Below are 144179 nucleotides of genomic sequence, written 5' to 3'. Positions count from 1 at the left end.
AGAAAAACAAATAATGTATATTAACACATATATATGAAATCTAGAAAGATGGTACTGATGAACCTATTTGCAGGGCAGCAATGGAGACACAGACCTAGAGAAGAGACTTATGGACAAGGGCAGGGGAGAGGAAGGACAGGGTGAGATGAGTAGCATGGAAGCATATACACTACCGTATGTAAAACAGACAGCCAATGGAAATTTGCTCTATGACTCAGGGAACTCAAACCGGGCTCTGTAACAACCTAGAGGGGTGGGAAAGGTGGGAGGTGGGAGGGAGTTCACGAGGGAGGGGACATATGTACACCTATGGCTGATTCATGTTGATGTATGGCAGAAACCAAACCAATATTGTAAATCAATCATCAACCAAATAACACATATATTTGGAATTTAGAAAGATGGTAATGATAACCCTATATGCAAAACAGAAAAAGAGACACAGATGTACAGAACAGACTTTTGGACTCTGTGGGAGAAGGCGAGGGTGGGAGGTTTAGAGAGAACAGCATCGAAACATGTATATTATCAAGGGTGAAACAGATCACCAGCCCAGGTTGGGTGCATGAGACAAGTGCTCAGGACTGGTGCACTGGGAAGACCCAGAGGGATTGGGTGGAGTGGAAGGTGGGAGGGGGGATCGGGATGGGGAATACATGTAAATCCATGGCTGATTCATGTCAATGTATGGCAAAAACCACTACAATATTCTAAAGTAATTAGCCTCCAACTAATAAAAATAAATGGAAAAAAAAGAAAAAATAATAAAAATAAATAAATATTAAAAAAATAGTGACTTTATTTAATGACCATTCTTACTCTGAACTTGGTGTCAGATGAGGTAGAAGGCAGAAAACAAAAAATAAATTAATATGCAAGTACTGCTTTCCCTATTACTCTGGAATCCTAAGGCCACATGGCTGTGATTTTCAGATATTCAGTCCACAAAGAATGTTTAATAATTGAACAATGTTATGTTCCAGGCATGAAGGACGCAGAAGTATCTAAGACATTGTTTCTGCCTCAAAGGGTTCATGTCCAGTGGAGAGAAAGACAAATAAACAGGATTCTCATAGAGGGTGGTAAATGTAGGCACAGAGAGTGTGCAACTGTCTTCCAACCTCTGTGACAACTTGTCCACTGGGGAACACTGGGGCCTGCCTCTCAGCCTGAGATGGGATGTTGGTGGTGACAGTAGGGGAGCAATATAAGTGCCACAACAGAAGGAGCTACCAGGTTGGTACACAGTATAGAGAAGGGACTAATTAATTCTAGGTTGGATGGCTTAAGAAGGCTTTCTTGTTTTACAAAAGTGGAAGCTGAAGTTTAGAAGGGTTAAGCAAACAAATGGACAGAGGGAGGCAGAGGAGCATTTGGGAACAGCAGGGAAAAGAGGACAGAGTCACGCTCCTGTCACCAGCCCATTCCTCAGACCTCAGCATCCCCACTCCTCCCTGCCAAGAAGGAGCAGATGAACCATACTCAGAGGAGCACAGGGCTCATGACCAGAGATCTCTGCCCAAATCTTTGTTTCATCATGTCCTGGCCCTGAGACCTTGAACAAATGACTTTCTCTCTTGGATTCTGTTTTATTATTTATTAAATACAGATAATAAAAGGCTTGCCTCATTACATTGTCATATAGATTAAATGATTTGAGACATGGAAAGTGCTTAAAACAGGGTCTCTGGTGCACAGTAAGTGCTCAATAAATGTTAATTATTATTATTATTATGTTGTTACCTGGTTGGTGTGGCCAACATAAGATCTCACTCTGGAAACCTAAAACCTAACTCATTTTCCCCTCTTAGAACTAAAATGTAGCTTTTTTTTACGATTGTAAAATGATATACTGTATCATTGTAAAATATTTTTAATGAAAAAAAAGTAAAGATTATCCATTACCTAACCCAAGAGATAACTGTTTTTATATTTTGGTGGACATAATTCTCTATAGCTCTCTGGACACATCTATATGAATACAACTTTAATAAGTAGCATTATCTGAGGATACTATCCAGTGAATGGCTATTGTTACTCATCAAAGATATTGTGGGTATCTTTCCATGTCAATAATTATAGATCCCATACTTATTTGTAAAGACTGATAAGTATTTCATTATATGACTGCGACATAATTAATTTATGCCATTCCCTAGTTCTGGTTAGTTAGGTTAATTCCAATGTTGATATTACAAGACAGTTGGCACCACTGATTGAACCCACACAGTCAGCCATGGGCATTTATCTGATTATTTCTTGGGGCAACTTGCTGTAAGTGGAATCTCTGAATCAAAAGGGTATTAACCTAAAGACACATGTCCCAGTGAAATAACTCATATTGCAAGGAAACAGACTGGCCGGTCAGCTGACGTGACAGATATTTACGTGAATGTGGGTTCTGCAGTGACTAGTTGTGGGAGGACAACTAGGCCAGTGGTCAGTTTGTGAGAGGGTAAAAATGGGGAGGCAGTCCCTGCTGTCAGGTTCCCAACATGTTCCTATGTGAGCAGGTAATTTTTCAAACCTGTGAAGGAACTCTGTGGAGAATTTACTGACCTCTTTGTTAGAGCGCCAGTACCCTATAATTTCTCTGAATATCTGGCTTTTCTAGGAAACCCATTAGGGAAGTTCAACTGGCTGAAAAATGTCACTTAACTTTTAAGGAACCTTCTAACGGTATAATGTCCAAGGGTATTTTGTACCAATCAGACGTGGGAAAGATTCTTCTTAGCCCCAAATTCTCCTCATCACTTGCCCAGTGATCCTGAGCATTTTCTTTAGCAAATGAAGCCAGAATGTGGAATGGGAGTGGTAGCCTTGAGACTCAGCCCCTTCTACTGACAAGGGAGTAATGAAAAGAAGAGAAGATGGAAAGGAAATGAATACACACTGAAATGCATCAAGGGTTGGCTGGATCAGACTTTCACAGGTAGAGGAAGGTGAGGAAAATGTTTGACCCACCACTGTAACCAGAGGTCTGCCATTGCAGCCTCCCTGACCACTCAGACACTGTCTTAGGATGGATATTCTGACACACAGGCTTGGTGTGGGTGAGGACTGAACAGTAGGAGTTAGGGGAATGTGCAGTCTGCTACTACTTTTAGTAATTCTTACCGAAGTGGAATGCAGTAACAGGCTAACATTCATAGAGGCCTAAACATTGCCAGGGAATTTCCAATAACTTTATGTAATATTAACCCATTTAACTCTCACAGCAAACCTAGGAAGTAGGTACTCTCATGGATCCCATTTTATAAATAGGGAAACTGAGGCCCAGAGAAGGCAGACAATTTGCTGAAGGTCACATAGCAGGTAAATGGGAGAACTGAGGTTTAACCGTTATGTCTAATTCTGGGGTTCCTTTATTTACTATCACTTTTCTTTACTGTGGTAAGAATGGGTGTCTCTGATTCCATCTTCAACCAGACACTCTGGAAATAATCAGAAATATATATATATATATATATATATATATATATATATATATATACACATATATACATATGTACATACATACCAGGGGTAACCTTAGAGAAGCTAATGGGAGTTCTTGAGCCTGTTGGTCAAAGTGAAACCTCTTAAGATTGATCAAAAGTAAATAAATAAAAGAAGATTGAATGGAGCCCCTCCAGGTCTGGAATTAGGAAAGAAAACACCATCTTTAAGGGCAGAACCCAGGGGATTCTAGCTGGAGGATGTGTGATATTATCTGACAGCTACATGTTTTGCATTAAAAGCCAGAGATAAGTGGGCATCTTTGCTTTCTCTCTTTGTCAACTTTAGTTTCTTTACTTTTCCTTCCTTGTTCCTTTTGTCCCTTCCTCATAGGCTGCAGCTGCTTTGTACCTAACAGACATACACACTATTCATTTCTCATTCAGGCACACAAATTTACAGGTGTATATATTTATGCATCTTTGTATCCATTTCCATCTATACATATATATATATATACATATATATTTCATACATACACATTTGTCTCCACGAATTGTTTATTTTCTAAAAATGTTATTTTAAGTCATCAGGTTTAGGAAATGTTTTACTCCATGTACTGTATTTACAAGGTCATGAAATTATGACTTCACTGCTCAAGAAAACAGGACAAGAGTTGGGTCAAATGAGGTACCTAAGATGCTTAGACACCCAGTCAGAGGCCAGAGCCACGATATGATACTGAGAATGAAGAGACAGAGATGCTGGGAGAAATGACCAAAGAGCAGACATGGTCAGCAAGTCATTGAGCAGTGGATGGGAAGGAAGGACACTGAGTTGGCTGAGAGGTATGGTCTAAAGAGGCGGAGTACTGTACTTCTATTATGGGTATAGCAGCCCAGATTTTTACTCCCTTTCGACAGCCATACTGGGCAATCAACACCTCTCTCCCCTGGTAGGTGATTTTAAGTATAATCATGCTAGTTTAACTTGCCACAGGCTTACCTGTTATGTCTTCTTTTCGACAGATGTGCATGTGTGAGTACACGTGCATGTGTATGCAACTATCAATTTCCAGTAACCTCTTAAAGTTCAGACCAGAGCCTTCTCATAACCCTCCTGACTTTGAGGAACTAGTCTCCTGTCTTACTTCACCCTTTCTACCTTCACCACTATTTCCCCAGTTGTAACTATTCTCTTCATAGCTATCAAACTTGAGGTTTCCCTGGCTGTCCGCAGAATTTCCAAGTGTTGTCCTTTCAAAAAAGCCTAGAAAAATATCAGAAAAGCTTTATTCCAAGGTTTATGACCGACCTTCATAAATTGTTCTTAGTAGCAATTTAGGTTTTTTGGATCCCCTTTCTCTAAAAGTCCCAAATATCTTCACAGTTTGGACTAAATCAATCTACCCAGAAATGCCAACCCTCTTGAGAAACAATAAGAAGCAGTATTTCTTCTTCTTGAGAAATATAATGAAATAATTTTGGATCAGAGAGAGATCTATATCATAGGATTTGAGGAGTATTTGGGATATCCAGGAAGGATTTAAGGCTGTTTACAAGGGTCTATAACATACAACCAAACAGCAAAAACAAAAAGTGGGGTAAGGAAGGGGAGGGAAATAAGAATAGACCCTAAGCCACACAGTCTCCTCTTCTCCCTAAGCACATGACAGAAACACATGCTCCCTGTCACGCTGAGCAGGCTTGCCATGGCTGAGCTACCATCAGCTTATGACACCTGTCACCTAACTGTTCTCTTTGTCTCCAGGCCCCTTTAATACTTCCTCCATACTGCAACAAAAGTGATCTCATAACACAAGCTGGATCAATCATTCCCCTGCTTAAAACTTTCAGCAACTTCCCGCTACATTTAGAAGGGAATCTAAACTCTTCACTATGGCCCTCAGGGTTCCAGCTCAGCTTTTACCATGTCTCCCCTGATTTCTCTACTCTCCAGCTATTTATTTCACAACATTGTTTCACCCCTTAGTCTCCCTCACCTCTTTCTCTCCTCTGCTGCCTCTCTGGCAACCACCTCTTTGTCTTCTATGACTCTTTTGTCAATAAAAGTTTATTGGAACATAGTCACATGCACTTATTTACCTATTAAGTATGGCCACTTTTGACTATAATGGGAGAGTTGAGTAGTTGCAATCACATGGCCCACAAAACCTGAAATAATTATTTTATGGCCCTTTATAGAAAAAAATTTGTCCATCCCTATTATAAGGAACTAGAGAGAAGGAAGAATAAAGTCAGAGGATTTTAGAACACGCTCTCACACCATACACAAAAATAAAATGGCTTGAAGACTTAAATATGAGACACGACACCATAAAATGCCTAGAAGAGAACATAAGCAAGACATTCTCTGATAATCACACCAGTATTTTCTTAGATTGGTCTTCCAAGGCAATAGAAATAAAAGGAAAAATAAACAAATAGGACCTAATCAAGTTTATAAGCTTTTTCAAAACAAAGGAAACCATAAACAAAAGACAACTTACAGACCGGGAGAAAATATTTGCAAATGATATGACCTACAAGGGCTCAATTTCTAAAATATTCAAACTGCTCATATAATTCAATAATGAAAAAATAAACAACATAATCAGAAAATGGGCAGAAGATCTAAACAGACATTTTTCCAAAGACATACAGATGGCCAAAAGGCACATGAAAAGATGCTCTACATTTCTAATTAGAGAAATGCAAATCAAAATGACAATGAGGCACCACCTCAAACCAGTCAGAATGGCTATCATTAAAAAGTCTACAAATAATAATGTTGGAGAGTGTATAGAGAAAGGGGAACCCTCTTATACTGTTGGTAGGGATGTAAATTGGGGCAGCCGCTATGGAGAATAGTATGGAGGTTTCTCAAAAAACTAAAGATATGGTTGCCATATGATCCAGCAACCACACTCCTGGGCATATATCTGGACAAAACTATAATTCAAAAAGATACATGCACCCCAATGTTCATAGCAGCACTATTTATGGCCAAGGAGACAACCTAAACATTCATTGACAGATGAATGGATAAGGAAAATGTGGTGTGTGTATGTGTGTTTGTGTGTGTATACACACATACATACATACAATGGACTATTACTCAGCCACAAAAAGAATGAAATATTGCCATTTGCAGCAACATGGATAGACCTAGACATTATCATACTAAGTGAAGTAAGTCAGACAAAGGCAAATACCATATCACTCATACATGGAATCTAAAATACAACCCAAATGAACATATTTACAAAACAGAAACAGACTCACAGACACAAAAAATAGGCTGGTGGTGGCCAAAGGGAAGAGGGTGGGGGAGAGACATATTGGGAGTTTGGGATTAACTGATGCAAAGCATTATATATAGGATGGATAAATTATAAGGTCCTATTGTATAACACTGGGAAATATATTCAACATCCTGTGATAAACACCATAATGGGAAAAAAATACATATGTATATGTCTATATAACAGAATCACTATGCTGTATAGCAGAAAGTAACACAGCATTGTAAATCAACTATACTTCAGTAAAATTTGGGGGGAAGAAAAGAAGACAAAAACAGGCATAGGGTAGAGGCTGATTATGGAGATCTTGAATGGAGAGGCCAAGGTGTTTGGACTTTATCCTTCAGTTAGAAGGGAGACACCTAGGCCCCCAACCAAGAGTGTCTGCCTATGATGAGAGAATTATGTTTAAAGAGGACTGCACTGGCTTCTCAACATTATAAATGTTGAGAGAATGGGGGCTAAAAACAAAAGGCAGGGAGCACAGTTAGGAGGCAGCTGCAATTATTTAAAGTGAGGCAGACACTGTTGGTTATCATTCAGCATTCAAATGCTATCTTCCATGGTACAAGACCCTGATTTTGTTCAGGTATCTTACCTCATGTGACCCAGAAGATGATCTCATCCCTGGCTACTGGGTAAATCCTTGCCAACAACTGGTTTGAGGGCAGATATGCAGCCTGGAATGCTGATGAGACATGAGGTATGATTGGCTGGGTATGGAACCTAGAACTGCCTCAAACTTGGGTACAGAGTCAGGTCACCAGTTTGGTGGGGCCAAGAAAATTGCAGAGAAATAAAGACAGTGTCATTCTCTCTGTGTATTTCTTGTTACATGGATGATAAACTTCCTTTCCATTTAAGCCAATATGAACATCCCGATATAAAGGCTAAGAGAAGACAGTAACAGTGAATTCACAAAAGAAGTAACTGGAACAAGAGATTCTGTGGGAGGGAATTAGGACAATATTGAAGCTGAGACATGAGGAAGAGGGAGGAGTAAACTGATGGTAGTGAGGTTTAGTTCTGGAAACTTGATAAACCATAAGCAGAAATGGGGAACTGCTAGACAGGGCCCACAGTCTCTGTTTTAGTCAAGTCTTCACCCTGCAAATGAGCCAGTGAGGCCAACAGACACCAACAGGGGATCTGCTTCGCATGTTACTAACATGAATCTACTCTAAATCAAGGAATATGAGATAAAGTTTATTTGATCCTACAATATTATAGCTGTGAGCAAACATTTTAGGAAGCCACAGTTATCACAATATTCATTATTTATTAAAGATTTTAAACTTATAATAGAAAGGACATATTTTGTAATGGTTGTTAGATTAGAACAAAATCATTTCTTTGTAGAATTCAGATAACCATCTTGTTTTAGGGTGAGTGGAAAATATTTTTCTAAAATTAAAAAAAAGCATTGAATTTATAGTAGAAAACATTTATTTATAGTAGAAAACACTTTATTGAAGCCTATATAGATAAGTGTAATGTGATATCTGTTTCATTTTAAATATATATTTAAGTCCCTTATTTGTCTACTTCTGAAATAAAGCACAAGGAAGAGAAGACATTCAATAAGTAAAATAAATGATGAGAGTATGATTTTATCCTTATGGAGAGACAAACACATTCAGAGAGAAAGATAAGAGACTGAATACAGACCTAGGGTGAATGTGGAACAGATAAACAGTGGGAAAAAAAGATTGGGATGTCTTTTGCACAGCATTATCCCCAGGATGGAAGTCTCAGGTGAGACTTTTCACTGCAGGTGAAAAATCACAAGTTCAAGTACTGTCCTAACCACAAGAGGAAAAATTAAAACTCAAAATCTTCTAGATATAAAAACAAATGAGGGGATCAATATAATAGAAAAGAATTCAGAGACAGGGAGAGAGATATAGAGATACTAGTGAGACAGAGATACAGATACAGTTACCTGGATTCTGCTAAAGGTGAGACAGCGGTATAGGGAGGGAAAGTATGGTCTTTTCAATAAATAACATAGGGACAATTAGATATTCATATAAAATATGTACTTTGACCCCTCTCTCACATGATATGCAAAAAAAATTAATTCCAGAAGGATTGCAGATCTAACATGAAAGACAAAACAAAGACATTTTGGAAGAAAACGTGGAGGGAGTCTTCGTGACCTGGGAGTAAGCAGTTTGCTTAAATGGGACACAGAAGGGACTTCCTTAGTGGAGCAGTGAATTAAGAATCTGCCTGCCAATGCAGGAGACAGGTTCCTTCCCTGTTCCAGGAAGATTTCACATGCCATGGAGCAACTAAGCCTGTGTGCCACAACTACTGAAGCCCACACACTCTAGGGCAGTGAGCCACAACTACTGGGCCTGTGTGCCACAACTACTGAAGCCCACGTATCCTAGAGCTCACATGCTAGAGCTCACATGCGTGCTATAATTACTAAAGCCCGCGTGCCTATAGCCCGTGCACCACAAGAGAAACCACTGCAAGAAGAAGCCCAGACACAGCTACGAAGAGAAGTTCTCCCCCACCCCAGTCCCACCTAGTTGCTTGCTGCAACCAGGGAAAGCCCATGCAAAGCAGCCATGACTCAGCACAGACATAAATAAATAAAATTTAACAAATGTGACAGAGAAGTAGAAAAATAGAGAACAGAATAAAGAATACAGAATTTAGCCTATCATTCACTATTAAAACACACAGATATAAAAGATTATAAAGAATGCTAACAATGGATAATAAATATAAAAAGATTCTTTAATTCTATAACATTCCAGGAGCATGACAAGATGAGAAGACAGACACAGCTAAAGACTGACTGCTTAAAACAAAAAGAAATTTGGCTGTTCTAGAGAATGATATAAAAAAATACAATCAACCCTGAGGCTCTAAAACCAAGATGTTGAAGTATCAGTCCATTTCTTGTCATGGCATCAAAACTTGGAATTTGAATCAAAGTATAGTACTCTTGCCTGGAGAATCCCATGGAGGGAAGAGCCTGGTAGGCTACAGTCCATGGGGTCGCAAAGAGTCGGACACGACTGAGCGACTTCACTTCTTATAGTGCCGATATGTTATATCAGAAGAATAGAGCAAAGATGTTAGCCATGCCAGAATAGGAAGAGTCTATACCCTATTCCACGGCAAGCCTCAAAAATTCAGTTTGAAGATAGGAATGAATAGCAAAATTTCCTGGGAATTGTCACGTAGGATAATAGAGAAATAAACCCATGGTTAACTCCCAAAGGACAAAACAGAAGCTTTTAGCATCTGAGGACAATAAAAGCCCTAGCCCTAGGCAGTAAAAAGAGTATTTGGTGACACAGGAAGGCACGCGATCTTACAAGGAGTTACAACGACACTTTTCAAAAGTGGCTGTTTTCCATGCTGTTATAGTTCCTTGAAAAGTCAAATGGACCCCTAATCAAAATTTGGTTCACATTGAGACACATGAAAATGGTATGAAAAAGTTTATTACTTACATAATTGAGGCCTCTGAGGAGTACAGGAACAGTCAGTCTCTCATGCAGGTCTGAAAGGGCTTGAAAAGGCAAAAAAAGGAGATGGGTCTTTTCTTTTTTAAATCATCTTTACAGGCTAGAGCTGGAGTGGGGGTTCATGTGCAAGAAGAGGCTTTGGCACCTGTGCCAAAGGAGGGCAACCCAGGTCTCCTTATTAGCTTGACTAAATGTGGGGCACCAGAGGAAAAGGGAGAAGTGTAGCTTAAATCTGTCAACAGTCAGACATAAAAAAAAAATGGAGTCAGACTTCTCATCACACATACCAGCCCACCCCATACCATTAACACCATTTAAACTACGCATTGATCAAAACTGAAAACACATATAAAGAATGCATGCATACTGAGTCACTTCAGTTGTGTTCGACTCTTTGCGACCCTATGGGCTGTAGCCTGCCAGGCTCCTCTGTCCCTGAGATTCTTCAGGCAAGAATACTGGAGTGGGTTGCTGTGCCTTCCTCCAGGGAATCTTTCCGACCCAGGGATCAAACCCTCATCTCTTTAATTTCCTGCATTGTTAAGTGGGTTCTTTACCACCAGCACCACCTAGGAAGCAAGAAACTATGTAATAATCCTATCCCACAAAGACATTCATAGCTAACAACTTAGCAGATAGTTCTGCATCCATAATTCTCAAACCTGGGTTCATACTGGAATCACCTTAGAAGCATAAAAATATCGATACTTTTATCTCACCTCCAGAAAGTCTGACTGAATTGAGTATTGGTAATTGAATTTTTATAATCTAAAAAATAGTACTAAATGTAAAGCCAAAAAATTGATGATTTGCATTATGTAAAATTAAGAATGTTTGTTCATCCAAAGGACCCACTAAGAGAGGGAATAGAAAACCCACAGAATGGAAGAAGGTATATTTAATTCATTTGTCTGACATATCTAGAATGTGTTAAGATTTCCTACAATATCAGTAAGATAGACAACCTAATAGAAAAGTAGACAAAAACACTGGAAAAGATACTTCATAGAAGTTTACTGCCAGGTGGCCAACAGACATATGAAAAGGAGGTCAACTCTATCAGTCAACAAAGCAATGTGAATTAAAACCATAAAGTAATACCTCTACGAATCCATTTCTTTTAAGAATGAAAGAAACAGAAAATATCAAATGTTGCTGAGAATGTGGAGCAACTGGAATTCCCATACACTGATGTTTAGGAATGCAAATTGGTACACTTCCCAGTAATTTCTACACTATGCCCCAGAAATTCTACTCTTAGGTATATATCAATGATTCAGCAGTTGTACGATTGTACAATCATATCTGAACAGATATGAATTTAAAGATTCACTGAAAGACCTATACTAGAATATCTATAGTAGTGCTATTCAGATTATCCCCCATTGCCTGGTAAAACAAAAATACATGGGCTAACAAACCTCAGGCTGCTTCTGGAATTGTTCAACCCAGCAGGTATCACTATACTGTACTGCTCCAACAGTATTAAACTCTGAAACCTCAATTAACATGACTCAGTCACTTATTTGGGTGTAATATAGTGCAGAGTTTAAGAGCACAGGCTCTGAAGGCAAACTGTTTACATTCTAGCAGCATGACTTTGGCTAAATTACCTAAACTTTCTGTTCCTCAATCTCTTCATCTGTAAAGAGAAGATAATAGTACTTTCCTCACAGGGTTTTTAGAAAGATTAAATGAATTAACACACAAAAAGCACTCACAACATTGCCCAGTGTGTAGTAAATACTAAAAAACAAAACAACAACAAAACATCTCCCAAACAAAAAACCTTAATACCAGGGATTAACTCTCCTCCATGTGTTTTCTAGTACTGTGATAATGTACTAGAACACATGGAACTATCAACACAAAAATACCGTATCTGGATTACAGCCACTGAGGTACCAAAATATATGAATTAACTAACAGTAGTTTGATAAAATATAACTCAGGTGGTAGAGGGTATAAAGGTTGAGTTCAAAGCACTTTAATTATTTTCTGGTGATTCAATGGTTTGTGTTTTTATTTCTAACAAACTCTTACTTGTGTCTTTTGGTTTGTTTTGTTTTTGAAAGAAGAGGAGCTATGCCCATAACTAATGATGGTATGTTTCAATCTTCATGTTCTTAAGGCAGCTTGGATATCTGGGTCATAGCTGTATTCTCCATAATGTCTAGAGGATACAGTAGGTACACAGCCAATGTTCAATAAAGAGGAAACATTGTTTACGGTGTATTCATTTCTGTGCAGTTAGAAACAAGCTGGGTCATTGTTTTGCTATGTTTTCAGTTTGACTGAAAAATAGACAAATATTTAACCTGAGGTGTAAAAAGAGGAATTGCTTTCCACTGTAAAGCTGTTTGTTCTGAAACTAGCAAAGAATGAAGCATCCTTCTTTAAAAACAAACAAAACATGGTTTATTAAAATAAACATTTACTAAATTTCCCCTAAATAATTTTAAGTTATCCTATGTAACTAACTTCTGCTTTATAGGAGCTCATCATTTATCAACATGAAGGGCCTAGATGAATCAAAAAACAATGTCAGAATTTTGAATGTGCAAACTAAAAAAGAACAGGAATTCTAGTTAATTTTGATCTTATGAAAGATTCAAAAATGATAGGCTATCTACTTAGTCCTTTAACTTGACACAATTTAATTCAGTTGTTTTGACTTTTAAGATAGAAAAATTAAACACTTCAGTTTTCAATTTTTTATTTTTAAAAATAAATACAATTTTAATAGTAAACTCTTTTAATTTTTTAAAAAATAGTTTAAGTCATCCATAACAATAACAGTTTGACTAGATTCTTAGCTCTTGAACCTGAAAATAATAAACCATTTCTTGACATCAATAATATAAACACACAAACTGTAGACTTTCTAAGCACCAGGCACAGTACTAAGTACTTTAGGTATGCTGCCTCATTTAGTCCTTGCCCCATTTTAGTCAAAAGAAAATAGGTTCAGTGAAGTTAAAAAACATTGCCATGGTCATAGAGTTAAAAAGACTAGAACTTGGGTCTGGATGACTCCCGGTGTTTAAAAGCATTCTCTCACTCTTCCCAAATACATTTTCATCTCTCAATACAGCTTTTTTTTTTTTCTTTCATAGTCACTTAGAGTGAAGCAACTTCAATAGAGCTTGTGGTAAGTATAAACATTTGTTTGTTGCTTTTGTCTTTTGCAGGTTTTTGTATTTTTTTCTCCTAGATACCCAAATCATTTTAATCAAGTTTTTAAGTCTCCAAACACCTTCATGTCCTAGGAAGGGACCATTCTATTGTTGCTAAATCATCTGTGTCCAGAAAGGAAGAGAGATGATTGACAGATGAAGGCTGCTCTCGGTCATTTGCTGAGACTAGTATTAGTTTTTCTATTACTCGGTCCTGACACAGCATTTTCTTTAGTTCTCACAACAAAAAAGTTCTTCTAATCAGTTTCAGTTATGTAAATTTTGTTGTCTATTGAGGAACTTCTCCATGAGCTCTCTTTTGATTTTTCACTACTGCAGAGCATTTAGGCGAAAACAGCTTTTTTGTGCCTTGTCAAAGTCAGGATGCTTGATGTCAGGTTAGACAGCCACAGTTTCTCATGCAGAAGTCAAGATGCTGAAAGGGGAAGCCTAGGTCTGGGAATTTTGATAGTCACCAATAGCCCCAAAAATGCTGATCAAAGCTACACTTTGCAGTTTGCAAAAACTTGACTAGTGCTAAACTCAGTTTTCCAACTGGATAAATGTAAGTTGGGGTCATTCTTGCAAGCTTTCCCAAAGTACAAATATTTTAGTTAGTTCATACCGATGGAAGCATATTACTTGTCTATGGCTCTATAAACAATGGGTTGATTTGGCCTACTCATTCTTTATAAAGTGTCCTTTATTACCTTGAGGATCCAGATCCACAGCTACTTAATGAGAGCCCATAAATAAACTGATCAGTCTTCCACATACTAGAGGCTGTGCTGGCAGTGAGGCCAGGTAAAAACAGGGAAAATTACATGAAAGAAAGTAATTCAGTCAATTGGGCTCGAGTATGGATTGAAATCCAGTGGTGGTTGAATTCAGTTGTTCAAACTCCCTTACCTCTGATGCTTATATTTAGCCTTATACATTAATGAGAGTTATCATTTCTTAAAAGTACATGAAAGTCCCTGAAAGGCAAATAATCGAGCTCAGACTTTTAAAATTATAATTATTTGGAATAAGTTATCATTTAATTCAAAAGGTTATGTCATAAAATTCTCTCCACTATAAACCCAATATGTCCCTTCAAAGGCAACCAGTTTTGGATGCATCCTTTCAGATATGCATTTTTGCATATACAAGGAAATATGTATCTATATTTTTTCCTTTCAAAAATGCAAAAATTTTATCTGAAAGGATGCATAGTGTACATAATATACAAATTAAGTGTACATAGTATACATAGGGTACTAAGTACTTATTGTGAAAAGTGCTCATAGTATACATGCTGTATACATAATTTGTATAATGTACAAAGTGGAGCATATCATACTCTTTTATACCTTTTTTACTTAATAAATGTATCTTGGAGATTTGTTTCATGCCAGTGCAGGAAGAACTTCCTTATTTGTTGATATGGCTGTCTAATATAGTATTCTGTTGTTTGGATGTGCCACCACACTTATTTAACAAGTTCCCTATTGATGGACATTTGGGTTGTTTCCAGTGTTTTGCTATTAGAAAGAAAGCTGCAATAAATAGCCTTATGCATATGTCATTTTGCACATATGAGCATATAACTGTAGGGTAAATTTCTGCAAGCAGAATTTCTGGGTCACTTATAATTTGATAGATATTGCCAAATTATGTTTTTCAGGGGTTGTGTCATGTAAGGGATTGCAGATTTTCTTTGTTAGATCTCTCCTGTATGAAAAGAAACTGCTTTCCACATGGTTACTCTCTGAAAGTTTGTGGTCCCCACCATTGATACATGTTAAAATTCTAATCCTGAAAGATGATAATATTAGGATGATGGGGCCATTGGGAGGTGCTTAGGTTATGAGGATAGAGCTCTCATGAATGGGATTTGGTGTTTTTACAAAAGAGATCTCACAGAGATTGCTTGCCCCTTCCATCATGTGAAGACACAGCGAGAAAGTGCCATCTATGAACTAGGAAGAGGGTCTTGGGCAGAACACAACCAGGCTGGTACCTTAATCTTGGACTTCCCAGTTTCCAAATGATGAGAAATAAACTCTGTTTATAAGCCACCAAATCTGTGGTATTTTGTTATAGCAGTTCAAGTGTACTAAGACACACATCATCAGAACTAGGCATCTGGGGGGTTCGGGGGGGCTGGATTATGTATACTTATGGCCGATTCACGTTGTTGTATGGCAGAAACCAACACAATATTGCCAAGTAATTATCCTCCAATTAAAACAAATAAAGAAGTGGGCATCTTCTCTATTCTCTAGGGTACAAGTTGAATCTGGCTTACTTGGTGAAGGTTTTCTAGCCCTTACTATTTCTTCCCTCCTTTACTTCACAGCATTTGCTGTCCTCTCTTCTGTCTTGAGACATTTTTTAAAGTCTCATCTTCTCTTATTGTTTAATTCTTCCTAAATTTATATACTGTCTCCTCAGACTGTAAGCTTCATGAGAGCACAAGTCACGTTAAATATCTTTGATTCCCCCATAATACCATGTAAACACTTGGCATGTAGAAGAAGTCTGAAGAGTTAGTCACCCACTGAGAAGCTTGTAGTAGAGCTGTGGGAAATGGGAGTGGAATTTATGTATCAAAGTGGTACTTTCTAGGTCTCAGCTTTGGCATGGGATTGGGAAGGAAAACTGACCCTCATATGCCCAAGAGGGAGGCAGGAAATACACAGAGAAAAATAAGATTAATATGTTGAGATATAACACAATCCTGCCAGAACTTATTCTGGTAAACCATTTATTTCTTATGTTGAGAATTTTCCTGTCCCAAAATGTAGGCATTGGAACGCTGTCCTAATTCAGTTCTGTCACCATTGGAGTCATCCTCAGGGTTCTCAAAGTGTTGAATGTAGCAGTGTGTGATTCTTTGACTAGTCTCCGGCCAAGAGACGCTGCAAGTGTAGAAACTGGATGCGTCTTCACCTCCTTTTACCTCCCCTTCAACCAGGATGATGATGATGTTCGGGCCCCAGCCTTGCAGTGGGTGTCTCTTCTTACCATTTTTGACCTCCTTTCCCTCTCTGGATCATTCCGTGGTTTCCCATCTGGACTGAAAAGCTCTGATGAGGAACTGAATCCTGGGGTTGTGGGTGAGATTTCACTCTACACTCTAGGCTGCTGCCCATCTCCCCAGCCTGTCTCCCTTCTTGGTGAGATAGGATAAGCCACTCTTATATCCTAGAGTGGGCACATCGACTGGGAAGTGGAGATCGGTGATCTGTTTACTGATAATATTTACTTGAGTGCAAATAGATATTCAGAACTTCCTGTCCATCCAACTGCATTGTTATACTATAGAATCATCACTCCGATCACAAATTGATGGAAAACAGTCAAAATACGATAGTTTCACAACAGTAAGAAACTGAGAAGTATATATCTTAGCTAATGTTCCACAACTTACTCTCCATTAAAAATTAATGTTACAGTTTTATATATATATAACATTTGAATGACCATTGTATTTTTCTATCGAGGAAAAATAATTAAGTAAATAATCAGCAAGAATTATAATACAAACTTTAAAAAAAAAACCTTCCCATAATATCACTGCAATTGTGTATTTTTATTATGTATTTTTGCCTTAAAAAGTTATTTTTGGCTGCGCTGGATCTTCATTGCTGCATGTGGATTTTCTCCAGTTGCAGCAAGCTGCGGCTACTCTTCGTTGAGGTGCTCAGGCTTCTTACTGCAGTGACCTCTCTCGTCGAGGAGCACGGGCTCTAGATGCATGGGCTTCAGGAGTTGCAGCACGCAATCTCAGCAGGTGGAGCACACCGGCTTAGTTACTCCACAGCACATGGAATCTTCCTGGAGCAGCGATCAAACTCATGTCCCCTGCATTGGCAGGCAGATTCTTATCCACTGTACCACCAGGGAATTCCAATTTTGCCTTATGAACACTCCAGTTTTTCTTAACTTTCCTGATTTGGGAGCTTTCCAGGTAAATGTGGTGCACTTTTGTGGCACACCTCATCACCAGGCCATGACATTAAATGAGATAATATGTGTAATTCTAGTGCCTGACACAGAATACATGCTCAATAAATAGTAATTATCATAATTACTTTATTTTCTTGGGCTCCAAAAACACTGTGGATGGGGACTGCAACCATGATATTGAAAGACACCTGCTCCTTGTGAGAAAAGCTATGACAAATGTAGACAGTGTATCAAAAAGCAGAGTTATCACTTTGCTGAGAAAGGTCCATATAGTCAAAGCTACTGTTTTTCCAGTAGTCATGTACAGATGTGAGAGTTGGACCATAAAGAAGGCTGAGCGCCGAAGAATTGGTACTTTTGAACTGTGGTGTTGGAGAAGACTCTTAAGAGTTCCTTGGACTGCAAGGAGATCCAACCAGTGACTCCTAAAGGAAATCAGTCCTGAATATTCATTGGAAGGACTGATGCTAAAGCTGAAACTCCACTACTTTGGCCACCTGATGCGAACAGCCAACTCATTGTAAAAGACACTGATGCTGGTAGAGATGGAGGGTAGGAGGAGAAGGGAGCAACAAAGGATGAGATGGTTGGATGGCATCATCGACTCAACGGACATGAGTCTGAGAAAACTCTGGGAGACAGTGAAGGACAGGGAGGCCCAGCGTGCTGCAGTCCATGGGGTCGCAAAGAATCGGACACGACTGAGCAACTGAACGAGAACTGCTTCAATCTGGTTAAAATTTAACCTCTTAAAAATATTTATTTATTTATTTATTTATCTGGTTGCACCAAGTCTTAGTTGCGGCATGTAGGATCTCCCATCTTTGTTGCAGCATGCAGGATATTTGGTGGCAGCATGCAAACCCTTAATTGTAGCATATGGGATCTAGCTCTCTGATCAGGGATTGAACCCAGGCCCCCTACATTGAGAGCACAGAGTCTCAGCCAGTAGATCACCAGGTAAGGCCCTAATCTGTTTTAAAATACAGATAATTCTGAAAATATTTAAATTACAATAGGAAAAATTTGGTTTGTAATAGTAATTTCCTTGAAACTTAGGGGTGGGGCTGGAATATGGAAAAATTATAAAAATGAAATGTAGCTATCTTCACAAATTTGGTTAGGTATATGTATAGTGGAAAAGTTAATTCTGAATTCTAAGTTTTAAAATAGTAGTAATCTATCTGTTTCTAAAATATTTAGATAAAAATATATTTGGTCCACTTGTGGTGGACAGTCACATGCTTATAAACGGGATTGGAGTAAAAGCTTAATGAAAGCTCATGATCCATTTTCAGGCTAACTTCCAATGTCACAAAATTTCATCCAGAACCATGACCACCAAAGCCAGCCAGAAAGTCTGGTCAGAAAGGTGAAATATTCTGATGTCAGCTAAAGATTTTTATTGTTTTCATTGCCCAGCAGTAGCATAAACATTATATCATCATTCTACAAAGATACTGATGCTTGTTCTTTAGAATCATCTATAATCTGTCATATATTCTTAGAAATAGTCATCATTATCTTTTAAGAATATCTGATTTAGATAAATGATTAAAAGTCTCTTTAAGATTGATGACTACGTAAGTTAGTTGACACATTAAATCAACAGGCCTTAATCCTCAACTTTGTTCTAGGTTTCTCACTTCCTTTTCAGAACCTGATGACTGAATAAATCCAGCTTCACATGCATGGGGTTGCATATCCATGTCTACTGATCTGAGAAGAGTACTCTTGTAAAGGAAAGTCCCTTCATTTCCCAATAGTTCTCTTGAAGATCACTTTTCTCTCATCCCCCTTCCTTCAGATCTTCACAATAGTAATTTGAACACTTTTCAAAGTGAACAGAGTGATTTGACTCTTTTCTTCGTACTATTCTAAAGGAAGCTATCGAGTGAGAGAGGATGAAAATTTTCAATACATTCTTTAGAACACGCTTTTGATATTTTTCATCATATGGGTTGCAAAAGTATACTGTGTAAACATAGAAGCTATGTTTACATAGCTATGAAAAACAGAACTAAGAACGTAACTGAAGATATTCCAAGTAACTGTCTCCATTGCAATGTTAAACTGAGAATATTTTTATAAAACATGTAGGAAACAAGAAAATTGATACACGGATGAACTGAGTAACAAAATAAATAAGAATATTTTATTAAATTAATGCACATGTAAACAATGACAAATGCAGAATTAGATATCATCTCTACCTATATCATTTACAATGAAACACAAGACAAAGGAATAAAGTGCCTTAGAAATCCAACACCACAAAAAGGCATTAAGATTTAGGAATGGAGAGAACAGACTTCACATCTTGCTGAACCACAATTCTTGCTTGTACTTCACACAAAAGATACTGTCACCCAAACAAGGGATATTGTGCAAATGAACATGTAAAAAAAGATAACAGAAAAATTTCTATTGGAGATTCTGTTTCTTCAGCTTTGATATATGGCAAAGCAAAGAATATTTTCCCTGTCACTGATGCAGGTAAGTGAGGAACGAAGAAATACTCTGGGATCTCCTAGAGGGCATCTGAACATTTGGAAAGCAATATCTTAGGAGGCCTGTGTAGTGGTAAGAACTGGTTGGACTCAAGGGTCCAGACAGCTCACAGGCCTCACAAGCCTTTTCTGGCACAAATGAGGATCTAGAGTCAAGGTTCTTGACTGGAATTTCCAAAAAGAATACAATTTTGCAAGTGCAAAATCAAAGTCAAGTATATACTCAAGATAAAACAGAAAAAACAAAACAAAACAAAACAAAACCAAGTTCCAGACATGAATCTGTCATACAGACTTAGCAATAAAGTCATCCTTTAAGGCCAGGTTGACATGGTGCATTCTGGAAAACCCATTGTGAGAAACACATTCTCTCTTTGAGAAACAAAAAATAAACCAAATCCAAACACAGTCATAGAGCAAGGACTCGACAAAGGCTGGTTGTCTAAATGTAGTAACTATTTGGTATATACTACCGTGGGGCCGTAGCCTGCCAGGCTTCTCTGTCCATGGAATTCTCCAGGGAAGAATACTGAAATGGGTTGCCCTACCCTCTTCCAGGTGCTCTTCCCAACCTAGGGATCGAAACCACTTCTTTTCTCCCGTAAGATCAAACATGGGTTTGATTCTTGGGATGGGGAGACCCCCTGGAGAACAGCAGGGCAACTCACTCCAGTATTCTCGCCTGGAGCATTCCATGGACAGAGAAGCCTGGCAGGCTACAGTCCATAGGGTCACACAGGGACACAACTGGTGACTTAGCATGCACATACATCTTCTAGGAGGCTATGGAAAAGATGACCTAGAACAAATAAGACAGTGCCCAGCCTCTGGGAACTTCACATTTGTTCTATTTACTACATAAAAAACAGTACATTAAATAAAAACAGCAAAGTGCACAGCAGATGCATAATGCATTACCGTTTATGTGGAAAAGAGCAAAAATCAAAAATATATACACATTTTACAAGTATTTTCACATATATCCACAGAATATCTTTAGAAGACAAATGAACAAAAGATAAGAGTGGTTGCTTCTGGAAAGGGAAACTAGATGAGTAGGAGGATGGAATGGAGACTTCTTAATGTCTCCTACTGGACTTTTTGAATTTCAAATTATGAAAAAGTATAAATTCAAAATTCAGTTGCATTTAAATAAAAAAGAAAACTGCTATTAACAATACCAGGCCCTATATAAATAAGCATCAAATTTCATGGCAAAGCAAACCAATCAGGGGTAAATACAGTGATAGAAAAGGATTTCAAGAGCCATTTTCCATGGTTTTAAAGAATACTGGCATCTCATAAACTGAAATCGCTTTGATTTTTAAAATATTTATGCTTTTCAATTGTCCAGGAACACACTGGCTGGCTACCCAGAGAATCCCCTCCTTTGGAAGCTTTCTAAATTTTCCTCCTCACAACATTTTTCTCCTCTTATACCTTGTGCTATAATGGACCATATTGTAGTGATATATTATCTTATTGATGTCCTTATTATACTATGAGCTCCTAGAGGGAAGTTTCCTTATCTTGCTCACATCTGTAGACTCTGCCTGGCACAGTGATTGACATTCTAGGGCACTACCTAAATATCTGCTGAATGAACATGTCTTAAAGCATAGCTGTAAATTATATTCTAAAGAACAGAAGGTAAAAACGTTACTTTATTAATTTTTTAATAATTAAAAAAGAGCATATATATATGTATAACTGAGTTATTTTGCTTAACAGCAGAGATTGGCACGACACTATAAATTGACTATACCTCAATTTAAATAAATAAATAAAAGGACAGAGGGTGACAGTTTTGGAAATCTGAGGTCTGCTATGTATTGCCTTGATCAAGTTTCTTTACCTCTGCTCCCTCAGTTGTGAAACGGGTAGAATAATAGTGCTTACCACTAGTGCTTACCACTATTGCTACAGGAATAAAATGAGATTATGTGCACACATAGTTGTAAAGCTGATATTTAAGTGTAACAGATATTTTGGTAACATATCTTATTTTGAGGTCTGAGAATAAGATTATCCAAGTCAATTGAAGTATCAGTGGGTTAAATAAGGTATTAAAAATATCTTATACAAACTAATGGTTTGTTCTCTATGATTCCTAAGTACTAACAGTTATAGAGGATAACAAGTACTTTACAAATACTACATTTTACTTGACACACACAAGTCATTGAGCAGTAAATTTGGTCTTGTGAAAAAATGTTAATTTCTACTACAGCATATCTTCAAAAGAAATCACTGACAACCACACTCACAGGACAAGACCCCACAGACTCAAAATAAATGAAAACAAATTATACTCAAACACTGTGGCAACACTGGGATGCTCAATCAACCAGAAGACAAATCAAAGCACTGAGTAAAGGCAAAGGGCACTTCTGGAGGAACTGACCATTAAATCAGGGAATCTCAACCTGTTTTCCTAAGATGAGTGATGGATAATGTACATGGAGGTTCATCATTGAAGTGTCCTTTCTCCTTTTCACATGCATTGATGAGTCTTCCATCATTCAGAAGTACCAATGTTTCCTTCCACGGTACCTTTATTCCTTCTTCCTTTGTTCTCCTCTTCTTTCTCAGCTTCTGTCTTCAGAGCTTGGGCTTTTTAAGTTCTACATCATCTGTAGCCTCCTGGCCCACTGCATACCTCTGGTCTGATAAACCCAAACCACAGGCTGAGAATCCCTGTTTTAAGATCAGAAGTTTTAACACTGGATTACGTCTCCTCAAACTGTGTAGCTGGAAAGTGAAAATGAGAAACATAAGAAGTATTTGCTAGATGATATAATAAGCTTTCAACAAGACAAAGAAACATTATATTTATGCCCAATTCCCTTTACATGACAGACTGTAACCACCTACCATGGTTTGCCAGGACTGTCCTGGTTATGAAACTGAAAGACTCATGCTCTGAGAAAACCCTTACTTCTTGGCAAACTGGGATGGTCTGTCACCCTAAGAAGCTTCAAACAACACTCACTAATGAGCTTTACAACATAAATGAGTGCTATGGACTCCATAATGAAACACGCCTGAGCTTGTCCAGGGTGATTAGACTAACTTTAAACTTGGGCTTATTGTGAAGTTTGGTTTCAAATTACATAAGAAGAACCAGAAGCCTTAATATAGTTTTCTTCTTAGTTCAGTGATCTTGACTGGGTGCGGTCTTTCTGGACTTCTACAAATGTAGACATTTATGGTGAAATAGATTTAAGTGAATAGGTTAAGAGTTAGGTTCCATGGTCAGGTTAGCAGGCTCCAAAGCCTGATACTTGTCAAGACTTGTGTTCTTGAGCAATTCATATTATCTTCTTGACTCTTTGCTTTCTCCACTATAAAACAGGAATAATCTAGTATTATCCCAGGATAATAAAAACGTAAATCTTCTTTGATATTATGGAGAGAGAAGATTGAGGTACTGTACATGAAGCAGTACACACAGTGCCTTATATAAAGTTTTATCTATCTACCCATCCATTCATCTATCACCCATTCACATAAATCAGCTTGGTCCCCTAATGCAGGGAGATGTTAGGATGCAAAGCAAAGGACCTAGCAGAGAGAAGCTGCCTCCTTCTCCCACCTCCCCAAGGGGCCATCCCTCTACTCCTCTCTGCTATCCCTAAATCTCAGACTGTGGGAACCATTCTCATATCAGAGTCGTGAGACAAACAGGAGGTGGTAGTTCCAACACTCAGCATTCAGTAAAATAAGGGGAGATTATAATGAAAGCTTTCCCCTTGTTCTTTAACTTTTTGTTTCCTTTCTTCAGCTTCCAATCCCTGCTAAAATTCTTACCATTTTGTTGCTTTGAATTCATATCTTGGGTGCCGCATTTTTCTACATCCATCATTCTCACTTGAAGAAAAAAGTTATTTTTATTTTCATGTAATACAACTATACATCCCACAGAGTGACTCAAGTTTAAATCCTAGGTTCCTATGAAATATTTCTAATCCCTTAGGAAATCTGGTAGAATTCCATTTTCCAGGGGTCCCAACAGTTTAGGACACATGCTTTTGTTCCTAAATTTTCTTCAGAGGTATACACTTTTATTTTTTATTTTCCCCCACAGATGTACCATATCCTGAGACACTTTATTATACTTTAGTTTTCCAGCCCTTTCTAATGCCAGTTAATGATTTTTCACATGGAAATGCAAGTTGTGGTCACAGCCACTTCCTTGAACAAATCAACACCACCTCAGGATCTTCCTATCACTGAAATTTAATCCATATAGTCTGGCTGTCTCAGTTCTCTGTTCATTAAAAGAAGCTGACCTCCACTCCCTCAATTACACCACTTTCCCAGATCCACCCACCTCTTAAGGGGTTGTAGGGAATTTCTCAACAACTATTGGAATTCCCTTCCATTTTCCACTTCCCTATTTGCCATCAGATAACTCTATATACAGATCATCATCAGATCCTTTGGTATGCTTCTCAAAGTATTGGGGAAATGTTTACTCTGAATCATTTTAAAGTGAAAGGAAATTATTTGAATAGACACATTTTCCTGAATTTTAATTGTCCCCTTGGGTAAACAGAGAAATATACATATTAAAATTGTTTTGAAAACTATATAATACCTTCAGCAAACTGCTCTGTGGCAAAAGTACCACTGTTCTACATAAGGAACTATTTTTATTATTTAAAGCTCCCAGAAGCCAGCTCAATATAACAGTGTAACTAACTCAAGACAAACTCAACTGAAACCAACAGGCATTTTAACTTTTTCTTTCCTGTAAGTCTGTGGTTATTCCCATGATAGAAAGAAACTGTTTAACACTTGGTCTTCTTCAGCCTCCATGCACACCCTTTTTCTCAGGATCTTCACCCTGCAATCCTGCCCAGCTTCGCTCTAACTCCTGTGAAACAGTGGAGTGTCTTTGTGCTACCTTGCAGAGGCAAGTCAGGTTTGCCTGCAGCCATGATCCAACTCTCACCCCCTTAGAAATGTTACTACAAGTGTTTACTGCCACCCTCCAATTCAAATGATGCTACAGAACGGTAGCTAAAAATCTACTTTGCATAATTGAAAGTTGGCCCTGGAAGGGAAGGCTAATAGAAAGGCATTTTATAAATCACTGTTTCCTGTCAGGGGCACCCCTAGCTTTTGGGGTAGAATAGTTTTCCGATACATGGGACTGTCCTGCACATTACAGGAGATGTAGCATCCCTGACTCTGCCCAGCAAGTGCCACCATGACAACAGTAGCACTCTCATACATTTTTCCACAACCCCACCAGAGTCTGTCACAATAAAGGAAATACCATTTCTTTTCAGACAGAAGATGACTGCCAGCGTTACATGCAGGAACAAGAAGACAGCTCCCAGAATCACCAAGTGATTCCTCTTTTTTGCTGGATCTGGATATGGTTCTGAAAAACAAAATAAAATGAAACTGACTAAAGATAAAATTTTCTTTGGGAGGGACCAAGAGAATAATCATCTTTGAAGTTTAATTTAGGTTAGCATTTTCTTAAGTACCAAAAGTTCCCCTCTAGTGAGTGACTGGAATGGTGAAATACCTCAGATATGAAAATGGGGGCAACATGGAAAACTGGAAGCAGCCCAGGTGTTGGACAGGTGCACCTCAGCTTAAGTTCGGCGGCTACTCACTAGCTTTGAGTTCTCCGGCAAATCATTTAACCAGTCTACAAAATGGAAATGATACTGAAATTTTTGTGAGGCTAAATGTTAATAAAATGCTTTTCACAGGGTGTGGCAGCTCAGTATTATATGATAGCCTTGATTGTTTCACTTCTTGCATTCCTTAATATAAAAGCTAGCAGTCTACTGCACATGGCAAAGATGCAGTGTGATGGCTAATTGGCACTCCCAAAAGAGCTCCTTCTTCCCCACATCTGTGGCCATGATTGTGGATCATGGTTTCCTTTTTTCCTCTCCACCATTTGAACACCTTGGGACATCTAATCATTGGTACTTTTCACCAATCTATCTTCAGTCCGCTGCAGGAAGAAAAGCAGTCTTATGGCACATGATGCTCAGAGACTAACTCCTACCTCCCACCATTAGCCATGATTTGTGATTACCTAATTCAAGTTTTAAAGCCACAATCATAGTCAGTCTTTCTCTAGTAGCTGGCAGTTTACAAAGTCTGTTAATAACTTTATGAGTTAGGTGTGCCAAGTATTAAAGAAAAAACCCCCAGGTGACAGATGAGAACACATATTTCAAAAAGTTAGGTGAGTTAACCCTAGGTCTTCCCACAAGTAAGTTGTTATAAAACAGCTTTTAAATGGCAGCGATTCACTAATGCAGCTCCTCCCAAAGTGATTCTTTAATTTTCCAAACTGCTTCTGTTCTTTTTGTTCTTAGGACTACCCTGGATTGTCTTTACCTATTGTTTGCCTTTTCTATTCAATTTTTGGTTTGTTTTCTCTGAAGTACCAGAGCTTTACTGTCAACATCTAGTGGGGGTGAGGAGAGTGTGGTGAGAAGTGCCTCTGAGAAGACCTCTGGGTTTATATTAACATCATGCTCTCAAAGTTCACCTTCTCTAAAGGTCTGAGCCTCTCACCAGATTATATTCTGCCTTACCCACTTCTGTAGGAAAGTGAGATAAAAACATAGCTGATTCTGTGTAAAGAAGAGTCTCAAATCATTTTCATACATTGAAGCCCATGTATTTCCAGGATACTGTTGCCCAATAGGTTATAACTATGTAAGAAATGTGAAAAGCACAGAAGAAATCAAGTCGCTTGCCCAGGGGAACACAGATTTATGCACTAAGACGACTACCTTGGAGGAGACAGAACGGGCAGGAAGACACTCTCCCATAGGAAATAAGATAGAAAAGTACATCCTATTTGTTTCCTGCCACAGAAACTCTGGAAAGAAGGAAACAGCTGTGATGTACTCAAATCTGGATTCCTGAAACATGGCCTGAGTTGAGTCTTCCTCTCAGGTGCTCGTGCAGATTCCCCCAGCCACAAGACCATTTCTAACATGAAATGAGATTGCCTGTTTTACTATCCGTTTCCTGAAGAGTGTTAACTGTTTATTACTTTTCTATGAGCCTCCAATGCCTAAAAAGTACAGCATATTGAATAAATACTTGCTTAATGTTTACTAAGTAGAAATATGACTTGGATGAATGGAGGTGAGGAAGCAGAATGCATTTTGTAAATGTAGTTCATTCATATAAATATAGTTTATTCATTCATTCAACAAACAGTGAAAGTTTATGATGAGCAGGCATCAGGCTATGTACCAAGAGACAATACTACTGAAAAAAACAAGAGAGAGAGAGAGCGACAATACTAGGCACATTTTAATTGAGATGTTCAGAATATTACCTGGGATGACCAACTCAGCTGTGTTATTTTCCTCATGACCTAATCTCCGAAAAGTGCAATAGAAAATTTCGTCAGCTGTTGTGTTGATTCTCAGTGTGCTGGTCACATTGAAAAGCTTTTCCTCCCTCTGGGAACTGGTGATGCTGGTTTTGCCACTCAGGACTTGGTGATTGCTGCTTGTCCAGATGACTTCAGCTTCAGGGTAACCCTCAGCCTGACACATTAGTTCATGTTCAGAGGTGACTGGATCCACAGAAACTGTGTGGTAGATTTTGTGGTATGGAGCTAGGTCATGAACAAAAAGAAGGCATGGCTTTCATTTAACACAGAACTAGACATGTGGCTTTTTGGTCTTGTCAACCTTAGATAGAATGCCAATCCAGGCTGTTTTCAGAGAAATAATCTTAAAGCTCAGATGTCTCAGCAGTGGAGACATGCCGGTAGTTCTGCCTCAACTCTTCCAATCATACTTGGGCCAAGTTTGGGCTTAAAGGAATACCTATCTTGCTATAAAAAGTATACGGCTATTTTTATTGAGCTTAAAGTAGAGATACAGATTGTTTTAAAAGTGAACTTTCAACTTTAAAGCAGTAGTCTTTCTATCCAAATATAAATCTTGTTTGTCCATTTATTCAAGTCTCTATATGTTTCTCAGTAAAGTTTTATAGTTTTTATAAAGGACTAAATTCTTAACTTTATTCCTGGATATTTTCCCTTTGTTGTTGTAAAGCTGTTTTCATAAACATAAACCTCTCCAGCTGTTCAGCCCTGTTTTCTTACATTTAATTTAATAAACAGAAATTCCATTTTGACATTCCACTCACTTTTTCAACTTTACGTGAATGATCAGAAACTAGGAATGAAAATAGTATTATGTCATTGTAAAAGTTGATACATGTTCCTGAATGATACATTTCAAAGTTTAAGTGAATTTATAGGATTTTAGAATAGTTTTAGATTTACAGAAAAGTTGCAAAGATACTATAGGGTACCCATGTACCTCTCCAACTTCCCCTACTGTTACCACCTTACATTACCATGGTACTTTCGTCCTAACTAAGGAGCCAACACTAGAACAATACTGTTATAACTAAATCTTATACTTTGTTCCATTTCACTAGATTTTCCCTACTGTCCTTTTGCTGTTCTAGGATTTCATCTAGAATACTATATTATGATACTTATTTTTTAAACTTTTTAGCTGGTTATTTTAATAAATCATTTAACTTTGATTAAATTTTAGATCATTAATTTGGGATACTTTTAGGATTAAGATATCCAATGTACTGAATATTTTAGTAGATTAGTGCTCTTATATTGCTTAAGAGCTTTATTTCATGTTTATTCATTACAACTATGTTAACATGTTATTATTCCGTTGGCATAATTTTTACTCCTAATAGTTTAGTGTTACCATTAATGGTATAAGAAGAAAATATTAGAACTTACACTCATATGTATTTTTATCATAACAATTAAGAAATAATCTAAGCTTAACAAATTTTACTGACTGACACTGCCTCTCACTTCACACACCTCAAGAGAGTCTTAAAGGAACAGAGGAATTTTATAACACCAAAGGGAGGACAGTGACTTGTTTGAGATTATTATAGATATTCAGGTTCTCTTATCTAATTTTAACTAAACTAACCTGCTTACAAAATGAACTAGTTAAAAGGTTTCCCATAAAGAAGATGAGCATTGAAGATATTACCAATAATTCAAGCAAAAACAAAAAGTAAATGGCAAGAGTGATACTTCTTACCACAACTTTATGAAGTAAAACAAGTACCTAACTCTATAGGACAAGGCACTGGTTAAAAAAAAACTTCAAGATTGCCAAGATCACCCACTTTGGGTATTGATGAATTTCACCTGAGATACACTCTGCTTTGAAATATTAGCTGATGATAGTGAAGCATCATAATTAATAATACATTGAAAATAATGTTTATTAAATTCTCATGTCATCTTTTTAAAATTTGTATTTTTTATATTTATAGATTGTCCAATGTATTTTCATATGAACCATATGAAATTGGTGGTGTTCAATTTCTTTTGCCTTTAAAACTGTTAATTTCTTATGACATAACCTATATACTAGCACAAATATATTCTTTATAAACACACACACATAAACATATTAGTTTAACATGCTCTCCTGATGGGATAGGTAGTCAAAAACATTTGCAGATGACTGGTTTACTAGATCTGGAGTACACATGTGCTAATCCAGACCATGAAAAGTTGACAGTAGTTTTTAAGTCAATACATTAATATAGCTCAATACACACTTTGGAGGTAAAAACACAGAAAATAAAACCTGGCTGTTAAGAGCAGGCCTCAGCCAAATTGCTTGAGTTTAGAACTTGGCTTCATCACTTAATAGTTGAATGAACTTGGCAAATTACTTAAATTTCTTTGCATCTCAGTTTCCTCATCAGTGAAATGAGAAGAGTAACACCATATGCCACTGATTCTAAGATGTTACCTACTAAAAGATACACTCAGATTTCAGAGCTAGTAAAATGTGAAAAACATGCATTTTTAACATGATAAGCTCTGAATCCATAGAGTCATTTGAGGATTAAATGCAGTAATACAGGTAAAGTGCTTAGGGTGGGGCCTGGCCCTGAAGTACTATAGAAGTACTGCTAGAGTTGTTCTTCCTCTTCTTACTGCTACCAAAGTGCACTCATGTGGTATTCTTTAGAAAGTCCCGACAGCTCCTGACGAACAGCCTTGGAAATAAATTTTCATATATCCAAACTTGTTCAAGTTTCAAAAATTTTAGATTTATCCTATTTGAGGAAATACATCATTCATTCATTCAAGAAATATTTTTTATGTCCTCCTGTCTTACTACTACTCTTCTATGCCAAGTCCTAGGAAAACAGCAATGAATATAACAGACCAAAGTCTCTGTCTTTGTGGACTGTATGATCTAGAAGGAGAGAGATGGTAACAAAATATATAGGTACATTTATGTGATATGTTACACGATATGGGGTCAAATGCTACAGAAAAAACTTAAACAAGACTGGTTGGTGAATATGGAGAAGAGATAGGGGCGGTAAAGCAGTTAATCCTTGGTCCATACAAACAAATTAGCTTTATCAGGATAACTACACATACTTTGTTCTTTCAGTTGCCTAATCCCATTTAAGTTCTTGAAAGTATAAATGGGCACTTCATTTTCCTGGCTATAGAGTTCAATGTTTAAGGAAAAAATAACATTTTCAACTGAAAAGTCAAATGTCTGAGAATCTGGTATTTAAACAAAAATGAAAGCTGCACTAACACCTAAGTGATAATAATAATTGAGTTAATCTAAAACTAAACTCAAATTTTAGTTTTGAAATGCTTCACCTTTAAAATCCCATGGTGACTGAACTCCCTGTGGGGAAGCTATGAGACCACATGTTTGCAGTGATGGGAAGAGAAGCTCGACAGCTTTACTGGTGAAATTATTTGCATATGGAAATGACTGAGGAGTTATACTTCCCTGAGTTGTAAAGCTCATATAAGCCAGCATGGCTTCAGTGCAATGAAAGCTTGGTGTCTGGCTTGCTTTAGGTGCAGCTCAACGTAACCTCCAAGACCACTGTGTGCAAATGACAATGAGATGTTCTGGGACTAGGATGCCAATTTAGTAATTTACAATATGAAATGGAATGGTCAAAAAAATCACATCCTCAAATCTGGCTGGTCATCTGTTTTGCTCCATCAAGGACCCCACCTCGGAAAAACTACCTGTGCTGAAAGGTTTTCTACTGTGTTAAACTACAGCAACTGCTACTGCTACTGCTAAGTCACTTTAGTCGTGTCCGACTCTGTTTGACCCCATTCCTGGGATTCTCCAGGCAAGAACACTGGAGTGGGTTGCCATTTCCTTCTCCAATGCATAAAAGCGAAAAGTGAAAGTGAAGTCGCTCAGTCATGTCTGACTCTTCACAACCCCATGGACTGCAGCCTACCAGGCTCCTCCATCCATGGGATTTTCCAGGCAAGAGCACTGGAGTGGGGTGCCAGTGCCATTCACAAGGGACATTACAGAGCCCAGAAAAACTGGAACAACTTTAGGACAGGGACAGCTTTCCCACTCTCTGCATACTCCCTACAGACTGATGAGAGACTCTTCTTATGGAAGCAGAAGCTTATACTCCGTACTTCCTTCTAATCCACTTATGCCAGGCTGATACTCTTCCTACCCACACAAGATCTAAAAATGCTAGCTGTTCATGGAGCTAAGTCTTGATCATTTCTTTAATACCTTGAAATATAGTATGCCTGATAACTGCTGATAGACTGAAGAAAAGTTAAAAATCTCAACTTGGGATCCCATCAGCTTGTTTTTATAAATATCTGCTCTGGAGAAACATATGGTAAGATATAATTAAATTAAACCTATTTCATGGGACAAGTGAGATTTTGACAATAGTAGCATTAACTGAGCCAAATTCAGCAATGCACCATGAAATAAGACACATTCCAATATAAATTTTGAGTATATAATGATTAGTTACTCTTTTATGATAAATGTAAACTTTTCCTATTTATATTACAGACCTTCAGGTTGATGCTTAGGTCAGGAATAGAAACACCAAGGAATGACTATTTAACTCTAGTCACATATTAAAAGGTCACCATGTGAAAAAAAGAAGCAAGCAGATACTCTCAAAACTGTGACTATAGATGGCAGATTCCAACTCAATATCTGAAAGAAATTACCAAAGGCTATGGAAGGGAGGTCCAAATGACAAGGGTATCATCACAGTAAGTATGTGAATAGAAGATCCTTTGTGGAGATTTCTGTGGGTGTTTGGACTAGCTGCTCTAGTCTGGGATTCTTTCAGGTCTCAATTTTGTGTATCATAACAGTGAAAGCAGAGGTGGTCAACTAAGGTGTTTTCCTTTATTTAGCTAGCTGCTGCTGCTAAGTCACTTCAGTCGTGTCTGACTCTGTGCGACCCCATAGATGGCAGCCCACCAGGCTCCTCTGTCCCTGGGATTCTCCAGGCAAGAACACTGGAGTGGGTTGCCATTTCCTTCTCCAATGTATGAAAGTGAAAAGTGAAAGTGAAGTCACTCAGTCGTGTCTGACCTTAGCGACCCCATATACTGCAGCCTACCAGGCTCCTCCCTCCACGGGATTTTCCAGTCAAGAGTACTGGAATGGGTTGCTATTTCCTTCTCTGTATTTAGCAGAAGAAACCCCAAATTTTGAACCCAAGTAACCAGATATCATATTTATAGGTCAGTACCTAGGAACTGGACACTCACAGTTCTTCTTCAATGCTCCAACATATTATTGGCACAGATTTTTAAGATGAAAGTGAGCCCAGTGAGCACAGTTCATACTCTCTTCATTTATTCAATACTTGACATGATTATTTTTTGCCTTCATAGATTGACTTCAAGTCTTTTTGAATGTGAACTTTACAGTGGGATTTGTTTTTAATATATATATCTTTACATTTGACATAGAGAGTTTCCAAGGAGGGAAAATCCTGGCAGACCTCATAAAATTGAGAAATAGGTACTAAATTAAAAAATTCCTGGAGGAACATGCAAATAGTGATTATTACCGTTGCATGCCATGGAAGATATAGTGGCAAAGGGAGGAGAGACATTTTTGTAGTTCATTGTATCCTCTTCCATAGTATGTGAATTATTTGCAAGTATGTGTATACATATTACTTTTATAATAATAAAAAAAGTGAAGATTAGGAATTTTTAGGAAAACTGAATGTACTGTGAAACATGACTGTCATGTTTGGCTCTAGATCTCTGGGGACTATCAAATAAGATGTGCTCAAGCAATGCTCATTAGATGAGTGTGCGAATGAATGAATAACAGACTGCTGCTGTGGAAAGTGAAGCTGGACTTTCAAGAATGAAAAGTTCAACACTGAGATATGGTTTTAACAAAGGTTGTGCCTTATTAACTAAAATAAATCTTACCATTGACTTTCAAAGTAATCCGCTTGTAGTCGGCACCGCCATAGCTGATCAAGCAACAGTAAACCCCTGCATCCTGCAATTTCACATCTGTTATTTGAAGTGCAGCCTTTCCCAAGGAGAGTTGGTCCTTCAACAGCTGGGCCCTCCCATGGTAGCTACTGTGCTGAACGTTCAGGTCTTCCTTCCCATTTACAAACTGAATAATTTTCTTATCCTCCATTTCCCAGTAAACAACTAACACAAGCAGGTTTAATTGTTTGTCTACTGGAAATCTGCATTCCAACGTCACATTGCTGCCATATTCTACCACATACAGGTCCTTGGGAACTGTGATAGTAAATGCTGAAAAGAAAGATAACCAATCCTTAGAAGATGGAAAATTCCTCAAAAAATTTATAGAATGAGTCCAGGATTTACAGAAGCTTTTATCTGGTCACTTACATGATAATTACACTTACGGACTTACTTCCCTGAAATGTTTATTTTATCCAGTGAGCTTGAGACATGTTTTGGGATGCTAAATTTCATCCCAAGTTAGAATAATAAAATCAGCTAAACAAGTTGTCCCAACATTCATAAACATACACTATTGTAGAACTGTTAAATGGTAAAGGGGTACTTATAACCAGAAGACTTTGTTTCATGTGGACATCCCCAGAACGTCCTGTGACTGGACATTTATTTGCCTTTTACATAGTGTAAATCATAGATTCCAATGGATCTCTCTACTTATTGCCCCAAACTCTTAATCAGTTGTCTGGCCAGAGGTAGATGAGTATAGAGATTTTGGGAGCATCTCAGGCTGATACAGGTACTGTATTACCCTGACATTCCATGTATGCTACAATTCTTCCTTAGAACATACTAGATATTCTAATATATCTAGTATATTTTTTCTAATATTAGAAAAAACAGGTCATAGAGCAAGGTGGATAGAATGATCCTGTCCTTATTTAAAACAAATATGTGAACGTATACACATAGGCCATTTCCCCAGATATTTTCAGTAATTATTCTTGGGAAATAGATAATGGATAATGAATATAATGGATGGGCTTCCCAGGTGGCACTAGTAGTAAAGAACCTGCCTGCAAATGCAGGAGATGTAAAGAGACGCAAATTCGATTCCTGGGTTGGGAAAATTCCCTGGAGGAGGACCTGAAAATCCACTCCAGTATTCTTGCCTGGAGAATCCCCATGGAGAGGAACTTGGCGGGCTTCAGTCCATAGTGTTGCAAAGAATTGGGCGTGACTGAAGCGACTTAGCAAGCACACAGTGAGTGATGGACACGGGTTAATTCTGTTTCCTTCAGTGTGTCCATACTCTTTGTATCTTTGCCCAGTGAAATAGATATATTAAATATGTTTATCAATTATAATAAAGGAAGAATAGAAAGTCCTCTATATAAAAATTATATATCCATTTTATTATTTCACTTTTGATCTTATAATTAAAATATTTAAAATATAGAACCTAATGAAAAGATTTTGTGCCTTACCTTTCAGCAAACAACAGTAAGCCATGAATGTTAAGACACTATATATCCTCATCTTTCTGGAATGACCTAATTATGGAAAACAGAAAAAAGGAAACTCCTTTACTCAATAATTGAATACCCAGACATTATGGGACTTGGCAGTTCTAATTAAAACTGTCTACTGATAACCAGACAATGACCGATTTGTAAGTGTTAAAATGCAGCAGGGAATTTAGAAGCTCAATACCTTCACATAGTATCCCATAGTCATATGAATCTAAATGAAAAAAAAAGATACTATGATAAGACTTTAAAAATTTAACTACAAGGCCTGGAAAAAACTTGTACACACAAAAGAAACCAACATGAAAATATTGAACCAAAATCCTCTCAATTATCTTACAGGTTTTTTTCTGCAGTGTAACATCTCTAGAAATCTAAGCCTGCCCTATACAAAATTTCAAAGCAAGCAGAATCTGACTTCCATGTCTCCCACCCTTCAGTGCCTTTTCCCCCCAGCAGCTGAATACCTTCATCCTACTCTTTAGCTATTCAACTCTTCCAGATTATCATCCAAACCATGCCAGTTCTCATCAAGGTGCCATCTTTCTAAATCTCCTCTTTTGTCCTTTGCTTATCCCAAATTATAAATTATATTATATTTCCTCACTAAACTGATTCCACTAGCAGCAGGCAGAGTGAGAAGAAGAAACCATTGATTTCAACCACTTCATACTAAGATGTGGCTCACTCACAGCCTTCTTTCAGCGTTACCTGCCTTGATTCTACTCTTCTTCGTGTCATCCTGCTTGAAATTCTACCAATTCTTTAATTTAGCAAACATTGAGTACCTTTTCTGTGCCAGGCACTATTTTAGGCATTAGAGATATAGCAGTGAAGAGGAAAGAAATATCACTCTTCTCTAGGAGCAAATATTCAGTAAAGGAGTAAACAGAGAAGATCTGCACTATAGTTCAGCAAATCTGTTTACTTATTAACATTTTCTCATGCTATACATATATTTACACACTTCGAAGAAAAAAGCCAGTTTTCCCCCTTAAGAGTCCCTGTGACCTTTGTGTACATACAAAAACTCACAATTGATCAATTAATCAATGTTACACATATGTAAGGCAGAAGATTTATGCCATATATATATAAATAGCTCTAAAAATCAGTAAGGAAACTACACACAACCCAAAAGGAAAATCAGCCAAAGGTTCTATTATACAGTTCAGAGAATAAGTAATACAAATGATATTTAAACAAAGAGAAGGACTCTCAATCTTACCAATGAAGAAAAGATAATAGTTTAAGACACGAGACATCATTTTTCACTTACTTGCTTGATTAAGATTATAAGCATTCCTCATATCTAGTGTTTATGAGGATATGAACAAATGGGTTTCCTTACCAACTACTGGTAGGAATGTGAAGTTATATAGCCTGTTTTTTTGGAGGGCAATTTGGTAATCTCCATTAAAATTTTAAATGTATATGCCATTCAGCTTTCACTTCCTCTCTAAGAAATATATCTTACAAAAACAAAAACACAAGCATATGACAACAGACATCAAAAGAGGTACTATCTGCTACTATCTAGTGGTAAAGGCCAGGGATGCTGTTAAACATCCTAGAGTGCCCATGACAACCCCTGCAGCAAAGATACATCTGGTCCCAAATGTCGACAATGACAACAAGCTTGAGAAACCTTGTAACCATTGTGAGTATTTCAGTATATATTTTCCTTCTAGATTTTTCCCTAATAAGCTTTTAAAAACAACTAGACACATAACCCCCACTTTTTTCATTTAATATTTTGATGAATATTTTCCATTTTGCCACACAATATTTATAAGTATGATATTTAGTGACCCCATAATGTTTAGTTTCCTGTTGTTAGGTATAGTATTGTGTTTAGTTTTAAAAATAACGTAAGTATTTGTGTATTCAGCAAATATTTGTTAAGTGCCTACTGTGTACTAGGTCCCAGGCTAGGCCCTGAGGATAGATTTTTCCCCAAGTAGAACTGCTGATCAAGGAGAAAGAACATTTTCCTAGTTCATGACACATGTGGATAATTGGTGCCAGTTACACTGTGTCTTCACCTAGCACTTATTTTATATATATATATACACACACACACACATATGTATATATAGTCTAATTTAATTTAAAAAACAAGCAAAGAACTATTGAATAAAATAGAGGCACATTAAATCCACTCACGGATTTCAACTAATTTTTCCAGTGTTTATGACATTCCTTGATGGAGTTCCTATCTCTTGATGAATCTGTTTGAAAATTTTAGAGGTAATGAACATTCACTGGAAGGTGAGGGATTAGATATGATATTTATCTAAGTCCTCATTATACCTCCTCTTCCAGGGCTCCATTACCTTGGAGTACAGCTATTGTTAGTGAGGGAATAGTAGGGGGAAGATAAGAGACCATGTAAATAGACATGGTCTTTGACCTCTAACAGTTACCTGGTGACTCAGAAGGTAAAGTGTTTCCCTGCAATGCGGGAGACCTGAGTTTGATCCCTGATTCTGAAAGATCCCCTGGAGTATGAAATGGCAACCCACTCCAGTATTCTTGCCTAGAAAATCCCATGGACGGAGGAGCCTGGCGGGCTACATACAGTACACTGGGTCGCAAGGAGATGGACATGACTGAGCGACTTCACTTTCTTTCTTTCTTGACCTCTAAATCACACACCAGGGCAGTTGGTCTAAGATAAGAACACTAACATCTTCTTCAGGTAAGAAACTCAGCATAACTAAATTCCCAGACAAGAACTGAGACATTCAAAGAGCAAGAAAATGTGAACTAGGAAAGAAGTGATGGTTCATTCAGGATGGGGAAGCAGGTTTGTCCCTGGGGGAACCCAGAATATCAATATGGAACTGATACTACTTCTCTATCTCACTAAGGTAGGATAGATAGGACAAAAAGTCAGGGAAAATAACTTAAGTTTTCTTAAAAGCAAGGAGTGTCATGTTACCTGTTAGTTCAGGGTTTCCTTTGATTTTTATCTGATGTATATGAACTACGATTTGATTTTTAAAAATTCCTAGAGTTTGAAAATGTCTCCAAGCAAGGGGAAAACCTACTCAAATGACAGATCAAGACAGTTGACCTATTAAACCTCTGTGCTCACATTCAATCTCTTTAGTTGTGTGCGACTCTTTGCAAGCCTATGTTGTCAAACTATTAAATTCGACTAAACCCTGTGCCCAGACTCCCTCCCTTCAGTCACACTGAGCTAGTCTACATTTCCCAGGTGTGGCTTCAGTTCCACAGTATTTCTGTGGCTTCCTTTAAGAACACACTCTAACTATTGTCCTGTAAACTCTGCCTACTCTATTTCCCTGGAAAAAAATAAAGTTGATTATTATCATTTTTTTTAAAGAGCATCACAGTTCTAATAAATCGCTGGGCAACTGTCAATATGAACTGGCACAACCTTTCTGGAAGGCAATTTTCAATCTGTATCAAAAGGCTCTTAAAGCATTCAGACTTTGATTGGTAGTTATACTTGTAAGAGCTCCTCTGAAGGAAATAATAACCAATGTTCCAGCTTTTATAAGCAATGAAGGTGGGCGAATGGCTAAAATAGTGAACCTCTAAATAATCCTAATGTCCAGCATGAAGGTTTTAATTTTGTTCGGTTATCCAGCACCATGGAATGTAGCCATTCTGGTATTTTTCAGAGACCTAGAACAAATAATTTCACAATTTGTATGGAAATAGAAAAAACCTCGAATAGCCAAAGCAATCTTGAGAAAGAAGAATGGAACTGGAGGAATCAACCTGCCTGACTTCAGACTATACTACAAAGCCACAGTCATCAAGACAGTATGGTACTGGCACAAAGACAGAAATATAGATCAATGGAACAGAATAGAAAGCCCAGAGATAAATCCACGAACCTATGGTCACCTTATCTTCGACAAAGGAGGCAAGGATATACAATGGAAAAAAGACAACCTCTTTAATAAGTGGTGCTGGAAAAACTGGTCAACCACCTGTAAAAGAATGAAACTAGAACACTTTCTAACACCATACACAAAAATAAACTCAAAATGGATTAAAGATCTAAATGTAAGACCAGAAACTATAAAACTCCTAGAGGAGAACATAGGCAAAACACTCTCTGACATAAATCACAGCAGGATCCTCTATGACCCACATCCCAGAATTTTAGAAATAAAAGCAAAAATAAACAAATGGGACCTAATGAAACTTAAAAGCTTTTGCACAACAAAGGAAACTGTAAGCAAGGTGAAAAGACAGCCCTCAGAGTGGGAGAAAATAATAGCAAACGAAGCAACAGACAAAGGATTAATCTCAAAAATATACAAGCAACTCCTCCAGCTCAACTCCAGAAAAATAAATGACCCAATCAAAAAATGGGCCAAAGAACTCAACAGACATTTCTCCAAGGAAGACATACTGATGGCTAACAAACACATGAAAAGATGCTCAACATCACTCATTATCAGAGAAATGCAAATCAAAACCACAATGAGGTACCATTATACGCCAGTCAGGATGGCTGCTATCCAAAAGTCTACAAGCAATAAATGCTGGAGAGGGTGTGGAGAAAAGGGAACCCTCTTACACTGTTGGTGGGAATGCAAATTAGTACAGCCACTATGGAAAACAGTGTGGAGATTTCTTAAAAAGCTGGAAATAGAACTGCCATATGACCCAGCAATCCCACTTCTGGGCATACACACCGAGGAAACCAGATCTGAAAGAGACACGTGCACCCCAATGGTCATCGCAGCACTGTTTATAATAGCCAGGACATGGAAGCAACCTAGATGCCCATCAGCAGACAAATGGATGAGGAAGCTGTGGTACATATACACCATGAAATATTACTCAGCCATTAAAAAAAAAATTCATTTGAATCAGTTCTAATGAGATGGATGAAACTGGAGCCCATTTTACAGAGCGAAGTAAGCCAGAAAGATAAAGACCATTACAGTATACTAACACATATATATGGAATTTAGAAAGATGGTAACGATAACCCTATATGCAAAACAGAAAAAGAGACTCAGATGTATAGAACAGACTTGTGGACTCTGGGAGAAGGCGAGGGTGGGATGTTTCAAGAGAACAGCATCGAAACATGTATATTATCTAGGGTGAAACAGATCACCAGCCCAGGTCGGGTGCATGAGACAAGTACTCGGGCCTGGTGCACTGGGAAGACCCAGAGGGATCGGGTGGAGAGGGAGGTGGGAGGGGGGACCGGGATGGGGAATACATGTAAATCCATGGCTAATTCATTTCAATGTATGACAAAAACCACTGCAATGATGTAAAGTAATTAGCCTCCAACTAATAAAAATAAATGGGAAAAAAAAAAAGAAAAAAAAATAGGAGGGAGCAGTAAGCCAAAAAAAAAAAAAATCACATTTTTAGAAAGCAATTTAACCTGTAGAAACTCATCCACATTAAGCCCCCCCCAAAAAACAAGGCGTAATAATGATATGACATTCCTATAAGACAAATCCAACTCAACTCTGATACAGGCTAAGCTCAAAGTGTTCAGAAATGCTTTAACGTTTTTTCCCTCTGCTCCTCTTTCCCTCCTTCGGGACTCCTGTAGTCCTCAGAGCTGACAGAGCGCAGAACTCCGGTCGGCATCCTGGCTGTTAAGCAGGAAGGGCCCTCAGGAGACGCAGCGCTGCGGGTGTGAGGACCTACCCAGATCAGACTGCTAGTGGGCGGCTGAAGGGGTGTCCTGACCTCCAGCCCAGAAATTTCCCTCTAGACCCGTTTGCCCACCTCAGGACCACAGTCATGAACGCGCAGAAACACGTATGTACTTACTAGATAAGCAAAACTAAATCCCGCCTAGCGAAAAGCTAAATTTGTTACTTGTTCTTATTAATTTAGACCAGTAACCGGCTCTACAGCACGGGAACCATCACCTGCTTTCCCCTACCCTCTCCTCTCTCCATCCCAAAGAACGGGTCTGGGTGGCAGTCCCGTTTTAAAGCGCCAAGCAGTGAGGCAGCCAAAGACACTGGCCAGTGAGCGAGAACGCTCCCTACCTGCCGGCGGGAGAGTCGCTGCTGGCGCGGAGACTTCGGAGCTGTGCCTCGGACTGCCGGGGCCCCCGCAGCTATTGAGCTCGCGTGGGTGTTTCTCCGCCCACTTTCTGGCCCGCCCCGTAAGCGCCGAGGGGACTGGATTTCCTCACCCTGACCCCAGTAAGTGAGCTGGGAAATAAGCGCGTTTTCCATTCTTGGAAAAGATAGATAAAAGAAACCAAAAGTGAAACTTAAATTCAGCTTCCCGTAAATCAGCTTTTTAAAAGAAAAGTTTCAAAGATGAAAACAAATCATTATCTGACGTTTTAAACAGTATTTATAAACAAACCAACATCGGAAATCATCACAGATGTCCGACATTGGTTTTACCTTAAGAATCCACACTCTAAATTCTGCCATGAGGTTTCCCCTTTCTGCTAAAAGCTCTTTTACAAGATGTCGGATCATCCTGACATAACGTGATCTACAACATATAGAAAGTAAAACGATATATCCCTAATTACTCATTATACCTCCTCTTCCAGGCCGGGATGGCGTTGATTTTTTATTTAGAAAGTAGGTGTATGAGTATGATAGGCAATGTATTTTTAAAACTTGGATTTTGTCACTTCCTCAAAGTTCCTCGACATAGTGAAACCATAATTGCATTTGTCATTAAAATAACTTCCCATTAGGACTGACACCTTTTAAGAATGCTCTGGGGATCCTGCTATTTTGCCTCTGAGATCAGGGTTAGGGTAGCACATTCTAGGTATGGGTTGAGAAAATCCTCTGGTAATTCCGGATCACTGGCTGAGGTCAAGCTGAAACAACTCACACTGAGGAGGCTGCAGGATTGTTTTAAGCACCACCGAACTTCTAGGTGCATCTCTTTTGCTCTTTCCTTCTGGCTCTCTAGGGCAGTCTCACTGTCCTGTTCCTCCCTCCCTTCTTTCTTTTTATAATAATTTTAAATTGATAAATTGGACTCGTCATTGTTTGCCTTTCTTGTTTATTCATCTCATCAGGCTATTCAAAATAGGGATAATGAATGAGTATTGAGATGTTCACTGTCATGGTTAGGCACCTGCTTGCCAAGTAAGGCCTTTCACATTCTTAGAATATCACATTTTTTTAAATTATTTTTTTTAACTTGGAAAAATACAGAAGATGATACTACCTTTAAAATCTGGTGGGGGGTTGGAAATTCTCTTTAGCCTTAATAAAATTGTAATAGACTTGGAGATTTGGCTCAAATCTCTTTGAGGCCACATGGTGGAAAAGAATCATGTTTTTTCAACTTTATCCCCTGTGATATTTTTTATTTAACCAGTTTCATTTTTCTAAAAATGACAGTCAAGACCCAGGATTTTCAAGACCTGCTATTGAGGTCATGATTGTCACACAGGAAAAAGCTGGTTCTAGAGCCACCTACCACTAACTCACTGAGTTTTATGGAGCAAATAATTTACTGAGTAGGCAGATAAGTAATATCCTCTTAGATAGCCTCTATGATGCATGAATAATTTTTAAAACTGGGGGCCAGAGGGATTATTTATTTGTTTTACCAAAGCAGTGTTCAGGGTCTACATAATGATCAGCAGGGAAGGCAGGAGGTGAGTGGAATTTGCCTTTCTCTGAAGCTGTTGATGGGAATGGAAGGTATTTACTCAGCTTTCTGCTTGATGATACACATATTAGTAATCTGAGGGTTTGTGATTTTGTTCATCTCACCCACCTGTTTCCACCCTTCAACCATTCATATTTTCTCATACCGTTTATCAAGCTTAATGGAGTTTGTATATCTTCTGGAGTTAGAATAATGGGATGAGTTAAGAAAAAATTAGATTTTTTATCACCTCAAAGAAGTATATGAAAATTTAACAACCAGGGGGGCATTACTCCCAAAACCTTGTTTAGGTTTTGTGATTTGGGGGAGTGGATGGAGGAGTGCTGAGACAGGAGATGAGCAGTGGGAAGCCATAGCTGTAGAACTAGTCACCTACCTGATCATCTCTAGTATCACCATGTCCTGTTCACACCCCCCTCACTCTGTTCATCTTTAGAGGTGAAAAACTCATCATTGCCAACGTCCTGTTTCTCAGAGCATTTCTGAGGGTCACTTGCATCACAGTTGACTTGGGATAGTTGTTTAAACACAGATTCCAGGTCTCTGCCACAGGCCTGTTAAATCTGGAGGTGGTCCTGAGAGTCTACATTTCAACACCATCCCCACATGAAAAAAACTGATAGCATAATATTTAAGGAAAAAAACTGAATGAATAATTCTTTGCAATTACAGTATAAACCCCCTTCCTTCATTTAGTTTGGTTAATTGGTATCAACACGACTCTTCACTTTACCTCTGCCCTTTCTACTTTCACTCTTGCCCCTGAAACAAGCAAGATGATCTGTTTGTCCTATCCTTAGAGAGATAGAATTCAGGATCTTACAAGTGGGCCTGAAGTGATGCTAGCAATTTCCTGGTGAAGGAGCAATTTCCAGTAAACTTTCTTGATCATCAAGAACAGGACATAATAAAGATACTTTAAAAAAAATTGACAAACTGCTCTGTTTTCACTAACAATGTAGATAATGAATTTTATTATTATATAAAAAGACAACATCCAGATTTTGCCTCATGTTCTATTTCTTGAGTACCTAGATTTATAAACCACAGTTGTACACTATTCCCATTTCTCTCTCTGTCCCCATTCACCAACTCTCACCATCTGTTGCCTCCACCTTTGACATCTATTCATACTCCCATAGTGAAAGTCAAAATGAAGTCGCTCAGTCATGTCCGACTCTTTGCGACCCCATGGACTATAGCCCACCAGGCTCCTCCATCCATGGAATTTTCCAGGCAAGAGTACTGGAGTGGGTTGCCATTTCCTTCTCCAGGGGATCTTCCTGACCCAGGGATCGAACGCAGGTCTCCCACATTGCAGGCAGACGCTTTACCGACTGAGCCACCAGGGAAGCCCCACAGGCTGGTGCCAAACAGATCTCATGGAGCAGAACACTTTACCCTGGTTATATGATTTGTTGTTGAATGGCTAAGTAGTGTCCGACTCTCTTGTGACCCCATGGCTGTAGCCCGCCAGGGTCCTCTGTCCATGAAATTTTCCAGGCAATTTTCTGAAGCTGTGGCCATTTCCTATTCCAGGGGACTCATCCTGCCTGACCCAGGCATTGAACCCGCATCTCTGGCATCTCCTGCATTGGGAGGCAGATTCCTTACCATTGCACACGACCTGAGAAGCCCTGGTTATATAACTGTTTAAAATACAGGGGCAATTAATATGTGTGGATGCCCTAGGGGTAGCAGCTGTCATCACCTGATGCCCATACTCATATGCTTCTCTTACTTAACAATGACTGTTTTCGTTTCCTTCCTTCCTGTCCTGAACTGGAGAAGAGCTGGTGAGGTGAAGAGCTCTTGGCTTCAAAGGGCAGCTCCCACATCATGGATACTTTAAAAGAAAGACAAGGCCTCCAACAATGTCCCTTATCCTCAAGGAATTCACAAACACAGATACAGATAATTATGACTTAGATAAGTGTGGTGGAAAGTTGGGAACACTCTATGGTAAATAATTTCAAAGAATCTCGATAACTGAACAGAAGACTGCTAAAAACAGAATCTACAATAGGGAAATACCTTTCAGAGGATACTGGGAAATATTTTATAGATTTCATATCTTTAGAACTAAGTAGCTTAAGTACATACACACCGAGGAAACCAGATCTGAAAGAGACACGTGCACCCCAATGTTCATCGCAGCACTGTTTATAATAGCCAGGACATGGAAGCAACCTAGATGCCCATCAGCAGACAAATGGATGAGGAAGCTGTGGTACATATACACCATGGAATATTACTCAGCCATTAAAAAGAATTCATTTGAATCAGTTCTAATGAGATGGATGAAACTGGAGCCCATTATACAGAGCGAAGTAAGCCAGAAAGATAAAGACCATTACAGTATACTAGCACATATATATGGAATTTAGAAAGATGGTAACGATAACCCTATATGCAAAACAGAAAAAGAGACTCAGATGTATAGAACAGACTTGTGGACTCTGTGGGAGAAGGCGAGGGTGGGATGTTTCAAGAGAACAGCATCGAAACATGTATATTATCTAGGGTGAAACAGATCACCAGCCCAGGTTGGATGCATGAGACAAGTACTCGGGCCTGGTACACTGGGAAGACCCAGAGGGATCGGGTGGAGAGGGAGGTGGGAGGGGGGACCGGGATGGGGAATACATGTAAATCCATGGCTAATTCATTTCAATGTATGACAAAAACCACTGCAATGATGTAAAGTAATTAGCCTCCAACTAATAAAAATAAATGGAAAAAAAAAAGAATACCAAAAAAAAAAAAAAGAACTAAGTAGCCTAAGTGAACGTTGAACAAATGAACAGTCCCCTAGTGAGTCATTTCACTTGGTTTGAGGACATGATTTAGTTTAAACATCTCTGTGGAATTGCCTCTATATTATTTTATACTTGTTCTTGATTTTAAACTAAGAACACTATGAGTTCTAAAAGTCTAAAAATCTTCAAAATCTCTACTTGAAAGGGAAAAACTGACTTTTGTTTTCTGGTATGAGTAAATGGTTGTTATTCAAAGGCCAGTTATAGTCACATACAGGTTAGTAGATCTAGAACATAATTAATCTGCCATTCATGATTATAGACTCATCATAAAAGAATGAGAAGTAGTCTTTTTCTTTTCAGCCACCCTATCCTGAAAGGATAGCAAGACCTTTCTATTCTTGGAGACAGAGACAGAGAGAGATGTGGTGGGGGGGAGCTCAGGGGGCTGTTCCAGACATAAACTAATAAATAGAAATTTCAAATACTGGAAAGTCCTATGAAAAACAAAAAAATAAAGAAAATGAGGCAACAATATGCTAGAATGCCTTGATGTGAGTCTCCTTTAGTGTAGTGGCCAGGGAAGACTTCTCTAAGAGGTGATATTTGAGAAATGAATTATGAAGACCAACATGAAATGACTTGCAGGAAGAACATTCCTGGTAGAGCGGTCAAGAGATGAAAAAGGTTTTTCCACCTGTGGCAAAAAACTTGGCAAGTTCTTGGAAGGAAGGTCACTGTGGCTGGAGTACAGAGTGAAGTGGGGCTGGTGATCAGATCATGAAGGGTTCTGAACACCAAAGGAAGAGGGTTGGATTCTAATTGCAATGGAAAACCACTGGATAATTTAAAGCAGGAGGGTTACCTGATGGATATTCCAAAAACCCATGCTGTGGTCTCAAGTATGGAGTACCGAGGGGCTAGCATGGAAACTGGGAGACCTTAGGAGCTACTGCCATAGACTACATTCTAAATATAATTTGGAAGTAAAATTAATAGAACTTGTTGATGGATATTAGTGGTAAGAAAGAAAAGGGAATCAGGGATGATAGATATGATGTAATATGCTGTTCCAGAGTAGGATATTATATTCAGAGTTACAGGTTTTCAAATATTTGTGAGCTCTTTAAGGAAGTCTAAAAATGAAACACAAACACTACCATTAAATTATAGCTGGAAATTGGTCAAAACCTATCAAGAGACTCATATTTTTTTAAAGAAATTACAATCCCTTCCAGAAATGGAAAGTTGGTGGCAGTATGCTGAACTGGTCCAAGGCCTTGGTCCTGCTCATGGGATTTAATCAGGGTACAACATGACTGGTCTAGATCATTTTCTATCATAAGCTGAAGAAATTGACTGGGAACACTATGCCAGAGATAAGAGGAAAAGATTCTGAGTTATAGGTAGAGCATTCCTTTGACAAGTATGCAGAGGAAAAGTCTCAGAGGTTGAGAAAGACCATCAGCCAAGGCATTAGCATCAAGGTGCGCATGCGTGTCTGTGTGCGCATGCATGTGTGATGAACTGCTTTACTTCCTACAGAATATGGCAGTGTGGAAAGTAAAGGGAAAGCATAGGCTTCATTCGTGCTTGTGCACGAACAAGCCAGGTAGAAACATGTGAATTACAGACTAGAGTAACAGACATTTTGCAACCCCAAGCACAGGCCCCTGACCCAGAAACTCTTGCTAATTTTGTGTTCATCAGAGTTGACAAAGCCAAAAGAGAAGATCACAGCAGCATTTTAAGAGTAAGATAGGATAGCGACACTCTGATCTCAAACACTGAGGTAGACTTAGAAAGTCAGAAGCAACATGGGCATACTTCTACCCCTTGAAGTTCAACTCTCTCAAGGCAAGAAGGCCCCAGTGGGTGAAGATAAGCAGTTTCCACAAACCCAGTGAGGCCTAGTGAGGTGTGAGTTGGAAAAGGTGGTTCTAGTTTTCAGCTCGTATAGTAGGGTTGATATCAAGCAAAATTATTGGGTATCCTTACTCTGTATGTCACAGACTCCAACAGTTATGAAGATAACCCTCATTTGCTACGTTTTGATAAGAGGATAATTAATGCCTGCTGTAACCACAAAAAAAATTAACCCAATGAACTCATCAGTTTTGATATGTTCTTGGAGGTCCTAAGAAGAAGATGAGGGAGTTAGCATGGGGAAGAATAAAGTCTAATATTGACATGCTGCTCCCAGATCTACTTGGAAGACGTTTAATAGACACCGTTAGGCCAGGCTGTATAGCATTTCCAGGGATCCTTGCCACAGAAGAAAGAGAAAAAGAATAAAGAATGAAAACTGGGAATGGTTTTTTGATGTCTCTGGATGGCCCAAACAGATGTTGTGTCCCTCTTGTGAAGAGCTGCAAAAGAGAGGGAATATAAATAAGGTAGACCATTTTATTCATCAAATTTCAGGGAATGGTTTCAATTTTAAAAAAGGGGAGGGAGGGGTGTTTGCAGGTGGGAGAAATTCCAGGTAGGAGACCAGGCTGAATTTCTCAGAGGTACAGGAGCTGAGAGTCAGTGCAAGGAACAGGGTTATGTGAGTGGCATAGGCTGTAGGGGAAGGAAGTTATCAGGTATTTAACTACTTACATAACAGTGATATGGAAACCCCATGTTTGAGAAGTAGGAAAAATACAAGCAGCTACTGTTAGTGGAAAAACACTTGGAAAGAAAGCAATATGTAGAGAAGATTTTAGGAATTCCCTGTTAAATAAGCTGTACAGATCCTTTTCAGGGACTGCTTAAGAAAGTTTATGTACTATCCTTAAATGCTTTAGCAGTCTGTTGATGTTTTCTTAGAATGCTATTACATGCTTGGAGTGAACCATGTGAAGCCTCAGTTTTATTCAGGTTACACTCTAAAATATAACTCCTCACTGCTCATAAAAGCTTTACTTGACTTGGCTGCCTCCATGAATTACTGTTTTCTCTGATTATCCCATTTCAATGGAAAACCTCAACGAATGATTTCTTCATCACTTTTTCAACTATCAAGTTAACAAAACAAAATGCAATAACTATAATAAATATTAAAAGTAACAGTAATAGTAAAACATGTAACATTTTTTAATATGTCAGGCGCCATATCTTGGTGATTCACTACACTGCTGTTGCTGTTTAGTTGCTCAGTCATCTCCGACTTTTTGTGACTCCATGGACTGCAGCCTGCTAGGTTCCTTTGTTCTTGGGATCTCTCAGGCAAGAATACTGGACTGAGTTGCCATTTCCTTCTCCAGGGGAATCTTCCCAACCCAGGGATCAAACCTGCATTTCCTGCTTGGCAGGCATATTTTTTACCACTGAGTCACCTGGGAGGCCCTCACCATTAGCTAGCTTTAATTTTACAACAATCCTATAAAAAAGATACTATTATTGCCACTATTTTAGAGATGTGGATACTGAGGAGCAAAACTTACATTAACTTATCTAATCTTACATAACTAGGAAGTGGTACAGAGAGATTCAAACCCAGGTACTCTTGTTTCAATGTTCAGCTCAGTTCAGTTGCTCAGTCGTGTCTGACTCGTTGCGACCCCACGAACCACAGCATGCCAGGCCTCCCTATCCATAACCAACTCCCAGAGTTTACCCAAACTCATGTCCATTGAGTCGGTGATGTCATCCAACCATCTCATCCTCTGTTGTCCCCTTCTCCTCCTGCCCTCAATCTTTCCCAGCATCAGGGTCTTTTCAAGTGAGTCACTTCTCATCAGGTGGTCAAAGTATTGCAGTTTCAGCTTCAGCATCAGTCTTTCCAATGAATATTCAGGGCTGGTTTCCTTAAGGATGGACTGGTTGGATCTCCTTGCAGTCCAAGAGACTCTCAAGAGTCTTCTCCAACACCACACTTCAAAAGCAGCAATTCTTCAGTGCTCAGCTTTCTTTATAGTCCAACTCTCACATCCATACATGACTACTGGAAAAAACATAGCCTTGACTAGATAGATGGACCTTTGTTGACAAAGTAATGTCTCTGCTTTTTAATATGCTGTCTAGGTTGGTTATAATTTCCTTCCAAAGAGTAAGTGTTTTTTAATTTCATGGCTACAGTCACCATCTGCAGTGATTTTGGAGCCCCCCAAAATAAAGTCAGCCACCGTTTTCACTGTTTCCCCATCTATTTGCCATGAAGTGATGGGCCCGGATGCCACAATCTTAGTTTTCTGAATGTTGAGGTTTAAGCCAGCTTTTTCACTGTCCTCTTTCACTTTCATCAAGAGGCTCTTCAGTTCTTCTTCACCTTCTGCCATAAGGATGGTGTCATCTGTATATCCGAGGTTATTGATATTTCTCCTGGCAATCTTGATTCCAGCTTGTGCTTCTTCCAGCCCAGCATTTCTCATGATGTACTCTGCATATAAGTTAAATAAGCAGGGTGACAATATACAGCCTTGACGTACTCCTTTCCCGATTTGGAACCAGTCTGTTGTTTCATGTCCAGTTCTAACTGTTTCTTCCTGACCTGCATACAGGCATCTCAAGAGGCAGGTCAGGTGGTATGGTATTCCCATCTCTTTCAGAATTTTCCACGGTTTAGTGTGATCTACACAGTCAAAGGCTTTGCCCTAGCCAATAAAGCAGAAATAGATGTTTTTCTGGAACTCTCTTGCATTTTCGATGATCCAGCGGATGTTGGCAATTTGATCTCTGGTTCCTCTGCCTTTTCTAAAACCAGCTGGAACATCTGGAAGTTCACGGTTCACATATTGCTGAAGCCTGGCTTGGAGAATTTTGAATGCTACTTTGCTAGCATATAAGATGAGTGCAATTGTGAGATAGTCTGAGCATTCTTTGGCATTGCCTTTCTTTGGAATTGGAATGAAAACTGACATTTTCCAGTCCTGTGGCCAGTGCTGAGTTTTCCAAATGTGCTGGCATATTGAGTACAGCACTTTCACAGTATCATCTTTTAAGATTTGAAATAGCTCAACTGGAATTCCATCACCTCCGCTAGCTTTGTTTGTCGTGATGCTTCCTAAGGCCCACTTGACTTCACATTCCAGGATGTCTGGCTCTAGGTGAGTGATCACACCATCGTGATTATCTGGGTCATGAAGATCTTTTTTGTATAGTTCTTCTGTGTATTCTTGCCACCTCTTCTTAATATCTTCTGCTTCTGTTAGAGCAATACCATTTCTGTCCTTTATTGTGCCCATCTTTGCATGCACTGTTCCCTTGGTATCTTTAATTTTCTTGAAGAGATCTCTAGTCCCTCCCATTCTATTATTTTCCTCTATTTCTTTGCATTGATAGCTGAGGAAGGCTTTCTTATCTTTCCTTGCTATTCTTTGGAACTCTGCATTCAAATGGGTATATCTTTCCTTTTCTTCTTTGCTTTTCGCTTCTCTTCTTTTCACAGCTATTTGGAAGGCCTCCTCAGACAGCCATTTTGTTTTGCATTTCTTTTTCTTGGGGATGGTCTTCATCCCTGTCTCCTGTACAATGTCACGAACCTCCATCCATAGTTCATCAGGCACTCTGTCTATCAGATCTAGTCTCTTAAATCTATTTCTCACTTCCACTGTATTTCATAAGGGATTTGATGTAGGTGATACCTGAATGGTCTAGTGGTTTTTCCCTACTTTCTTCAACTTAAGTTTGAATTTGCCTATAAGGAGTTCATGATCTGAGCCACAGTCAGCTTCTGGTCTTACTTTTGCTGACTGTATAGAGCTTCTCCATCTTTGACTGCAAAGAATATAATCAGTCTGATTTCGGTGTTGACCATCTGGTGATGTCCATGTGTAGAGTCTTCTCTTGTGTTGTTGGAAGAGGGCATTTGCTGTCACCAGTGTGTTCTCTTGGCAAAACTCTATTAGCCTTTGTCCTGCTGCATTCTGTACTCCAAGGCCAAATTTGCCTTTGAGTTATTCCAGGTGTTTCTTGACTTCCTACTTTCGCATCCCAGTCCCCCATAATGGAAAGGACTTCTTTTTTGGATGTTAGTTCTAAAATGTCTTATAGGTCTGCATAGAACCTTTCGACTTCAGCTTCTTCAGCGTTACTGGTTGAGGCATAGGCTTGGATTACAGTGACATTGAATGGTTTGCCTTGGAAATGAACAGAGATCATTCTGTCGTTTCTGGGATTGCATCCAAGTACTGCATTTCTTTTGTTGACTCTGATGGCTACTCCATTTCTTATAAGGGATTCCTTCCCACAGTAGTAGATATAATGGTCATCTGAGTTAAATTCACCCATTCCAGTCCATTTTAGTTTGCTGATTCCTAGAATGTCGATGTTTTCCTTGCCATCTCCTGTTTGACAACTTCCAATTTGCCTTGATTCAGGGACCTAACATTCCAGGTTCCTATGCAATATTGCTCTTTATAGCATCGGACCTTGCTTCCATTCCCCATCACATTTAAGTGTCTACGTCCATGCAAGTGTGCAGTGAAATTAGTATTCTTATTCACTGCTGATGAAAACATAGGTACAAAAACTTGTATGAAAATGTTCATCTCAGCACTGCTCATAATAGCAAAAACATAGGAAAAATCTAAATGTTCATCAATTTTGAATGGATAAACAAAATGTGCTACACCCATACAATGAAATATTATTCCACCATTAAAAGGAACAAAGTGCTGATAGATGTTACAACTTGGATGTACCCTGAAAACAGTATACTATTAAAAAAAAAAAAGACTTATGCTATGTGAAAGAAGACATATACAAAGGCCATATATTGTATGATTCTACTCATATAAAATGTCTAGAATAAGCAAATCTATTGAGACAGACAGGAGAAGGGGGTTAACAAAAGAAGGGGGAGACAGAGGATGAGATGGTTGGATGGCATCATTGACTCAACAGACATGAGTTTGAGCCACTCCAGGAGACAGTGAAGGAAAGAGAAGCCTGGGATGCTGGAGTCCATGGGGTCGCAAAGAGTCGGACGTGACTGAGTAACTGAACAAGAATAGCAATGAGACTGAAAGAGATTAAGATATACCAGGGGCTAGAGGGGAAGCGCCCAATGAGGAGTGACTGCTAATGGGTATGGGGTTTCTTTTGGGGGTGATGAAAATGTTATAGAATTAGATAGAGGTGATAGTTGAACAAAATTTTGAATAAACTAAAAGCTGCTACTAAACTGCATAATTTTAAATGGCTAATTTTATGATATGTGAATTATATCTCAATCTAAAGTTTTCCAGGCAGGGAGAGAATAAGTACACTGCTGCCATTATATTACAGGGCCACATGGTGTCACTAGAAGAGTCCAAAGGAGGCTGTACAAAGCTCAATGATGCTCTGCTGGTTCAGATTGTGCCCAGGCTAGATTTTAATCAACAGGGTGCCCCAGGAATGAAGTATAAGGTTAAAATTCGGACTGTGTTCCAGAATACAGACAACACAATTCCAGAATAGCTTAATACTGAAGAGTTTCTATCCTTAGCCCCACACATCCTCTCCTTCACAGACTGAAGTTCTTGGCTAAACTTGGTTCCCATTTTAACAGAGAAAGAAATTCATACTCCTTTAGAAAGCACCTCTTTAAAAGGAAATACATCTGAGCACACTCTGAACTTTCAAAATCTTTGTTTGATCTACAATTCTGTTCCAGCTTCAGGTGCACAGCAAAGTGAACCAGCTGCATATACACATGTGCCCACCCTCCCTTAGATTTCCCTCCCACACAAGCCACCATGGAACGCTGAGTAGAGTTCCCTGTGCCACACAGTAGGTCCCTGTCAGTTGGTCCTCATTCCATACATAGCAGTGTTGAATATGTCAATCCCAATTCTCCAATTAAAAATGTAAAAAAACTAATTTATGGATATACAGGGAAATGTTGAGTAATTTTATTGTCCTGAGGTAGGGGATTTTTCAGTAAGTTATGGATTTTATGCATTTTACATCAATTCTTTCTAAAATATGTATACTATTTAATTTAGTACTTCCAATCAAAATATTAAATATATACACACATATATATGAAGGTGATTATCATTTTTTTAAGGCTCTGTGAAGTCACTTAATCCTATTTTATAAATTTTTACTTTACATTGGAACACAGTTGATTAACAATGATGTTATTGACAGTAGCAGAAAAATCAGAAATATCTGATTAAAATTGAATACATACTTGCTGAAAATCTTATATATATTAAAAATGGTATATATGAATGCCATTTAATAAAATGAAAATTCTTATGCTATAATGCAAACTGATTTTTAAAAGTACCTGTCTGTATGTGTGTATAGAGCATATACACAAATTCATAAAATTGGAAATAATGCACACACTAAGTTAGGGTTATATGTCATTTGGTATTGAAATAATTTTCCTTTAATCTTTTCATCCCACATTCTATGTCTTCAATATATATGCCAATATTTCTCTCAATTCCCAGAGTAGATATTCTTATGGTCACTTTTTTCACTTATATTTTAAAATACATACAAGAATATTTATAATGTATGTGTATGAAGTGTATTCGTTGGGTTTCCATCAGGAATTGGAATTCTACGCAGTTAGTTTGACTAAAGAGATTTTAGATGGTAATTAGAAGGCAATTAAAGGGAGTAGGATTAAGAGAATCATCCAGTTGAGGCATCTCAATTACCGATTTGAGGTGAAGAACCATCAAGTTGAGAGTAATAGCAATGGCAAGAAACCCATATCATCTCTAGGCCGAAAAGTAAGGAGAGAGAGTATCCCAGAGCTCTGTGACCTAAAGCCACAGAGGAGGGCCTGCTGATCAAGAGCTGCAGTAGTGAAAAGACACTATCACTGCCAGATCCTAAAACAGAGAAAGAATGGACAAAATGTACCCTATCTCTCTTTCCTCCTGCCTCCTCTCTCCTGTGGATGCCTTCATAGTCCAAAACCAAATATAAGTCAGCTGAGAAGAGCCCAGGTGATGTTTTCCAAAGAGGTCAGCTTCTAGGGTGTAGAATGAGGCAGGCAAGGCAGGAGAATAGGTATGAAGGGAGGCAAACAGAAGACCCAGATAGTTTACCTGATAGTTTACCAGATAGTTTTGCCACCCAGGATGGAGAGAAACTCATCCCCTAAACATGAGAATCAGAGAGTCCTATCAACTACTATGTTGCTTTGAAGTGATGTCAATACTCTGATCTAGAAACTAAATTATATGTTTGTCTCCACCAGTACTGTTCATACAAGGAAACAGAGACAGGAAGGGCATGGAATTAATAATCAATTAACATTTTACATACAGAGTTGAGCCTTCCAGGTGGCTCCGATGGTAAAGAATCTGCCTGCAATGCAGGAGACCCGGGTTTGGTCCAATAATCCGTGCCTCTATAGCTTGTTGCTAGGTTAAAAAAGATAAATTGATAATCATAATTTCCTACTTCATTCACTTCTGGTTTTCCTGCCCTATGCAGTATCTTAGAAGATTGTGATTTTTTTTTTTTAACCTGGTGCGGTGATACAACACTTCAATTCCTGCATGGTCTGAAATTGAAGTGCTCCCAACGTTATCAGGTTACTGTAGTTATCTAATGATCACCATCATTGCACATGGCAGTATTAAGACATGCCCAGTTAATCTTTGTTGTGTCATGCACATTTCTCCTTGCTCACAATGTATAGCTGTAACCCAGTTTCCTCTTGGTAACTGGGATCAGTTATTCCAGTTCCATGAGGAACCAAAATGATCAGAGGGAAGTTTCAGCTTCCAATTCAGTGGCACCATGGCTGGGTCCTCTACTGGAAGCATTTCTTCCTTTTGAACTAGGACTTCTAAATATGATAAACTCAAGGTTGCAGAAATGGTATGCTGGATATTTTCATTTGTCAGAGGTCTTTGTGCCTAGCAAGCTGACCTCTATAGACTATATAAACCTGGCTCCTTCATCTTCAGGCTTTCTAGCGGATCCAGAAATCCACCAGATTTTTCCGATGAAAGATTTCAGCAGGATATCAGAACATGGAAGAACAGGGGGATGTGTCTTTCTTTTCCACTCTATCCCCATTTGGAGTTGAGGTGCTAGCAGTGGCTGCAGCTATAGGATCTTACCCTGTTGGGCCAAAGGTCAGCATCTACTGCTTTCCTCTACTGAACAACATAGCTCTGTCGGGTAGCCCTCTCATACAGATACAGCTATGGCTCTCGCCTGGTTTAGTAACTGCTCCCTTCCATTTGTCTCTTCTGTGGAGGTTCTGCAGGGCAAGGCCCTGTCCTTGTTGCCATCTCGGGGGACTTCAGAGTTAGTAACAGGTTCCCACTGTTGTTCTTTACTACTGTTAACTTCATGCTGTGTGCTAGACATGGTGCTAAGTGCCTGAATATAGAATTATCTCATTTAGTCTTCATAATCCAATAAATTAGATGGCTTTAGACCTATTGCAGAGATGATAAAAGTAAGTTTTGCAGAGGATGAAGAGTGACAGTGATGGAGTTGGAGATCAAATCAAATGTAGGTGTGCAGAATGGCAGAATCTGTGCAACTCAGATGCTCTCGTTATCAGTTATTATCCTGTCTTAAAGGGCCAAAATTCCAAATGGCTTTGCTCTTGTGGTTCCCAGGTCACTCTGGCAGGAGGTCGGTGAGGTGTGCACTCACATACACAGCCTGGGAAGGTTAGATGCTTTCTCCACTGATGTGACGGCAGCCAGGACTAAGGGCAGGAACTTTCCTCATAGACCTTCTTAAAGGCCAGAGCCTGGTGAAGTCCATGCTATTTTTCCAAATTATTTAATAATAAAGAACAGAATGCCAACAGCTCCTCAAGTATTCTCTCAATGAAGCTGGGAAAAAGATTGGCTTACTCAAGACAGAAATCAATGATGGGGTTAGAAGAAATGAATATCTCTCAGAGCATAAGTTGAGAAAGATGGCTCTGTTAAAAAAATTTTTTTTAATTTTTTTATTTTTGGTTTGGTAACTCTGGTCAAGTCTCCTCTGTTTCTTTTCACGTCCTAACCTTTCCCCTACTTTGATGGTGGACAATTTAACAGCCAGAGGAGGCTGAGGCTCTGACGAATTAAATGAACTATGTCGGTGTGCTGTATGGAGATTTTAGCTCTACAAGGGAGCAAGATTGCTCAGGTTCCTCATGAGTAACTGACAAACCTCACTGAGGCCTTTAAGTGAGATTTCCATTCTGCTTCCTCTGCCCACTCCCCTCAAAATTTGAGTGGCTGGATTTTGAATTTGCCTCTTTGATCTGCCCCTCCCATGGCCTGTCGGAAAGAAAACACTAGGCCGCCTTGGTCAGGGGAGCGGGCCCTTTAAGGAAACCGAGAGCTGCGCTGTTTGGCTGCCGTGGCCAGCCAGTCCGGAGGTATTGCGGGGCGAGGCCCGGTCCTTGTTGCCGTTTCAGGGAGCTTCAGGCCTGGAGGCCTTCGCTGTGATCAGTGTCCCGCGTACCTCCACTGTCCAGTGAGTGAGCGCCGGCTGGGCGGGCCAGGCCGGCCGCAGGCTGTTGGGGGTAGGGCGGGTCCTCGCGGCAGCGTCTGCCGGCGCCGAGCTTCAGGTCTCCGGGCTTGCTGGGCCGCTCTGGGTGCCCTTTCCTTGTGAGCGCCCTTGGCTCTCCCGCTTCTAATGCCAACCAGTATCGCCAACCTTGTTTCGCAGGAGACGGTTCTCCTCTCAAAGACTCCCGGCCGCTCCCATATCGTAATTAAATTGGGGGAAGTGGGCAAAGCGTTGTCAACGGAAATCAGCATAACCTGGCAGAAATTCCCAACTACTATAATTCGGTCCAAGGTGAGCGGGCGGAGTTATAAATTAGGGAAAAATCTCCCGAAGCTGTAAGTTCCAGGCTGGAATTTGCAGGGGAAATGGGCTAGTTTGACTGGAACTCAGACCTAGAATTTGTAGGGGAAGTGACCTAATTTGAATGGAACCCAAAGACGTATTGAAATGATTGTAATCATGCAACCAGTCATATATGTAGGTAGTTGATGTGTCATTCGATCAGGAAATGAGTCACTGCAGAAACTTGGATAACAGAAGTTATAGGTCATGGAATTATTTTTTTTTTTTTAAGTAAAATCAAATACCAGTTCTTAGATGTGACCTGAAGAGGACAGCCCCAAGACTTCCTCCTCAGAAATACTCCTATCTGTTGTAATGTGTAGCACAGCTGAGGCAAGGCTGGCACAAAGAGCCCTTTCTAAGATCTCAGGAGTAAATGAGGGGAAAATGAAGGCAGGGACACAAATCAGGATTCTTAGCCTTCTGAAACACCCTGGTGTCAAAGTTGTAAATAGCAAGGTATTTGTCACCAATGACAAAGTGTTGGCATTTTGTAAAGACTTGCCTTCTACAATTGAATGAATTCAAAGTTATGCCTGTTGCAAGGTCACTCTTAATTATTTTCTGATACAATGAGTGAGTCAAAGTCACTCAGTAGTGTGCAACTCTCTGCGACTTCATGAACTATACAGTCCATGGAATTCTCCAGGCCAGAATACTGGAGTGGGTAGCCTTTCCCTTCTCCAGGGGATCTTCCAAACCCAGGGATCAAACCCAGGTCTCCCACATTGCAGGGAGATTCTTTACCACAGCTGAGCCACAAGGGAAGCCCTCTGATATAATAAGTCCCCTACATATGAACCTTCAAATTGGCAACTTTCAAAGATATGAATGGTATGCTTGCATCTTGAGTCATGTAAGTTAGTTCATGTATCTGGCATACATTGTCACGTGCATACATCTTCTACAAGTAGTTGTGCTTTTGTGTACAGTACTTTATAGAGTACAGGAGTAGAGTATCTTCTTTTCAAACCCCAGATGTCCGGAAGCAAGCATAAAAGAAGCAGTACTATAGCTAGCTGGTACTGTTACCAGGCCCTGTATGTCAGCTGCTGTACTGTACTACTATCCTTTTCAAGGTACTGTACTATAAGATTTTAAATGGTTTATTTTTGGGTTTTTTTTTTATGTATTTTATTTAAACCTAGAATCAGTTCAGTTCAGTCGCTCTGTCGTGTCCAACTCTTTGCGACTCCATGGACGGCAGCACGCCAGGCTTCCCTGTCCATCACCAACTCCCGGAGCTTACTCACTCATGTCCATTGAGTCGGTGATGTCATCCAACCATCTCATCCTCTGTTGTCCCCTTCTCCTCCCACCTTCAATCTTTCCCAGCATCAGGGTCTTTTCAAGTGAGTCACTTCTCATCAGGTGGTCAAAGTATTGCAGTTTCAGCTTCAGCATCAGTCTTTCCAATGAATATTCAGGGCTGGTTTCCTTTAGGATGGACTGGTTGGATCTCCTTGCAGTCCAAGAGACTCTCAAGAGTCTTCTCCAACACCACACTTCAAAAGCATCAATTCTTCAGTGCTCAGCTTTCTTTATAGTCCAACTCTCACATCCATTCAATGACTACTGGAAAAACCACAGCTTTGACTAGATGGACCTTTGTTGGCAAAGTAATGTCTCTGCTTTTTAATATGCTGTCTAGGTTGGTCATAGCTTTTCTTCCACGGAGCAAGTGTCTTTTAATTTCATGGCTGCAGTCACCATCTCTAGTGATTTTGGAGCCCCAAAAAATAAAGTCTCTCACTGTTTTCATTGTTTCCCCATCTATTTGCCATGAAGGGATAGAACCGGATGCCATGGTCTTAGTTTTCTGAATGTTGAGTTTTAAGCCAACTTTTTCACTCTTTCACTTTCATCAATAAGCTCTTTAGTTCTTCTTCGCTTTCTGCCATAAGAGTGATGTCATCTGCATATCTGAAGTTATTGATATTTCTCCCAGCAATCTTGATTCTAGCTTGTGCTTCATCCAGCCCGGATATAGATTCGCATGATGTACTCTGCATATAAGTTAAACAAGCAGGGTGACAATATACAGCCTTGACGTACTCCTTTCCCAATTTGGAACCAGTCTGTTGTTCCATGTCCAGTTCTAACTGTTGATTCTTGACCTGCATACAGATTGCTCTGGAGGCAGGTCAGGTGCTCTGGTATTCCCATCTCTTGAAGAATTTTCCAGAGTCTGTTGTGATCCACAGAGTCAAAGGCTTTGGAATAGTCAATAAGGAAGAAATAGATGTTTTTCTGGAACTCTCTTGCCTTTTTGATGACCCAATGGATGTTGGCACTTTCATCCCTGGTTCCTCTGCCTTTTCTAAATCTGGCTTGAACATATGGAAGTTCATGGTTCATGTACTATTGAAGCCTGGCATGGAGAATTTTGAGCATTACTTTGCTAGCATGTGAGATAAGTGCAATTGTGCGGTAGTTTAAACATTCTTTGGCATTGCCTTTCTTTGGGATTGGAATAAAAACTGACCTTTTCCAGTCCTGTGGCCACTGCTGAGTTTTCCAAATTTGCTGGCATATTGAGTGTAGCACTTTCACAGCATCATCTTTTAGGATTTGAAAGAGCTCAACTGGAATTCTATCACCTCCACTAGCTTTGTTCATAGTGATGCTTCCTAAGGACCACTTGACTTCACATTCCAAGATGTCTGGCTCTAGGTGAGTGATCACACCATCATGGTTATCTGCGTCATGAAGATCTTTTTTGTATAGTTCTTCTGTGTATTGTTGCCACCCCTTCTTAACACCTTCTGCTTCTGTTCGATACCATTTCTTTCCTTTATTGTGCCCATCTTTGCATGAAATATTCCCTTGGTATCTCTAATTTTCTTGAAGAGATCTCTAGTCTTTCCCATTCTATTATTTTCCTCTATTTCTTTGCATTAATCGCTGAGGAAGTCTTTCTTACCTCTCCTTGCTAGTTTTTGGAACTCTGCACTCAGATGGGTATGTCTTTTCTTTTCTCCTTTGCCTTTCGCTTCTCTTCTTTCCTCAGCTATTTGTAAGACCTCCTCAGGCAACCATTTTGCCTTTTTGCATTTCTTTTTCTTGAGGATGGTCTTGATCACTGCCTCCTGTACAATGTCACAAACCTCCGTCCACAGTTCTTCAGGCACTCTATCAGATCTAATCCCTTGAATCTATTTATCACTTCCACTGTATAATCTTAAGGGATTTGATTTTGGTCATACTTCAGTGGTCTAGTGGTTTTCCCTACTTTCTTCAATTTAAGTCTGAATTTGGCAACAAGAAGTTCATGATCTGAGCCACAGTCAGTTCCCAGTCTTGTTTCTGCTGACTGTATAGAGCTCCTCCATCTCTGGCTGCAAAGAATATAATCAGTCTGATTTCGGTATTGACCATCTGGTGATGTCCATGTGTAGAGTCTTCTCCTGTGTTGTTGGAAGAGGGTGTTTGCTATGACCAGTGTGTTCTCTTAGCAAAACTCTGTTAGCCTTTGACCTGCTTCATTTTGTATTCCAAGGTCAAATTTGCCTGTTACTAGGTATCTCTTGACTTCCTACTTTTGCATTCCAGTCCCCTATAATGAAAAGGACATCTTTTTTGGACGTTAATTCTAGAAGGTCTTGTAGGTCTTGATAGAAGTATTCAACTTCAGCTTCTTCAGCATTACTGGTTGGGGCATAGACTTGGATTACTGTGATACTGAATGGTTTGTCTTGGAAACAAACAGAGATTATTCTGTTGTTTTTGAGATTGCATCCAAGTACTGCATTTCAGACTCTCTTGTTTACTATGATGGCTACTCCATTTCTTCTAAGGGATTCTTGCCCACAGTAGTAGATATAATGGTCATCTGAGTTAAATTCATCCATTACAGTCCATTTTAGTTCACTGATTCCTAAAATGTTGATGTTCACTCTTGCCATCTCCTGTTTGATCACTTCCAATTTGCCTTGATTCACGGACCTAACATTCCAGGTTCCTATGCAATATTGCTCTTTACACCATCGGACTTACTTGCATCACCAGTCACATCCACAACTGGGTGTTATTTTTGCTTTGGCTCCGTCTCTTCATTCTTTCTGGAATTATTTCTCCACTGATCTCCCGTAGCATACTGGGTACCTACTGACCTGGGGAGTTCATCTTTCAGTGTCCTATCTTTTTGGCTTTTCATGCTATTCGTGGGGTTCTTAAGGCAAGAATACTGAAGTGGTTTGCCATTCCCTTTTCCAGTGGACCACCTTTGTCAGAATTCTCCACCATGACCCGTCCATCTTGGGTGGCCCTACACAGCCTGGCTCATAGTTTCATTGAGTTAGACAAGGCTGTGTCTTATCAGTTCATGTGTACCTAGTATAGTACAGTACTATATACCTGATCATGTTAGTTGGATACCTAGGCTAACTCTGTTGGACTTACAAACAAATTGGACTTACAAACATGCTCTTGGAATGGAATCTGTTTGTATGTAGGGGACATACTGTATATATTTTGTGAGTTGGAGAATGAAAGCTGAGAGTATTCTGGACACCTTAAAGAACCTGCTAGACTTTGGAAAATGGCTTTGTTAGAGTCGGAAAAGAGGGGAAGGTTGAGAATACTGAACTCCAGGGCACAAGTTCACAAGGTGTGGTGTACTCATTTTCAGGTGTGGTCTCCTTTGGGAACTGCAGTCCAGACCAAAGAAAGCAAGGCCAAGAAAGAGGTAAGCCGAAGTCCTAACTTTCCAGATAGTTTCTCTTCCCTAGATGACTTACGTGAGGACTGTAACTCCACTTCAGAGGAGAGTCCACCCCCTTATAAATAGAAGCACTCTATGGGACTCAACTCTGACATACAGGGTGTATGTGTGGGTGTGTGGGTGTGTATGTGTCTGTGTGTAAATGGGATTAGAGGACAGCTATTTTCTTTATAAATGTTTGCTGCATATGTAAAAATTCAATTATCTACTCCTACGTGCAAAAGAAAAACAAGAAATGACAACTGTTTGAGTTACACTTTCTCTTTTATCATGCTTTCTGCAACATCTGTGGGAAAGAGACACCTTGGGGACTGCCAGAATGGGTAATATATTGCTTCTGCCTTCAGGCAAGTTCTGCTCTGCTGCTGGAGACAATGGACATGGGGCTATGAAAGTGTGGAGACAGGAGAGAACTTCTGCTAGATCTCTCCACCTTACTGGGTGGCTGTGCCACTGGTCACAGGATGGAGTAGGACAGCAGCTGAGGGATGGGGTGGGTAGGGAAATCTCATGACTTCCCAGGCCTGTTCAGGATTGTGCCTCTCCTCATCTGGCTCAGCTTCTTGTGCCTAACATTGAAGCTGACTCTGGCTTGGAGCCTTCTATAATCCATGGTGTGTCTCTGGCCAAAATACAGGGAAGCCACTGATGTCTGGCGTGTAATATTCACTCACTTGGAGCCCCGTTAGCAGGGATAACCCATTATGTCTGGCATGAAATGCCCTCCCTCTTCCTTTATCTTCTCACCAGTTAAGCTAGAACCCACGATTTTTTTTTTTTTTTTTTTGCTGAGGATATGGAAAATAGGAGCTCTGCCCAGGGTTCCCACAGAATATTGTGAATCCTGGGTAGAAAGCATTAAGAATGACCACTCTGAGCTGAGCCTCACAAAGTGCTCAATGGCTTACCAAAGAGAATCAGCAACATTGTTGAGGAGGGTAGAGGAGTCATGACTTTCCTGAGCTTTGTAGTATTCTGAAGGCAGAATCAACAACTAACTGAGGTCTTCTGTACCTACCCAGTTGACTTAAGAACAAATACTGAGTTCTGGATCATCTAGAATTGCCAGCTCACTTAAGAACTTCTTAAGTAAGATAAATAGGATAAACGATACCAAGTATTCATTTAAAATTTCTGTTTTCCAAGACATTTAAGTATCCCTAGGTTTTCCCCATTTTGAGAACTTTAATAGTAGCTTAATAAGAAAAAAATGAGGCTAGAGGACAATGGCCAATGGATGTTAGCAATGGGTGAATGGAAATAGAAACTGGGTAAGAGAGGGGAAAGGATTGTACGAAGAGTATTGATATAGTAACCTTGATACAATTAAAGCATAAATGCGAAGAGCACAGAGAAATCAGTGTTCAAGGTGTGCAATGCATCTTCTAAGTCACCCCTCATCAGAAGCAAAAGTTCTGTCATCCAGCTATACAGAAGATAAGAGATATAGACGGTGTTCACCCAGAGAACGCAGACGGTGTTCACCCAGAGAATGCAGACGGTGTTCACCGTGCCCCTCATAAAAAATGAGAGATTTCGTTTGCTTTTGTGTGTTTAGTTCTTCCAGATATACAGTGGGAAGAAAAATCAGGAAATATGAACCTATAGAACAGGAAAAGATTTTGGAAATCACCTAGTTCAGTTAGCTGTTCTTACGTAAGTAAACGATGGCCAGGGGCATTATCCTGTCACTCTAAGGCATTGCTGTACACTCTAAGCAGTTATCTTTTCCTGCTTTATGAAAATTAAAAGCATGAAAAGACTGCTGGTTAAGTCTGTCCAAGATCAGACAGCTAATTAGGAGCAAAGACTAGAATCTAGAATCCATCATGTGTTCCAGGTCAGAAAATTTTCTTTTTTTTTTTAAAAATTTTGTCTTAAGCTCATGGTAGCCTGAAACATAGAGTATGTGAAGATGCATGTAGAATACATTGCTTTAAACTTTGCTTTTTTATATTTTAGGTCAAGATGGGGTTTATATTTTCAAAGTCTATGAATGAGAACATGAAAAGCCAACAGGAGTTCATGCTTATGAATTCCCGACTTCAGGTACATTTAAAAAAAAAAGTTTATGTCGTTACAGTGGTTAAAGTTTCTGTCACATGTGTTTCAGGGCTATGTTCTCCTTAACCTCCCCAAAGGTAAAATACTGTCGGTGCTCTACCCTCAAAGACAAGATGAAATGGACTACTAATTATCTGGTGAATGGACTTGTTTAAATCTTTAATCTAGATACCTAATGTAAAAATTTCCATAAAGAAGGAAAAGATAACTGCTTACAGAGTATATGGCAAACAGAATAATGCCCCTACTCCACCCCACCAAAAACGATGTCTGCATCCTAACCCCCTGTCAGTATGTTATGGCAAAAGGGACTTTACAGTGTGAGTAAGCTGAGGAGTTTGTAGGGGGAGATCCTGGATTATCCTGGTCTTTCTGGATGGGTCCAATGTAATCATAAAGATCCTTAAAAGAGAAAGAGTGAGGAAGGAGGATCAGAATCAGAGAGAGACAAACTTGCAGATGCTATGCTGCTGAGTTTGAAGATGGAGTAAAAAGTTCAGACAGCCTCTAGAAACTGGAAAAGGTAAGGATATAGATTCTCTCCTAGAACCTCCAGAGGGAATGCCATCCCTACAGTCCATTCTGAACTTCTGATCTCTAGAACTGGAAGGCAATAAATTTGTGTTGTTCCTGAGTTGGGAATATCCCCTAGAGAGGGGAATGGCTGCCCACTCCAGTATTCTGGCCTGGAGAATTCCATGGACAGAGGAGCCTGGCAGGCTACAGTCCATGGGGCTGCAAAGAGTCAGACACGACTGAGCAACTTTCACTTTCACTTTTCAAGCTACCGTTTGATAATTTTTTATAACAACAATAAATTTTAATAGAGTGTGAATATTTGACACTGAATTTATACAATGGCTGGATAAAAATATCAAAGCAAAGTAGAAAACTGTCTAGTTGCCTAATATACATTATTAAAAAGTATTTTAAAATGTATATCAGATACATGTATGTGTACGGCTGAGTTCCTTCGCTGTTCACCTGGAACTACTATAGCATTGTTAATCAGCTAAACCCCAATACAAAATAAAGCATTTAAAGTTTGAAAAAAAAATGTTGTATGTCAAAATCAAGTATTAAAAGTTTGACTGAAGTTATTTTCCTAAGATTTCTAAGAAAGATCTCTAGGCCACTGCAGTTCATTATAGCCCTAGGAGTAGACAGTCCTATTGTGAGACACAGAGTGACTGGTTAAAAGTGAGGACTAAAGCAAGGCAGCCTGGGTTTGAATCCTGCTTCCACCTCCTGACTCACTGTGTCTTGTGCTTCAGTCTCCTAACCTCTAAACTGGAGGCGATAATACAGCTGTTGCTGTTGTCATTATTATTATGATAAGAGTGTTTTCTACAAGATAAAGATTTCTCTGGGGAGAATGGGACTGTTGCAAAGAATGGGCAACTGAACTATTTAACAGAATAAAGTGACCGAGAGGTGACCAAACATGCGGTTTATGAACCAACAGAGTATGTTACATACTCAGAGAGTCCTTGTCCAAAACCTCTGGAAATTATAGGGCTTTTTCACAGAAGTCAGGGTCTGTGAAGGTTTTAGGATTTACCCTACTTGCAAGCTAAGAGATTAGCCTATTACTATTCCATGGATGCTGGCACAACACAGGAGACACCTATGTGTAACAGAGGCCTTTTTGTTACTCACAGCACAGTAAGAGCATAAGCATGAGGTTCATGTCAATCCCCCACGCTTCTCAAGTCTGATGGAGGTGACAAGGATGGGTTCAGACGGGTGCTTTGCCCTCAGTGGGTTGTGCCACCCTCGAGGAACACTGGGCTTGGGGAATCTACTGCTTTCCTAGTGAGTGGGGAGTTGGTAGAGTTGAGGTAGGGAGATCTTTATAACTCCTTCCTCAAGGAAAACCTCAAGAAATGGCCTGAACAAAGAGTAGTCTGGATCTTGCATTCTTGGCCTATCCAGAATGTGTAGGGACATTCAGGGCCCATGGTAGATTGCCCCTCAGTGTGACTGACCAGAGCTTTGAGAACAGCCTTGACTTCTGCCCACTATAGCTGGCACTGAGGTCAGACTGGCAGGAGCACCGTTGGCACCATTAGTTTTCAGCTTAGCTGAACCAAAGGTGAACCAGGCCCAGGCATTTAGGACAAACTCTGTGAATCCGAAGGGCCCACTGAGCCAGTAGCTTTGCTTCAGGTGTCAGAGTAGGGGATAAAGTTTTCCCCAAAGTAGTAGAATAGCTTCTACTACTTTATGCAAAACTGAGATGACACTTGGGCCAGGCTAGCCACATCCTCAAATTTATTATTTTCATTTGATCAGCAAATGGGTACTTTACTTGTATTTTCATGTCCTAGTTGATCCACTCAAAAATGGGGATGTCAGACCTGAGAGTCACAAATTCTCTAGGGGTTAGGTTTTTAACAGGAGCTTAGTAATAGGCCAATTAACTGCCCCCCTGGTTTTTTTTTTTTTTTTTTTTTCTGAAAGTAGAGAATTGTCTTATTTGGTGAGAATGTTTAGGACTCCAAGTCTGGGAGACAGTACCTTATAGCTCTGAGAAAACTGCTCCAAGGAAGCAGGGGGGGAGTCAGGCTATATACAAGTTTGCAACAAAGGGAGCAAAAGTGCCTCCCTTTTTGAAAGGGGTATGTTATGGGTTTGGATCTCATCCCACCCCCAAATTCTTATGTTAAAATCCAAACCCCTATTACCTCAGAACGTGATCTTATTTGGAGATAAGAGTCTCTACAGAGGTAATCTAGTTAAAATGAGGTTATTAGGGTGGTGGCTCTAATCCAGTATGACAGCTATAAAATTTGGACACAAAGACATGCATACAGGGAGAATGTCATGTGACTAGGAAGAGAGTCCTTAAACAGAGCCTTCTTTCACAGCTCTCACAAGGTACCAACCCTCCAGGTTGGATGCATGAGACAAGTGCTCGGGGTTGGTGCACTGGGATGATCCAGAGGGATGGGATGGGGAGGGAGGTGCGAGGGGGGTTCAGGATGGGGAACACATGTAAATACATGGCTGATTCATGTCAATGTATGGCAAAAACCACTACAATATTATAAAGTAATTAGCCTCCAACTAATAAAAATAATTGGGAAAAAAATAAAATAAAATATAAAAATACAAGATACCAACCCTGCTGACACCCTAACTTAGGACTTCTAGCCTCCAAAGCTGAGACAGTTTATTTCTGTTGCTTAAGCCACCCAGTTTGCTGTACCTTGCCATGGCAGCCCCAGAAAACTAACACAGGATGCGTTTTGGTGCCTGTGTCCAGTGTGTGGTGCAGCTTGTATTGGGCAGTGGCTTCTGGAGATGGCTGGGACTTTCTCTTTTTGTCTCTATTGAATATATTGTTTCTATTGGCCCTCTTGGAAGAGGTCAGAGAATTCCTCAATGGGAGAATGTCCTCTCGTCACTATGAACATTTACAATAAAAGCAAGTAAAACAAAGCACATTATACATTTATATTCAGGGGACACAACTGCAGTTATGTTGAATCAGTCCAGTGTACTTTAATTTCCTTTTCTCACTGCCAACTGCTCAAACCCTATCAGCTGTATTTTGCTCTATGGGAACAAAGACCAAAGATTTTAACACAGGTATTTCAGGGGTTATCATGATAGTTTCAGGAGATTAGGCTATTTCCCAGCTGGGGAAGATAGGGAATACAAATGTATTTTTTCCCTTTGGTTTCTTATCCTGGAATTGGTACTGTTTGCTCCCCTGTGCTCTCCCGGCCCTTGGAGAGCTCAGCGGCATCGTTCTTTCAGCCAACACTGGTGCCACTGCTCCACCCTGTATCCTTCGCACTTTGGACCACCTTGGCACTTAGCACACCCTCCCTGCATGGGACCAAGTAGACATGCTGCCCATATCCAGCAGAGCCATAACCATTCAGTCACTCCTCTGCCCTCCCTGAAGTTCCCTGGCACACTCAGCCATCTTCCCTGAAGCAGCTCAAGTTGGAGGAGAGGAGAAGGGAAAGAGCAGCTCAGAGCCAGTCAGCAAGGGTTTGACTTTACTCTCAATTTCAAAGGGCTTCCCACCACTGGACTCAACAAACAGGTATCTGATATATTTAGTCTATGCAGAGTTCTATATCCGAAAGCCTGACACCACTATTTCAGCTTTACGGAACCCCTGATCCAACAGCCGCAGCCACATTGCATGCCTTTTGGCTGGGGAGGGGGGCTTGCTGCCCCACTGATGTCATGATAACATCCTTTCCTTCTCCTACTCCAGAGAAGAATGTGCCACAACCAAAGCACCATCTGGGAATCTTGTTTAGACCCTACATTTTGTTTCTCAGGCTCACTTAACACACAAGACAACGAGAGATCTTTATTCTACCCTCCTTCTCCCACCACCACTTGTGCAAAAGCATTTGCTTCCAGATCTCAGGGAGCTTTCTGATACCCTCTAACCCAACCAACAAGGGCCCTTCTCCTGTGTCTTCCAGAACACCATCTCTATCAGCATCTTATCTTTGTCCCCAAACTGGCAGGCTCCATGAAAGGTCTGGAATTTTACCCTACTTGCAAGTTAACAAGTTAGCCTGCTATTGTTTCACAGATGCTGGAAGAAACCTTAGTCCCAGCACAGCCAGCAGCATGAGCACAGTGTTGCTGCTAGTTTTCTCTGCGTTCCACGGAAGCCCCATGAAGGTGGGCCTGGTTGGATGTTGAGGTGGATGCATGGGTTTGTGACACAGATGAAGAACAGTTAGCTTGTAGAATCTATCACTTTTATCATGAATGGTGAGCAAGGCTGCTCTCTGACTGGGAAGAGATGTTGCTTCATCCCTCAAAGTTGCTCACTGCAAACACAACCCTGACCAAATGGCCTGGTTGAAGAGCAGGGCCTGTATCCTTAACCTACTCAGCAAGAATGCTTAGGTCAACGGCAGGTTGATTCATCCAACACATGAGTTGGTTAGGATGATAGTTTTTCCTTGTTGACAAGGATATACTTTACTATTTTACTTTTAATTTTATGGAGAATGACAAAAAAAGAGTATAGATCAACACAGTTGAAGCAGCCTTCCAACACTAAAGCTGCCTGAGTTTTCATCCTAACTGGGGCAGCCAAGGGAGAGGCATACTCATCTGTAGCAGTTTGGGAAGATTGTCTTGGTCCTTAAATGCTGCACATTTAAAGGAATTACACATCTAGCATCATTTTAAGGCTTGGAGCTATTTCTTTTTAAATAAGAAACATAATGGCATATTATATATATATAAGAGAATATATTTGTCAATTATGAAGCATAATAAAATGAACATGGATGAATCCATGACTAAATTGAATAATTATATTATCACAATACCCCTGAAGCTACCTATGGGTTCTTCTCTACACGCTGAATGAACCCAGACAGCTAAAGCTAGACTGGAATGTCCCAGAGTCCCTAAAACTAAGCATGGCTCTGAAAATGGAAGAAATGGGTCCCTGGGGTGGGAGATGACATGTAAATTCTTCAAAGGGGAGGTTTAAGAAAGCCCAATTAAAACACTTGGCCTACTAATATCTCTAGTCTGTGATGGCATGTCTCTTGGCTATTTTCCTGTTTAATGGCACTTCAATTAAAAAGCATAAGTAGAAGAAATAAAGCAACACATTTATTTAAAAGAAGCCTAATAACTAGAATCCTTTTCCCAGTGGGTTTTTTTTTAAGTTCTACTTTTTTGGTAAAAAAAAAAAAAAAGATAAATCATAACTTGATAATTCCACATTATTGGTGTTTTTCTTTCAGAAGAAAGGACCAGAATTAGAGATTCAGCTACATCTTATACCAGTGTCCAGGTTTCCAACTCTGGCTGTATATTCGATTCAGGGGGTCTTTTGAATGTACAAGTCCCACTCCAGACCAATCAGATCTCTTCATGGCCAGGCATGTGGTTGTATTAAGCTCTTCAAGGGACTATAATCCACAGCCTGGGTTGAGAACCTTTGCTCTTTCCTTTTGCTACATAACTGTAATTGGTTATTGGCAGTGACAATATAGTATACATTGGCAATAAAGCCAAATAAGTTTTCAGTTTAAGTAAGTTAATCATGAAGTTAAATCAATCACTGGAGTCTGGTTAATAAAAATTTATAAGAGGCTTAAGATCAAAAAGGTTTCTTTTTTGTTTACAAATTGGTTGCAGTTGAGCTGAGGGGAATTCACACTACTCAATCTAATAATGTTTTCAGATCATCAGCAAAAGTCAGTTTCTCACTGCTTTGTCTAGCCTCTGTTAATGCAGACAGTGAATGAATGGCTGTACTCAGCCAAGTATCTCAGGTAAAAATGAATATGTTCTTAAAAATGCCAATAGATGGCACACCTAAACCAATTACATATGACCTAGTGTTAGTTGCTCAGTTGTGTCCGACTCTTTGTGACCCCGTGGACTGTAGCCCACCAGGCTCCTCCACCCGTGGAATTCTCCAGGCAAGAATGCTGGAGGAGTGGGTTGCCATTTCCTTTTCCAGGGGATCTTCCCAACGCAGGGATTGAACCTGGGTCTCCCACATTGCAGGCAGGCTCTTTACTGTCTGAGCCACCAGGGAAGCCCATGATATGTGATCTAAGTGGCCAGAAAAGCATTTTGGTATTTTTAAAATAGGATAGAAACTACAAGCACAAAGCAGAAAAAATGGAGGGAAGAAAAGATTCCATGGATCCTTGCTGTTCTGTAGTGTTTTTGTAGGCAAAGCAGTCATGGTCCATGTAAAGATTAGAGGGCAGTTTATTAATTGTTCACTAAGAGCAGGCAACAAACTAATGACAAAAAAAAATTACACAAGAGCCAGCCTTTGACCTGTAAGTCTGTATAGCATTTGGTGTTAAGAAAATGAAGTATAGTTACAAACCAAAAATATAGTTATTTAATATATATGAAATTATGTGTTACATGCTAAGCAGGATTCAGACATATAAAAGGTACAGGCTCTATATTCAAGGAACTTCACATCTTATTTGGTGGGAAGATGGTGAGGTATGCTGCAAATAACCAGATATTTGTGGTATGAATGTGGCAGGCAGAATAAAGACCCTGTAAAGATGTCTACACCCTAATCCCTGAAACCTGTGAATATATTACTTTATATGCCAAACGAACTATTGCAGATGTGACTCAGGGAACAGACCTTGAGGTGAGAAAATTATCATGGATTATCAATGTGGACCCAATCTAAACACACAAATTCTTAAAAGTAGAGAGTTAAAGACCAGAGAGTCAGAGGGATGAGATGTTTCTGGCTTTGAAGATGGAGGAAGGCACCCCCAGACAAGGAATGCAGGTTGCCTCTAGAAGCTGAGAAATGCTAGTGACAGATTCTTCTCTACACTCTCCAGAAAGGAACACAGCCCTGCAGATATTATGATTTTAGCCCATTCAGACCTGTGTTGGACTGCCAATGTTCACAAGTGAAGATAATAATCTATATTGTTTTAAGCCATGGTTGTGATTTGTCTATACAACGGTATAAGCTAGAGTTATTTTTACAATGTGAAATACAGTGTAGACTCTATAAATGCTTCTTCAAATATATAAAAATTAAAACAGCAAATAAGAGCAAATAGCTTACAAGAAATTTAAATTGCTTAAATACTTATAACTCCCAATATCTATAATTCTTATGCCCTCCATCTGCTTTTTTTTTTTTTTTTTTTTTTGGAGGTGAAAGCTGTACCAACATCTTAGAATAAGAAGGGCTTGATGTTCTAAGGAAAGCAAGAAAGTACAGTGTTTCCTTTGTAGAGAGTCCTGTGGTGACAAGGAACCCAAAAAATGTAGAGCAGGTACTGAAGAGGAGAGGAAAGCAGCCAACTCCATCAAAACTCCATTAAAAGGATAACCAAGTGGGAACTGGCTCAAGACTTAGAAGTGTCAGGGGCCTTAACCAAGAAGTACCTTGGAATAAGAGAAAGTGTGATTAACACAAGTTCACCCACAGAGGGAGCTATAAGGAAGGATACAGCAGCTTGATTCTACTGCCTTCATTCACAACTGTCTTCAGCTTATTCCTCTGAAACTCATTTCTGCCACGTCCCCATCCTGGTTACCTCTTAACCTCCCTCTTCTGAGATTCTTTTTTATTTTAATTGCAGTAAAACACACACAATATAAAATTCACCATTTTAAAGTGTGCAATTCAGTGATGTTTAGTACATTCACAGTGTTGTACAACCATCACTACTACTTGATTCCATTACATTTCCATCACACCAAAAGGAAGCCCCATACCCAGTAAGCAATCACTCCTCATTCTCCCATCCTTTCAGACCCTGGCAATCACTAATCTGCTCTCTGTCTTGATGGATTTGCCTGTTCTGGGCATTTCATGTATGTGGAATTATATAATATGTGGTCTTTTGTGTCAGGCATATTTCAATTAGTGTAATCTTTTCAAGGTTCATCTGTGATGTGTAATGAATCAGTACTTCACTCCTATTCATTCCACTGTATAAATATACAACATTTTGTTTATCCATTCACTGGTTTAAAGACAGTACTATTGTTTCCCTTTTGGCTATTGTGAATAGTGCTGCTTAAAGAAATACTTGTACACATTTTTGTTTGAACACCTGCTTTTCAATTCCTTTCAGCATATGTGTCAGGGGTAGAATTGCTCAATCATGTATCAATTTTATGTTTAATTTATCCCAGAACCACTAATGTTTCCCACAGTGGCTTTACTATTTCACATTCCTATAACAATGTATCATGATTACCATTTCTCCACATCCTCACCAATACATGTTATTTTCCTTTTTAAAATAAAAAAAATTCTAGCCATTCTGAGTGGGTTTACAGTGGGATCTTATTGCATTTTTGAATTTCCATAATGAGTAATAATACCATTAGATATTATTCATGTGCTTACTGGCCATTTGTATATCATCTCGGGAAATATCTCTTTTAGTTCTTTGCTTATTTCCAAATTGGATTGTCTTTTTATTGTTGAGTTGTAAGAGTTCCTTATTTATTTGGATACTCAATCCTTATCAGATATAAGATTTGCAAATATTTTCTCCCATTCTGTGGGTTCTTTCTATTCTTGACAGTGTTCTTTGATACATACAAGTTTTAAATTTCAGTGAAGTCCAGTTTCTTTTTTCTTTTGTTGCTTATGATTTTGGTATCATATCTGAGAAAGTGTTGCCAAATCCAAGATCATTAAGATTTGCACCTGTGTTTTCTTCTAAGAGTTTTATAGTTTCAGCTTTTATATTTATGTTTTTGTTCCATTTTGAGTTCATTTTTTGTATATGGTATGAAGTAAGAGTCCATTTTCATTCTTTTGAATGTGAATATCCAGTTATCTGAGTATAAGGTTTATTCTTTATAAACATGAAGTTAGATACTGTGCAGTAAAGATTAGGAATCTCATAGTTAAGTCTATTACTGGCTCAGATGAAGAAGCTGTTCACCTGGGCCCACGCCCTCTGAAATGAACATCTTGACCTGTTAGTGATCTTCAAGTGCCTGAACTTCAAGACAGTGGTAAGCTGCTAGTGTCTTTTTTACTAAAGGTGGAATGAAGGGAAATAAGCTAACTATATTATGAAGGATTGGGTATAAATGCAAAGAATATACTTAATGAATTTCCTAACTTTTAAAGAAACTTCTAAAAATGTTCAGCAAGTCTTCAAGTGTGGGACAAGATATTAATTTGTCTGAAATCCCTTAGAGGAGTTAATAAAAACACTAAGAATTCCTGTATATTGCCTATGTTGAGAAATGAAAGAAAAATAATTAATGAAAGTCATTGGTACCATAGACATTGCCTTGTACTAAGGTAAACAAATTACAAAGAAGGGTCAAACCACCAAGCTGATCCTTTGCTGCCTAGCTCTTCCATGCTGACAGGTGGGTCCAGGACCCTTCCTACACTCAAATTCTCTAAGGGGAACACTGGTTTTAGGTTTGTTCACAATCTTAAATGAGACCAATGAATCCAGTTACAGAGGATCAGGAAGGTCCTTTTAGTTTCCTCCCTCAACTATAATTCTATTTTCATAAATCTAATCAGAGTGAATTTTGTTTTTAGTTCTTCATTGCTTGAGCAAGCAGGGAGTATTTATTAACTTATTTATTTATCTAATTTATTTGTTAATTCATTAAGTACATTCTTATTTATTAACTCATTTACTGAATGCCCAGTATATGCAGAGTTTGGGGCCCAAAATTATTAATTAAAAAATGATCCTATGGCTTTAATAATTATTTTTGCTTTCCTCTAAAATCTTCATAATACATACATAATGTGTACACACCCAGACTTACCCCATTTTATCTCAGAAATAATGTAAGGTAGGCTTGCTGTTAAAATCTTAGACTTCTCATATGTGTCTTGTTTCAATATCATTTTCTTCCTTAAGATAACTGAAAATATGGGGCAACAGGAGGAGAAGGGTTTTAGAGAGAAAAAATAACCCTATAAACATCCTTAATACTTAATATAAGAGGGGAAAGCTAAAATATCATTATTCTTGAATAAAGTTACTAAAATGCAGAATAAGAGTGAATCTAGATTTTAAGAAATGTTTTAGCTTGAGATAATATTATATTTGCAGAAAATTTGCTAAACCATCAATAGGAGAGAGTTTATGTATACCCTTTGTTCAGCTTTCTTCAATACTAACAATTTATAAAATCATACTACAGTGACCAAAACCAGCAAATTAACATCAGTACAATACTGTTGACTAAATTACTGATCTTTCTGAAATTTCACCAGGTTTTCTCCTAATACTCCTTTTGTGTTTCAGGGATCCAAGATCTCATATTGCATTTAACTGTTGTTTCTTCTTGGTCTCCTTTGGTCTGCGACCATTCTTTCCTTGACTTCCATGATAAGTATGTTTTGTATAAGTATTGGTTATTTAGTATAATTTCTCTCACTTTGGGTTTTTCCAACTTTTTCTCATGACTAGATTGAGTTTGTGCACTTTTTACACATTATTCTTAAACCACAAAATGCTGTTGTCTTTCTCATTGCATCATATCAGAGAATACTGTTGTAGGTCTTATTACTAGTAATGTTAAACTTTGGTCACTTGGTTAAGTGAAAGTTACTATTTTTTCTTATTGATAAATATCTTTGAAGAGATATATTTAGAGTCTGTTACTGTCTTGCTTCTTCTCAAACTTTTGCCTACCGCTTCTAGCATCCATTGGTGGGATGTTACATGGAAAAATGATTACTGTGGTGTTTGCCTAATGGTAACTTTTTATTTCCTTCATTCCATTTATATTTGTTCACTGGAAAAGCTATCCCATCTCTATGTATTTATTCAGTTATTTATACCAATATGGTTGTATGGACATATTCTATGGGTTATAATTTAGTACCATGATTATTTATTTTATGGCTGTAGTTATTTTGACTATTGGGAATTCCTTCTAGATGATTCCTATGTCCCTTTGGCATATCCCATCCTTTTTTGCTCATTTTCTGTTATCATAAGTTAGTTCATATATATCGCTCCTGTCCCAGGCCTGGAATTAATCACTCATTCAAAGAGTCCTGGTTTTTAGAGGATGGTGTTTAGAAACCAAGATCTGGGCTCTAAGTGTGCTTATTGCTATGGTCATTATTCCTAGATCCTTTCAGCAAAGACATGTATTTATATACCAACCCATGGATATACACAGACTTATAAATAGAAGTATTTCATATTCTAAACCATGAGTTCATACTGATACATCTAATTCCAGTGCATTATGATGTTTCATTCTGGCCTTTCCTTTTTCTTTATATTTAAGTTTTTTTCTCAAACAGTGAAAAACCTGGCTCTCATTTTCTGCAATATATTCACTTCAATCCTAGTGGAAACATGAAATAGTTACAGGATTGCCAATACATATCCTCATGAGAAACAGGTTCACTAACCAGAGAACATTATCTGTATGTTCTTTTCCCTTTTACACCATCAAGTCAAGCTACTATTTTTCTGTTAATTAGGTTAGTTCTTCCTGGGCTCCTTCAGGGTGATTATTTCATTTGCAATACAGTTATACTTTGTATTCTGTCCATATCCAGGTTGAGTTTAGTTACAGGGTAGGGGAATATATGAAACAAAACAATATTCTAATAATTAAAGCTATATAAAATGATACACTCAAAGAAGCATCCCTCCATCCTCATCTTTGCTAAACTATTCCTAATCTCCTCTTTATACATCCTTTCCCATGCTGTCTCTGTAAGTGTCTGATCTCCTAGTTTTCGTTTTACCCTTCCTGCACCTTTTGCACAACAGACAGACAGATGTGTATTTTCCTATGTCCCCTTCTTTTTTACATGAAGGGTAGCATACTTTTGATACCCTTTAGTTCCTTGCTTTTTTCATTTAACAGTTTATCATGGGAATCACTCCAGTCAGTTCATAGAGCTGTTCCTTATTTCTAACGGTTGCATAATACTCCATTGTGTGGATATATTATAATTTATTCATATTATGTTTGGGTGCTGTATTTGTTTCCTATTAGTATGACAAATTATCAAGACACAAAATAATCTTACAGTTCTAGAAGCCAAAAGTTTGAAATGGGTCTCACTGGCAGAAAATCAAGCTGTCAGCAGAGCTGCATTCCTTCTGGAAGGCTTAGGGGAGAATCCCTTTCCTTGTTTTTGTAGTTTCTAGAGGCTGCCCAAGTTCCTCGGCTCATGTCGCCTTCCTCCCCCTTTAAGCCAGAAGTGTAGCATCTTTCTCTCTAACTGACTCTCTTGCCTCCATCTTTCGCCAGTGATGCTTGCGATTTTACATTGGGCCAACCTGGATAATTCAGGATAATCTCCCCATCTCAAATTCCTTAATTAATTGCATCCGCATAGTCCCTTTTTGCCATGTAACGTAATATATTCATGGATTCTGAGCATTAGGACATGGACTTCTTTTGGGGAGAGTCATTATTCTGCCTACCAGAAGTAGTACTTAGATTATTTCCAATATTTTGCTGTTATAAACAGTGCTTCAGTGAATAACCTTGTGCTTTTACATTTTTATTGTGTTGGAGGTATACCGTCAGGCTAGAATTCCAAAAGCGGGACGACTGGGTCAAAGGCAGGTGCCTTATACTTTTGTTAGGTATTGCCACTTAGGTATTTTCCTTCAGAAGGGTTGTACCAATTTGAGAATACCTATTTTCCCAGAGTCTCTGCACCAGAATGTGTAGTCTTGCTTTTTAATTTTTGCCAATCTGATAGGCAAGAAATGGTACCTCAGTCTTGTTTTAACTTGCGTTTCTTTAATTATGAGTAAACGTGAACATTTTCTCACATTTGAGGGCCATTTATGTCTTGTTTTTGTGAATTATCTGTTCATGGGTTTTTGTCCCTTGTCTCTCGAGTCTTTATACATTAGCAATATTGGTCTCTTGTTTGTGGAATATATTGCAAATATTTTCCCCCAGATTGTCATTTATCTTTGACTTTATCAGGGGGTTTTTATGCCATGAAAAAAATTTAAAAATTTTCATGTACTCAAATGAATAATCCTTTATTGCCTCTGCATTTTGAGTCTTTATTTTGAAAGCCTTTTCCTATATTAAAGTTAAAGAGGCAGTCACCCATGTTTCCCTATGGTATTTGTACAGCTTTATATATTTTTAAAACATTTAGATCCCTAATCTATTCAGATTATCTTTGGAACCTACTCAGGAAGGATTAATTTTACTTTAAATCAACAAATGATTAATTATTATTAGAAGGAAATTACTTGATTCCTTGAGTTAGCTGGTCTTTATTATCAACTTATTAAAGGAATGTGTGTGTGTGTTTAATCTGGGTCGTGTCTGACTCTTTTGAGACCCTGTGGACTGTATGTAGCCCACCAGGCTGCTCTGTTCATGGGATTTCCAAGGCAAGAATATTTGGGTGGGTTGCCATTTCCTTCTCCATGGGATCTCCCCAACCCAGAGATTGAACCAACATCTCCTGCATTGTAGGCAGATTCTTTACCACCTGAGCTACCAGGAAAGTCCTTATTAAAGCAATAAAAACCTGAATATAAACTACAAACTAGTAACAGATTATCTGGAACCAAAATAAAATAATAAAAGAGAAAAAAATGAAAAATTGTTAGTTCTGTTAATCTAAATTTCCCTTTGAAAAAGCACATATCATCTGCTGCTAAGTAAAAAATTAATATTGAAAGACCATATTAAAGTATAGAAAAAACTGCTTTGAGAATTATGGTTATGAAAAAGTATTCATAATTATTTACACTTGCATTAGTGAGATTTTACAGCAAACATTATTTAACTGCTTAGAGCTAATTGAAAATCTGTACCTTTCACAGTAAGTATGCTGAAAATCAACAGGAGGTATAAGAACTACACAGAAGCCTTTTAAAATTTATTTCATATTATTATGAGAATTTCATTGTTCAAACCAGCTACTTATTATTATTAAGTAGATGGAAGGAGAAAAATAAATACTATTCATCAACCTGGGCTGCCCAGGTGGCTCAGTGGTAAAGAATATGTCTGCCCAGCAGGAGACACGGGTTCAATCCCTGGGCTGGGAAGATCCCATGGAGAAGGAAATGGCAATGCACTCCAATATTCTTGCCTGGGAAATCCCATGGACATAGGAGCATGGTGGGCTACAGCCCATGGGGTTGCAGAAGAGTTGGACACAACTTAGTGACTAAAAAACAACAGCAGCAACCATTCATCAACTCCTGCCCCAACTTCTGTCAACCAAGAGGGAAAATGAAAATGGCAGAGTGAAGTCTCTTTATTGTAACACTGCAAATAATTTTTCACATCCTTAACTATTTTAGTAAAGAAATATATCACTAATACTAGTAACTAATTTTTACTGAGTGCATACTAAATGCCAGCCACTATTCTGAGAATTTTATGTATTCTCATATTTTATTTCATGATAACTTAGTAAGGAGATCCAATTATTATTCCCATTTTATAGATGAGGAACCTGAAGCACAGAGAGGTTAAGTAGCTTGCCTAGAGTCACGCTGTCAGTATACAGTGGAGCCAAGATTCAAACCAGCATTTGCACTTTTACATAACTAACTGTAGCATTTGCACAATGTTCAGCCTTTTTAAGTCTCATTTTGATTAAACCCTAGTTCCCCAGAACTGTTGTTCTAAGAGATTTGCTGCCTTTCCACCCTATGGATCTCATAGTACAGATGTCAGATTTCCAAGAAATCTGCCCAGGCCAGGCCAGGCCAGCTTCTCACCTCTGTGCATTTTTGCAGCCAAGGAGGTTGGCCTAGGATTGCCCAGTTGAGGAGAACATGCCCAAAACCTTTAGCATGCTAGCAGTGGGTAAGGGGGAGGTACATCCAAATTACTTGAGGCTTTCCAGCCAACCTTTCTTTCCTTTTGAATTTCAGTTCAAATTTTATACTCTCCCTTTGAATTTCAGTTCAAATTTTAATACCGAACCTAGTTAAGTCACCGGCTTCAGTGTGTCTTGGCTAGCTAAAAATATTGAGGACAGCTGAGATGGACAAAGCACAAAAATCAGTGCACATACCAGGACACCTATGAGGCTACCTGCTTCGTTTCATGGTTTGACAGTTAAGGGCCAAACTTACTCTTGCTTCAAAGCCACAGACCCTACCTTTGATTCTGGAGGACAGTCTCAAAAATCTGTGCCACTGATGACAGGTGATGCATGGAAGGCAGAGCTCAATCAACGGCAGTTTCTCACTGCTTCTCACCAATGCCTCTAAGAACTGGTCAACAAGACATCACCTTTGTTTCCTACATGTGACAAACTACTGTGGAGTTTTCTAACACAAAACCAAAGCATGCTACACTCATGAGAAATATGATGATGTAGATAAAATTGGTATTGCAGTAGGTTATGACTTCCTTCTATTATCTTACACAACCCCTCCACCACCACCCCCAACAATGTTTTAGGACATCTTGGCTATTTCCCATTATACCCTAAGTAAACAAATGTCATCAACTGCAATTTTTGTAGAAAGAAATTTTGTAACAAAATCAATATCATATTGCTTTATCCAAAGTTTACTCAAACCAATGATTTTAGGTAAACTTAATGATCTTTACATACACAGAAACATTTAACCATCAGAGACAAATTTTAACATCTTTCGTGGCCAACATCTGTTCAGCAATTATTTTTCAGGCTATTAGGATATGCTAGATATCCTTCTATTGCTGTTCTTAGAAAATCTTGCTACTTTGATATTTAGGGTAGGGAGACTTAATAGCGCAAAAGAACAAATGTCCCTTTATTACAATTTTCTGACAGTTGAGCAGTATGTTAGTCAATAGATTTTTTTAAAAGTAATTTTATATTTTGAAGACATCTAAAAATTCCTCTCCCAAAATATTCCCACTTGACATGAGATGTGGAAAGCATCACAGTAGATTCAATTGGCTTTATCATCCTTTGTTTTCTACACCCTGGGCTTGCCTTTTTACAAATATCATCTCTAAGTCTCACAATAACCTTGCAAGGAAGGTGTTACTGGCTGCATTTTACAGGCTGAAGAAACTGTGGTATAGGGTCTCATGCTTGAGATCGGATAACTAGGAACCAAAGGAGGTTGATCATCTGGGATCTCTCTGGATCCAAAGCCACAGACTCCAACTTGATTGGTGAATTATGTAATACCACAGAGACTAAGCACTGTAGAGGAAGGGTGGGAATGATGTAATGAATTCATTGTGCCCTCAGAGCCCATGGGATAGAGGCCAGGCAGGAAGGCTCTCCAAACTCCACAGCCTGCCTCTTTGACCCTCTCTGCCTGAGTCCACTCTATCTGGCCTCTCTCGTGGTCTTTCAGACCCTGAAACTGGTCTAACATCAGGCTGCCTTAATTCTGTCAACATGTCAGGTCTTTCCCTGGCAATCCATGGTTTTATAGGATAATTTTACATGGAGAAAGGCAAGCAAAATATAAACAAGGACTTAACTAGGTAGAGTGAGCAAATGCTGGAGTTCTAAATAAAAAACCCTCCTAGCCTGATTCAAATGAAGGCTGGCACCAAGGTTTCAGAACCTTCTAGACAGCTTGCATTCAGTCCCCCACATTTCCACAATGATTATCTGAACCAAAAGATTCCTTCTTAGTGCTAGTGGCCATACTACACCACCCTTCCTGGTTGTTTACATTTCAGACCCCTGGAAAGTTCACCCTAGCTCCTTTCTCTTCCTTGATTTCTCCTTGGCATCTCGGTTTTCCAGATGTACATTCTGGCTGGGAGTTTTCCACGGGCTCCATCCCTCAGGGAAGGTCATTCCTACTCACTATGAAGCTGTTTTCTCCACTTCATCTTCCTAATGGCTTGAGGTTACCTAGGAGAATGCCATCTTATCCTGCAATGTGTGCCAGGATCCCTTTGCTCCAAGAGCCAGAAGCAAACTCCTCTCACCTCCTGTTGATACTTTCTCCCTGGGCTCATTTGGAGTCACTCATTAATTTTATATCTTTTTCAGAGAGCTCCCAGAGAGCAGCTCATCTGCAAAGCACGGATGATGGGCGCACCTAGCGCTAAGCAATCAGAGTTCTCCTCAATCAGTGTACCCTCTCACCCACCTCTCCATGTTCTCTTTGATGACTCCTAAGTCAGATATTGTCAGAGGAAATTGAAAGTCTTCCTGAAGTGTTTTAATCATCCCCTCAAAGCATAGAATGAGAAAGAAAACTACCCGACAGCTAGGAGCAGACTTGGCACTCTGAGCTAGTCCCTGGTATTCTCCTGTGGAACATAAGCAGTTTCACAGATCACCACCATCAGAAAAGACCACTCTGTAATTATGTTAGCAAACAGACAAAGATGTGAACATTATCTAAACTGCAGAATGACTGAGCATCCTCAACCCTGACTAGTATGAGTGCTGCTGCATCTTTACCATGTAGATCTGCTTGATTTTTTTTTTCACCTTCTAGATAAGAAGGCTTAAGATCTCCAATCATGGGAAGTACTCCAACTTTCTGGCAGTACCCAGTTCAAATGATCTTTGAACCTCCCCCAGATCATTTGGCATAAGTCTATATGGTATAAATGTTTTTCTAATACCTTCTCACTGAGACTCCTCACAGTTCCCACAGTATGTGTCTTCTTCACTGCAGCAGGCCCATGAAATTTTTTTTTTTTAACTAGAGGCATGTTCCTGGTAGTCTTTAGCTGGAGGACACTGATATCATTATGATAACATGATAAGTATCTACTGTTTATTTAGCACTTACTATGTGCCTTAGCATTGTTCTAAACTTTTGTGTATATTAATACCTATAAGATGCTTTTGAACTGTGGTGTTGGAGAAGACTCATAAGAGTCCCTTGGACAGCAAGGAGATCCAACCAGTCCATCCTAAAGGAAATCAGTCCTGAATATTCTTTAGAAGGACTGATACTGAAGCTGAAACTCCAATACTTTGGCCACCTGATGTGAAGACCTGACTCACTGGAAAAGACCCTGATGCTGAGAAAGATTGAAGGTGGGAGGAGGAGGGGACGACAGAGGATGAGATGGTTGGATGGCATCACTAACTCAATGGACATGAGTCTTAGTAAGCTCTGGGAGTTGGTGATGAACAGGGAGGCCTGGCGTGCAGCAGTCCATGGGGTTGCAAAGAGTCAGACATGATTGAGCGACTGAACTGAACTGAACTGAACTGAATCTTTGTTACACATCATGAAATAAGCATGATAATCCCATTTTGTTGATGAGGAAACTGAAGCACAGGGAGGCTGAATACATGGTATTCCTGTTTCCCTGAAGGACATTCCCTTTAAGTCTTTAAGCTACAGAACAGGCCAATAAAACACTTCATTTCTCTATAATCTCTAGGACTGAAAGCTAGGCTATTTCCCTAGGAAAAGATCCTTTACTCTTGCCCATTTTAAGCCAAAATATCAAGAGCTGGAGGGAAAGAGTAAAAGAGTGAGCTTGTTGCTGAAGAACATTTACTTTCTTCACTGTAAAACACGATCTCTTGCCAAGAACAATGATCTGATTTACACAGGTTTTATGATATTCTTCATGTAGCCTATGATATTTGAATGCTTACTATGTGACAGGCATAGTTTCAGATGTTTACTAGTAAATATAATTAATCTCTCAGTATTTTTCACACTCAGTTTCTCAGCAACTCTTGACACAGTTGATCACTGATCACTCCTTGAAGCACATTCTTCAGTTCCTTTCTGGAAAAGCACTTGGTTCTCGTCCTATTTCCCTGACCACACCAGCTTAGATCCCTTTGCCTCCTCTTCTCCCTGACTCCTGTACATTCCTGGAGTGGCCCTGGTTTAGACCACACTTGTCCTCTCTTCTGCATCTACACCCACTTCCTAGGGGAGCTTGTCTAGTCTCATAATTTCAAACACCAGCTATATAACTTATGACTTTTTCTATTGCTAGCCCAGACTTTGGCTATAGCTACAGACTGCCTACTTGACACAGCCACCTGTATACTCACAAACATCTCAAACTAACATATGTAAACCCCAGTTCCTCATTCTGACCCCATTCTCATCCACCAAATCTACTTCTCCTACAGGCTTCTCCATCTCCATAAGTGGCACCAGTATGCTGTGCTCAGGCTACAAACCCGAGATCACTTCTTACTCTTCCCCTTCTCTCACATCCTTTTATTCAGTCCATCAGAAAACAATTTTTAGTTCAAAATTCCAAACATTTCCACAATCTATCCACTGTCTATCTCCACTGCTATCGCTCTACTCCAGCCCCCATCTTTTGCTTGGATTAGTGCTACAGCCTCCCAGTGGCTTTTGCAGTTTTTACCCTGCTCCCTTACAACCTCTTATTTTCTTCTGAAGTATATCATAGACACAGTAAAGTGTACAGATCTTGTGTATAGAGGTCAATGAATTTCTAAATACATTTATGCCTATATAATTACCATCCAGATCAATATAACATTTGCAACCTAGGAGGCTTCCTCCTGCCTCTCCCACTGTTAAAAGCAGCCACTATCTAGATCTCTGCCTCCATAGATTAATTTTGCCATTTTTAATGCTTCATATATATGGGATCATCCCCTGGAGTAGGGCATGGCAACCTATTCTAGTATTCTTGCCTGGAGAATCCCATGGAAGGAAGATCCTGGGGGGCTACAGTCCATAGGGTTGCAAAGAGTCGGATAAGACTGAAGCAACCTAGCATGCAAGCATGCATATAAAGGATCATACAGTGTGTGTTCTTTTTTTTTTAAGTTCATGTCTGTAAGGTTTATCCACAGTGTTACTTGTAGCAGTAATTCATTCTTTTCCCATGGTTTTTAGTATTCCATTATATGAATATATCATAATTTATGTATCCATCCTACTGAATGGATATTTAAGATTGATTCATTTGTATCTATTATGAGCATTGCTGCTATAAGTGGTAAAAATATGTGCTCATGCCTCTTATGTACATGATATTCTTAAAAGTCAGACTGCTCTGTTAAAATGTTAAACTACACTTCTGGCTCAGAGCTCTCCAGTAGCTTCCCATCTTCCTTAGAATTTTTACTAAAATTCTAGCAAAGGCCTACGAGACCTACACTGTACTCAAATATGGTCTACTTTCTAAAAACATCAACATAGGATCTGATTAGAAATACAGAATCCTGTGTCCTTCTTTGTCCTACTGAATCAGAATCTGCTTTTAACACATCCTCAGATGATTCACATGCATGTTAGAGCTTGAGAGGCACTGCCCTGGGTGGTCTATCTCTTGCAGTCACCTCTCTGACCGTACCTTCTATCACTTTCCCCCTTGGTCATTCCATTCTGGCCACACTTAGCTATTCCTTAGACACCCCAGACATGCTCCTCATTGAGAGGTGGTGTGAGCAGGACCTAGTCAACAGTTTCTTTTCCTGACCCAGTTGTAGGCTTATCATGTGACCTTAATTTCCTAGTATGGTATCTAACTTCTTTATACTCATAAAGAATGAACCCAGAGTATAATTGTAAGTGAAGGACATGGGAAGACTAACATTAAGTAGTGGTGATGGGGATAAGGAAAGAAACAGATGTCAAGAGAAAAATACATATATAGTCAAGGACACCCCCCCGACATACACACATATGATAGGCTGAAATATTTTTCCACGTCAGAATAAATAGCTGCATAGGAATAATTATGATGATGATACAAATAACAGAAAAAATCAACCAGTTTTCATTAAGCCTTCACTTGACCTGAAAGTGGAATTGACAGATCAAGGGGTAGGTGTATTTTAAATTTTAATGTTATTGTTTAGTCGTTAAGTCATGTCCAACTCTTTTGTGACCCCATAGGCTGTAGCTAGCCAGGCTCCTCTGTCCATGGGATTTCCCAGACAAGAATACCAGAGTGAGTTGCCTTTTCCTTCTCCAGGGGATCTTCCTGACCCAGAGACTGAACCCATGTCTGCTGCTTGGTCAGTGGATTCTTTACCACTGAGCTACCTGGGAAGTCTAAATTTTAATAGATGTTTCTGAATTCAGCCATGGGGCTGTATTATTTCTACATGCTCTTCTCATTAAAAATGTAGTCCTCATGACAACCCAGTGAGGTAGTTACTATTATTTTTTATATTTTATACATGAAGAAACTGAGCTACAGAGAAATTAAGTGATTTGCCCAAGGACACAGTGTTATAAGTGTGGCATTAGTACTCACTTGCAAGCAGTCTGATTGCAGGACTCACACACATTCTTAACCCTTTCATCATGCTCCTTCATGCAACCATCACCACCATCCTTCTTTTTCCATTTTCCCAACTGAAATTCTGTACTCATCAAACACTATCTCTCCACTTCCTCTTTCCCCAACCCCTGGCAATCATCATTCTACTTTCTGTCTCTATGAATTTGACTCCGCAGGGCACCTCATATTACTGAAATTATATAATATTTGCTATTTTGTGTTTGGCTCATTTCAACTGGCACAATGTCCTTGAGTTTCTTCCATGTTGGAGCATGGTTTAGAATTTTCTCCTTTTTAAGGTTAAATAATATTTCATGTATATGTCTTGTTTTGTTTATTCATTCATCTGTTGGTGGCCTTTTGGGTTACTCCCACTTTTTGGTTATTGTGAATAATACTGCAATGAACTTGGGTGTGTAAGTGTTTATTCAAGTCCCTGCTTCCATTGCTTTTGGGTATACACCCAAAAGTGGAATTGCTGGATCAAATGATAATTCTGTGTTTAATTTTTTTAAGGAATTGCCATACCATTTTCTGTGGCAGGTGCACCATTTTACATTCCCATCAGCAATGTACAAAGGTTCCAGCATTTCCACATCTTTGCCCCATGCCAATGCTTGTTTTCTGTCGTTGTTGTTGTTCTTCATAGTAGCCATCCTAATAGGAGTGAGGTAGTGAATTTTTTGTTTTTCATGTATAAAATCTGTTAATTTTTTCCTTCATGTTTCTTGTTGTCCTTGGAAAGGTCTTTGACTTCCTGAGGATACACAAGCAGTCTCCAAATTTTCCTTATAATACATTTATCACTTCATTTGGTATGTTTGGGGCTTTGATTCACTTGGAATTCATTTTCTATTTAAGACAAGGAGTGCTAACTGTCCTCCTATAGACTGAGAGTCAGTGATGCCAGTGTCATTCTTGACAGTTTATGCCTTTCCTACTATTCTGTCTTTCCTGTGACTCCTCTGCCCCCAGACCCATGACCAATACTGAACTACTATTGTTTTTAATATTTCCTATCCTTGCTTGCTAATCAGTACTATCAAATTAGACTTTAGTTTTTATCACAAGAAAGTGAGTATGAATAAACAGCACATAATAAAAAATGTACCTCTTGTGAAAATAAAATATTCAGAAGGATTATAAAAGAAAATCTTATGGCTGTTATCACTCGTCTTATACACTGAGGTGCTCCAATGTTGGATTCATATATATTTACAATTGTTGTCTTCTTGGATTGATCCCTTGATCATTATGTAGTGTCCTTCTTTGTCTCTTATAACAGCCTGTAAAGTCTGTTTTGTCTGATATAGTATTACTACTGCAGCTTTCTTTTGATTTCCATTTGCATGGAATACCTCTTTCCATTCTCTCACTTTCAGTGCGTGATTGTTTTAAGTTGTTGGTCTTTTAATTCCAAATGCATTTCCAATATCCTGTATTTGGACTCTCTTCTTCTCACAATTCTTCATTTTGATATCATATTTGTGTGTGGATTTTTCCTGCTTTTACTTTATCTCTGTGTATGTACTCAGTTGATTGGTCATGTCCTACTCCTTGTGATCCCATGGACTGTAGCCCTCCAGGCTCTTTTGCCCATGGTATTTTCCAGGCAAGAATACTCGAATGGAGTGCCATTTCCTACTCCAGGGCATCTTCCCGACCCAGGGGTTTAACCCACCTCTCTTGTGTCTCCTGAATTGGCAGGTGGATTCTTTACCACTAGCGCCACCTGGAAGCCCCAGGTTTATCTTTACTGGTGAGCTCTCCCATTCATAAGTTTCTTGTTTTTAGTTGTTTTTGATTAGGTTGTTTGCTTTTTGATATTAGGGTACATGAGCTATTTGTATATTTTAGAGATTAATCCCTGTCAGTCACATCGTTTGCAAATATTTTCTCCCATTCAGTGGGTTGTCTTTTCATTTTGTTTATGGTTTTCCTCTAGAGAAGTTCTTTTAGCATTTACTGTAAATGCTGGCTTGGTAGTGCTGAATTTTCTTTGCTTTGTCTATAAAGCTTTTGATTTCTCTGTTGAATTTGAATGAAAGCCTTGCTGGGTAGAATATTCTGGGTAAAGTATTCTTGGTTGTAGGTTTTTCCCTTTCTTCACCTTAAATATTTCATGTTACTTTGTGCTGGCCTGCAGAGTTTCTGCTGAAAAATCATCTGGTAATCTCATGGGGGTTCCCTTGTATGTTATTTGTTGTTTTTCTCTTGTGGATTTTAATATTTTCTGTTTATAATTTTTTCAATTTAATTAATATGTGTCTCAGAAATATGGATCAATAGAACAGGAGAGAAAGTCCATAAATGAACTGGCACACCTATGGTCAATTAATGTACAACACAGGAGACAAGAATATACAATGGAGAAAAGACAGAATCTTCAATAAGTAGTGCTGGGAAAACTGGACAGCTACATATAAAAGAATGAAATTAGAACATTCTCTAACACAATACACAAAAATAAACTCAAAATGTAAGACCAATACTATAAAACTCTTAAAGGAAAATGTAGCCAGAACATTCTTTGACGTAAATTACAGCAATATCTTTTTTGACTTGATCTACCTCCTACAGGAATGAATATTAAAAACAAAAATAAACAATGGGACCTACATAAACCTAAAAACTTTTGCACAGCAAAGGAAACCATAAACAAAATGAAAAGACAACCCACTGAATGGGAGAAAATATTTGCAAACGATGTGACTGACAGGGATTAATCTCTAAAATATACAAATAGCTCATGTACCTTAATATAAAAAAGCAAACAACCTAATCAAAAGATGAGTAGAAGAGCTAAACAGACGTTTCTCCAAAGAAAACATACAGATAGACAAAAATGCAAATCAAAACAAGGAGGTACATCACCTCACACCAGTCAGAATGACCATCATCAAAAAGAAATAAATGCTGGGGAGGGTATAGAGAAAAAGAGAACCCTCCTACATTGGTGGTAGCACTGTAAACTGGTATAGCCACCATGGGAATAGTATGAAAGTTCCTTAAAAAACTAAAAATAGAACTATCATATGATCCAGGAATCCCACTCATGGGCATATAACTATCCAGAGAAAACCATAATTCAAAAAGATACATTCATCCTAATGTACATTGCAGCACTATTTATTAACAATAGCCAAGACATGGAAGCAACCTAAATATCCAGTGAGAGAGGAATGGATAAAGATGTGGTACTATATATAATGGAATATTACTTATCCACACTAAAGAATGAAATAATGCCATTCACAGCAACACGGATGGACATAGAGAAGTAAGTCACACAGAGAAAAACAAATATCATGATGTCAATTATATGTGGAATCTAAAAAAAAAAAAAAATGAGACAACTTCATTTACAAAACAGAAACAGAACCAAAGACTAAGAAAATAAACATATGGTTACCACAGGGGAAAGTAGGGGGGAGGGATAAATTAGGAGTTTAAGATTACCCTACATACACTACTATATATAAAACAGATAATCAACAAGGACATATTCTATAGTACAGGAAACTTAATAGTCTGTAATAATCTAAATGGGAAAAGAATCTGATAAAGAATGTGTGTGTACATATACATATATATAACTGAATCACTTTGAATCACTTTGCTGTACATCTGAAACTAATACAACACTGTAAATCAACTATAAAATTTTTTAAAGAAATAACTAAAAAAAATTATGTTTACAAAAAGCCTGTGTGAAAATGCTTATAGCACAAAAAAAACTTATAACATTAAACTCTAGTTACACTTAAGTTTGTTTCTCAGTTTGACCTTTCTCTCCCTATCTGTAGCTATTCAGTTTAGGTTTTTATTTAGCATTGTCTTTGAAAAGAAACGACTGCTCACTAGAGGGATTCAGTTCAGTCGCTCAGTTGTGTCCAACTCTTTGTGACCCCATGAGCCACAACATGCCAGGCCTCCCTGTCCATCACCAACTCCCAGAGTCTACTCAAACTCATGTCCATCAAGTCGGTGATGCCATCCAGCCATCTCATCCTCTGTTATCCCCTTCGCCTCCTGCCCCCAATCCCTCCCACCATCAGGGTCTTTCCCAATGAGTCAACTTTGCATCAGGTGACCAAAGTACTGGAGTTTCAGCTTCAGCATCAGTCCTTCCAGTGAACCCAGGACTGATCTCCTCTAGGATGGACCTGTTGGATCTCCTTGCAGTCCAAGGGACTCTCAAGAGTCTTCTCCAACACCACAGTTCAAAAGAAGCAAATCTAAGATTTATTGGTCATAACTGGGTCAGGCTCATTTTTCTGTAGAACTCTTAGATCCATACAAATTAGAACAGGAAAACATGCAAAAATAGTATCTTTTTCAATTTCATGAATTAACCATTATTTTCTTGTAATAGTGAAATATTTTATTTTTAAATTGCATGTGTACACAAATATCAGAGGTATTTTTCCCAGAAATGGGATATTTGGGATATTTGAAATATCCCATGGGATATTTCCCAGAAATGGATAACTAAATAATGAATTCTTCCTACAATCTGCTTTTGTTTTCATTTTAAAATCAAGTTTAAAGAATCAATTTCTAATTTAAGTGCTTGTCTAAAATTTCAATTAGAATTGGAAATGATTGCACCATGAATTCTTCCCATTAACAATTTTTATACACTAGATTAACCTTCCAGTGTTAACTGGATTCTGATTTTAGCTGCTGTAAAATGTATTTTTTTCTTAATGAGAGAATCTCCAGATTAATAGCCATCTAAGCTGAGCTCCCAAAATACTTTGCAAAACTGATAAGCTAACATTTGAGCATTGTTTTAAAGTAAAACAGATCAGCTCAACCCACCCTTTTAACAAAAAATTTTCTGTGGTATATACTGCACCTCCTTAGGGCAAATAAGGTCTAATACTCAAGGAGGGTGATATGAGTATTAGGGATAGGAATGCTTGAAGAGAAATTGGAAACTTTAAAAGAGAAAAAAGCAGTTATCTTCCTCACTTCCTGACACTGTGAGGAAAATTTTCATGGTGTGTTTTAGTAAGAAAATAGAAAATGTATGGAATATAAAGCTTAAAAGTAATTATTTATGATAAGGAATATATAAGTAATCATGGTTATCTGAATACCAGACCACCTTACGTGCCTCCTGAAAAACTGTATGCAGGTCAAGAAGCAACAGTTAGAACCAGACACAGAACAACAGACTGGTTCCAAATCGGGAAAGGAGTACGTCAAGGCTGTATATTGTCACCCTACTTATTTAACTTATATGCAGAATACATCATGCAACATACTGGGCTGGATGAAGCACAAGCTGGAATCAAGACTGCTGGGAGAAATATTATTAACCTCAGATATGCAGATGACACCACACATGGCAGATAGCAAAGAACTAAAGAGCCTCTTGATGAAAGTGAAAGAGGAGAGTGAAAAAGTTGGCTTAAAACTTAACATTCAGAAAACCAAGATCATGGCATCTGGCCCCATCACTTCATGGCAAATAGATGGCAATACATTGAAAATAGTGAGAGATTTTATTTTCTTGGGCTCCAAAATCACTGCAGATGGTGACTGCAGCCATGAAATTAAAGACTCTTGCTCCTTGGAAGAAAAGCTATGACCAACCTAGACAGCATATTAAAAAGCAGAGACATTACTTTGCCAACAAAGGTCCATCTAGTCAAAGCTATGGTTTTTCCAGTATGTATGGATGTGAGAGTTGAACTGTAAAAAAAGCTGAGCACCGAAGAATTGATGCTTTTGAACTGTGGTGTTGGAGAAGACTCTTGAGAGCCCCTTGGACTGCAAGGAGATCCAACCAGTCCATCCTAAAGGAGATCAGTCCTGGGTGTTCATTGGAAGGACTGATGCTGAAACTCCAAAACTTTGGCCACCTGATGCGAAGAGTTAACTCATTGGAAAAGACCCTGATGTTGGGAGGGATTGGGGGCAGGAGGAGAAGGGGACGACAGAGGATGAGATGGCTGGATGGCATCACCGACTTGATGGTCATGAGTTTGAGTAAGCTCCGGGAGTTGGTGATGGACAGGGAAGCCTGGAGTGCTGCTGTCCGTGGGGTTGCAAAGTGTTGGACACAACTGAGTGACTGAACTGAATTGATATAAATAATGCCAAGCTGTTTTTTTTCTTCCCTCTTTGATAAATACAAAAATGGAATATGTTATTATAGAATTATTTATAATTATAAATTATATAATATATAAATAATATAAATTTTAAGAAAGAAAGTGCACTGGAAAAGCAGATTGCTAACTCTGTGCTCAGATTCAAATATGTGTAACCATACTTTTATCTTTTCTTTTGTTCAGCTGGAAAGGCAGCTAATAATGCAGAATGAAATGAGAGAAAGACAAATGGCTATGCAGATTGCTTGGTCTCGGGAATTCCTCAAATATTTTGGAACTTTTTTTGGCATTACAGCCATCTCTTTAACAGCTGGGTATGTTTGCTATTTATTTTAAAATTTTCTTCCATTTCTTTTTATCTTTGCCATGATCATATTATTAAGTTGGCCAAATAGGACTTTGACCTAAATAATTACACATATATGTCAACAAAGTAACACTTATAGCTTAGTGCTTGGGGGTAACTCTGTAGAACAAGGATAGTAATAGTTAATTCTGCCTTTAGTTTCTTAGATTTCTCCTGTACCTTTCTCCATTTTACAATATTAGTAAGGGAGAGGATTGACTTTACGCAAAGCTAGAAGGTCTCTACAAATTCATCTCCACAATCCCTAAGGGATAATGATCAATACTTACATATTTTTAAAATGAATAATCTGAGCCTCAACATCAAATAAAGGTGAACAAATCATAAGCCCATACACCCTACCAGAGAACTACAGAATCTGAGGAATTATGAATAAGGAAATCCTATCTCCATAGAGAATTACGTACCTTCTGAAATGTAGGATATTCTTCCAAAAAGCGGGTAACTTTGATATGTATTTGCAGATTTTTCTTTTATATTAATTCTTTTTTGTTCTTGAATCAGAGCAATTAAAGGGAAGAAGCCCGTCCTCATCTTGCCTATGGTTCCATTAGGCTTTGTCCTTGCCTATCAGTATGACATGGGCTATGGAACCCTTATACACAGAATGAAAGGTAAGTCTTTGATAAACCAGAGTCTCAATTTCTGATTCATTTTTCAGTTCAAGGATCCAGTCCTCCCTGGTAGCTGAGCTACCATTAACCAGTATTTCTGCCCCCTCTTACACAGCAATATGCTGAAGTCACCTCAAACGGCTCACAAGCGCCAACTGTCAAGTGTTTAGGAATTTTGTAAGCTGTTTGTTAAATACAGTCATTATTAAAAATTAAATGATATAAGCTAACACAACATTGTAAATCAACTATACTTATATTTAAAAAAAACTGGGGTTTCCCAGGTGGTCCAGTGGTTAAGACTCCATGCTTCCACTGCAGGGGGCACGGGTTCAATCCCTGGTCTGGGAACTAAGATCCCACATGCTGCATGGTGTGGCCAAAAAGATAAAAAGTAACAGATAAATAAATAACTTTAAAAAATTAAAGTATATAAACTTACAATTCAATAAATTACAGAAAATAAATAGTTTGAATTATATAAGAAACATTAATACATACTCAGAGCTTATCAGTCTCTATTTTACTATTATCTATACTCTTAAGTTATGTATATATCTTCAAGTTATGTATATCTACTGTATCTGTATGGTGGAAATGAAGATACAATATATAGACACAATAAAATACAGATGCAACTCTTACTTCCATGACATCCCACTGGCATGTCAGTTTAAAGTTGATCATGGTGGGAGTATTTACACCATGGAAATCTGCAAATCCCAAATTAAGGCTTGACTTCCTATTTTGTTGATTGTCTAGATCAGGGGTTGATAAACTGTGGTCTACAGGCTGGCCACCTATTTTTGAAAATAAAGTTTTATTGGAACACAGACGTGCCCATTCATTCCTAATTTTCCATTTCCATGTCAGAGACGACTCACTGAAACAGATATCAAAGTGCCCACAAGCCTAAAATGTTTCCTTATCTGGCCTTTTAAGAAAGTTTGCCAACCCATGATCTAGACTTAAAAAAAAATGATGAAGAAAATGTTAATAATGTATATTAGTCTTAAAAGTGTACTGTAAAAAGCCATCATATTGTGAATAGCATTAAAAAATTTAGGAAGTGTTCTAATATTTTAAAACTATTATCTGATTCAACAAAGTTCACAGCATTCTCAAACAAGTAAGTTCCAACATTCGTCCTTGTTTCAGTTTTGTCCTATTTATTAACATAAATAAAAACAGCAACCATCATTCATGTTGAATTATACTCTCTCATCAACTGTTATAGGTGAGCTATGGGTAAAAGAGTTCAGCAAAAATCAATAAAAACATTCTTTAAGGATCAATTTGCTATATGTAATTCATGATAAAGAGTATTGTATGTTTTATTATTTATAAATTATGTGCTACACATATTTCATATAAGCAAAATTTATAATAAGCTATGTACATAATAAGCTTATCCACATTTTTTGTTGTTTTGGGAAGCTTGCTGTTAAATGTTCACCAGTACCATGCTGCTTTCACACTGAACTCTGGCTCTCACTGCCCTAGAAAATAGCACTGCTGACACAGATGCCTTTCCTGACCCAGAAAGACCCCAGGATATCCATGTCTTTGATTCCCACCACCACATACTGCTCATGATGATAACTATTTCCCTACTCCTGATGCCTTCAGCCCAGAGCATACTGGAAACAGAGTTTCCCAAGCCTTCATTTTTGACATCCTGTTCTCTCCTAAGCTGTAGGCTCAAGACTATCCCTGAGGCTCTGTAGGGACTGATATGGTATGGGAAAGGAGAAGGTGCAGATTCCTCTGTAGGTATTGGAAGTAGGGAGTAAAACATTTCATTCACAGACTTAGGGAGATAGAGGAATGTTCTTTAAAATTCCCATTTGACAGAGACAATAGTTGCAAAAGAAACAACTGATAAAAGATTAATCTCCAAAATATATAAGCAGCTCATGCAGCTCAATACCAGAAAGACAAACAACCCAAACAAAAACTGGTAGGAAGACCTAAATAGACATTTATCCAAAGAAGACATACAGATGGCCAACAAACTCATGAAAAGATGCTCAACAATGCTCATTATTAGAGAAATGAAAATTAAAACTACAATGAAGTATCACCTCACACCTGTCAGAATGGCCATCATCAAAAAATCTACAAACAATAAATGGAAAGGGTGTGGAGAAAAGGGGACCCTCTTGCTCTGTTGGTGGGAATGTAAATTGATACAACAAGTATGGAGAACAGTATGGAGATTCCTTAAAAGAAAAACCAAACTGGGAATAAAACTACCATATGACCCAGCAATCCCACCACTGGGCATATAACCCTGAGAAAACCATAACTGAAAAAGACACATGGGCCCCAATGTTCATTGCAGCACTATTTACATTAGCTGGACATGGAAGCAACCTAGACATACATCAACAGATTAATGGATAAAGAAGCTGTGGTATATATATATACAATGCAATACTCCTCAGCCACAAAAAGGAACACATTGAGGCAGTTCTAGTGAGGTGTATGAACCTAGAGTCTGCTATACAGACTGAAGTCAGTCAGAAAGAAAAACAAGTATCATATATTAATGCATATATATAGAAAATCTAGAAAAATGATACTAATGAACCTATTTGCAGGGCAGGAATAGAGATACAGACATAGGGAACAGACTCTGGATATGGCAGGGGAAGAAGAGAGTGGGATGTACTGAGAGTAGCACTGAAACATATACATTACCATATGTAAATGAGATAGCTAATGAGAAGCTGTTGTATAACATAGGGAGCTAAATGTGGTGCTCTGTGTCAACCTAGAGGGGTGAGATGAGGTGGAGGGCTGAGGGGGGAGGTTCAAGAGGGAGAGAACACGTACACTAATGGCTGATTCATATTGCTCTATGGCAGAACCCAAAACAAAATTGTAAAGTAGTTATCCTCCAATTAAAAATAAATTTTAAAAAATCCCCATTTGAAAACAGAAGTACATTTTTCACAAAGATACTAGGTTAAAATGTCTTCTGGGGTCAGATGTTATTTGTGTCACAGTTCAGTATATAGTGGGCTAAACAGTGTCTTGTGGGTTGCTTAGAAATTTATAGCATAGATCACTGTGGAAAATGTATTCTGAGTTTTAAAACACTGATCTACAAATTAACTTTTGGAGTACAATTCTATTTTAAGATGAAAACTAACTGTACAAATTGATTTACTTATGTTAAAATTCATTTCAGTAACCTATTCAGTTTCATGTTACTCATCCGCTTAAGAATTCTTTAGTCTGAGCTCAACTGTGTCTCATTGATAATATGCACATTCGAATTCTCAGTGCCGCATACAAATTAATATGTAGTATTAAGAAATCTCAACTCTGTTATACAGCATTCACTTGATGATATTACTAATGAAGGGCAAATTTATTTTCTAGGAACATTTTGCTTATGTATTTTGGAAATACTTTTATTACAGGCCCATTAGTATAGAGTATAAAAGTTTAACTTCCAAGTTATGTTGTGGAAATGGAAATTTCTTGTTTAAAAAAAAAATTTAGAACCCACTAAGAAATTTACCATTTAAAAAAACATAGAGACTATAACATATAGCCCTGTTAACTAGTGATCACTCCAAGATACACACTTCCTGTTTAATTCAATTTATTATCAGCCATTCTGTTAACACATACTAAGAATCTGTCATGTGGAAGGTACTCTCACATGGAAACATCTAGTCTGTCATCAATAGCCTTCAGAATTACATACAATTTTATTATTATTTTTATTTACTATTTAAGACTGAGGGGGGGTAAAAAACATGTTTGCTGATAGTTGGAATGCTGTGATAATTTACAACTTGTAGCCTGCCCTGTTGGGTTTGGAATATAGATTAATTGTGTGTTAAAAGAGGAATACTTAAAGAAAACAATTGCCTTTATTCTCAAGGAAAAGTATGTGGAATGTCAACAATATATAATTTTTCAAATATTGCTAATTAGTCTTAAAGAATAAAAGTTGGCAAAAGTCACTGGGCCCAAGATATTACGAGCTATTATTTAAAAGAGGACTTGTTTATAAAAATGTATATATATATGTGTGTGTGTGTGCATTTATTTGGGATATTTATAAGTAGTTTCAAGTCAAAGATTAGCTTTCTTGAAAAATTAGAGATTTTAGTAAACTTTATTTTTCCTCATGTCACTTATAAGAAGGGGCCATAAGAAGAACTAATACGTGATTTCTCTGCCCTAATCCCCTCCTGACACAACTCAAACTCATCATCCTGACTTTCCTGCAAGGAACAAGCAGTGTTACTTGGTGTTGTTTCTCTTCTGTATTTAAAAATGCTGTCCTTTGTCAGATAAAGTCTCTGGAATCTGATATAGCTTACATATCTGATGTATCTTGTGTATTCATTACTGTATTTCCTTTGGGAGGTCGTTCTCCCAGGGACGGTAGGTAAGATATTTAGTGGTGAGATCTGGGGGCAGGCCTCCATACAGTGTTACAGCATGTCACTGGAATACAGCAAGTAGGTCTTCTCACAAAATGCTGATTACCCCTTTGTCACCTTGTACATTTCTGTACTTTATTTAAGGTGAAGCTGAGAACATACTGGAAACAGAAAAGAGTAAGTTGCAGCTGCCAAAAGGAGTGATCACTTTTGAAAGCCTTGAAAAAGCAAGAAGGGAACAGAGTAAATTTTTCATAGACAAATGAAATCATGTTTACCCCATCAAATCTCAAAAAACAGAATTGTTGACTTGAATCATGACCTTTATAATTTTTTAAATGCTTGCGATTTTGATATAATGGATTTCATTTTAAAACAGTAATCACGATGAATTTTGTTAAACTATTTTAAAATAAAATTTATACCATTCAACACAAATTCATGGAAGTACTCTAAATAACTTTAAGATTTCCTATATATGTGTATGTATCACAAACATCTGAATGTAACATTATAAAATATATTGTTCTGAATTTCTGAAAGCAAAAATTTCTGCTGCTCTCATTTCTCTGTCATACACACTTTCACCATCACATTAATCTCCCACAGATACTACTTTTATTTGGATTTTTAAATTGTGTCCTGTCTCCACATGATAGAAAAATACTAATATTAACTATTGACATGTATATTGCACTTGCTATGGCCATATACTCTCTGTTTTGCATAAATTCTTGTAACCATCCCAGCAACCTCATGAGGCAGGCATCATTTCATAGATGTGAAAACTAAGGCATAAAAAAACTGAATTACTTACTCAGGATTATACACAGACAGAACTGAGACATAACCTTAGATGGTCTGGCTCCCGTGTCTACACTCTAAAAGATCTTGAAAAACTTCTGCCTTAATGCATTCTGGACATGCAAAGAGAGTAGTGAAAGACAAAAGGCAAAAACATTCAAATAATGACTCAGGGTATAGTTGCTAGAGAGGTGGGAAGAAGGCAAGGTTAATTAGGATGCCTACTTTTTTTATTTCCACTCACCAGGAAATCTGTACTCATAAAATAATTATATTTATGCCATTTTTACAGGTGTAAACCCTACATGTGCTAATTTCAAAATATTTATTAAGACCTACTGTGTGTCAGGCACTGTTATAGGCACTAGGGCTACATGAGTGAATATAGAGACAAGGTTGCTATATCCTAGGCAGAGAAGTAAGTTCTAGCAAAGAGTAGTAGATCTGAAAAGAGAATCAATAAACATGAAGATAAGTTCATTTCTAACAGTGACACATGCAAATAGGATGATAAAAGAATAAGAATAATGTTGGAGAAGCCTACTTTGATCTTGGACAGTAGGGACTGCCTTTCTGCAGAGATGACACTTGAGCTAAGACTTGAATGATGAATGAGGCAGTCCTGTGAAGAACATGAATGGGGACAGGGAAGGGATCTAGGCAAAGGGAAGAGCCAGAGGGAGGCCCTGAGACTTGGCATGGCCAGAGAATAAAAGAAGGCCAGGGAGAATCCCAGAAAATGAAATCTGAAGGGAGAAAACAATTATGAATACAATGCTGCTACTCTCAAGCATAGCAAGATATAGTTTGAAACAATAATAGTTACAGAGAACTTAGGCAAGGTCTTCAAGGATATGTTGATTTTCTCCATGAAGACAAGGAGGTAAAGTGGAGGGGCATTCTGTGTTGAAGGCGACTGATAAAAGGCAGGTCCATGCATGCCAAGTCCAGGGATCTGCTGCTGCTTGTTCTGTTTGCCTAGGGCAAGAAGTTCCCACATGGGGTACTTGTCATGAAAGGAGCCTAGAGGCATAGTTCAACTCCTCAAGGACCTTGGGTGTAACACTCCATAGTTTGCACTCTACCTTCAGGGTGATGGGTATGAAAGAATCTGCACTGGGGTTTTACTGGGATCAGTCAGTTGCTGAGGGAGGATCCCAGAGCCCAATCAGGGAGGAACTGCAATGGTCACCTGAGCACTCGCCGGGGCCCTAATCTGTCTAAGATGTGGCTCTGGGAATGGATTCAGCAAAATGAAAAGGAATAATAACAGGCTGAGGGAGCTAGTTGGAGGTTTTAGAGGGAGGAGAAGGTGAGTTCCCTTCATTTAATCCACATGGATTATCTGGGGCCCCTGGAGAACAAAGGAAGGAACTAATGCGGAGGCATACTCATAGTCTAGTGGATATCTTAAGATTTAGCACTGGCTTATAGACCACATGTCAGAATTGGGAATCATTAAGTCTTTCTTTCTTTTGTCATCTGACAAAGGTCCCATCTAGTCAAAGCTATGGTTTTTCTAGTAGTCATATATGGATGTGAGAGTTGGACCATAAAGAAAGCTGAGCACCAAAGAATTGACGCTTTTGAACTGTGGTGTTGGAGAAGAAGACTCGAGAGTCCCTTGAACTGCAAGGAGATCCAACCAGTCCATCCTAAAGGAAATCAGTCCTGAATATTCATTGGAAGGACTGAAGCTGAAGCTCCAATACTCCGGCCACTTGATGCAAAGAACCGACTCACTGGAAAAGACCCTAATGCCAGGAAAGGTTGAAGGTGGGAGGGGAAGGGGATGACAGAGAATGAGATGGTTGGATGGCATCACCAACTTGATGGACATCAGATTGAGCAAGCTCGGGGAGTTGGTGATGGACAGGGAAGCCTGCCATGCTGCAGTCAATGGGGTTGCAAAGAGTCGGACATGACTGAGTGACTGAACTGAAGTCTTTCTTTCCACTGAAATTCAATCATGCTGTCCAAATACCCCTGACATGATCTAACCAGGGCTCCCCAAGAGTGGGTTCAGTCCCCTCTAAGGGTTGACTGGCTAAATAACTTACATGGGATTTGTGATGTGCAATATATCCAGGTCCTGAGCTCCTTCTGAACCATCAGGCCATCCATCTGTCTTGGTTTCTTACATTAGCATTGACCCCAAGTTCACTAATAACTGTTACTTGATAGAGCCTCTGCTAAACACACTCACATACTCATACTTTTTCTTTAGTTGCTTCCTGTGTTCTCCAGGGGCCCCAGATAAGCCATGTGGATCAAATAAAGGGAAATCACCTTATCCTCCCTTTAAACCTCCAAATGGCTCCCCAGCCTTGTTATTATTCCATTTGATTATCCTGAGTCCATCCCCAGAGCCAAGTCTGGTATGTGGGGAGGTAAAAATCAAAGCATAGCTATTAACTAATGGCTTTGCAAAACAACTGTATTAAAATATATCCTAATTGTCTTTTTAGTATTAATCACAATCCAAAGCTTTCCTCCTAATTTATTATTTACAGTATTCTATAATTGAAAAGACAAACATTTATGCCCTGATTCTCCTGAGCTGTTTCTTAGTCATATATCTTAATTAATAATTGCATTAATATATGCTTGGGACTTCCCTGTTGGTCCAGTGGTTAAGACTCTGCACTCCCAATTCAGGGGGTGCAGGTTTGATACCTGGTCAGGGAACTAAGGTCCCACATAGCATGTGGTGCAGCCAAAATATTTAAAAAAATAATAATAAATACTAAGCCTCAATTATTAACTAGACATCTGACATCTCCAAATTCTGAACTACATATGGTTTTTGTTCAGCTAAATTACAACCACAGATTTTTGTGATATTACAAGAAGACTGACTAAATTATTCTAAGAAAGTATATAAGGAGAAGGATAACAAACTATGATCTGAGAAGGAGGAAAGATTTAGAGCTTAAAATAATGGCAGCTTCATCCAATGTCTTTGTCAGTGATTAAGAATAAAGATGGGAGGGGGGTGTGAATCTCTTCAGTCCATATGACTGTCCATCTCTCCCCAAATACTGCTGTTTTGACCAAAGCAGAGACTCTCAGTGGATGTGGTGGTTAAGTCATGATTTAAAGGAAATAAATATGGGTGCAGAAATTCTCTGCAGCAGAATGACCCTTCTTGGAAATCACTTTATAATAGTAAATATGGAGTTTATGACATCACAGTACCTGAGTATTTTGAATGTTTAAAATTCATATTTAAATGGGAAAACTGGGGAGTAAACTTACACGGACTAAAATTACAAATAAATAAAGTTTACATGGAGTTCCACCCAATTGTCTTTAGAGGTAATGTCTGTGTAGGGCATAGTACTTAACTGCACTTTGCACTGCAGTGCCCCAAATCTACTGAAAAGAGTTTTAATGACAAATACTGAAATGATCATCAAGATCTTAAGGAAGGGGGGAAGACCTTTAGAAATGATCTTGTCTAAGCCTCCATTTTTACAGTTGAGTAAATGGAGGCCCTTAGTGATTTATCTAAAGTTTCACATCTAGTAATGGTAGTTTGTTCTAAACATTTGGTATACCTAGGAGGATGTTTTTCCCCCAATACAACATGCTGCCTGACTCTAAGAGAACAATGACAAAGTAAAAAAAAAATTTTTTATAAAATCACCACATAAACTCTGTCTCAGAGCCTTAGAAGATGCCCTATAGAAGGACATGAGTTAGAAGAGATGGGGAGGAAGACTCAGGTTGCAAAAATAATCTACAACATAATGGGAATATGAGCAATCTGAAGTTGAAAATGTTTTTATAGATTTCAACAATTTTAATATTTATACATTCAAATGGGATATTCTAGACCCTTGCCAGAACTATTCTTCTCCACTCTTCTGAGAAAAGAACAAACTCTTACAGAGAATATATTTTTACATTAGTTTTTTGAGAAAATATTTTAAAATAAAGCCTGTTACTCAGGCAGTGTGGTTCTTTTTGGCCTTGGAGTATGTCTGCTTGGCATGAGGGTTGGAAATGTTCCTTAGCTTTGGCCTTGTGGATGATTTCAGGAATCATTTCAGGAATACTTGCATACTACCAACTATCAATTTGCAGAAAGTAGCTTCTAATTTTCAAGGCTAACTATTTCACATCCCTGCTGATTTGTCTACTGGAAACTCTGCGTCAGTCTTGGATTATGAAGGCTGGAAAAGTACTTGGGCTACAGGTGCACCAGGAAGCACACATTAACCAGGGGAAGAGAAGGGGAAACAAAAAACAAAGACTAAAAAATAAGAAGTGGACCAAGTATAGTTTCAGGAAGGGAGAGAGCTAACCCAAAGCCCTCTCACAGTAAAGAGCTCAAGAATGGCTACCACAGTTCAGTTACTGGCCTAGATGGAAGAACTGAGTTTCCCAGGGACAAAAGTCACCCATGGGATCCCCTCAAAGGCCAGTTTATTTTGCTAGGCTAACTTGCTCCTCTGGCTACTTGGATGACAGTAAGAAGTATGGCTGGGGCAACACAAATTCATCATGATCACAGATAAAAGCAAATGGAAATCTATACCCCACTGATGAAGATTCAGTAACATTGCTGAGTCTGAGGTCTGGATGACCTTTTTGATTCACAATTTCTTAGTTCACAAGTGTCATGAAACTGAATGATGAGATGCAGGCAGATCCTTAATCGGAGGTGGTTTTGCCATTTCATTTGGTGTTAGGAAAACAGAGTTAAGGATGTGTCCAAATGAAGTCACATCCCATGGAAGACTGGCAATCAGAGATTTAGCTTATTGAAGGTTTCAAAAAACTGTAAGGAAACAGGTGTTGAATGTGTGTGTGAAAATCAAGGACTACAGATAATAGTAGATATCAAAATTCGATAACAGAAGACTGTGAAAAGCTATCAGGATGTCAGGATAATATGGTTGGGCTTTAAGGAATATAGGTGACAACTTATCTTTCTCTTCACACTATCTCCACACCACTAAAGTACTGCTGATGAAGATCTGACTTGAGTAGAACGTAGAACCAACTCAATCCACCAAAGTGATATTGAAAGAGAGAGAGAGAAGGTCAAGGAGAGCACGAGGAACCCAATATGGATTCTGAGATACTTGACAATTTTACATATTCCTAAAATAACAGAAAAACTGGCCTCTGGAATATTTTTCATCTTCAAGGAATTAAATCTTTGAAAAGAGTTCAACTAATGCTACCTGTTTCAGAATAACAATAATAAAAAGACACCAGGAGTTTGAATACAGTCTGTGCCTATAGATAGTTACTTCTCTGAATTTAATAGCCATGGGAAAACACAGGGTGCTGGACTGAACTTCCAGTCGTTTTCCTTGTCTAAACTGGAGGCTCAGGACAAGCTCACCACCTCTGAAACAGCTTGACAGTCTAACTAGGCAGGCAAAAGAGGTTCTGTTCAGCTTATGACTTTCATAAGTACTTTTCAGCAATTGCAACAGAGACACAATTTCCTACTAGAATAGGAGAATTTTAGAAAAAGGAAAAATTTAAATAGGCTCATAAGTCATAGTTAAAAGACATTCTGTTCAACTTCCCATTTCCTTTCCCTCAGAGATATCCACTTTTATCTCTTTTAGCTGTTTCAGCGTAGGATTTCCCTGAGGCAAATTTTGCAATAATGACCTGACTGAGTCGTTTATTTGGCAGACGATCATAGAAATGCTTGTGGGGAATTGGGGAAGAAAAGAAAGGCAGTAAATGAAGTCAGACACAGGAAGTTACCTCTGTGGGCAAATGGCGTTTAATCCAGCTGGGGAATGCGGAAAAAAGGTTTAGAACACACTTCCCTCAGGCCAGAGTTATCCCACACAAGGAGTGAAAGAGTTGGGGTATTTATAACCAACTCTTGAGTTCACTCATGGAGGGCACTTCCTGCTGTGTTATTTCTCCAGCATATATGATATTCAGGCTAAGTGTGATCTAGAGGCCAGAGAAAACCCTCAGACAAGAGATTCAGATGCTAGAAGCTGGAAGTCAAATCCACTCAAACAGAAATGTTAAGCAGTGCTTTTGAAAGCACTCATATTTTAGTTACTATGTTATTTTGTGTAACTTTATATCTTTAAGTAATATCCCGATGTAGTTACTTCTTAATGTTTCAAAATACTTTTTGATACTATTTCTTGACATACTATTTAAATCATGAAGAATTTGCTCTCTCAGTTCTCCTATCCCACCACCTCCACACACCTGAATCCTTCCCAAGTACTGTTGTATAATCATTTTTAGTTACATCTGTAGTCAGTGTTCACATTGTAAGGATGATGAAAACACTTCACAGCTATGCCATGATATAAAGTATGATTACTATTCCTTTCTTGCTCAGCTTCCTGTTTTCTCTGGAATTAATCTTGTTGTTGTTTTGTGTGCTTAGTATTTTATGTATTTATCACTTCTTTAATCTGAAACTTTGTTGGCTTCTAATCTAGTCCCAAGATATTCATTCACATCAGTCATTTAATCAACATCCTGAAGAAATTTGGAGACTTCTAACCTGCTCTCACCTTGACTGTTTTCCCTCTACATCTGGTCCTCCACTCTCATCCTGAGTTCTTCACCACCATGGTGGAGGATATCTTTTTCTTATCCGTGTAGCGGGTCTTTCATTTTCTATATTCTATGTTGTGCTCCCTCATTTGCTGAAACTCATAGCTTTCTGAGAAAAAGTGAATGGAAGAAAAATGTTGATACCTTACATACCTAAAAATAACTTTATTTTCATCTGACACTTAATTGATACATTTGGCTGTGTACAAAATTTCTGGTTATTAATAATTTTTCATCAGGATTTCTAAGGCATTATTTTATTTTCACATTTCTAAGCCTACTTCAGTGTCAGTACCCTTGGCAGGAAGCCCTCCTACACAGATTGCCCTCTGTACTCTGAGTTGCAACTGTTTACACTGCCACACATCACATACAGACATTTTCCTCATTCCTCACAGGTGCTGACACACCTGCCTGACCCGCTGGGCAGAAGCCCTCCTTTACCAGCTCAGGCTCACACACTTCTCCCTGGACCACCTGCTCATTTTCTCTGACCCCAGTGTGGATGCTCTCCTCACCCTCTCAGATTCCAAAACTCATCTCTGAGCCACCACAGCCTTCCCCTAACCCTGCCAGGATGGGTACCTCCTTTGTTCTATCTTTCCTAAAGGCCTTAGCATGGAATTATTTAGAAAGAGAAAGGAAGAGGAAGAGTGAAATAATGGAATGGAATTTTAATATATTTCACATAATTTTAGGTGACAAAGTTTTTAAAGAAAATTTTAGAAACAAAATTACTTCCAAATTGTATGTTAGTGGTATTGATTTTTTACAAGCCAGATCCTTTTATTTAGAAGTTGGATACAGAGATCTTCACCAAAAATATTCAGGCTAACTGGAGAAAAGTACTCCAGTGAGTTGTTCCAGCAATGCCAGAGGGCACAGAACTGGATTTCAAGGTAAAGCAGCCACAGAACCGCCTCCTCACCAGAAGACCAAGTCGTGAGCTATCCACTAGATTCTGTATAGGATGTAGATAACTCTCAGGAAGTGTGTGGGCCCTTGAAATTTTAGCATGTCTAGTACTCTGCCAATTAATTGAGAACTCAAATCTAAACACCAGCCTTAAAGCAAAAATATTTTAGAACTCACGAAAATATGCTACTATACTCAATATGCCAGACCATTAGTCCAATAAGTTTATTTATTAAATGTATCACCATTTCAGCATTTCTAATTATTTGAATAACTCTAACAGTGTATATCAGTGTATAATTCTAATAGTGTAAATGAAACTATCCTGTTGTTTCAATCCAGGTTTCTCAACCACAGCACATCTGGGCCAGATAATTAACTGGGGTGGGGTGGGGGCAGGGGATTCTGTCCTGTGCATTACAGCATGTTCACCAGTATTCCTGCAGTCTACCCACTAAGTATCAACAGTCCACCTCTATCCCAGGTGGACAACCAAAGATGTCTCCAGATCATCCCTAGTTGAGAACCACTGCCTTGAATTTATACTTTAATTATTTTGACTCCCTTCTTTGTTTAAAATGCATCTTTTTCCCCGAAGTGATGAAAAGCCATTGCTTTTTTAGCTTCCCAGGTACACAAAATTAACAGATGATTAATAAAAGATTGCTACTGCCAGTATCAACATAAAATGCTAATTTAAAAAATATTCAGCTTATGTTAATTTCCACTATTATCTCTGCTTCAAATTCTAAGACTTCCTATTTCACTGGTATTTAACTAGCCACATTAAAGGTAACTGAAAGCAAATAATGAAAATAAAAAACAAACTGGATTTTAAAAATATATTTCAGGGAGAAAGCTTATCTGTTAAATTCAAATGGTCAACATTTCCAAAATAAATAATTTAATTTTTAAACTATTTCACAGGTGCTTCAGATCCCCATTTATTCACTTACCTCAGAGTCATGTGAAAGATAATAACCTCAAAAGTATTTTGGGTGAAAAGGTTGCACTTTTAATGGTTTTGGCATTGTTCATTTCTCCTATATGCAATGTGCCAATATTTGATTGGTATTTTGCTATATACTAAATTAAAATACTATTCCTGCTTTGATTTAAAAATAATATTGTAAGTGTTTTTCTTTATGATCTGCTCTTTTTAGTAAGTCATTTCTAAAGCTCCAAATTTTCAAAGGGTAAACAGGAAGAGTCCAGATCCCTCAACGTGGTTCTTAAGCAGGGAATTTTATAACTGGTATCATGAACTCCTGATTGCAAAGTTCAATCAAATTGCAAAAAGACTTAAATAGAGAAAAAGTAGGGAAAACTACTAGACCATTCAGGTATGACCTAAATCAAATCCCTTACAATTATACAGTGGAAGTGACAAATAGACTCAAGGGATTATATCTGATAGACAGAGTGTCTGAAGAACTATAGATGGAGGTTTGTGACACTGTACAGGAGGCAGTGATCAAGACCGTCCCCAAGAAAAAGAAATGCAAAAAGGCAAAATGGTTGTCTGAAGAGGCTTTACAAATAGCTGAGAAAAGAAGAGACGCTAAAGGCAAAGGAGAAAAGGAAAGATATACCCATTTGAATGCAGAGTTCCAAAGAATAGCAAGGAGAGATAAGAAAGCCGTTCTCAGCGATCAGTGCAAAGAAATAGAGGAAAATAACAGAATGGGAAAGGCTAGAGATCTCTTCAAGGAAATCAGAAATACCAAGGGAATATTTCATGCAAAGATGGGCACAATAAAGGACAGAAATAGTATGGACCTAACAGAAGCAGAAAATATTAAGAAGAGGTGGCAACAACACACAGAAATACTATACAAAAAAGATCTTTATGACCCATCTTTATGATGATGGTGTGATCACTCATCTAGAGTCAGACATCCTGGAATGCAAAGTCAAGTGGGCCTTAGGAAGCATCACTACAAACAAAGCTAGTGGAGGTGATGGAATTCCACTTGAGCTATTTCAAAGATGATGCTGTGAAAGTGCTGCACTCAACATGCCAGCAAACTTGAAAAACTCAGCAGTGGCTTCAAGACTGGAAAAGGTCAGTTTTCATTCCAATCCCAAAGAAAGGCAATGCCAAAGAATGCTCAAACTACTGCACAATTGTATTCATCTCACATGCTAGCAAAGTAATGCTCAAAATCCACCAAGTGAGGCTTCAACAGTATATGAACCAAGAATTTTCAAATGTTCAAGCTGGATTCAGAAAAGGCAGAGGAACCAGAGATCAAAGTGCCAGCATCTGTTGGATCACCAAAAAAGCAAGAGTTTCAGAAAAACATCCACTTCTGCTTTATCAATTATGCCAATGCCTTTGACTGTGTGGATTACAACGAACTATGGGAAACTTTTCAAGAGACGGAAATACCAGACCACCTTACCTGCTTTCTGAGAAATCTGTATGCAGGTCAAGAAGCAATAGTTAGAACTGGCCATGGAACAAAGGACTGGTTCCAGATTGGGAAAGGAGTACATCAAGGCTGTATATTGTCACCCTGCTTATTTAACTTATATGCAGAGTACATCATGTGAAATGCCAGGCTGAATGAAACACAAGCTGGAATCAAGATCACTGGGAGAAATATCAATAACCTCAGATATGCAGATTATCATCTACCCTAGTAGAAAGTGAAGAGGAACTGAAGAGCCTCTTGATGAAAGTGAAAGAGGAGAGTGGAAAAAGCTGACTTAAAATTCAACATGCAAAAAACTAAGATCATGGCATCTGGTCCCATCACTTCATGGCACACAGATGGGGAAACAATGGAAACAGTGTTTTTTTCTTGGGCTCCAAAATCACTGCAGATGGTGACTGCAGCCATGAAATTAAAAGATGCTTGCTCCTTGGAAGAAAATCTATGAGCAATCTAGTCAGCATATTAAAACCAGAGACATTACTTTGCTGACAAAGGTCTGTCTAGTCAAACCTATGGTTTTTCTAGTAGTCATGTATGGATGTGAGAATTGGACTATAAAGAAAGCTGAGTGCCGAAGAACTGATGTTTCTGAACTGTGGTGTTGAAGAATACTCTTCTGAGTCTGTTGGACTGCAAGGAGATCAAACCAGTCAATCCTAAAGGAAATCAGTCCTAAATATTCATTGGAAGGACTGATGCTGAAGCTGAAACTCCAATACTTTGGCCACCTGATGTGAAGAACTGACTCATTTGAAAAGACCCTGATGCTGGTAAAGATTGAAGGCAGGAGGAGAAGGGTACAGAGGATGACATGGTATCACCAACTCAATGGACATGAGTTTGAGCAAGATCCCGGAGTTGGTAATGGACAGGGAAGCCTAGTGTGCTGCAGTCCATGGGGTCTTAAAGAGTCAGACATGACTGAGTGACTGAACTGACCTGATTTTAAACTCTGTGATTTGCTTTAAAGGAAAGAAGGAAGTAAAAGGTTAGAAAACATCCTTCAACGAATAGAGAGGCAGATGTATGTAGAGAATGGACTTGTGAACACAGTGGGGGAAAGAGAGGATGAGATGAATTGAGAGAGTAGTGTTGACATATATACACTATCATGTGTAAAACAGACAAGGAGTGGCAAGCTGCGATATAACACAGGGAGCTCAGGCTGGTGCTCTGTGATGACCAAGAGTGGTAGAATGGATAAGGGATGGGAGCGAGGCTTAAGAGGGAGGTGATTTAGGGATACTTATAGCTGATTCACACTGTTGTATAGCAGAAATTAACATAGCATTGTAAAGCAATTATTCTCCAATTAAAAGAAAAAATAATCCTTCAGCTTCAAAGGATGAAGGTGTGTATTATGTAGGTGTGTATGCTAATTATAAAGATCCAAACTATTTTTAAATTTCCAAATCAAATCAACATGTTGCTGTGTGGATTGCCTAGTAGGCACTAAGGGGAGTTGACACTTTGGGGTGGTAGGAAAGGCACCGAACTTGATATCTCAAGTTTTGCTTGAGTCCTACCATAGATTGTTGCTGTGATCTCTGCAATGCAACTCTGAATTTCACCTGTGTGTGTGTGTGTGTGTGTGTGTGTGTGCATGTCCACCTGCTCAATTGTTTCTGACTCTTTGGGTACTCTGGGACCCACCAGATTCCTCTATTGGGTTTTCCAGGCAAGAATACTGGAATGGTTGCCATTTCCTCCTCCACAGGATCTTTCAGACCCAGGGACTGAACTCGTCTCTCCTGCATTGGCAGGCAGATTCTTTACCACTGAGCCACCTGGGAAGCTCGAATTTTACCTGTAAAATGAACTGAATACTCATGGAATATGATTATTGTGTCAGAAAAATGAAATCACATTTGTAAAATTTTCAAGAAACTACAAATGACAGTCAAGTGTTCAGAGCCCAAGCTCTCCTGACAGTCTCAGTTTGAACCCTCACCTCTCTCACAGCTCATAAGACTCAAACATATGACTGAATCTGTGTTCCTCTACACCTCATTTGTAGTTTGATGATATAAATACTTTATGCAGGTCAGAGGACTATGGAGAGGGATGAAAATGAGATAATGCAGACAGTATTTGGCAGATGATAAGCACTCAATATTTCCTAATACTGTTGTGGTATGTTTATTGACATTCTCCAAAATAGGCATATTCCATGTCTATTGCTATTTTCATTCTACCCTATAACTTGATGAGTTCTACTTTACATGGAAGAAACTGACTGCAAAGTCTTCCCTGTTAAGCAGTTGACAATATACCTTATTTCTCAGAAAATGACTATTCTATGGAAACAGTGAATATATTTGAGAATTTAAACTAGAGTCAATGATGTGATAAGGGACCATATCTGATTGACACATTTCAATGAAACTTCACAAAAAAGGTATAAGCTCAACTGACATTTAGCTGTGCACTAAACAAAGGATATTTACAGAAAAGACCATAACTGAAATCACGGCTATCTTCGAAAATCCAGAATATGAAGTATCTGGCTCTATGGACAAAAAAATACCCTGAACGCAGGAAAATGGGGTGTTCAGAGAAAACTGTGCCTTTTAGAGACATAGTATTGGGCATTTAAAGTAGTTGGTTATTGAAGCCAGTACACTCCAACCCTGGAAGCAAGTGAGAAGACAGTCTCTCCATTCATGGTGATGAAATGAACAGACATTCTGCATGTATCAAAGAGCAAGAAGAGCACCTTCATCAAAAATTAATAAATCACTTCTCAGAAACAACTGAATCACAGATGAAGAGAGTTCATAATCATATAAAGCACATAACTATCCCTAGATTCTTAATCAATTTTCTTTTCCACTGATCAGCTTAGCTCAGAACGATTTTCTTTGTCAACTGTTTTTGAGTATCCCCCTTACTCAAAGAATTACCTATACAGCCAATCTCACCTATCAATCAATGTTAATATAAAAAGTGTAATTAAACTTCATTTATAAGATGGGCAATTTACAACTTATAATTCTGTTCAAATGCTGCTATGAAAATAATATTTTTAATTATAACTGAATTATGTTTTTTAAAAGCCTTAAAATGTCATCTCTAGCATGCTAATAAATGCTTGAGAATTATTTGAGAACAATTAATAAGGATTATTTGAGATGTTTCAAGGTTGGTATGTTGATAAACATTTTAATGTCTTCAAATATATGCAAATTGTAAGTGACATTTGATGTCCCTGCATAATAAAGTGTTAAGGAAGGAATAAAGTATCATTCTTCAGCTTCTATATTCATGACTAAACATTTTCATACTAAACTTTCATGCATTCCATTGTTATTGAAGTAGAATAATTAATGTTTATAAAAACCATTGGCTAGAACCTTAAAGTACTAGTTACAAAATATATTGTCTTTAACATACATACACATTTGTTATTCACCATGTTAATTAGCATAGCCTCATATTACTGACATTGGCTCTTTATAACACATCTAAACTATTGCATAATCTATTTATGATGAAGACCACTGTAGTTAGGAATTTTAATTCTATCAATTTATTCAGGATTTCATAAGTAACAAATTCAATGAAAATAATTGGCAAAATCATTCACATACAAAGATGTACTGATTTAATTGCTTGGGCAGGCAACATAAGCATTAGGAGTTGTTTAAGTTCCCCAAGTGATCCTATGTGCTACAATGCTGGTGAACCTTTAGGATGGGGTAAGCATCCTCATTGGGATTGGGAGGCATGAGCCATTGGCTAATCTGAAGGATCACTCATCCTATTCAAGAAAATTTCTAGATTACAGGGTATGGGGATGGGGATAAGGAGGGTCCTGGGGCAACTCTTACACAATTGCTGCATAGTTTGTAAAAATGTGCAGATGGCACAATTTATTGGCCAAGGCATCCAGTGTTAAGATGGATATCTGAAGTTTGGTCAACCGTGCTGATGGCTGAATCCTGGCCTTTGTGAGCAACTTCAGAGTTAAGGGATGGGATGCTGTTTCAGTACATATATGGAAATGAGATCATCCATAAAGTATACTGACTCCCATTGTTGTCTGCTTGTGCAGGCTTGCTCAGTCACTTAGTCGAGTTTAACTCTTTTCTGACCCCAGGGACTGTGGTCTGCCAGGCTCCTCAGTCCATGGGATTTTTCAGGCAAGAAAACTGGAGTGGGTTAGCATTTCCTCTTCCAGGGGATCTAGTTGATCCAAAAAGACTTCCCAGGCAGCAAGGGGTAGAGGGGAGGGAAGAACCCTTGCAGCATTGTGCCATCTGCCAAGGGTTTGAGGACAGGGAAGGCCACCTCCTTCCCAAGGTTTAAGTCATTCTAGAGCTTGTAGGGTGCTGCTTCCATGACCCAAGGCATAATGGGCAGCTAGATATAGAGGGTCACAGGACCAGGGGTTTTAAGAACATCTATTCCCAGGAAAGGACAGTATATGGCCAGCAATTGCTGATCTAATAGGGCCTAGGAGGGCAGTTTGTTGCATCACAAGACCATGGGCAATTTACCAACAGAAGGGGCCAGAGACTCTATGAGGCACAAAAATAGGTTACTAAAGCCTCTGCAGTGAGGATGTCATGAAAGGCACTAACTGGAGTGTCCTTGAATTTCAAATACAAATGATTCTAGCGCCTTTATTTGGAGGGGGGCCCATTCCAGGTGGGCTGATTGGTAAGTCAGAGTATCAAGTGATCAAGTAAAAGTTGTGAATAAGGACTCCATTGAGTCCATAACCCAACAAGGGCTAAAAAATGATAAGATGCGTCAACCTTTTGGGTTGGAAGAGCGTCAATACCTGTTTCTTGACATTGTCATGATGGAGAAGCCCTCAGTTTACTGAATAATTTTCAGGAGTTGAAAAGAGGTGGCAGGGCTTGCATTATGTGTGTGGCAATAGCCCATATTTTTTGTGAGCTCCTTTGTGAGTATTTGTATGTTCTTAATCCGTGTGCCTAATAAATCTCCTCAGAGGAAAATGTCATCAAAGTGGTGTGACACCTTTGCTCTTGGAGGAAGGTGAATGTTAAGATCTTGCCTGCAAAGATAGCAAGGCTGCTAAGAAACCTCAAAAGTAAACATAAATTGTATCCCTCTAGAGGTGAAGGCAAATGGCAACTAAAAAATTGTTGAAATAGATGATGAATTAGACATATTAGCTAAATTGATAATAGCAAAATGTTTACCAATTGCTGAGTGGATGGAAATACTAATTTTGAAAATATTTGGGTATTGGCCTTAATGGATGGGACTACATTAAGGCTGCAATGATGTACCAGGACATGCATGCATTCACTCATTCCTTCTGGGTTTAATAACAGGCCACAAAGGACTATTAAATGAAGAGGGAGGTGGGATAATCACCTTTTCCCTCACTAGATCTTATCAGTCTCAAATTTTGAGGCCCTATTTTTATTTACATTGGGCCCTATTAACTATTGATATTTTAATTGAGGAGGGTGTGGTCAATGGGGCCCCATTTTGTCAAAGCAATTTGTAAGTGTAAAAGACTTCATTTTAATTTATCACTCATTAGGTCAGAGCATCTTGCTTACTGTTGTCTATTTTAGGGTAATGGGTAAAATAGGGAATTAAGGCAAAACAACAGTTCCAATGGTTAAGTCATACCTATTGATTATTTTATATGTAATAACTCTTTGAGGGTCATAGGGGGTGCCATGTTAATACTTAGCAGGATCCTGAGGTATAAGTAATTTCAGACCCAGTAGTAAGGTCATGAAAATGTGTCCATGGTTGCATTTCAGCAGATACTGTAGAGGTTCAAGAGCCAATCAGCACACTACATACATTATTTGAGTAAAACTGGACTTCTAATTACATCAAATTATGGATGTTTCTTTCAGTTTGTTTTCCTTTTCTTTTTTCCTTTCCCTATACATAGGTTCCTGTCCTCCTTCCTTTCCTCCTGTCTCCTTCTTCTCCCTCTCCCTCTTTTTGGTTGGTCACTAGATACAGTTGGCTTTTTTTGTTGTTGTTGTTGGGGGGGGGGTAGCTCTCTACCCTACTTTTATTTATAAATTTCTTCCTCCAGAGGTTCAAATCAGTATCAGCAGGCTTAGCTCCCACCTCCAAGGTGATGGTTGCTTTTTAGGATTTAAGGTCCCAAAGCTTAAGGCGGGTTTGAATGAACGCCTTTGCTGTGCCACAGGAATGTTATGGGTATTCTCCCCTGTAACTCTGAAAATCGGGATCTTTGCTGTAACAGAAGCATAGGCAGCAGGAGGAGAAGAGGTATTTAAGGGTCCTGCTGCGCTGTCTGTTATTAGGTATGTGAATCACAACATCCCACCTATTGGCTTTCCTCTCTATATTCAATTTCCCTCAGAACATTTTGTATCTCCAGCTACAAAAAGTCATGGGTTTCAGTTTCTGTCTCAGTCCAATTATGCGTAATGCAGATCTTCAGGGGTTGTGGGAAAAGTGGCTACCTCTTCCTGTAGGGAATGCTAGTCTATCTCCTAGGAGTCAGGGTTCACATCCAAGAGGCTAATTTCGTCAGTGGCCTGTCTGAGGGTCATTGAGCTTTGTGATTGTCAGATTAGCCCTTTGGCATCCTGGCAGTCAGCAACACTAAAGAAAGCTGAGGTACCTTGGAAAGGGTACTTTGCAACAGGAGACCAGTTGAGCTACGTGCTCTGGTGTTTTGGGAGGGGCTGGTACAAAATGCTCCCCTAATTTTCCTTCCTTACCAGAACCTGGCCGCAGGCCTTCCTGGATTTGAACCTTGATACATTTGGGGTTCAAGAGAGTGCACATGACACGAGCAAGGGAAGCAGCAGCACAGGAGACAGGCACGATCTCTGCCTGAGCAGCGAGTCTTCTTAAGCGACTGTGGTGCCATGGTTAACTCTCCTGGGATGGTGGTGTCCTCCTTTTCACAGATCTCACAGAGCTCCATCCCTGAGCCTACGCCAGAGGAGCACGATCACACACAATATCTACATGGTCGCCCCCAAGCTGCCAGTTATGATCACCAAGCTAGATGCAGTGATCCAACTGCTCTAGCTGGATCCTTGATAACTGGAACTCCGGAGCCAATCAGTTAAGGTGAGCTGACCCCACCTTTACAGGGAGGAGCTGCAGAGACCACCTGTTAAACACAGGTCAAACCCAACAACATGTCAAGCTACGGTTTAGTAAATTAACAACAATTCTTGTCTTCGCAATGAGAGCTTTTTAGGGTAGAAGAGTTGGCAACATTGACAAAGATATAAAGTACACCCAAAGCATAGGTCTACAGAAACCGGCAGTTCTGCTTCATGGGGCTTTTCACATAGCATGGAATTAGCTGTCCATGAGAAGTTCACTAAAGCTGAACAAATGCCCTTAGTGATGATTGGGACATATTGTTCATCATGCCATTGGTTTAACTGCATCCTTTTCACTCAGTTGGAAAGGAGGGAATCTACCCCAGAGTTATGGGGATGGTTACATACAATATCCAATACCTGACACTGAAGAGATGAGATTGGCAGCAGTTTATTAGTTGCATATGTTCACAGTCCAGGGTAGGAAGACACTGCATGCCACATGAAGCTAAATGCGAGCTGCACCCAAACAGAATAAACAACCAGGGGCTGTGGAAGGCAGGCCTTGTAGAATCAGGAGAGTGAGGTAACCCTGGTTACTGTGAGACAATATAATTGACTTTTTCCCCTGAGGGCAGGGAAATGAAACCCCTTACTCATAGATAAGGAGGAATTGTGCCTAGCCCTCTTAATGAGGAGGGACTAGGGAAACTCCTTGGAAGAAAAATTATGATCAACCTGGACAGCATATTAAAAAGCAGAGACAATGGAGAAGGAAATGGCAACCCACTCCAGTGTTCTTGCCTGGAAAAATCCATGGACAGAGGAGTCTGGCGGGCTGAAGTCCATGGGATTACATGACTGAGCATGTGTGCACGAGGGTGGAGGGAGATGGGTTGGTAGCAATAAACTGGTAGAACTAAAAAATAATAATAAATAAAAAAATAAAAATAAAAAGCAGAGACAAAAAAAAAAAAAAAGCAGAGACATTACTTTGCCCACAAAGGTCCGTCCAGTCAAGGCTATGGTTCTTCCGGTAGCCATGTATGGATGTGAGAGTGGGACTATAAATAAAGCTGAGCACCGAAGAATTGATGCTTTTGAACTGTGGTGTTGGAGAAGAAGACGACTCTTGAGATTCGCTTAGACTGCAAGGAGATCCAACCAGTCCATCCTAAAGGAAATCAGTCCTGAATATTCATTAGAAGGACTGATGTTGAAGCTGAAACTCCAATACTTTGGCCACCTGATGCGAAGAGCTAACTCATTTGAAAAGACCCTGATGCTGGGAAAGATTGAAGGTGGGAGGAGAAGGGGATGACAGAGGATGAGATGGTTAGATGGCATCACCGACTCAATGGGCATGAGTTTCAGTAAACTCCAGGAGTTGATGATGGACAGGGAGGCCGGGCGTGCTGTGGTCCATGGGGCTGCAATGAGTCAGACACGACTGACCGACTGAACTAAGGGGAACCTATCTATGGGAACAGAAAACTTGTGTTTAAGCTATGAACTTGTGTTTAAGCTATCTGAGTCCCTCCTAATTTCACTAGATGTTAAGGCAGCATATAATATTGCACCTTAATTTTAGGCTCAGTATATCAACATTATGGTGATTTAAAAAACCAACATATTTGCAGACTTTTTATTGAGTGCCTACTGTGTAACAAGCATGTTTCAGCAAACAGAACTAAGATCTCTATTCACACAGAGTTTCCACCTGGTGGCATGATTCTTTCTGAACATTCCTTTAGCACATATATTGTTATCTGTATGCAAATTAAAAAAATGAAGTTATCTTGAAGAGGAAAAAAAAAAAAACTAAAATAGTTGCTTAAGTTTACTGCTATGCTCACTGCTCACCACTTCTGTAAACTGGCCTGCTTATCGCTGCTCACCACCTCTGCTTCTGTGAACTGGCCTGCTTACTGCAATTAGCCAAGCTGCTTAGGCAGGAAAGTCACTAAGGCCCAGAAGCCCGTGCCATATAAAAGATACCCAGAGAACAGCCCGGGTGCTCAGCCTCTGGAGGCGACTCCACTGAGCCTGCACTGGTGCTAAACAGACCCTGCTGTTCTTCATCTCTGAGTTCACTTGTCTCTTTCCATTGCCAAGGTTTCTATAACAATTAACCTTTTCTAATCTCTTAACGAAGAGATTTCCAAAGGTTTGATGACAAGACAACTTTCTAAAGACCTCAATTTCCCTTCACTTTCTGTTTTTCAGGTTGTTGAAGCAGCATGATAACCTGAACTGAAAACACAAACACCTTCCTCTAAGAGTCAGCAATGTTTTCTGATCAGGCTGCTTGAAAATATACAAAGGTTTACCTCTCCTCCTTCCCCAAGTCACAATTAAACAAAGGAAAAAAATACTAGCACAATATATCCAATGAAGCATTTATTACTATGAGTATTTAGCAAAGACAGATCAGAAAAAAAATAAGAATTGGCTTTAAGACATAAAACTTTCAAAAAGATATTAGTGGTGAAACATAAAAGAGCAGAGTCTTGTATCTTTTAAAAAGTGAGCTTCTCTGGGATTCACTGGCCAACACCAACTGGATATGTAGAGGCTGGAAGAAGGTAATGCAGGTAGAAGGCCATGAGCAAGGAAATTCAATTAAGACTAGAACCTCAGAGGGTGTCTGCCACCCAGGACAAAACCTGATGGAAATGCAGATTCTAACCCAGAAGAACAATGGCAGTGCCCAGGAAACTTATAACCTGGACAGGATGCAGCCCCAGAGACAGAACACAGCTCCCTAGACCCCCTTGACCCCTGTCCACTGCTCTTCCACAAAATGCCTGGAGGCAGGGGTCCTAGTCCCAGGATCCACATTCATTACTACTTATTATATGATGAGTTTTTAAGTGGCACATAAATAATCTGTGATTAACTATCTACTGGGATGGCCAGATCTTGCCTCAGGTAGGTTCATCAGTCAATTCAAATAACACTGTTTCTCATGTATTTAGCATACCTGACTGTTGTATTTATGTCTAAGTGTGACTTCAGTGTAAGATCCCCTGGAGGAGGGCATGACAACCCACTCCAGTACTCTTGCCTGGAGAATCCCAATGGACAGAGGAGCTTGGCAGGCTACAGTTCATAGGGTCCCAAAGAGTCTGAAGTGACTCAGCATGGACATAACACATATATTGCTTGAGAGGTTTTTTGTTGTTGTTTGGCTGTGTTCTTTAAAAATATATTTTTTTTCTCAGTATAATGAATAGTTTCCTTTCTCACAGGGTTTCCCTGTTGAAGTTCTGCTTAGGACTCATAGCCACTACAGTTTATACATGAATTGTTTCCCAAAGTAGGCAATGAAATTGTGCTAATCAAATTGCATCAATCTTTTAAAAGATCTGACTACCCGTTACTAAGTACTCATGGATACCACTGGAAAGTAAGGCAAATCTGGGCGAAAAGAAAACGGACAAAAGTACACAGCGGCAAAAAGGAGAAGGAGTAAAAAGTAACATTGTAAAGGGAAGAGTTAAGAGTATCATTGATAATTGCTGGAGCCTCTGAGGCTTTAGTATACTGAAGTGGACTATTCCTGAGACGGCCCCTGACTGCCCCCTTGTGGCTGGTAGGATATCCTTCAGCGCCAACACAGTCTAATACAATTTCACTTAAAATGACAAGGCAACCTATATGGATTGCGCTGTGCTTTCCTGCCCCTTCCCTCTTGATGTAGCAGAATACTGTTTTTCTTAGAAGACAGATCCTCTACAAATTTCTGTCACACTCTCGACTACAATTGTAGCCGGATAGATTTGAGTTGATAATGGACAGGGAAGCCTGGAGTGCTGCAGTCCAAGGGGTCACAGTCGGACACGACTGAGCGACTGAACTGAACTGAACTGAGGCCTAAAGGGAGCGCCCTCATGCCCTGTCAAGCATCATAAATTTCTCCCAACAGGAAACGACAATTGCCTACATCTCCAAAAGGACAGGGCGCTATTTAAAATACAGCAGGAAGAAGAAAACTTCTCTCCGGTCCACAGATCTCAGCCAATCAGAGATTAAGCACAGCCAATTAGAAGACTCCCATACTTTGGACTCCCAGCTTCTCCAGTGGATCCTTTGGTTATCACACACGCTCTCATCTTCCTCCTTTTACCTACAAAATCAAGTTCCTCTTCCTAGTTCTCTGAATTTGCATATGGTCCATCACAGTGCACATACCCTGAATTGCATTCCTCTGGCTATTCCTAAATAAACTCACCTTTGCTGGTAAAATTACTGGCTATTATTAATGTTGACACTATAATTTTGCAATGGACAACCCTTTACAATCCATGGCCAAAAGAACCGATTATCTCAAATACTCTGTTCTGAAGATTGAGACTAAGGCCCATTTCTCCCCGTAGAAGTAGTAGGAATTTCCTCAGGAAGCTTTGCATCTGCCTTTAAAATGTGCACACAAGTGTTAATATATCTGACAGCCAACAATTCTTCAGGCCCTGAGGTACAATTAGAAGCAATGTCACAACCACTGCCTTCATGAAACCTGCAAACTAGGGGAAGAAGTTATCAAACAACTGCACAAATAAATGTGAGCAAACCTACCGAGATAACATGTAGAAAAGGAAAAGTTTTCTTGAAGGAAGCGACGTCCCATTAGCAAGCAGGCAAAAGAGGCGGGAAACGCATTTCACTAGAGGGAGGCTTTATCCGTTAGCTACAGCCCCATGTTTCACTCGATAAATCTTCCTAGTGAGGGTGGAGAGAAAAACAAACCATTTTCGGAACTATAACAGCTTGCCACCTGGGGCGGCCTGAGAGCCCTGCGAAATTCGGGAAGCTTCGGCGACGCCTCCACAGCTGCCCTCATCTCAACTCGAAGTTCTCGCGAGGTCTGGAGATGAAGATCAGAAGGTGCGCACCTCGCCTTGAAGTTCTCGCGAGGGCCGCACGCGAAGATCAGAAGGTCTCCATGTGCACATTCGCGGTCGTGCGGGACGGCAGTTAGAGCGCGCGGCGGACCTGGCTTGGGGGCCCAGGGATGCCGCGGTTCCTCTATCTGTGTCTCGGGCTCCTGCTGGTTCGAGTCTCCCGTGAGCTGAACGACATTAGCAGAGCCAGGAAATTGTGTGGCCAGCATCTACTGCACGAGATAGTAAAACTCTGTGGCGATGTTAGCTGGAGCCACATTGAGAAGGAGAAGCCGTTCACACAGCTGCTTTCCCAGGCCTCAGAAAAGGTTGAAAGCTTCATCCCTGACCGGTCAGAAAGCTCCCAAACCACTTTTCCGGTCTGGAGGAGAGCGACAAACCCAGGTAAAAATCTAAACCAAAGGCATGTTTGTACATTTCTTATTCTCGAATTCGCTCTGCCATACATTGACCTTCAGGAAGTGGAGTTTTTGCCTAATATACATACACACTCTGTGAAGCTTTTTTGTTTTTTTTTAAACTTCGAGGAAAGAAATGCACACATGTAAAGTCTACAGATTTGTATAAGACTGTTGGAGTTTCCCAGTTTTCCCTTCTTGCAATGCCCTTGTCACCTGGCAAACTCCATTTCCTTTAAAGCCTAATATAGGTATCATCTTCCCTGGGAACTTGTGGCTCAGACAGTAAAGACTCTCCTGCCGTGCAGGAGCCGCAGGTTCCCTGAATGGGGAAGATCCCCTGGAGAAGGGCATGGCAACCCACTCCAGTATTCTTGCCTGGAGAATTCCATGGACAGAGGAGCCTAGCGGGCTATACAGTCCATGGGGTTGCAAAGAGTCAGATATGACTGAAGCTACTTGGCACAAATACACACACGAATGTATGTTTTATATGAAATGCCTAGCAGAGGGCCAAGCATAGAGTATATGCTTAATGTATATTGAATTTATACAAAATGCTTTTAAACAATCTTTAGGAAGAACATTTTTTTAGATCCATTCTTCTGTTTTTACATTTTGTGGCTAATGCATTTTAGTCCCAATACGTTTGCTGTTTTAAAAGAAAGTGCACTTTATTTGTAAACAGGTGTCTAGAGAGTATAGTTTAAGTCACTGCCTTTTACAATAATTCAGTTCTGATTTGGGCAAGTTTTGTGAAAGTCAAGATTTCTGAAATTAAAGGAAGGAGTAGACTATCATGTCAAAAGAGAGACCCTAATATAAATGAGTAAAACAAACTAAAACATTGCCTAACACTTTATGAGTACTTACTCTTTTTTATTGTTTTGTAGTATAGTTGGATTACAATATTAGTTTCTGGTGTAGAACTTGGTAATTCAAAACTTCTATAGATGATATTACATTTAAAGTTATAAAATGTTAGCTATATTCTGATATATTCTTTTTTAATGAATGAATAAATAACACCTATAAGATTATTGATGCTAAGGGCATGAAAACTTTTTTATTAAAGTATAAGTTGATTTACAATGTTGTGTTAGTTTCAGATGTACAGCAAAGTGACTCTGAGTCCATCCATGTTGCTGCAAATGATATCATTTCATTCTTTTTTTATAGATGAGTAATATTCCATTGCATATATATATACTACATCTTTATCCATTTGTCTCTCAATGGATGCTTAAGTTGCTTGCATGTAAATAATGCTGTTATGAACATTGGAGTGCATGTATATTTTCAAATTAGATTTTATTTTTTCCAGATATATACCTAGGAGTTGGATTGTTGGAACATATGATAATTTTTTAATTTTTTAAGGACCCTCTATACTGTTCTTCATAGTGGTTGCACCAATTTACATTCCTACCAACAGATAGGAAGATTCCCTTTTCTCTACACCCTCTCCAGCATTCATTATTTGTAGACTTTTTGATGATTGACATTCTGTGAGGTGATAGCTCACTGTAGTTTTGATTTCCATTTCTCTGTTAGTGATGTTGAGCATATTTTCATATGCCCATTAGCCATCTGTGTATCTTCTTTGGAGAAATATTTATTTAGTTCTGCCCAATTTTTTATTGTTTTTTTAATTGAGCTATATGAGCTGTTTGTATAATTTGGAAATTAAGTCCTTGTTGGTTGCATTATTTGAAAATATTTTCTCCCATTCTGTAGGTTGTCTTTCATTTTGTTTATGGCTTCCTTTGCTCTGCAAAAGCTTATAAGTTCAATTAGATCTCCTTTGCTTATTTTTGGTTTTATTTCTATTGCTTTGGGAGACTGACCTAAGAAACCATTGGTATGATTTATGTCAGAATGTTTTGCCTATTCTCTCTACTAGTTTTATGGTGTTATGTCTCATATTTAAGTCTTTAAGCCATTTTTAGTTTATTTTTGTGTATAGTGTAAGGGAGTGTTCTACCTTCATTGATTTACATGGGGCTATCTTGAGAGTCCCTTGGACTGCAAGGAGATCCAACCAGTCCATCCTAAAGGAGATCTGTCCTAGGTGTTCATTGGAAGGACTGATGCTGAATCTGAAACTCCAATATTTTGGCCACCTCATGTGAAGAGTTGAGTCATTGGAAAAGACCCTGATGCTGGGAGGGATTGGGGGCAGGAGGAGAAGGGGAGGACAGAGGATGAGATGGCTGGATGGCATCACCGACTCCATGGACATGAGTTTGAGTAAACTCAGGGAGTTGGTGATGGATAGGGAGGCCTGGTGTGCTGTGATTCATGGGGTTGCAAAGAGTTGGACACAACTGAGCGACTGAACTGAACTAAACTGATACAGTCTCCCAACACCACTTCCTGAAGAGACTGTCTTTTCTCTGCTGTATATTCTTGTCTCCCCTCTTGAAGCTCAGTTGACCATTGGTGCTGGGGTTATTTCTGGTCTCTCTATTCTGTTTTGTTGATCCATAAGTCTGTTTCTTGTGTCAATACCACACTTTTTTGATAGCTATAGCTTTGTAGTATTGTCTGATGTCTGGAAGGGTTATGCCTTCAGCCTTGTTTTTTTTTCCTTAGGATTGCTTTGTCTATTCTGGGTCTTTTGTGATTCCATATAAATTTTAGGACTATTTGTATAGTTCTGTGAAAAATGTCATGGGTCATTTGGTAGGAATTGCATTAAATCTGTAGATTTCTTCAAACCCAAGAGCACAGACTATCTTCTTATTGCTTTGAATAATCTTCAGTTTCCTTTATTAATGTTTTATAATTCTGAGGGTATAGGTCTTTCACCTCCTTGGTTAGGTTTATTCCTAGGTATTTTTTAAATGTGATTTTAAAAGGGATTTTTTTTTAAACTCCCTGATAGTTCATTGTTAGTGTAAAGAAATGCAACAGATTTCTGTATATTAATATTATAACCTGCTACCTTGCTGAATTTATCAGTTCTAGTAGTTTTTGTGTGGAGTCTTTAGGGTTTCTATGTAGAGTATCATGTAAAGACAGAAACAAGAGAAAGCATCAGACTGAATCTTGATCATTTTCTATCATCAAAACCACCTACATATAAATTCATTTTATCCTGTTCTTATAACGAAGGAACTATCTCTCACCAAATTCTCAGTTGTACTTCAGTTTAGCTGATATTCACACTTTAATGTGTATATGAATCACCTCAGGAATGCTGTTAACATACAGATTCTGATTCAGTAGGTCTGGGGTGGAGCCTGAGTTTACTTTTTACAAGCTCCCAGGTAATGCTGATCCTGTTAGATGGATAATGCTTTTTGAGTAACAAGGGACGAGTTCAGTTTCCTACTTCTTCTTTATTCTTTCCTCTCACAAGTGCAAGGTGGACTTCCCCTTTCTACTTCATGCTTGGTGGGCCTTCCTCTCATATCAAATGCTGTGCTCTCGTTACTTATACCAGAGTCAAAATTTTACCTTCAGACATCCAAGCTTGAGTTTGTGATTGAGAATGAGTTTGGAATCCTTTTTCTTGACCAAGCAATAATAAGTCCCTGGTGACCCAGTGGCTAAGACTCCATGCTCCCAATGCAGCAGGCCTGGGTTTGAACCCTGGTCAGGGAACTAGACCCAACATGCTACAACTAAGACCTGGCACAGCCAAATAAATAAAATAAATATTTTAAAATCAACTTTAAAACTTGTAGCTGGTTAATCACTCCCTTATTTCAGGTGTTATTCACAATATCCCAAAGGAGTAAATGTCATTAATTCAGTGATAGAGATCTGCAATGAAACAAGATTTGTAGGAAATGGAAATATATCTGATCATATTTCAGGATTGTCATACACATTAAACATGTTACTATGGGAACTATATAAAGGACAGTTTATAAAAGTGGAAATATGTAGCAATGAAACCATGGTTTTTTAAAATATATGGAAGAACAAAAATGGATTTAGGGTATCAGTATAAGTTTTCATTAAATTTTAAAGAATTCTTAATCTTTAAGGAAAGATAGAATGTAACTATTAATTTCCAGTGACTTCATTATCAGAGAAATGCAATCAAAACCACAATGAGGTACCATTATACGCCAGTCAGGATGGCTGCTATCCAAAAGTCTACAAGCAATAAATGCTGGAGAGGGTGTGGAGAAAAGGGAACCCTCTTACACTGTTGGTGGGAATGCAAATTAGTACAGCCACTATGGAAAACAGTGTGGAGATTCCTTAAGAAGCTGGAAATAGATCTGCCATATGACCCAGCAATACCACTTCTAGGCATACACACTGAGGAAACCAGATCCGAAAGAGACACATGCACCCCAATGTTCATCGCAGCACTGTTTATAATAGCCAGGTCATGGAAGCAACCTAGATGCCCATCAGCAGACGAATGGATGAGGAAGCTGTGGTACATATACACCATGGAATATTACTCAGCCATTAAAAAGAATTCATTTGAATCAGTTCTAATGAGATGGGTGAAACTGGAGCCCATTTTACAGAGCAAAGTAAGCCAGAAAGATAAAGACCATTACAGTATACTAACACATATATATGGAATTTAGAAAGATGGTAACGATAACCCTATATGCAAAAAAAGAAAAAGAGACTCAGATGTATAGAACAGACTTGTGGACTCTGTGGGAGAAGGCGAGGGTGGGATGTTTCAAGAGAACAGCATCGAAACATGTATATCTAGGGTGAAACAGATCACCAGCCCAGGTTGGATGCATGAGACAAGTGCTCAGGCCTGGTGCACTGGGAAGACCCAGAGGGATGGGGTGGAGAGGGAGGTGGGAGGGGGGACCGGGATGGGGAATACATGTAAATCCATGGCTAATTCATTTCAATGTATGACAAAAACCACTGCAATGTTGTAAAGTAATTAGCCTCCAACTAATAAAAATAAATGGAAAAAAAAATTTCCAGTGACTAATTTATTAATAGAAGTTGAAGAGAGGCATGTATTTCCAAAAGAGAATTCCAACATAGAATATATAATTATGCCATTTCTTTTGCATGTGAATGTTGCTGAAAAGTTGATTAATTTTTATTTAGCTTATACAAGCAGAATATATTTCTGCTGCTGCTGCTAAGTCACTTCAGTCGTGTCCGACTTTGTGTGACCCCATAGACAGCAGCCCACCAGGCTTCCCCGTCCCTGGGATTCTCCAGGCAAGAACACTGGAGTGGGTTGCCATTTCCTCCTCCAATGCATGAAAGTGAAAAGTGAAAGTGAAGTTGCTCAGTCGTGGCCAACTCATAGCGACCCCATGGACTGCAGCCCACCAGGCCCCTCCGTCTATGGGATTTTCCAGGCAAGAGTACTGGAGTGGGGTGCCATTGCCTACTCTGGAATATATTTCTATGTTAGGTCAAACCAATCATCAGTAATTTTAATCTTCTGATAATTTCTTTGAGTCTGACACAGGAAATGATAGTTTGGTACACTGATATTCAAAAATGCCTTCTTCAGAGCTGCTCATACATAAGCTGAATTTGAGATTGTGCACTTCTTGTTAATGAATCCCGAATGGATGGGCCATGTTGCCACAATCTATTTCAGAGTGTGGCAGCATGAAACTAATGTCATATTTCTAAATTCTGAGTATGGTGCTGCCTAACTCTTAGTGCCAGGTGAAATTATTGAAGTTTCATCACCAGTAGTTCATAATCCATACCCCTATTCCAGTTAGATAGGCTGTAGTCCCTTATTCCTGGTCTTCATCCATCTGTTTTTTTTTTTTCATTTATTTATATTAGTTGGAGGCTAATTACTTTACAGTATTGTGGTTTTTGCCATACATTGATATGAATCGGCCAAATCCATCTGTTCTTATTTTTTTTGTTGTTCATTTGTTTTTTGTGGATATCATTATCTCAACTGGCTATGTACAACCAGTCTATATATTAATTCAACAGAATTTGTGTGTCTGTTAATACTAGGTATTCTTCATGGTGCCTGGGATATGAGTGAACAGTTTCACTCAGGATGCAATGAAGGTTCTTACCCTCATGAAACTAAATAGTGAAGATAGACAATAAATATAAATGAATTATACAGTATGTTAGAACATGATTAGTCTCCACGTGTCTCCTTTCTTCATGTGCATTCTCCTCCTCCCACAGGCAGCCATTCCATTGTTTTATTACGTCTTTTTGTTTGTATGTTTTCTTGCAAACTGTGCATTTCCTGTACCTGTATTTTTAAAATGCATTTAAATGGTATTTGAGACCTGTATTTTATTATTGCTATGTGAACATTTAGTTCGTTGCTTCAAGCTGCTGCATAATATTCATATGCATTCCTCACATTTTACTTATTCTTTCTCCCATTGATGAACATCTAACCTATATAGCCTTCAACTCTGCCACCATAAATAATACTGCAGTGAGAATCATTGTATGTGCCCCATTATGGATGTGTGTGGACATTTCTCTGGGATGCTGCCTAGGGGTAGAATTGATGTATTGCAAAATATATATGTACTTAATTTGCCTGAGGTACATTCAGATCACTTCGAGGAATGGCTACACCAATTTATAGTTGCACTGATACTAGTACAAGACAATTCCTATGTTCTTATATCCATGCCAAGAATTAAAATTATATAATTTTTAACATTTTCCAGTGTGATAGACATGAAATAAAATCTCATTTTTGTCTTGTTCTGGATTTGAGTACCTCATCATATGCATATTAGCCTTTTGGGTTCCTTTTTTTCTGAAAACTTCCTATTTTTCAGAAATTTTATTTCTATATTTTGCCCACTTTTTGTCAAAGTTGTCATCTTCCAGTTAATTTGTAAGACTTATTCAGAATCTAGATACAGTAATAGTTAGGTTTTAGATATTGCAAATATGTCCTCCTATTCTGTCATCTATCTACAGGTGTTATTAGACAGAAAGTCTTAATTTTTATGCCATTAGACAATAAGAGTTTCACCTTATTGTTCATCCTTTTGAACATTTTGGAGGTCCTTTTCTGTTCCTCTATTTGTTTTATAGTTTTACTTTTCTCATTAGGTCCTTCATTCTTCTGGGGCCCATTTTTGGTTCTGTTCTGGCTAGGAATACTATCTTAATTTACTCAGTCTTACTTTTCTGTACATGAGGAAGTATTTTTCTGAATACCATCTATTGAACAGTCATTTTTTCCCACTGATTGTAGAGCCACTTCTATTGTTTATTAAGTTTGTCTGAGATTCTTATTTAACTCGTCTTTTTGTTTGGTTTTGTATAATTACTACACTGTTTTAGCCAACTTTTTCACTCTCCTCTTTCACCTACATCAAAAGACTCTTTAGTTCCTCTTTGCTTTCTGTCACTAGGGTGGTATGATCTGCATATCTGAGGTTATTGATATTTCTCCTAGCAATCTTGATTCCAGCTTGTGATTCATCCAGCCTGGCATTTCACATGATGTACTCCAAATACAAGTTAAATAAGAAAGGTGACAGTATATACCCTTGACATACTCCTTTCTCAATTTTGGACCAGTATGTTGTTCCATGTCCAGTTCTGTTGTTTCTTGACCTATATATAGGATTTTCAGGAGACAGGTAAGGTGGTCTGGTATTCCCATCTCTTTAAGAATTTTCCAGTTTGTTGTGATCCACACAGTCAAAGGCTTTAGCATAGTCAGTGAGGCAGAAGTAGATGTTATTTTGGAATTCTCTTGCTTTTTCTGTGATCCAGTGGATGTTGGCAATTTGATCTCTGGTTCCTCACACTTTTGTAAATCCAGCTTGAACATCTGGAATTTCTCAGTTCATGTACTGCTGAAACCTAGCTTGAAGAATTTTGAGCATTAACTTGCTAGCCTGTGAAATGAGGATAGTTGTGTGGTAGTTGAGCATTCTTTGGCATTGCCTTTCTTTGGGATTGGAATGAAAACTGACCTTTTCCAGTCCTGTGACCACTGCTGAGTTTTCAAATTTGCTGGCATATTGAGTGCAGCACTTTAACAGCATCGTCTTTTAGATTTGAAATAGCTCAGCTGGAATTCCATTACCTCCACTAACTTTGTTAGTAGTAATGCTTCCTAAGGCCCACTTGAGTTCACACTCCAGGATGTCTGGCTCCAGGTGAGTGATCACACCATCATGGTTATCCAGGTCATTAAGACCTTTTTTTATAGTTCTTTGTTTTCTTGCCATCTCTTCTTAATCTCGCCTGCTTCTGTTAGGTTCTTACATTTCTGTCCTTTATTCCCATCTTTACATGAAATGTTCCCTTGATATCTCTTAATTTTCTTCAAGAGATCTCTAGTCTTTCCTATTCTCTGTTCTCCTCTATTTCTTTGCATTGTTCACTAAGAAGGTTTTCTTATCTCTCCCTGCTATTCTTTGGAACTCTGCATTCAGATGGGTATATCTTTCCCTTTCTCCTTTACCTTTCGCTTCTCATCTTTTCCCAGCTATTTGTAAGGCCTTCTCAGACAACCACTTTTGCCTTCTTGCATTTCTTTTTCTTGGGGATGGTTTTGGCCTGTACAATGTTATGAACCTCCATCCATAGTTCTTCAGGCATGCTGTCTATCAGATCTAATCCCTTAAATCTATCTGTCGCTTCTACTGTATAATCATAAGAGATTTGATTTAGGTTGTACCTGAGTGGCCTAGTGGTTTTTCTTACTTCCTTCAATTTAAGTCTGAATTTTGAAGTTCACCTCATGATCTGAGCCACAGTCAGCTCTAGGTCTTGTTTTTGCTGACTGTGTAGTGCTTCTCCATCTTCAGCTGCAGACTATAATCAATCTGATTTCGGTACTGACCATGGTGATGTCCATGTGTAGAGTCTTCTTTTATGTTGTTGGGAGAAGATGTTTGCTATGGCCAGTGCATTCTCTTGGCAAAACTCTGCTAGCCTTTGCTCTGCTTCATTTTGTATTCCAAGGCCAAACTTGCCTATTACTCCAGGTATCTCTTGACTTCCTACTTTTGCATCCCAGTCTCCTGTGATGAAAGGACATCTTTTTAGGTGTTAATTCTAGAAGGTCTTGTAGGTTTTCATAGAACTGGTTGACATCAGCTTCTTCAGCAATAGTGGTTAGGGCATAGAGTTGGATTACTGGGATGTTGAGTGGTTTGCCTTTGAAACCAACTGAGATCATTGTTGGTTTTGAGATTGCACGCAAGTACTGCATTTCAGACTCTTTTGTTCACTATGAGGGCTCCATTTCTTCTGAGGGATTCTTGCCCACAGTAGTAGATGTAATAGTTATCTGAATTAAATTCACCCATTCCGGTCCATTTTAGCTCACTGATTCCCAAAATGTCGATGTTCACTCCTGCCATTTCCTGTTTGACCACGTCCAGTTTACCTTGATTCATGGACCTAACATCCAAGGTTCCTATGCAATATTGTTCTTTACAGTATCAGACTTTACTTTTACCATCAGACACATCCACAACTGGGTGTTTTTTCCGTTTTGGCTCAGCCTTTTCATTCTTTCTGGAGTTATTTCTCCCCTCTTCTCCGGTAGCATATTGGACACCTGGGGGGTTCATCCTTAAGTTTCATATCTTTTTGCCTTTTCTTACTGTTCATGGGGTTCTCAATGCAAGAATATTGGTTTCCCATTCCCTTCTCCAGTGGACTACATTTTGTCAGAACGCTCCACCTTGACCTGTCCGTCTTGGATGGCCCTGCACACCATGTCTTGTAGTTCCATTGAGTTAGACAAGGCTGTGATCCATTTGATCATTTTGGTTAGTTTTCTGTGATTGTGGTTTTTGTTCTGGTGGCTGTGGGACTGAAGTTCTTGCTTCATCTGTCTACCCTCTCATGGATGAGCCGGAGAGGCTTGTGTAAGCTTTCTGATGGGAGGGCCTGCTATGGGGAAAACTGGGTCTTGCTCTAGTGAGCAGGGCCATCCTCAGTAAATCTTTAGTCCAATTTTCTGCTGACTGGTGGGGCTATGCTCCCTCCCACCCAGTCCTGGGGTCTGCAGTCTCTATGGTAGGGCTATAGGCTCTATAGTAGGGCTAATGGCGACCTGCTGCAATAGGACCTATGAGCACGCTGTGCCTCCCAGGACTACTGCTGCCAGTGGCTCCTGGCCCTGCAGCAGGCCACTGTTGACCCATGTCTCCACAGAGACTCCCAGACATTCACAGGCAAGTCTGGCTCAGTCTCTTGTGGGGTCACTGCTCCTTTCTCCTTGGTCCTGGTGCACACAAGGTTTTTTTTGTGCCCTGCAAGAGTCTCTGCTTCCCTAGTTTGGAGGAAGTTCTATAATAAAATCCCACAGACCTTAAAAGTCAGATTTGCTAGGATTCTCAGTCCCTTTGCCAGATCCCCAGGTTGGGAAGTCTGATGTGGGGCCTAGAACCTTGGCATCAGTGTGAGAACTTCTTTGGTATAGTTGTTCTCCAGTTTGTGGGTCACCCACCTGGTGGCTTTATGGTAGGGCTACAGGCTCTATGGTAGGGCTAATGGTGACCTCCTCCAGGAGGACTTACATCACACACTGTGCCTCCCAGGGCTGCAGCTGCCAGTGCCCGTCCCTGCAGCTGGCCAAGGCTGACCCACGCCTCTGCAGGAGACCTTCAAACCCACATAGGCAGTGCTGGCTGTCTCTTGTGGGGGTCACTGCTCTTTTCCCCTCTTTTCTATTTATACTTACTCTCTTTGTGATCTGATCCAGTCTTATGGCTCAAAAAATTATCTATATACCTAACTCATAGATTTCTTTCTTCAAGCAGAATTTTTTCTTCCATTCTAATAAGCATGAGGTGATCTCTCACAGTGGTTTTGATTTGCATTTCCTTGATGATTAGTGATGTTGACCATCTGCATTTCCCCTCTGAAAAAAAATGTTCATTTCTTCTGCACTCTATTTGATTGGGTTGTTGTTTTTATTGTTGTTTTTTGATGTTCAGTTGTATGAACCTCCATTGTATCTGTATGTAGTCTTTTTTTCCATATTGTATTTTGTTCATTTTCATTTTTTTTTTCTTGATTAGTCTGGCTAAAGTTCAGTTTTATTTATCCTTTAAAAGAATCAATGTTTGGTTTCCTAAACCTTTATATTTTGTTTCTATATTTCACTTATTTCTTTCCTTAATTATTTGGGTTATGTCTGTTGCTCTTTTTCAAATTCACTGATTTGAACACGTTTAGCCTTTCTAATTTCCTGATGAATACAGCTTGTTTCCATTTAAGTCCCTTTCTCAATTTGACATTCATGAAAAAGTTTCCTTCTTATTGTCTGCCTTTCCTTCCCTTTTTGTGACAGATGGGGCACAGATCATCCAGGAAGCCCTTTCTTCAATCTGCGTGAAAAAAAAAGAAGAGCTGAAAGTCACTCAGTTGTGTCCGACTCTTTGTGACCCCATGGAGTGTAGCCCACCAGGCTCCTCTGTCTATGGAATTCTCCAAGCAAGAATACTGGAGTGGGTAGCTGTTCCCTTCTCCAGGGGATCTTCCTGACCCAGGGATGGAATGTGGGTCTCCTGTATACCAGGGAGGCCCCTGCCTCCCTGATTCACTTTTCCCCTTCAGTGTACTCTGTTCTTTGTGACATACGTTATTGATCACATATTTATCCATCTTAGATGACATTATTCTTTTGCTATTTTAGAAGAGATTAATATTTATCCTAAAGGTTTACTATTCCACATTTCATCGTAAGTGTTTTTTAAATCAAAGTTGTTATAGGGTATTCTAATAGGACTCTTAACTTCAAGAGGCAGAAGTTCTCTGAAATATCCTCAAGAAAAAAAACTGAGGATAGTTGTTATAGAAAGAGGATCTGTAAATGGACCTAGAAAGGCTCTGGAAAGCCTAAGGAATCATGTCAATGCCTAAAAATCATCTTTCTCTGAATCTTTTCTCCTCTAATAATTTTAACTTTAATGATAAGCTTCATAGTATCTTTTCAGTTTTGTTTCTAACTTACCTTGTTCTCATTACTACTTAGTTCTAATTTCAACAAGTGAAGTCAAGTCGCTCAGTCATGTCCGACTCTGCGAATACATGGACTGTAGCCCACCATGCACCTCCATCCACGGGATTTTCCAGGCAAGAGTACTGGAGTGGGTTGCCATTTCCTTCTACAGGGGATCTTCCCAACCCAGGGATAGAACCCAGGTCTCTTGCATTGCAGGCAGACGCTTTACCATCTGAGCCACCAGGGAAACCCAATTTCAACAAGAGGAAATCTTATTGAGCAAACTTATTTTTCACAGGGCATGGACTGCTGGCCACTGTGATAGATGGTTTCTTTGGGGTCAGTTGCCAACCTCCTGTCTTTCAACTGTGGATATAGGATGGAGTCACATGGTTCAGAACATGACTGTCTAAGGGCTGACTCAACAGCAGTGGCTAGAGGCAATATATCCCTCGAAAGGAACTGTAGATGGGCAAGGGCAATAATGGAAATCCAACAAGCCTCCAATTAATTACCTTCTGGTGTTATTTTAATTTCTTATAAGTAATATTGAGTAAGAGCAGTATAACATTAACAATTCACTGAGCATATCACACTTCTCCATTTCTTTATATTTCAACAAAACCCAGAATGGCTTCTCCTAACCATTTAGTTATAAAATATGCTTAAAAAGCAAGTAACTCAATTACAAATGGGCAAAAATTTGAATAGACATTTCTACAAGGAGGATATACAATAAGGACATGAAAAATGCTCAGCATCATTAGTTGCAAGGTCATTACAAATCAAAACCATAATGGGATTCCACTTCACATCCATTAGGATGGCTATCATCAAAAAATGGAAAATAATAAAATGTTGGTCAAGATGTATAGCAATTGGAAGCCTAGTATATCAGTGGTGGGATTGTAAAATAGTGTAGCCACTGTGGAAGACTGGCAGTTCCTAAAAAAGGTAAACAAATTTGTCATTCGATCCAGCAGTTCTACTCCTAGGTATATACCCAAGAGTATTCAAAATGTGTTCACACGAAAACATGTATGTGGATGTTCAGAGCAGTGTTATTCTTAGTAGTCAAAAAGTAGAAAGAACCCACATGTTTATCAGCTGATTAACAGGTAAATAAAATGTGATATATCCATACAATAGAAAATTATTCAGCCATAAAAAGAATAAAGCACTGGTAGACATGCTGCAACATGATTGAACCTCGAAAATATTATGCTCAGTGAAAAAAAACCAGACACAAATAACCGTATATGGTCATGTTTTAGGCAGATCTATAGAAATATAAAGTAGATTAGTAGGTACCAGGGGCTGAACGAAGAGGAAAATGGGAGTGACTCCTAATGGGGGGAGGTTTCTTTTGCAGATGAAAGAAATATTCTGGAATTAGGTAGTGGTGATGTTTGTGCAACCTTGTGAATATACTAATTGTATACTTTAAAATGCTTAATTTTGTGTCATATGAATTATATCTAAAAAAATGTTTTCTGAGTAAAAGTGTACAAAGGTTTTAGGCCTTTTTATAGGAAAGTTTTAGTTAAAAATATACATTGCTTTGAATAACCATTTTACTAGTTAAAATGTGATTACTTGTTTTTCAGAATTAGCTGGCTTTAGTGTTAGAGCATTATGATTAAATTTTCAGCTAAAGAAAGATTTAAATAAAGGATTTATTTCTTGTCTCTCAACAGTCCCTACTTCTGCCTCTCAGGAAGAAGCAATAAACAATATGAAGGTGCAGTCACTGCCTGAGTATCAGTATAAAAAGGTCAATTTGCCTTTTAAGACAAGACAAGAGGAATTTTCCTCATCACAAGATATCAGTCCATATATTCATGAGATTATAGAATTTCAGAAGAAAAATACAAACAAAATCAAAACCTTAAGCAATTTGTTTTGGGGGAATCATCCCCAAAGAAAACGCAGAGGATACTCAGAAAAATGTTGTCAGAAGGGATGTATAAAAGAAGAACTTATTATTGCATGCCTTCCATATATTGATTATGAAGACTTAAGGAAGCATCAGCAGTTGTGACTGAGATATACTAACCATCATGAGACTTACACTAACTTAATAAAAAGCTTAATATATTTTACTTATTTTTCTGTTGATCGTCCTTGTAGTTTCTCTGCTGTGAACAACATCTGGATGTATTTGTAAGCACTTGACAATACTTTGTGGTAATACGACTTAGTATTTTCTTTGGTGCTCTATTTTTCATATATTTTTATATTTGAAGATAATACTGGAGGTGGCATGATCTATGCAGATGTCTAAGGATTACCTGTTTATTCTTATTTATGGTTTTGAAGCTCTCTTAAGTAGCATTTAAATGGATTATGGAATGTTCTGCATTCCATGTGTATGATATACTGACTGGTGCCCATTACTATTAGGCTCATTCTAAGTATGCCAGTTCATCTGTCCTACTGACTTAAAATAGCTAACCAACTACTCATAGTAGCTCTTACACATTTTTAGTAGGTACAGTTTTAATGCTTTGTATAGTAACTGGTAAGAAGTCTTTTCACAGTTTATATTGAGGACATCGAGTTCAGTGACTTTCTTGAGATTGTAATCTCTCTCCAAGATACCCTGTCTTTGCTTTGCAGGTACTGATACAATGTGAAGTCTTATTCAGGCTTGGTCAGAATAGAGTGCAGCATTGTCATCACCTGGGAACGTGTTAGAAATGCATTTGTATGGTCCTCTCCCGGACCTACTGAATTAGAACTCTGGGTATGGGGCTCGTTGGTCTGCATTTTTACAGGCCTTCTGAGTCATTCTGAAGTAGGTTAAACGTTGGCAATCACTGTTAATATTCACAGTATGAATACTGTAGAAATTCTGTTTATGTGCTTGCATATCTTAACTCAATATAGGTATTAGAGCACTAAGTTTTTGGTGTGTTTTTCCACTTTATGTCCACATGGGAAAATCTTTTAATGCTACAAATTAGAGCAAAGCTTATACAAAGAATCCAAAGTGAAATTCCTATATTCTGCCATTAATTAGGGGGTATTATTTGAAATATTTTTCCAGTTTCTTTCCCAAATATGCACGTAATGTTCAATTAAATTTTTAAATTCCTATTTGGCTCTGTTATTTTTTAGAACCAAAGCTCTTTTCCACATATATCTATGCTATATTCACTTATAGTGCATTAATAGATACATTTTTTTTAACCAGTTCCAGGGTACAGCATTCACTTAATTTTTTAAAGTATGGTCACTTATTTTGATACAGAATGATAGATTATATCATGGTTGAGTAATAGAGTAAGTTGGCTGGGTGTTTGATGAAACTGGTCCATTAAGAGTTGCCTTGTAAGCCAAAATACAGTGATACACTTGAACTAGTTTGAAGACGTATAGGTCTGTACTTGTAGTTTAAGAGTAAAAATGGAGTTTTATTAACTTCCTAATATATATATCAAAAGTGTCAATTAGAAAATTATGAGATTTACCAAGTATGTTATCTGCCTAGCTACCTACACACTTTAATAATTTTTATGCTAGAGTATATTTAATTTGCTTCTTAGCTTAGTGCCTGTCTGTTAGTATCTGTAACTGTATTAACAGTGATTTTGTTAGATAGAACACTCCCATTTTCCTTATGCACTCCTTAGAGCAATCCTGAAGTAGGAAAAAAATGAATGAAAGCTGAGGTACCTTAATATTATGCAGCCTCTTGAGGCTCCTTCATGTTAAGTTACTTGCTAGTTAGTGGTAGAGCTGGATCAAGATTTTAATTCTTGCATCTTATTCAATGTTCCTGATGTCAAATAAGATCATGAGCAGAAATTATCCATATGTTTTGTCTGGAGTTCATTTATTTGGTCCCTACTTTGTTTTGTTTGCATCTGTGTTGGTTAATAATTGGCCCACTTATGCAAACTTGGTAAGAATGTATATTCTGCTATATGTATATGCTGCTGTTTGTGGAGTAGTTTATAAATGTCAATTAGTTGAAGTTGGTTGATTGTGTTGTTCTCAGAGTTCTATATCTTTACTGATCATGCTGTTTTTTCTGTCAATTAGAGAAAAGTACTGAAATATCTATAATTTTATACTTGTCTATTTGTTCTTTTAGCTCATTTGTTTATGCTTCATGTATTTAAAATTACTACGTGCATGTTGTATTTTCTACGGAATTAATAGTTCCATTATTATGTCTCCCTTTATCACTGGTAATATTCCTGGTACTAATATAGCAACTTCAGCTTTCTTATGATTAGTGTTTCTATCATATATTATTTTTTACCCTTTTATTCATCTTTATATTTAAAATTGGTTCTTTGTAAACAGCATGTAGTTGGTTCTTACTTTTTCATTGAGTTTGACAATATATGCCTTTTATTTGGAAGTTTAGATCATTGATTAATGTAATTATCAATATCAATTATCCATATGGTTTGGATTTAAATCTATACTTCTGCTTTGTGATTTGTCCCTTTTTCTCCTTGCATTCTGTTGGGTTGAAATCTTTTAAAATTTCATTTTATCTTGTTGGTTACTTTGCTATTTCTTAAAATTTGATACACTATGCATCTTTATTGCAGATTCCTTCAAATATTTTATCACTTCACATGCAGTTTAAGACCTTGTCAACACAGTACTTCCATTTATCCCTCCTGTCTTTTCTGCTATTTGTGTTTATATCTTTAATTTCTATATCTGTTATAAACTATACATTTTTATTACTTTAACTTCTATGCTATAAACTATATTTTTTATTTTCAAGTTTTTTTAAATTTTTACAATTTTAATGAGATTATTGCTATTGCATACATTTTCTTGAACTGATTTTTACATTAAACCAGTGTCATGTAGCTGTCAAAACCGTGTAGTCGTTTAAGCTCAGCTTCTTAAAATTAGCCATTTCTGATTGTTTTCATGAAGTCTTTCTACAAACTCATATCAGCATGAATTGTAAACATACCTGCATCAGTGCAAACATTTCTCAGGTCCGCTCTGTTAAAGTTCTCTGAAAGCATCATGAGTACTTCTAAATAGCCTATTTTATCATGGTACCTTCATAGATTTTCAGTAAATTGAATTTTGCTTATAAATCTATCTATCTTTATATATATACTTAATTTACCTGGAGATAGCAAAACAGGATTCACTGTGCTTGTTTTGTAGCCATGATCATTTTCACTCTATGCAGAGTATCATATCCATCCATTTGAGTAACTCCATTAAAGTCCTCTGAACCTATCAGGTGAAGTACTTTCAGAAAGCTAATACTCACAGTGACATCTGTTTTATTCATAAAAATGATGCATGGCTGATAATCTCTGGCATACTGAAACAGTTCTCTGATCAAATGAGCACTTTCACCAATATACTTGTCTGTAGCAAAGCTAGATACATTTAGGAAATTGTAGTCCAGCTGGCTAACAGCTCTTACTGTTAGTGTTTTCCCTGTAACTGGCTGTTCATACAACAGCTTTTTAGCCATACTACTATTACACTGGAATAATTCTAGGTTTGTAGGAGGTAGTTCTTTCACTTCTGTCAATTTGATAATCTGTTCTGATAACAGCCCAATCTCAGAAAACAGAAGTATTACCTGTGTCCTTATGAAGCATGCTATAAAACAGTGGATCTTGGCAAATGTGTACTCATATCCAAAGCAGCCCTTATTCCTGGCTTCAGCTTACTTTTTTCCAGCTGACAAGGACAACTCGAAACATATCTTGATCCATTTATAGCTTTGACAGTGAATTTTTTAGTCAATTCCTTAAGTACTTTACCTGCAGTCTTTCTACATTTGGGTGACTCTAAGTCCTTCAGGTTATCTTCAGACTTCTCATTACTGATTGGTGGTGGTGGTGGTGTAGTCACACAGTCGTGTCTGACTCTTGCGACCCCATGGACTGTAGCCTGCCAGGTCCCTCTGTCCATGGGATTCTCCAGGCAAGAATATGGGAGTGGGTTGCCATTTTCTTCTCTAAGGGATCTTCCAGACCCAGGGATCGAACCTGGGTCTCCTGCATTGCAAGCAGATTCTTTCCCAAGTAAGCTATGAGGGAAGCATACTGATTGGTAAGGTCTTTTAATTGTTTCCTTAACGGTTTAAGACAGCTATTGATTGTCTTCTGTTCAGCACTTTTTTGCATATGATAGTCTTGAAGTTTATTATCTCTGTGGTCTACCATGATGAGATGCCATCACTCATAAGGAATGCCAAGAATGGCCATGGCCAATGAGGTGGGGAACAAGGTGGGATGAAGAGGGGAGCAGCACTGGAAGGTGGGGGCCAGATGACCCTGCCCATTTAAATTTTGTATTCTCCCTCACATTCATCATCTATCAGTCTTTATTCCTTTATGGTGGAATCAAGTTACCATGTGGTACATAACTGCATCTGGTTATCTTCCTTTATTACAAATAGCTGAGAAAAGAGAAGTGAAAGGCAAACAAGAAAGGGAAACATACACCCAACTGGATGCAGAGTTCCAGAGAACAGCACGGAGAGGTAATGCCTTCTTAAGTGAACAGTGCAAGGAAACAGAGGAAAATAGTAGACTGGGGAAGACTAGAGATCACCTCAAGAAAATCAGAGATACCAAGCGAATGTTTCATACAAAGATACACACAATCAAGGACAGAAATGGCAAGGACCTAACAGAAGCAGAAGAGATTAAGAAGAGGTGGAAAGAATACACACGAGAATTGTACAAAAAAAAAAGGTCTTAATGACCCAGATGACAGTGTGGTCACTCACCTAGAGCCAGACATCCTGGAGCATGAAGTCAAGTGGGCCTTAGAAAAAAACCACTACAAACAAAGCTGGTGGAGGTGATGGAATTCCAGCTGAGCTATTTCAAATCCTAAAGGATGATACTGTTATTTGGAAAACTCAGCAGTGGCCACAGGACTGGAAAAGGTCAGTTTTCATTCCAATCCCAAAGAAAGGTAATGCCGAAGAAAGTTCAAATTACCATACAATTGTACTCATTTCACATGCTAGCAAATTAATGCTCAAAATTCTTCAAGCTAGGTTTCAGTAGTACATGAACCAAACAAGAACTTCCAGATGTACAAGCTGGATTTACAAAAGTGAGAGGAACCAGAGATCAAATTGCCAACATCTGTTGGATCATAGAAAAAGCAAGAGAATTCCAGAAAAAAACATCTACTTCAGCTTCATTGACTATGCTAAAGCTTTTGACTGTGTGGATCACAACATACTGGAAAATTCTTAAAGAGATGGGAATACCAGACCACTTTACCTGTCTCCTAAAAAACCTGTATGCAGGTAAAGAAGCAAATCAGAATCGGACATGGAACAACAGACTGGTTCAAATTTGGGAAAGGAGTATATCAAGGTGGTATATCATCACACTTACTTAACTTATATGCATAGTACATCATGTGAAATGCCAGGCTGGATGAATCATAAGCTGGAATCAAGGTTGCTGGGACAGAAAACAACCTCATATGCAGATACTACCACCCTAATGGCAGCTAGCAAAGAGGAACTAAAAAGCCTCTTGATGAAGGTGAAAGAGAAGAGTGAAAAAACTGGCTTTAAAACTCAACGTTCAACAAACTAAGGTCATGACATCTGGTCCCATCACTTCATGGCAAATAGATGGTGATAAAGTGGCAACAGTGGCAGATTTTACTTTCTCAGGCTCCAAAATCACTGCAGATGGTGACTGCAGTCATCAAATTAAAAGATGCTTGCTCCTTGGAAGAAAAGCTATGACAAACCTAGACAGAATATTAAAAAGCAGAAACATCACTTGGCTGACAAAGGTCCAGATAGTCAAAGCTATGGTTTTTTCCAGTAGGCATGTAGAGATATGAGAGTTGGACCATAAAGAAGGCTTGGCCCAAAGAATTTCTGCTTTTGAACTGTGGTGTTGGAGAAGACTCTTGAGATTTCGTTGGAAGAGTAAGGAGATCAATCAATCCGAAAGGAAATCAACTTTGAATATATTGGAAGCACTGATGCTGAAGCTTCAATACTTTAACCACCCGATGCAAAGAGCAGACTCATTGGAAAAGACCCTGATGCTGGGGGAGACTGAAAGCAAAAGAGAAGGGGACGGTAGACGATGAGATTGTTAGATAGCATCACTGACTCTATGAACATGAGTTTGAGCAAACTCTGGAAGGAGTGAAGGACAGGGAAGCCTGGTGTGCTGCAGTCCGTGGGGTTGCAAAGAGTCAGACGTGACTTAGCAAGTGAACAGCATTATTCCTTGAAGTAAAAATAATGATGAATTCTCTTGTTTTCCTTACCCTACTCGACTGCTCTGTCTTTCCTTGCTCAGTCTTCATCCTCTAACCATTAAATGTTAGATTGTCTCAGGTCCTGATCCTCTACTTGCTGTCTTTATCTAACACTTCCTTAGTTAGCTTAATTATATCCATTATTTTAAATGACTACCTGTGTGACATTTCTGGGCTTTCCTTCTACTTGATATCTATTAGGCATCTCAGATTTAACATCTCCAAAGTGGAATTCTGGTTTAAATTCCTTCCATCTAGTTGCTTTGTTCTTGTCTTATGCTTTCCATCCAAACCACAATAGCATATCGACTTCTTTCCATTTCTGTCCCCATCTCTCTAGTCCAAGCTGCAACATACTTTGAGGGAACGAATGGTGATTCAACCAGTTAGGCAGTGTTTCCAGCACTGGAGCCTACAGGATGTTATCTTGTTACTATAGACCCAAGCAAAATACTTGTCTCCCCCAAGAGTTCTGGTAGATGAACATTCCCTGATATTTCCAACACCAGTTTTTATTACCCCAGGGAGAGCCACAGCCATCCCTGCTTTCCCAGACCATCGAACAACACATCAGCAGGTAGGTCTGGCCTCGGCGCCTGTGAAGTTATTGCTTTTGCCCTGCATTCTGGTGCACATGAAACCTTGTGTTCGCCCTCCTGGCAGCTGCTACACCTGCTCCTTCCTGTTGAGCTCACAGTCATATTGTACCTTCCCAAGCTTTTTTTTTTTAAAGTTCATCTACTTTCAACTTTCTCTCATCATCTAGCAAAAGGCATTATCTCATCACTTACATTGTTCTTTCTACATTTTATCAAACTGTTGTGCACTTGTAGGTTGTTTTTTTTTTTTTGGTTTTTTTTTTTTGAGGGACAGAAAGTGACAGTCCAACTAAAACTATTTTCAAATAAATTTCACTGGAAACTGAAATGATATTTGTCATCTTGCCATCTGAGAAATATAATCATGGATCACTGAAGAAAGCTTATCTAGTTTATTGCTGCTTTATATGTCATACTGCCAAAGCTATGAAAGGCAGCATAGTGAAGCAGTTATAAACTCTGGCAAACTCTTGGAGTCAGACTGTCTAAATTCAAACTCTAACATCCCTTCTTTCTCCACTTTCTAAATTTATTGTATCTTGCTAAATTTCAGTGTCTACATATCTAAAGCAAGAAATATAATGGTACCTACCTCATAGAGTTGCGTGCATAAAATGAGATAACTACCTAAGAGGATACTGAAAGTGAAATGAAGTGAAAGTGTTAGTTGCTCAGTTGTGTCAGACTCTGCATCCTCATGGACTGCTAGGCCCCTCCATCCATGGAATTCTCCAGGTAAGAATACTCTAGTGGGTAGCCATTTCCTTCTCCAGGGGATCTTCCCAATCCAGGGATTGAACCTGGGTCTCCTGCATTGCAGGCAGATTCTTTACCATCTGAGCCACCAGGGAAGCCCTACCTGTACCCTAAATACAGTCTACAGATTTATGTAATACCATTCAAAATCATCACGATTTTTTTCCCAGAAATAGAAAACCTATTCTAAACCTCATATGCAGTTTGAAGGGACACCAAATAGCCAAAACAATTTTTACAAAGAACAACAAAATTGGAAGTCTCACACTTCATGACTGCAAAACTTACAATAAAAGCTACAGTAATCAGAACAGTGTGATACTGGCATAAAGACAAACATATAAACTAATAGCATATAATAGAGAACTCAGAAATAAACTCTAATGTATACAGTCAAACACATTTCAACAAAGGTATCCCAAAGTCATTCAGCAGAAGAAAGATACTCTGTTCAAGAAATGGTGCTGGAAAAACTAGAAATATACATGCAAAAAAAAAATATATATATATATATTACATATATATATATTACATATATATATATATGGACACTGTCTTTCAACATATAGAAAAATTATGGATCAAAGGCCTAAATGTTAAGAGTTAAAGGTATGAAACACTTATGAAGTTTTTTCCCAGTGTTTTCTTCTGACAATGAATTTGGCAATGATTTCTGGAATATGACACTGGAAGTAAAAGTAGATAAACTGGAAAATATCAAAATTTCAACTTTTGTGCATAAGAGGATACAATGAACAGAATAAAATGGCAATCCACAAAATGGAAATAATATCTAAAATTATATATGTGATAAAGGGTTAATATCCAGAATAGAGAAAAAACTTCTACAACTAAAAAAATGAACCCAATCTTAAAATGGACAAAGGACTTAAATAGACATTTCTCCTAAGATAAACAAATGACCAATAAAATTGCATATTAAAAGATACTTAAGATCATGAGGTGGATGAAACTGGAGCCTATTATACCAAGTGATGTAAGTCAGGAAGAAAAACAATACTGTATATTAATGCATATATATGGAATTTAGAAAGATGGTAATGATGACCTTATATGTAAGACAGCAGAAGAGACACAGATGTAAAGAACAGACTTTTGGACTCTGTGGGAGAAGGCAAGGGTAGGAAGATTTGAGAGAATAGCATTGAAACATGTATATTACCATATGTGAGATAGATGACCAGTCCAAGTTCAATGCATGTAACAGGGCATTCAAAGCCAGTGCACTGGGACAACCCAGAGGAATGGGATGGGGAAGGAGGTAGGAGAGGGGTTCAGGACAGGGGGACACATGTACACATGTGGCTGATTCATGTCAATGTATGGCAAAAACTACCACAATATTGTAAAGTAGTTGGCCTCCAATTAAAATAAATCATTTTAAAAAAGATCATTGCAAATGAAAACCACATTAAATAAACATCACAACCATTACAATGGATATCATAGAATGTAAAAAGCTGTAGCATTTTTCAAAGACGAATGCTTTGACTTCTAGGTAAATTTCATAGAATAGATATGATCTTCATTTGGTGGTGTTAGTTTCTTTACTATTTCTGTGTAGAAATTCTGACTTTTTTTTTTTCAATATTTTATTTTTACTATTTATTTTGGCTGTTCAGTTCATTTGCTCAGTCTTGCCCAACATGAACTGAAGCACACCAGGCTTCCCTGTCCACCACCAACTCCCAGAGCTTACTCAAAACTCATGTCCATCGAGTCAGTGATGCCATCCAACCATCTCATCCTCTGTCGTCCCCTTCTCTTCCCACCTTCAATCTTTCCCAGCATCGGGGTCTTTTCCAATGAGTCAGTGCTTCGCATCAGGTGGCCAAAGGATTGGAGTTTCAGCTTCAGCATCAGTCCTTCCAGTGAACACCCAGGACTGATCTCCTTTACGATGGACTGGTTGGATCTCCTTGCAGTCCAAGGACTCTCAAGAGTCTTCTCCAACACCACAGTTCAAAAGCATCAATTCTTCGGTGCTCTGCTTTCTTTATGGTCCAACTCTCACATCTGTAAATGACTACTGGAAAAACCATAGCTTTGACTAGATAGACCTTTGTTGGCAAAGTAATGTCTCTGCTTTTTAATATGCTGTCTAGGCTGGTCATAACTTTTCTTCCAAGGAGCAAGCGTCTTTTAATTTCATGGCTGTAGTCACCATCTGCACTGATTTTGGAGCCTAAGAAAATAAAGTCTGTAACTGTTTCCCCATCTATTTGCCATGAAGTGATGGGACCAGATGCCATGATCTTAGTTTTCTGAATGTTGAGGTTTTTTTAATTTTGGCTTTACCAGGTCTTAGTTGCAGCACGTGGGATCTTTGGTCTCTGTTGGGACATGCGAAATCTTTTAGTTGTGGCCTGTAGGATCTTTCGTTGTGACCTGAGAACTCTTGTTTGCAGCATGTGGGATCTAGTTCCCTGACTACAGATCAACCCTAGGTCCCCTGCAGAGAGTCTTAGCCACTGGAGCACCAGGAAAGTCCCTATTCTGCCTTTAATATACAGTAATAAGGCATTATTTTAATATCTTTATAATTACGTCCTCTTATGATCAAGAAGAAAAACTGCTAATACACTGCATATCATTGAGATACCCTGAGTTTTTTGAGACAATTATATCTTAACTGATTTATTGTGAAATGTAAAATCGAAGACAACAAAATGGTTCTCATGGATGTAGTCCATTGAAGAAGCCTCAACTTTTCCATCTGTGAAGGAAAACCTTTAAATTCTAGAGAGATTAAAATAAGGTGACTTTACCAACTAATTTTTCTTAGTTCAGATACACTATT

General features: G+C 38.7%; 3 protein-coding genes and 1 pseudogene across 6 annotated transcripts; 2 read left to right on the top strand and 2 right to left on the bottom strand.

The window, feature by feature from the left end:
• Positions 1-19489: 19489 nt before the first annotated feature.
• Positions 19490-40865, bottom strand: CD274 (CD274 molecule). 3 transcript variants are annotated; one of them, XM_070480441.1, is made up of 7 exons: positions 40726-40860; positions 34670-34735; positions 33171-33512; positions 27207-27491; positions 25158-25265; positions 23684-23743; positions 19490-22570 (listed from the first exon to the last, which is right to left on the bottom strand). In XM_070480441.1, the coding sequence occupies exons 2-7, from the start codon at positions 34719-34721 to the stop codon at positions 22503-22505; spliced, it is 915 nt and encodes a 304-aa protein (XP_070336542.1). In that variant the 5' UTR covers positions 34722-34735; positions 40726-40860; the 3' UTR covers positions 19490-22502. The 3 variants fall into 3 exon arrangements, with proteins under 3 accessions (XP_070336542.1, XP_020763606.2, XP_070336544.1); XM_020907947.2 differs by having other exon boundaries at positions 19490-22624; positions 40726-40857; XM_070480443.1 differs by lacking the exon at positions 33171-33512 and having other exon boundaries at positions 40726-40865.
• A 15443-nt stretch (positions 40866-56308) lies between these two features.
• On the top strand, positions 56309-97346 carry PLGRKT (plasminogen receptor with a C-terminal lysine). 2 transcript variants are annotated; one of them, XM_020907953.2, is made up of 6 exons: positions 56309-56469; positions 61478-61534; positions 63533-63619; positions 91591-91721; positions 92279-92388; positions 96942-97346. In XM_020907953.2, the coding sequence occupies exons 3-6, from the start codon at positions 63539-63541 to the stop codon at positions 97061-97063; spliced, it is 444 nt and encodes a 147-aa protein (XP_020763612.1). In that variant the 5' UTR covers positions 56309-56469; positions 61478-61534; positions 63533-63538; the 3' UTR covers positions 97064-97346. The 2 variants fall into 2 exon arrangements, with proteins under 2 accessions (XP_020763612.1, XP_020763610.1); XM_020907951.1 differs by lacking the exon at positions 56309-56469 and adding an exon at positions 56549-56796.
• A 22115-nt stretch (positions 97347-119461) lies between these two features.
• On the top strand, positions 119462-133849 carry LOC110146881 (insulin-like peptide INSL6). The gene is given in 3 exon segments (XM_020907955.2): positions 119462-119843; positions 133445-133756; positions 133759-133849. Coding segments are annotated over 3 exon segments (630 nt in total). The 5' UTR covers positions 119462-119569; the 3' UTR covers positions 133803-133849.
• LOC139039411 (26S proteasome regulatory subunit 10B pseudogene) lies at positions 132255-140704 on the bottom strand (annotated as a pseudogene).
• Between the last annotated feature and the right edge of the window lie 3475 nt (positions 140705-144179).

Source organism: Odocoileus virginianus, chromosome 18, assembly GCF_023699985.2.
Source record: "Odocoileus virginianus isolate 20LAN1187 ecotype Illinois chromosome 18, Ovbor_1.2, whole genome shotgun sequence".
In the NCBI taxonomy this organism is placed as follows: Eukaryota; Metazoa; Chordata; class Mammalia; order Artiodactyla; family Cervidae; genus Odocoileus; species Odocoileus virginianus.
The sequence above is the reverse complement of the archived record's forward strand: the minus strand, read 5'-3'. Positions and strand labels throughout refer to the sequence as shown.

What these genes read in the sequence shown, in the direction of transcription:
- PLGRKT (XM_020907951.1), top strand. Translation starts at nt 56,632, where the DNA reads ATGCCAACCAGTATCGCCAACCTTGTTTCGCAGGAGACGGTTCTCCTC. An exon ending in AAAGCAAGGCCAAGAAAGAG is followed by an intron (nt 61,535 to 63,532) that starts GTAAGCCGAAGT and finishes TTTATATTTTAG; the next exon opens with GTCAAGATGGGGTTTATATT. An exon ending in CCTTATACACAGAATGAAAG is followed by an intron (nt 92,389 to 96,941) that starts GTAAGTCTTTGA and finishes ACTTTATTTAAG; the next exon opens with GTGAAGCTGAGAACATACTG.
- CD274 (XM_070480441.1), bottom strand. Translation starts at nt 34,721, where the DNA reads ATGAGGATATATAGTGTCTTAACATTCATGGCTTACTGTTGTTTGCTG. An exon ending in TTACTGTTGTTTGCTGAAAG is followed by an intron (nt 33,513 to 34,669) that starts GTAAGGCACAAA and finishes CTTTCTTTTCAG; the next exon opens with CATTTACTATCACAGTTCCC. An exon ending in GAATTCAAAGCAACAAAATG is followed by an intron (nt 22,571 to 23,683) that starts GTAAGAATTTTA and finishes ATCTTAAAACAG; the next exon opens with GGATTCTCAGCCTGTGGTTT.